Source organism: Podarcis gaigeae (assembly GCF_964106915.1).
Source record: "Podarcis gaigeae genome assembly, chromosome: 2".
NCBI classification, from domain to species: Eukaryota; Metazoa; Chordata; class Lepidosauria; order Squamata; family Lacertidae; genus Podarcis; species Podarcis gaigeae.
In genome coordinates, this window is record NC_139679.1 from 116,087,769 (window position 1) to 116,197,870 (window position 110,102).

The window sequence follows — 110,102 nt, forward strand, 5'->3', positions numbered from 1 at the left end:
AATATTAAAATGTAGCCTCATTGCAGGAAGAGAAAGGAAAAGAAAAAAGAAAGGGAGGGAGGGAATCAATTTAGCTCCAAGCCAAAGGCCAGGCGGAACAACTCTGTCTAACAAGCCCTGAGGAAAGAAATCAGATCCTGCAGGACCCTGGTCTCATGAGGCAGAGCGTTCCACAAGGCCGGAGCCATAGTTGAAAAGGCCCTGTCTCTGGTTGAAGCCAATCTAACTTCCTTAGGGCCCAGGACCACTAGGGTGTTGCTATTTATGGACCTTGAGGCTCTCCGTGGAGCATACTGGGAGAGGCGGTCCTGTAGGTACGAGGGTCCTAGGCTGTGAAAGGCTTTAAAGGTCAAAAGCAGTGTAGCACCCTGCTTGTGGTTAACGCTTAGCTGGAATGAAATATTCAACGCAGCAATAGAGAAATTAAAATAGTAATTTATTTGTCAGACAAATAAATGAGAGGCACAGTGGTATATGGTTACCAAGCTCTGGCCTGGCCTCCTGCCATTCTGGCCAGCACTTATATTTCCTTAATCCAGCCCCCTTGCTCCTCCTGTGGCTGCCTCTGTCCAATCAGCCTGGTTGAAATTCCTATTGGCTGTTTGCTAGAACCAATCACAAAAGATACACCCATTTCCTTCTGTCCTTTTATGGAAAATAAAAGCTATATATTCTTCTATCTATAAATGACAAATAAGTAGTAATATATCTTACATGTGTCTCAACAAGGAATCTTAATTACCAGCTCACCTCTTGCCCTCCTTGCCCTATTGCCTTCCAAAACAGATGGTTAATCTTAAATTTTTATCTTCAAGGATCTTGAGTTCACATCAACATTGAAAGATCTCCTTCATTTGGAGGTGTCTAAACAAAAGGCCTGACAACCATATATCAGGAGTGCTCAATGGCGTCTCCTGTCTGGCAGGAGGCTGGGCTCATTTGCCCCTCTGGTCTCCTATTGCAATATGACTCTATGAAATAAGAATTTAACATTTCTTTCTTTCTAGATCCTTTGCATAATTACATTTAAGCTAATATATTTAATACATAAATAACCTTTTAAAAGGAAAAGAAATCTTAAAAGGATCTCAGTTTAAGAGAGAAACAGCTTTAGAAAAGACTTCCCAAAAATGCTCTCTTTCTGCCAGCCAGACCAGTTGCTTTTCAATTTGCTCTTGACCTTTCAACCTTAGGAAAATATGGCTCAAGTTTTAATGGGAGGCACATGGTGTTATTTTACTATTTACCCACTCCTAATTATGTTTTCTCAGCCTTTTTTATCTTCTGTAATATGTAGGGTCAGTGTCCTCGCTCTCAGCCTGTAATTCCCTTTTTACGACTTTGAGAATTGTTTTCTGCTATAAATCAGGGGGCCCCCTTGTCTAGGAGGAAAAACATCTTGCCAAGGTTTTTTAGTCTTCTGCCTGGCATGAAACATTTGAAAATCTTTAAGCTCTTTTTAATATACAGGCCCTGATCGAAATATATAAGCTCTGATAAAAAAGCAGGCTTATGATTAGATGCCTCAGCAGCACCTTAAATCTGACCTTGTACTCCACCGGGAGCCAGTGCAGCTTGAAAAGCACTGGGTGAATATGCTCCCATGGCAGAGACCCCGTGAGGAGCCTGGCTGCAGCATTCTGCACCCGCTGGAGTTTCTGGGACAGCTTCAAGGGCAGCCCCGCGTAGAGCGAATTACAGTAGTCAAGCCTGGAGGTGACCGTCGCATGGATCACTGTGGCCAGGTTGGGGCGGGAAAAGTGAGGGACCAACTGCTTGATGACAACGAAAGGGTATAGAAAGGGGAAGTTTTTGGGCTTCTCTAAAAACCATCGGACAATTGTGTACACAATTTCAAGGTAACATTACACTTTATTTCCGCTTTTTCTTACATGGGACTCGAACTCACAACCTTGAGATAAAGCACCTCACGCTCTACCGACTGAGTTAAGACAGTAAGACAACTCAGTGATTTGTGTACACGGGGACACAGATGGCGGCATGTGAACTTCCCTAGAGAAGGGTGCAAAAAGCTTGTTCCCTGCTGCTCCAGAGCAAGGAATGGACCAGATCTCATCGGGCTAATCCATTTGCCCCGACAGCTAAGAGCAGAACCTCCAGGATCAGAAGCAGCGGGCTGCAAATTCCAGGGCAGGGGAAATAGCAGGGCGGTCTCGCAGCCCTCGCCTTGCAAGGGGGCGCATCCAGCCTCGCAGCCTCCCAGGGCCCAACCCACAGCCAGCGAGCTCCGATGCCCAGAGAGGCAGGAAACGGGGCCAGCCAGGGGGACTCGAGAGCGGCTGCACTTTCCTGTCCCCGCCGAGGAGAGCGGAGGATCAGCGGCCCCGTGGCCTGGCGAGTTTCCCCGGAGAGGAGCCGGATTCCGGTGCAGGGACGGAGCGAGGAGTCCGAGGTGCAGGAGGCGGGAGGGGCAGGAGGGGGAGAGCAGGTGGGCCTGGCAGGATCAGGCCCCGAGCGGAGCCAGGGCGCCCCCCCCAACCGGACAGGGAGGGGAAGGGGCGCAGCTGAGGGGCAGGGCATCTGCAGGAGGGCACAGGGGCAAACATCTCTGGCTCAGGCTGGCACGGACCCTGCCGGAGACCCTGGGGAGCTGCTCCCTTCAGTCCTGAGCTCAAGGGGCAGAATGAGGGGTCCAAGGCAGCTGCTGCTTCCCGGTGGACGATGCATATAGTCGCTCACGGATCAGCGGCGTAGCTGGGGCTTTTGCCGCCCCTCTCCCTGTCCCTCAGCAGGGAGCCCCGTCCTCTTCCACGGTCCTCCCCACGGCGGAGAGGGAAGGGGAAGCGGGGGGGGGGGGAATGGAAGAGCAGTGCAACAGGGAGGTGTCCCTCTCACTCTCCAGCCCCTCCTGCCCCCCCCTTCCTCTGCCAGTGCCATTGATAAACCTATTGCCCTCCTTCGTGAATTGGTCTGATCGCCTTTTAAAGCTCTCTTTGCCACCACCACCATCACCGCATCTTGTGGCAATGATGTCCATCAGATTCATTTTGCAAGGAAATGGCTTCTTTTGCCTTCCTCACATCAAGGTACACTGTGCCTACACATGGAGGTTCTGTTGTTCTGTCAAGGCTAATAAAACATCTAATAGATCTATTTCCCGGAGAACACATCTGATCTTTTCCCAAGCTATCAAAGTTAGTGACCTCTTGTGTCTGCGTGTAAATCAGCGAGAGAGGCTTAAGCCTGTTTCATTAAAGGTTTTATTTCCACCTCAGTAATACAGCTGAGTTTTGAGATGAAGGCTGAGAGTTGAAGTGGGTGACAGTTTTGAGAATGCAGAGGAAAGGAGGATTCTTAAGAAGTGTGGCACATGGAAATGAATTAATGATAATAAATATGTTGAAGACAGTATTGTAAAAGACTGAGGAAGGCAAAATTGAAATTAGCTATTCATGTTCAGATTATTACTCATTTCATTTATATACTGCTTCATATTTTTAAGGGAAAAATTCTCAAAGCAATTAAAGGGAAATCTCATTGCAGTTTGTGTCCGTAGGATGTTGAGAACATTAACTCTGTAGATCCAGTTCTCTCCTCCTGATAGTCTCAGATTTGATTGTTCTTTCTGATAGAGCAGGAGGAACATTTATGGGCTTAAAGCTGCATTGATTCTGGAGGCCACATTCCAGTGAGCTTTGTGGCCAATGTATGCACATGCATGCACACAGAAAAGAGATTCAGACCATAAAGTCACATGCACACACGCCAGAGGTGCTGCACACACTCACCAGACATGCCATCTAGCATACATACAAGTCTTGCAAACACAATCAGCATGTTTAGACCTTCCAACCCCAGTGCTGGGATGGAGGAGAAATAAGAGCACAAGAAGACTCTGCTGAATTAGCAAGGAGATCTGTGGAAAAAAGACCCTTCAGATTGTTCTTTAGAAATCCTCTTTAAAGAGCAGCCAGAGGGATCATTTATTTCCAGAGCAGGGCTTTTACCCCATTTCAGCACTGTGCTGCTTTGTGGTGAAATTGGAGTTTAAAAGATCTCTCCAAGGGCCCCTTAGGCATCTTTCTCTCCAGAACAGACAGAGATCTTCATCCTATGATCAGATCAGGAGATGGAAACGGCAGGGACTAGCAGGACACACCCTGAGGCTTGGCAAGCCATATGCAGCCAGTCGACTGCAAGTTAGAATGTCTTCAGTCAAGAGAGTTTGTGACCATCAAATATAAAATATTTTGGAGTGGGTTGCTTGATTTTTTGGTCAATATTCATTTTGTCAGTTTGTTTCTTAGGCTGTGCGGATACAATACATTTAAAGCATGTGGCTTCCCCCAGAGAACCACGGGACCTGTAGTTTATTGCTACAGTTCTCAACACCCCTAACAAACTGCAGCTCGCAGGATTTCTTGGGTGAAGCCATGTACTTTAAATGTTAGGTGGGTCTGTTGCAGCCTTAATCATATACAAAGATCTGTTGTTTCTTTTCCAACATGCTAGAAGTTGCAGCCAGGATCAGCATTCCCTGTCCACTGAACATGCTCAGTCCTCTCACTGGGTTGTTTTTGGATTTCCCTCCCACTGCCTTGGTCCCCCCCCCCAAAAAAACATATTATTTGTACTTCCATAAACCTTGATGTTTTCCCCAGTCTTTGGATAACTTCCCCTCCTCCCTGGGTGGAGTTGTTTGGGTGACATAATGATTGTCATTCACATCCTGAACATTAGAAATAGAAAGAGTAATAATATATTTCAAAAACTGGCCAGTGGTTAAAAAATGTGCTTTTGTTTTCATTCTTGGGTTTTATTTTACTTTGTGTTTATTTCTTTTCCAGGAGGGTGGCGTAAAAATGGAAGAGCAGAGACCCAGGAGACCCATTCAAAGGGAGAGACTGGAGTGCAAAGGAAATAAACCTCCTGCCGGCCAAGTTGGGATCATCAGGGATCTTCTGCCTCGGGCAGATTTATGTCAAATTAAGCAGGAGGCAGAGGAGGGGCAGCCGCAGCAGCACTGGGATGCCCAGAAGCATGATTTCCTGAAGACGATGCACCCCCCTCGTTCAAAGTGGGAAACCCCACAGGCTCCCAGTCCTCCCCACTCCAGCAATGGTGTCCTCTCCTTCAGGGGAGCTGCGGATGCCCGTCGGTGGCCCAGTGGGAGAGCAGGGGGAGCAGACCAGACCCTGCTCCCAGACACTGAGGGACTTCTTGGAATGGTAAGTGCCCTCCTCTCATCCGGGTTTCAAGCACCTGGAGGTCACAGGTCCACTGCCTCTAGACATTGAGGTTCTGTTTAGCTATGGTGGTGAATATTCTTTCTTCTCCATGCAAGGGCCACCCATGTATTCAGAGCAGTCCTTTGTAGATTAACTCTTAATTTCTATGGGGTCTACCGTGCCAGCCTTAGGAAGGGAGGTGGGACAGGCAGGTGAAAGGAATTGGCAAAGGTGTTTGAAAATGGGTGGGGGATATTGGGAAGGGGGTGCCCAATTGGGGCTTCTCCAGGGGCAGCAGAATGTCTTGGGCAGGAGAATCCCTGCAGGGGCTCTCAGACTCCCTTGGCTGCTTCTTCTTCTGCCCTCCCAGGAAGCTGCAACTTGCTCTGGATTCTGCGCTCCTCAGGAAGCTGAACCTGCAAACCTAGCTGAGACTGAACCTGCTACCCTGGCCAGGATGAAAGGAGGAAGATGGACGGTTGACCTGGTCAGGCTGTCTCCTGCATCCCTCCCCACAACCTCTGAGCATTCACTCCCAGGACCCTTGGAGAAATCTGGTGAGTTCCAGGGGAGAGGAGATGGGGACAGGGATAGATGGATGGTGGAGGGAGAAAGAGGAAAAGATGGAGAGGAGACAAATGGAAGGAAATTCCTGACAGGAAGAAGGAAGGGGTGAGGCCTTCTCCGGAGCAGCTCTTTGTTTCTTGAATACTTTTCCTAAAGTAGTGGAGGCAGATTTTCTTCCTCCAGGCTTTGAAATCTTAGGTGTTATTTCCACGGCAGGAATAATTGATGGTAATGATGTTGCACAGCAATCCTGAAAAATCGGTGAAGTGGGATGGAAATGTTTCCCATAATTATTTATAATTAATGTACATAAATTGTTTCTATTACTCTTATTTGTTATAGACAGGGTCAGAATGATACATTCCACCAGCATCAAAACACAATAGATGCATGCACCTCCCCAGTTTGGTGGGCTTAAGGGACAAAGGACCCGTTATCATGATACACAATTCCTGGGGCTGGAGGCTCTACACTTAGGATTGGGCATATAAAGTCCAAGAGCGTCTGGTATTATAAGTAAATTGTGTAAAATTGCCAATCTTACAGACTGGGGTTGTTTGTGAGAGTGAGTGAGTGGGATAATAATTTTAGTGCCCCTGTGTAATGGCTTGGTTCTCCTGCACAGACGTGAGACAACTCCAGTAGTAATTATCTCAAACTCACAAATCACTGTGGAGCTCAGTCTTCGGCCTGTTCATCCCAGCTTGCAGTTGCCGAGTCCTCCAGCAAAGAAGCCCCCACTTTCGCTTTCTTTTCCCCTCTTGCAGATTCTCTCGAGCCTACAATTTTTTGGACAGGCTATTTCCAGGGTCTCTGTGTCAGAGCTCAAACTGGAGATAACAGTCTGTGCCCCCCCACGGCACCTCCTCTTCCTGCTCTTTGTTCTTTGCTCCTGCTGCAGCTTGGCTGCTCCTCCCCTGCTTCACATTCCAACCTAATCACATCTCTTGCGTTCTCAGGCTCTGTCAGCGGAGCCACGAGAGGCTTGAGATTCACAGAGCTGACACCCTGTAATTTTGTCTGTCCCTAAGCTTCCATGGAGATACTGTGGTACAACCTTGGTGCAAATTTCAAAATAAGTACACAAAGCCAACAAAGAGACTCAGAGGTTTATAGTGGCACCAGCTTTCCTGGTCAAGAGTCCACTTTGTCAGACTGCAGCCCACAAAAGCTTAGGCCATAATACATTTAGCTGCCTTTAAGGGCTGCAAAAGATGAATCAACAGAAGCGTAGTTCATCTATGGAATCCATCCTACAGGAGACAGTGAGAGCCAGCAACTCGGATAGCTTGAAAAAAAGGATAAGACTGACGTCCCTGCTCTGCCCTTGTGGTCTAAGCAATAATGCTTCTGGATACTAGTTTCTGGAAAGCACCGGAAGGCAGAGAAGACTCTTGTGCTCCAATCCTGCTTGCTGGTTTCCCACAGGCATCTGGTTGGCCTCTGTGAGAAGAGGATGCTGGACTAGGTGGGCCTTTGCCTGATCCAGCAGGCTCTTCTTAGGTTCCAATATATTGCAATATTTTTACAGTTAAATGTAGCACTTAAGTTTTACTTATTTCACAAAGGAGACACTGTTACTCGAGCCTGAGATCATTCGCTTGAGAAATAAAAATAGAGATGTGTCTAATAAACCAGTTCCAGCATAGATCTGTATTATAAAACGATGCTGCCTTATTAAGTTTGAATAGAGTGATCATGTTTTGCTCTTGCCACTGTCTCATCAGCTTTGCAAAAAATTTGGAACCTAGGGAGGACAGTGGAGAATGAAGATGTTACAACGAGAGAAGGTGCAGGTTGGGATTGACAGGTGTTCAGTTCCCTTTTTGTCTTTCTTGAAAGTCTAACAGGATTCTCTTTCCTCCCAGACTCCCAAACAGATGAGGAAGATGAAAGTCAGAATTCTATGGAGCCACCTGTGAATTTATGGGGAAAAACAAAAAAAGTGAGGATACAACAAACTCACAAAGGAGATAAACGATTTGAATGTTTTGAATGTGGAAAGAGCTTCAGTGACAGTGGAAAACTTAGAAGACACCAACGAACTCACACAGGGGAGAAACCATTTAAATGTACTGTATGTGAAAAGAGCTTCAGTCTTAATGAAACACTTAGAAGACATGAACGAACTCACACAGGGGAGAAACCATATAAATGTATTGAATGTGGAAATAGCTACAGTGAAAATGGATACCTTAGAATACATCAACAAACTCACACGGGGGAGAAACCAATTAAATGTATTGAATGTGGAAAGAGTTTCAGCAAAAGTGGAGCACTTAGAGTACACCTACGAATTCATACAGGGGAGAAACCATTTAAATGTTTTGAATGTGGAAAGAGCTTCAGTGATAGTGGATCACTTAGAATACACCAACGAACTCACACAGGGGAAAAACCATATAAATGTATTGAATGTGGAAAGAGCTACAGTCAAAATGGACACCTTACAAGACATCAACAAACTCACACGGGGGAGAAACCATTTAAATGTATTGAATGTGGAAAGAGCTACAGTACAAGTGGAACCCTTAGAATACATCAACGAACTCACACAGGGGAGAAACCATATAAATGTATTGAATGTGGAAAGAGCTACAGTGAAAATGGATACCTTAGAATACATCAGCGAACTCACACAGGGGAGAAACCAATTAAATGTATTGAATGTGGAAAGAGTTTCAGCAAAAGTGGAGCACTTAGAGTACACCGACGAATTCATACAGGGGAGAAACCATTTCAATGTATTGAATGTGGAAAGAGTTTCATTGATAGTGGATCACTTAGAAGACACCAGCGAACTCACACGGGGGAGAAACCATTTCAGTGTATGGAATGTGGAAAGAGCTACAGTCAAAATGAAGCACTTAGAAGACACCAACGAACTCACACGGGGGAGAAACCATTTGAATGTTTGGATTGTGGAAAGCTCTTCAGTCGAAGTGGGGTACTTAGAAGACATCAACAAACTCACAAGGGGGAGAAACCATTTAAATGTATTGAATGTGGAAAGAGCTTCAGTGATAGTGGATCACTTAGAATACACCAACGAACTCACATGGGGGAGAAACCATTTAAATGTATGGAATGTGGAAAGAGTTTCAGTGATAGTGGATCACTTAGAATACACCAACGAACTCACACAGGGGAAAAACCATATAAATGTATTGAATGTGGAAAGAGCTACAGTCAAAATGGATGCCTTAGAAGACATCAACGAACTCACACGGGGGAGAAACCATTTAAATGTATTGAATGTGGAAAGAGCTACAGTCAAAATGGATACCTTAGAATACATCAACGAACTCACACAGGCGAAAAACCACAGATACTTTAATAAACCGCATAGGTTTTTTTTTACCTTTCCTTCTATGCTTCCTTGCAATACTGATAAAATCAAACCACCCCAATGCTTTCAGCCCCAGAAGTGGAGCTCCCCTTGATGTCAGGGGAGGGGTCCAAGGGAGCATCTGGAGCCCTGCCATTCTTTCTGTCCCTGGCCCCTTCCCCTCTTCTCTCTACCATCCCAGGGCCACTCAGGAGACTGGATCTGTCTGTGGTGGTGAGATGTCCTGGCTGGTTGAAGGACCACTTCCTGTTTCCTGAAGCTCCATCCTGCCTTCTCATGCAAGGTGGAGTCATGAAGCAGGTGAAGACTGAGCACACCTAAGGGTGGCGCGGGGGGTGGGTGGGATTCTGCTTAACCTTTCCCTGTCTGCTCCTTTTCTGGATCCAAATCCCCACACAAAAAGGGGCAGTGTGAGGGCACAATCAGTGTTATGAAGCTGCACTGAAAATCATTGCTTTGTGAGCGTAAGAGGCCCTTCTCAAAAAAAGAAGCATCAAGAGAATTTAAGCTACAGAATTTAAAACAAACAGATAACTACAAAAAAAAAGAAAGCAGTCTGGTGCCACATTGCGTAGGAGTTAGTTTAACACACTGTACCTGTGGCTCAGAAACTTCAATGGCTCAAAGAGCTGCAGACACTTTGCTGACCAGGGCTGGCTATAGGCAGCATAGGACTCCTATATGAGAACAACTCCGTCTGCCTAATTGTCTGTTTCTGGACACAATCAATGTGTACACAAGAAGAGGAAGATAGATTTGGAGTGCCACATTTTCAAAAAAGATGGACACACGACAAATTCTTTGTGGAGCTGAAAGGCATGCCTGTGTGCCTCATTTGTGGTGAGGCCCTCTCCGTCCTGAAGAAGGCCCACCTGCAGAGGCACCACAGGACAAAAGCACATTCAGTACGAAGAGTTCCAGGGGCAGCTGCGCCAGGAGGAGGTCAAGGCGCTGAAAACGGACCTGTTGGGTAACCTGTGGTCCCTCCAGATGATGTCAAATTGCAACTCACGTCTTCTTCAAATTGCAACTCACGTCCTCAAAATGGTTCAGCCTCCGCCACCTTTACTGCAGTCAACTGAAGGCAACCAACTGTGCCCTGGGGCCCTCTATCTTTCTCACTGCCAATGAAAGCTAATAAATGAATAGGAAGAGAAGATACCCATGTCACACTGACACAAACACCTTGCATATGAACTTCGTAAAATAATGAAAGTGTACTACCCCTCCCCCCGCTCACTCTCCCCACCTCTCAATTCCCCAGCCTTACACTGTATACAACATTAACGTCTGTCTGTCTGAATTTTTATGATATCCAAAGTAACAGAGTAGTTTATAGCTAGGAAGCCAAATAGCTATTCTAGTTGATAGTTCCTTTTTACAGACTATACAGTGGCCAGACTCTTGCTATTCAAAAGAACTTTACTTTCATAATCATATAACTGAGAAGAATAGAAGAGGAGTCTGTAACCTGAAGTTGTATGTAACCCGAGGTACCACTGTACAATATTCTGCTGATTCAAACGCGCGTGTTCTCACTTGAAATCTCTTATAGTTTATTATGAAACATTTTTCTTTCACATCAGCAGGATTGTCTCTATTCCTGCACAGGTTTCTGCTTGTTAACATTTAGTGGCTGCAAGGACCACATAACACCAGTCCTGAGAGATCTGCATTGGCTCCCAGTATGTTTCCTAGCACAATTCAAAGTGTTGGTGCTGACCTTTAAAGCCTTAAATGGCCTCGGTCCTGTATACCTGAAGGAACATCTCCACCCCCATCATTCAGCCCAGACGCTGAGATCCAGCGCCAAGGGCCTTCTGGCAGTTCCCTCATTGCGAGAAGTGAGGTTACAGGGAACCAGACAGAGGGCCTTCTCGGTAGTGGCCCCCACCCTGTGAAACACCCTCCCTTCAGATGTGAAGGAAATAAGCAGCTATCCTATCTTTAAAAGACATCTGAAGGCAGCCCTGTTTAGGGAAGTTTTTAATATTTAATGCTGTACTGTTTTTAACACTTGATTGGGAGCCACCCAGAGTGGCTGGGGAAACTCAGCCAGATGGGTGGGGTATAAATAATAAATAATTATTATTATATAGTGATCTGTTTCACTTCAGACAGATCACACTAACAAACTACAGTTACAGTTGCTCCAAGATAATTCAATGGGGCCTCTTCTCAGTTCATTGTCTTCTGGATCAGTGCCTTAATCCTTTGAAGATTCTGTATATCACAGAATAGTCATTGAGGTGTCCCCAGATGTTGTTGTCCAGTTCCCATCCGCTTCAGCCAGCAGGGATGACAGTCAAGGATGATAGGAACTCTAATCTGGACCCCACCACCTGGACTCTGCTGCCCTATATCCTTCCCATTGAAACAAATGTGAGAATAAATTTTGGACACTATAGATTTATCCTGATCTGGTGCATGCAGTGTCTTTTGTTTTGCAGCTGTGTGATTTGTGCTCATATTGTATTGTGGTGGCCATTGGCTATAAACAATAAAATTTATAGATACAGTAGATTGAACTGCAAAAATAATAAAATAATAAAAGGATTTTATTTTTTTGGTCCTCACTCCAAAATGGTGTGTGTGTGTCTCCTGGTGTTCTTGGTTATATTGGGGGTGGGGTGGGGGGCGGAGAAGTATGAAGGCCAAAACCTCTCCCCTCTGCTAAATGGATGCAGGAGACTAGAGGCAGCGAAAGAAAAAGCAGGGAAAGAGAAACCCTCCAAGTGCCACTGTTTAGAATTAGAGAAGCCGTCCTGGTTTCTGATTTGATCTCAGAATGTCACGCTTTTCCTTAGGGTGTCCCTGTTTTCATTGAAGAAATGTTGGAGGGAATGGAGTTATCCAACCCCCGGCCCTCTGAAGGCAATCCTCTATGGGAACGTTTTTTAATGTTTAATGTTTTATTATGTTTTTTATATATGTTGGAAACTGCCCAGAGTGGCTGGGACAACGTAATAAGATATGCGGTGTATAAATAGGAAAATTATATTTATGGAATGGGATGTTCCTATTTTCATCAGAGAAATGTTGGAGGGTTTGGAAAGGTCGGTGGCTGGAGCTAAGTGATTGCATGATCCCAACCAGTAGAGCTGGGAACTGGACTGCCTCCTCCAGCTACCCATTCGGGCTGCAGGCATAGCTGTCAACCTTCCCTTTTTTTGCCGGAAATTCCCTTATTCCAGTGCCATTTCCCGCTGCTATCCCGGATTGTTAGATATCCTGTAGACTGTCCCTGGGACAGGTGAGGCTGCTGATCCCTTATTTTCGAGTCAGCTGATCCTGTATTTTGAAATCTGAAAGTTGACAGCTATGGCTGCAGGGTGGCATCATCCCAGCTTTCTGAAGCCAGAGAGGCGCACCAAGGAAGAGATGGTGGAGCTGCTGGTCCTGGAGCAGTTCCTGACCATCCTGCCTGCGGAAATGCAGAGCTGGGTCAAGGGAGGCAGGCCAGAGACCTGCGCCCAGGTGGCGGCCCTCGCTGATGGACTTCCTGCTGCAGCTGCAAGACATCGAGGGGCTTCTGGGAAAGGTAAGTGCCCTCCTCTCACCTGGGTCTCCAGCATCTCATGGTCACAGGTCCTGTGCCTCTAGACATGGAGGTTCTGTTTAGTTATGGTGGTGAATATTCCTCCTCTCTGCATTCTCTCTTATCCACTTTAAAAAGGCTTGTTAGAGCAAACTTTACTATACATGGGAGGTTGGCAATTATATCAGAGCTGGAGCTACGCCTGAAGAGTTGCCCCTCCACCAACCCCCGTTTTCCTCGTCTAAATTTCCTGTTTTCCCCGTCTAAATTGCCTCCATTTCCAAAATGCTGTTTGCTCCTGTGGCGATCACACAGGGTCCCCGGGCCTTTCACTGTCTATTGATCCCTGTGCCACCAATTTATTTCTCGCTGCCAGCACCCATGCCCTACCTGGGACAATATGGAGTCCAGTCAGGGTTAAATTGAAACATAAACTTCTGTTTATTTATTGCAGTTTAACATGCGTATGGTTTCATAAACTGTATCGGTCAATTACATTCATGGGGTGCCTATCCAGACCTATAACTTCTGCTACCTGCTCTCACTCACAAAACCACCTCTCAGATATTGACTTGTCTTCCCAGCTCCTAACTGTTCCTGACTCAGCTTATTTTGCTACACTAACTCAACCTCCCCACAGACTCTATTCCAACCCCCTCCCACGCCAATCAACCACCCAACTCCCAGCAAACTCCCCAACAAACGTCTCAACGAACTCCCCCTTTGCCCCTCCCTGAGCTCTTTTTATAGTCCCACTGACTCCACCCCCCTGGGTCCTGACTGGGCAACCTGTTTAACTATTTCACCTCCAGCACTCTCATATATGTTAACGTCACAGCTCCCTATTGGGATTTTAGCCCCCACCTATGCCATGCTGGCAGGAAACAGCAGATGCTGATTACATCATGTGAGTTGGCACAGCGTGAGAAGGGATGTGAGATTCTGTTCTCAGCGTGACTCTCACTGTGTGCTGGGAGGAGGAGTCTTGAGTCTCTTCGACTCTCAGGAGAAAGCTGGGTGTGTGGCAAAACCCAGGGCTTGACTGCTCAGACATGCAGTCCTTTGTGTTTGTTGTTTTGCAGTAAATAAAATGTAGTAATGAAACTACGAGACTGCCTTTTCCCTCTGATGTTGGCTTGGGAAATTCGTATGCTTCCTTATGAGAGAGAGGCTGCTTATTTGACCGGTCACCTGGACTGAGAGGAAGATTCCTGAACGGCAGCCAGAGAGTGACCATCGGAATGTTTCGCCTTTGGAGTGCACCGGGAGGCTGGCACAGCTCTCAGGCTGGCAACATTTCAACACTCCCTGCTGTGGTAAAAATCTTGGCACGTCTTGCAGCCTCAGCACTGCCATGTGTAGTGCAAATAGAATAACACTGGCCTATCTTCCCAAGTTGTTGTAAGATTTATTATGATAATGGCCAGGTTCAGATGACTGAATCACAGCCTGAAAAGCTGGGTTACAAATAGGAACAGTTTTTGATGCGTTGCTGCAGCAAAGTTATGATAAAACCTAAGTTGATCCAAGTTTAAAACAAAAAACTCTAGTTGCCACCGCAGTCTCCTGGCCCCCACAACCAGAATGCATCACTCCAGGAAGGACCCCCACCCAACCTTTAGTGAGAGAGGGCAAAAGAGAAGGACTCTGCATGGGTAGTTGCACGAATTTACCAGCTGTGGTCCTGCACTGGCAGCGAGGCTAACAAACAGGGGAGCTGGAAATGTGCTAGTCCCGTATCTCCCGGCATCTGCCTCCTGACCTAATTGTCCCAGCTTACCTCAAGATTGGGCCGGCCCTGAGGGTGAACTGTGATGAAACCAGGCAGTCTCTTATGAGCCATAACTAACAAACTTTCCATTTTGCCCAAACCAGGAAACTACAGCTGCCAGCTTTGGAACAAGCCGGGATATTAAGCTAACTTCAAACTTTGCTTGGTCTATGGGATCTACTCTCAGGCCACTAATGTGCATACCATGCCAGCCTTAGGAAGGGAGGTGGGACAGGCAGCTGAAAGGAATGGCCAAAGGTGTTTGAAAATGGGTGGGGGCTCTTGGGAAGGGGGTGTCCAGTTGGGGCTTCTTCAGGGGCAACAGAATGTCTTGGGCAGGAGAATCCCTGCAGGGGCTCTCAGACAGCCTTGGCTTCTTCTTCCCTCCCTCCCAGGAAGCTGCAACTTGCTCTGGCTTCTGCGCTCCTCAGGAAGCTGAACCTGCAAACCTAGCTGAGACTGAACCTGCAACCCTGGCCAGGATGGAAGGAGGAAGATGGACGGTTGACCTGGTCAGGCTGTCTCCCGCATTCCTCCCCACAACCTCTGAGCATTCCCTCCCAGGACCCTTGGAGAAATCTGGTGAGTTCCAGGGGAGAGGAGATGGGGACAGGGATAGATGGGTGGTGGAGGGAGAAAGAGGAAAAGATGGAGAGGAGACAAATGGAAGGAAGTTCCTGAAAGGAAGAAGGAAAGAGTGAGGCCTTCTCCAAAGCAGCTCTTTGTGTTTTGAATCCTTTTCCTAAAGTAGCGGGAGCAGATTTTCTTCCTCCAGGCTTTGAAATCTTAGGTGTTATTTCCCCAGCAGGAATAATTGATGATAATGATGTTGCACACCAATCCTGAAAAATGGGTGAAGGGGAATGGAAATGCTTCCCATAATTATTTATAATTGTCTGTTAAAGTGAGTGTTGTTTTTTTTTCTCTGTTTAATGTATTTTGTAAAAGCTTAATAAACAAATAAATAAATAAAAATATAATTCATATATTTAAATTGTTTCTATTACCTTTATTTTTTATGGCCAGGGTCAGAATGATACATCCCACCAGCATCAAAAAACAATAAATGCATGCACCTTCCCAGTTGGGTGGGCTTAAGGGACAAAGGACCCATTATCATGATACACGATTCCTGTGGCTCTACACTTAGGACTGGGCATATAAAGTCCCCAAGTTTCTGGTATTATAGGCAAATTGTGTAAACTTGCCAATCTTACAGACTGGGGTTGTTTGTGAAAGTGAGTGAGTGGGTGGGATAAGAATTTATAGCGCTCTGTAATCTTGTCTGTCCCTAAGCTTCCATGGAGATGCTGTGGTACAACCTTGGTTCAAAATAAGTACAGAAAGCCAACAAAGAGACTCACAAGTTTATAGTGGCACCAGCTTTCCTAGTCAAGAATCCACTTTCCCAGACTGCTGCCCACAAAAGCTTAGCAGTCAACTTAGCGGTCAACTCTCAGATTTGAAAATAAGGGATCAGCAGCCTCACCTGTCCCCACGTCCCTGTGGCACCACGTATCCTGCTCAAAATTCCACTTTGTCTGACTGCAGCCCACAAAAGATGAGGCCATAATACATTTATCAGCCTTTAAGGGCTGCAAAGATGAATAAACAGAAGCGTAGTTCATCTATGGAATCCATCCTACAGGAGAGAGTGACGGCCAGCAACTCGGATAGCTTGAAGAAAAGGATAAGACTGACGTCTCTGCTCTGCCCTCGTGGTCTAGGCAATAATGCTTCTTGATACTAGTTTCTGGAAAGCACAGGCAGAGAAGACTCTTGTGCTCCAGTCCTGCTTGCTGGTTTCCCACAGGCATCTGGTTGGCCTCTGTGAGAAGAGGATGCTGGACTAGGTGGGCCTTTGCCTGATCCAGCAGGCTCTTCTTAGGTTCCAATATATTGCAATATTTTTACAGTTAAATGTAGCACTTAAGTTTTATTTATTTCACAAAGGAGACACTGTTACTCGAACCTGAGATCATTTCTTCAATTGAGAAAGAAAAATACAGAGATGTGGCTAATAAGCCAATTCCACCATTTTGTTGTTTAGTCGTTTAGTCGTGTCTGAATCTTCGTGACCCCATGGACCAGAGCACGCCAGGCACTTCTGTCTTCCACTGCCTCTCGCAGTTTGGTCAGATTATAAAATGATGGTGCTTTATTAAGTGTGAATGCAGTGATCATGTGTTGCTCTTGCCATTATCTCATCTGCTTTCCAAAAAATTTGGAACCTAGAGAGGACAGTGGAGAATGGAGACGGTGTTAAAATGAGAGGCAGTGCATGTTGGGATTGACAGGTATTCAGTTCCTTTTTTGTTTTTCTTTAAAGTCTAACAGGATTCTCTTTCCTCCCAGACTCCCAAACAGGTGAGGAAGATGAAGGTCAGAATTCTATGGAGCCCCCTGTGAATTCATTGGGAAGAACAAAGAAACAGTTTAAATGTATGGATATGCTTTTATCACAGTGGAAGTCTGAGGATACATCAACAAACTCACAAAGGAGAGAAACTATTTGAATGTATGAAGTGTGGAACGAGCTTTAGTCATAGTCAAGCACTTAGAATACATCAACAAACTCACAGGGGGAGAAACCATTTGAATGTATGGCATGTGGAAAGAACTTCAACCGGAAAGATAAACTTACAGAACATTGGCGAACTCACACAGGGGAGAAACCATTTAAATGTTTTGAGTGTGGAAAGAGCTTCAGTAAAGATGAAGCACTTAGAATACATTGGCGAACTCACACGGGGGAGAAACCATTTAAATGTACTGAATGTGGGAAAAGCTTCAGTGAAAGTGGAACACTTAGAAGACATCAACGAACTCACACGGGGGAGAAAACATTTAAATGTATTGAATGTGGAAAAAGCTTCAGTAACAATGGAGCACTTAGAATACATCAACGAACTCATACGGGGGAGAAACCATTTAAATGTATTGAATGTGGAAAAAGCTTCAGTGAAAGTGGGAAACTTAGAATACGTCAACGAACTCACACAGGTGAGAAACCATTTAAATGTGTGGATTGTGGAAAGAGCTTCAGTAAAAATGAACACCTTAGAAGACATCAGCTAACACACACACCATGAAAACTACGGGTTTATTGAATGGGGAAAGGGCTTCAGAGGGAGTGGAGACCTTAACATTCATTAACAAATTAACATGGGGGAAACGATATAAATGTATGGAGTTTTCCACTCAGGGTTCACTACTTACATCAAGAAACTCCTAAAGGGGGAAATCAGTTGTAAATGCATGGAATGATGTTTTAGTGTTTGTACTTAAATTTGCATACAGATATATATGTATTAAAGTAATGAAGATCACATACACTAAATGTACAAAGTAAGTGGCAACTTGTTGCTATATGAACAGGGAGAGAGTGTGAATCTGGAATGCTCAAGGTGTGTGTTGAATCTGTTGAATTTTCAGGTCTGCCTTTCACTGCCAAAATGATGGGCTACCCTTGTCTTGTAGATCAGTATTCCAGCCGCTCATTACTTGAACTTTGCATAACCCATTGAAGACCTTTTTACTGATAGCATTTTCCAGCCGAATGAAAAGGTCTCTATGTTAAATGTTCATTTGGTTTTGCTTTTAAAACTCATCTTTTTTCTGTGCTCTTGTGGACCTGTTTGTGAGCATCACAACGAAACCCCACATTATGCTCTCCAGTAGCTAATCGCTCAGACAGGGCTATTTTCATTCAGTTCTTTGTGTTTGGGGGGTGCTGGTTTTTACCTTCCCTTCTTCCCTCGCAATCATGACGAAAATGAAACCTCCACAGCAATGCTTTTAGCCCCAGAAGAGGAGCTCCCCTTGGGACTTCTGGGTTGGCGCCTCCTGCAATGGCGGAGCTCCTCCGATTGGGAGGAACTTGCTCCATGAAAAGCAGGGTCTGACCGCCACGGCGAAGGCGGAGACCCATAGAAATCACAGGCGGGAGAAGCCTGTGAACTTGGGATTCGGCTGGCACCTTTTGCGCCTCCCCTACTCGTGGGGAAACCCTGTTTTGGGGAGCCGGAGCGACGTGGGGTGAGTGGCGCGGTGCTTTGAATCGACTGCTTCTTTCATGGAGTGAAGCCGCATTGCTGTTGCCGGAGAGCGCTGACTTTTTCCTGTGGACAATTGGACTTTAAACAACTACCCGTGAGTAGACTGGAAAATTTGGATCTTTAAATATTATAATTTGGCAAACTAGCAGGAAGGCTCTAAACAGGAAGTCCGCCTTCCGCTTTTGTAAATAGACTGAAGCAAAGACGTTACAAACTAAAGTCTTTGAAAGTTTTTGGACAAAGGATTAAAATTCCACAGGTTAAAAATATCAAACCCCCCTTGGAAGCAGGAGAAGAGGGGGGAAGTCGTGGACCCAGGGAGAACCTGCAGGAGAGAGGGAAAAGCAAACTACCACTGCTCTGAACCTGGGGACGGTCTGCCTGATGACGTTCGGGGAAGGTTCATTGACAGAACGGATTTGACAGTTACTTAAAATTAGAAAGATACTGTTTCCATTGATCTCTTCTGAGTCTATTAAAGGGAGGAAAAATAACTGAAAATCAAAACTGTTTCTGTAACTGAAAGAACTGATACAATTTGAAACTGCTCCCCTCTAGAGGGAGCATGTGAAACTGTTACAGGAGTGTAACAGGGTAAACTCCAGCTGTAAGATAAAGGTTCTGAGAATCAGAGATTGACCTTGGACTATTTAAAATGCTGATAGGAGAAGTTATTGTGACTGCATTATTCAGAATAAATCATTCACTTGAACAGCTGCATAAAAATGTAGATGACATGATCTTCAAAATTGACAGCCGGGAACAGAAAGTGACTAACTTGAATCAAAAAGCAAGCAACAACATAGAAATAACTCAGGACTTGGTACAGGAATATACCTTGGCAAGACAAATGGTGGAGAAAAAGGAGAAAGATGCCGTTGTGAAACTTAAAGTAGCTCAAGAAGGATCCTCAGTTCTACAGAGGCGAATTGAGGATTATAAATGGAGGCCCTGCATGATTGATTTTAGCAAAAACCAGAGCTTGAGGACGGGACCCTGGCTTACAGAAGCAAACTGACGACTATAAACTGAGGCCTTTTATGGTTGAATCTAGAAAAAGTCACATTCTGAGGATCAGAGCCCGGCTTGGACTGAAGAACGAAAGCTGGAAAGACCCCTTCATCCAGGGACTAACTGACATCTGGGACATGGGTTTGGGCCTGGAGGAACTTGAAGTTATGGGGGCCTATGGACTTGGAGGAATCCTGAAATACGTCCTGAAATACCCTATGGACCTTAGTTTCAAGTATGGAAATTTGGCTAAGCTGTTCAGAAGGAATAAAAGTTCTGTTTGGTTGGAGTTTTCCCGAGATCTGCTCCTGAGCATCAAAGAATATGAAGAAGATCCGCAGAAGGGACTTGGAAAAGAATTAAGAGCCTCAGACATAAGATCTCCAGGTTGATGGACTATATGGATCTGACGGAAAGGACTGGCAGAATCCGAAACCAGGGAGAGGAGAGGGTGGAGGAAGATTGGGAAGCTAAAGCTTATATTTAGAAATTTTGTAAAATTAATGACTGTTAGAAAAATCGTGGAATGTTATTATATGGATTTAGTAGAAATGTTAGAAGAAGTTAAGAATAGATAAGTAATTTAGTCTTAAAGGGAAATAAGGTTAAAAAATATGTTACCTACAAGACGATAAAAAACAGAGAAAGATGGAAAGGATTTGCAGAAATAATTAGAAGAATTGGAATACAAAAAGGGAGGTGTGAGGAAGTCGAGGAAACAAGGAAATGAAGGATAGAATATGGAAAAGGAGAGATGTATTTTAAACTGTTTTTGTTTAGTTTTTTTATGTGTTTAGTTTAATGGGATTGGGTTGGGGTTTATATTATTTGTATACTGTATTGTATTGTGGTGTTTTTTCACTTTTTTGTTTTCTTTCTTTCTTCTTTTGTCTTTAAATCTTCTCTTTTCTTCTTTTTCGGTAATCTTTAAAAGCAATAAATATTATTTAAAAAAAGAAGAAGAGGAGGAGCTCCCCTTGGTGTCAAGGAAGGGGTCCAAGGGAGTGAGGAGATTTCACCCCTCCCATATCCAAGAATCTCCTGATGAGTATGGTGATTTTCCAGAGAGGAGGGGCGGTGTTCTGCTCTCTACTTATTCTGCTCCAGCACCACATCAAAGAGTCAGTCAGTCAGTCAGTGTGTTGGAGAGAGAGAGACTGAGTGTTAGAGATCATGTGTATAGATAAGGTTGCTGCTAAGAGCAGCTGCAGGCACTCAGTGCGGTTCAGCATTCATTTATGCTTAGACCTCATTAAGCTCTGTATATAGTTGTGTATTATAGCTGTAGATAGAATAAATAAGATATTCTACAGAGCTGCTCTCCGAGTCGTTTATACTCTGCTATACTCTGCTATACTCTGCTGTGCGACGACTGTCTTCTTGTGGAAGTGAATCTGGTGCTCACAACTCTAAGCTGTGAGTCCACAGCACTTTGACCTGTTCCTGTGCAGAAGGTGGTCTCTGGAAGTGCTACCCAGCTCGCCTAGCCCAGTCAGGGCTGAAGTGGATGAGTCCAGTTGGTGGCACTGGCTCAAGGGCGATGCTGACAGGGAGCATCTAGAGCCTACCATCCTTTTGTCCCTGGCCCCTTCCCCTCCTCTCTCTGCCATCCCTGGCCCACTCTTGACTCCCCAGCAGGTGACTAGACCTGTCTGTGATGGTGAGATGTCCTGGCCGGTTGAAGGACCACTTCCTGTTTCCTGGAGCTCCATCCTGCCTTCTCATGCAAGGTGGAGTCATGAAGCAGGTGAAGATTGAGCACACCTAAGGGCGACATGGGGGGGTGTATTCTGCTTAACCTTTCTCCCTCTGCTCCTTCTCTGGATCAAAATCCCAGTACCAGAAGGAGCAATCAATGTGAGGGCGCAATCAATGTTATGGAGCTGTGTTGAAAGGCATTGCTTCAAGACCCTAAGAGTGTCATTTCCCACACAAGGTCCAGATCAGGAATTCCATGGAACAACTTGAACAACAAGTACCTGAAGAACCAAACCACGATGTAGCCGTGCTCTTTCCATCCCTTTCCAAGAATTGCAACAATCTGTTCCTCCAAATGGTTCTCTCTTCACTGCAGTCATCTGAAGGCACCAACTATGCCCTGTTGGCCCCGATCCTTCTCCGTATGAAGGCCCCCTCCTCTGCTGAATGGAGGCAGGAGACCAGAGACAGCAAAGGAAAAAGCAGGGAAAGACAGACCCTCTAAGTGCCACTGTCTTCCAGGGATGTCCCTGATTTACAGAAGCTGTCGTCAGTTTCTGATTTGATGCCAGAGGGTATGAGGTTATGTGACCCCCCAAGTTGTCTGAAGGTAATCCTGTATAGGGAATTTTAAAAATGTTTTCTTATGTTTTTATATATGTTGGTAGCTGCCTGGAGTGGCTTGGGCAACCTAGTAAGATGTGTGGGGTATAAATAGTAAAATTATCATTATAAAACAGGACACCCCTATTTTCATCAGAGAGATGTTGGAGGGTATGGAAAGAGAACAGAGCCCAGCCCTGGCATCTGTTGCTGGAGCTAAGTGATCACATGACCTAGGCCAGCAGAGCTGGGAACTGGACTGTCTCCTCCAGCTGCTAGGCATTCAGGCAGCTGGGTGGCATCGTCCCAGCTTCATTAAATGGTATTTCAGGAATATTTCCTGTAGAGGATTTGGAAACCAGGGACTGCATACTGATCGAAAGGAGACTTATTTGTGCAACATACTGAAGAGCTTATAAAATGCCAGGTACATTCCAATGTTCTAATAAATTTTGAGAGACAGCTTTCCAAACAAAACCCACTTATTACAGAATAATGATGATGATGATGATGATGATGATGATGATAATAATAATAATAATAATAATAATAATAATAATAATAATAATTTATACCCCGCCCTCCCCAGCCAAGGCCAGGCTCAGGGCGGCTATCAAGCAATAATAAAAACAAGTTGAAGGATTACAACTTAAAAACAAAATTAAAATAACAAAATTAAAATACATTAGAATATTGAAACATTTAAATATTAAAATGTAGCCTCATCGCAGGAAGAAAGGAAAAGAAAAAAGAAAGAGAGGGAGGGAATCAATCTGGCTCCAAGCCAAAGGCCAGGCGGAACAACTCTGTCTTACCGGTCCTGAGGAAAGAAATCATCCTGCAGGGCCCTGGCCTCATGAGGCAGAGCGTCCCACCAGGCCGGAGCCAGAGTTGAAAAGGCCCTGGCTCTGGTTCAAGCTAATCTAACTTCCTTAGGGAGCGGGACTACTAGGGTGTTGCTATTTATGGACCTTGAGGCTCTCCGTGGGGCATACCGGGAGAGGCGGTCCCGTAGGTACGAGGGTCCTAGGCCGTGAAGGGCTTTAAAGGTCAAAAGCAGCACCTTAAATCTGACCCTGTACTCCACCGGGAACCAGTGCAGCTTGAAAAGCACTGGGTGAATATGCTCCCATGGCAGAGACCCCGTGAGGAGCCTGGCTGCAGCATTCTGCACCTGCTGGAGTTTCTGGGAGAGCTTCAAGGGCAGCCCCGCGTAGAGCGAATTACAGTAGTCTTGAAGCCTTAATTACTTGGGATCCATTTGCCCGCTTACCCAGGACGTAGAGGTGACAAAGAAGCACCAGGGATTCAGTTCCTTCGGAGAAAAAGTTTATTGTGATCTGCGCAGAGGCCACCAGCGGAATTATTTCCAAAGGCTGGGGCCCCTAATACATGTAAGCAAGCAGTTTTTATACCCTAGCAGCACCTCCCAACCACCCCACCACCAGTAACTTATCATATCATATTCCCCCCTTTGCCTTATGGCCTCATTGGGTGTTGCCAAAGCATTTCGCCCCTGCACTCCTTTCGCTTATCAGTCAAGCTTGCATATCTTATTTGCTCCAGATGCATTTCTCCTCCTGCTCTCCGGGCGTTGCCTTCCAACTGTCAATGCACCCCCCTGCCCACTCCCTACAGTCTAGCCTGGAGGTGACCGTCATATGGATCACTGTGGTCGGGGCGGGAAAGGTAAGGGACCAACTGCTTGATGACAATGAAAGGGTATAGAAAGGGGAAGTTTTTGGGTTTCTCTAAAAACCATTGGACTATTGTGTACACAATTTCAAGGTAACATTACACTTTATTTCCGATTTTTCTTACATTGGACTCGAACTCACAACCTTGAGATAAAGCACCTCACGCTCTACTGACTGAGTTAAGACAATAAGACAACTCAGTGATTTATGTACACGGGGACACAGATGGCGGCGTATGAACTTCCCTAGAGAAGGGTGCAAAAAGCTTCTTCCCTGCTGCTCCAGAGCTAGGAATGGACCAGATCTCATCGGGCTAATCCAGTTGCCCCGACAGCTAAGAGCAGAACCTCCAGGATCAGAAGCAGCGGGCTGCAAATTCGAGGGCAGGGGGGAGCAGCAGGGCGGTCTCGCAGCCCTCGCCTTGCAAGGGGGCGCATCCAGCCTCGCAGCCTCCCAGGGCCCAACCCACAGCCAGCGAGCTCCGATGCCTAGAGAGGCAGGAAACGGGGCCAGCCAGGGGGACTCGAGAGCGGCTGCACTTTCCTGTCCCCCGCCGAGGAGAGCGGAGGAGCAGCGGCCCCGTGGCTTGGCGAGTTTCCCCGGAGAGGAGCCGGATTCCGGTGCAGGGACGGAGCGAGGAGTAACGAGGTGCAGGCGGGGGGGGGCAGGAGGAGGAGAGCACGTGCGCCTGGCAGGATCAGGCCCCGAGTGGAGTCAGAGGCTGCAGGGCGCCCCCCCCAACCGGGCAGGAAGGGGAAGGGGCGCAGCTGAGGGGCAGGGCATCTGCAGGAGGGCACAGGGGCAAACATCTCTGGCTCAGGCTGGCACGGACCCTGCCGGAGCCCCTGGGGAGCTGCTCCCTTCAGTCCTGAGCTCAAGGGGCAGAATGAGGGGTCCAAGGCAGCTGCTGCTTCCCGATGGACGATGCATATAGTCGCTCACGGATCAGCGGCGTAACTGGGGCTTTTGCCGCCCCTCTCCCTGTCCCTCAGCAGGGAGCCCCGTCCTCTTCCACGGTCCTCCCCACGGCGGAGAGGGAAGGGGAGGCAGGGGGGGAATGGAAGAGCAGTGCAACAGGGAGGTGCCCCTCTCACTCTGCAGCCCCCTGACACCCTTTGCAGACCACTACTCCTGCCCCCCCCTTCCTCTGCCAGTGCCATTGATAAACCTATCGCCCTCCTTCGTGAATTGGTCTGATCGCATTTGAAAGCTCTCTTTGCCACCACCATCGTCACATCTCATGGCAATGATGTCCGTCAGATTCATTTAGCAAGGAAATGGTTTCTTTTGCCTGCCCCAAATCAAGGTACAACTGTGCCTACACATGGAGGCTCTGTTGTTCTGTCACGGCTAATAAAACAGCTAATAGATCTTTTCCCCGGACAATGCATCTGATCTTTTCCCAAGCTATCAAAGTTAGTGACCTCTTGTGTCTGCGTGTAAATCAGTGAGAGAGGCTTAAGCCTGTTTCATTAAAGGTTTTATTTCCACCTCAGTAATACAGCTGAGTTTTGAGATGAAGGCTGAGGGTTGAAGTGGGTGACAGTTTTGAGAATGCAGAGGAAAGGAGGATTCTTAAGAAGTGTGGCATATGGAAATGAATTAATGATAATAAATATGTTGAAGACAGTATTGTAAAAGACTGAGGAAGGCAAAATTGAAATTAGCTATTCATGTTCAGATTATTACTCATTTCATTTATATACTGCTTCACATTTTTAAGGGAAAAATTCTCAAAGCAATTAAAGGGAAATCTCATTGCAGTTTGTGTCCATAGGATGTTGAGAACATTAACTCTGTAGATCCAGTTCTCTCCTCCTGATAGTCTCAGATTTGATTGTTCTTTCTGATAGAGCAGGAGGAACATTTATGGGCTTAAAGCTGCATTGATTCTGGAGGCCACATTCCAGTGAGCTTTGTGGCCAATGTATGCACATGCATGCACACAGAAAAGAGATTCAGACCATAAAGTCACATGCACACACGCCAGAGGTGCTGCACACACTCACCAGACATGCCATCTAGCATACATACAAGTCTGGCAAACACAATCAGCATGTTTAGACCTTCCAACCCCAGTGCTGGGATGGAGGAGAAATAAGAGCACAAGAAGACTCTGCTGAATGAGCAAGGAGATCTGTGGAAAAAAGACCCTTCAGATTGTTCTTTAGAAATCCTCTTTAAAGAGCAGCCAGAGGGATCATTTATTTCCAGAGCAGGGCTTTTACCCCATTTCAGCACTGTGCTGCTTTGTGCTGAAATTGGAGTTGAAAAGATCTCTCTAAGGGCCATTTAGGCACCTTTCTCTTCAGGACAGACAGAGATCTTCATCCTATGATCAGATCAGGAGATGGAAACGGCAGGGACCAGCAGGACACACCCTGAGGCTTGGCAAGCCATATGCAGCCAATGGACTGCAAGTTAGAATGTCTTCAGTCAAGAGAGTTTGTGACCATCAAATATAAAATATTTTGGAGTGGGTTGCTTGATTTTTTGGTCAATATTCATTTTGTTAGTTTGTTTCTTAGGCTGTGCGGATACAATACATTTAAAGCACCTGGCTTCCCCCAGAGAACCACGGGACTTGTAGTTTATTGCTAGAGTTCTCAACACCCCTAACAAACTGCAGCTTGCAGGATTTCGTGGGTGAAGCCATGTACTTTAAATGTTAGGTGGGTCTGTTGCAGCCTTAATCATATACAAAGATCTGTTGTTTCTTTTCCAACATGCTAGAAGTTGCAGCCAGGATCAGCATTCCCTGTGCACTGAACATGCTCAGTCCTCTCACTGGGTTGTTTTTAAATTTCCTTCCACTGCCTTGGTTCCCGCCCCCCCCCCAAATATTATTTGTACTTCCATAAATGTTGATGTTTCCCCCCCCGTCTTTCGATTACTTCACCTCGTCCCTGGGTGGAGTCATTTGGGTGACATAATGATTATTCACAGCCTGAACATCAGAAATAGAAAGAATAATAATATATTTCAAAAACTGGCCAGTGGTTTAAAATGTGCTTTTGTTTTCATTCTTGGGTTTTATTTTACTTTGTGTTTATTTCTTTTCCAGGAGGGTGGCGTAAAAATGGAAGAGCAGAGACCCAGGAGACCCATTCAAAGGGAGAGACTGGAGTGCAAAGGAAATAAACCTCCTGCCGGCCAAGTTGGGACCATCAAGGATCTTCTGCCTCGGGCAGATTTATGTCAAATTAAGCAGGAGGCAGAGGAGGGGCAGCCGCAGCACCACTGGGATGCCCAGAAGCAGGATTTCCTGAAGACGATGCAGCCCCCTCGTTCAGGGTGGGAAACCCCACAGGCTCCCAATTTTCCCCACTCCAGGGATGATGTCCACTCCTTCAGGGGAGCTGCAGATGCCAGTCGGAGGCCCAGTGGGAGAGCAGGGGGAGCAGACCAGACCCTGCTCCCAGAAAGTGAGGGGCTTCTGGGAAAGGTAAGTGCCCTCCTCTCACCTGAGTTTCCAGCACCTGGAGGTCACAGATCCACTGCCTCTAGACATTGAGGTTCTGTTTAGCTATGGTGGTGAATAGTCTTTCTTCTCCATGCAAAGGCCACCCATGTATTCAAAGCAGTCCTTTGTAGATTAACTCTTAAGTTCTATGGGATCTACTCTCAGGCCACGAATGTGCATACCATGCCAGCCTTAGGAAGGGAGGTGGGACAGGCAGGTGAAAGGAATTGCCAAAGGTGTTTGAAAATGGGTGGGGGCTCTTGGGAAGGGGGTGCCCAATTGGGGCTTCTGCAGGGGCAGCAGAATGTCTTGTGCAGGAGAATCCCTGCAGGGGCTCTCAGACTCCCTTGTCTTCTACTTCCCTCCCTCCCAGGAAGCTGCAACTTGCTCTGGCTTCTGCGCTCCTCAGGAAGCTGAACCTGCAAACCTAGATGAGACTGAACCTGCAAGCCTGGCCAGGATGGAAGGAGGGAGATGGACGGTTGACCTGGTCAGGCTATCTCCCGCATCCCTCCCCACAACCTCTGAGCATTCCCTCCCAGGACCCTTGGAGAAATCTGGTGAGTTCCAGGGGAGAGGAGATGGGGACAGGGATAGATGGATGGTGGAGAGAGAAAGAGGAAAAGATGGAGAGGAGACAAATGGGAGGAAGTTCCTGACAGGAAGAAGGAAGGGGTGAGGCCTTCTGCAAAGCAGCTCTTTTTTTCTTGAATCCTTTTCCTAAAGTAATGGGGAAGATTTTCTTCCTCCAGGCTTTGAAATCTTAGGTGTTATTTCCACGGCAGGAATAATTGATGGTAATGATGTTGCACAGCAATCCTGAAAAATCGGTGAAGTGGGATGGAAATGTTTCCCATAATTATTTATAATTAGTGTACATAAATTGTTTCTATTACTCTTATTTGTTATAGACAGGGTCAGAATGATACATTCCACCAGCATCAAAACACAACAGATGCATGCACCTCCCCAGTTTGGTGGGCTTAAGGGACAAAGGACCCGTTATCATGATGCACGATTCCTGGGGCTGGAGGCTCTACACTTAGGATTGGGCATATAAAGTCCAAGAGCGTCTGGTATTAGAAGCAAATTGTGTAAACTTGCCAATCTTACAGACTGGGGTTGTTTGTGTGAGTGAGTGAGTGGGATAATAATTTTAGCGCCCCTGTGTAATGGCTTGGTTCTCCCGCACAGACGTGAGACAACTCCAGTAGTAATTATCTCAAACTCATAAATCACTGTGGAGCTCAGTCTTCAGCCTGTTCATCCCAGCTTGCAGTTGACAAGTCCTCCAGCAAAGAAGCCCCCACTTTCGCTTTCTTTTCCCCTCTTCTCGCAGATTCTCTCGAGCCTACGATTTTTTGGACAGGCTATTTCGGGGTCTCTGTGTCAGAGCTGAAACTGGAGATAAGAGTCTGTGCCCCCCCCCCCCGCCGGCAACCCCTCTTCCTGCTCTTTGTTCTTTGCTCCTGCTGCAGCTTGGCTGCTCCTCCCCTGCTTCACATTCCAACTGAATCACATCTCTTGCGTTCTCAGGCTCTGTCAGCGGAGGCACGAGAGGCTTGAGATTCACAGAGCTGACACCCTGTAATTTTGTCTGTCCCTAAGCTTCCATGGAGATACTGTGGTACAACCTTGGTGCAAATTTCAAAATAAGTACACAAAGCTAACAAAGAGACTCAGAGGTTTATAGTGGCACCAGCTTTCCTGGTCAAGAGTCCACTTTGTCAGACTGCAGCCCACAAAAGCTTAGGCCATAATACACTTATCTGCCTTTAAGGGCTGCAAAAGATGGAAAAACAGAAGTTTAGTTCATCTATGGAATCCATCCTACAGGAGACAGTGATGGCCAGCAACTTGGATAGCTTGAAAAGAAGGATAAGACTGACGTCTCTGCTCTGCCCTTGTGGTCCAGGCAATAATGCTTCTTAATACTAGTTTCTGGAAAGCACAGGAAGGCAGAGAAGACTCTTGTGCTCCAATCCTGCTTGCCGGTTTCCCACAGGCATCTGGTTGGCCTCTGTGAGAAGAGGATGCTGGACTAGGTGGGCCTTTGCCTGATCCAGCAGGCTCTTCTTAGCTTCCAATATATTGCAATATTTTTACAGTTAAATGTACCACTTAAGTTTTACTTATTTCACAAAGGAGACACTGTTACTTGAGCCTGAGATCATTTCTTCACTTCAGAAAGAAAAAATAGATGTGTCTAATAAGCCAGTTCCAGCATAGATCTGTATTATAAAACGATGCTGCCTTATTAAGTTTGAATAGAGTGATCATGTGTTGCTTCTGCCATTATCTCATCTGCTTTTCAAAAAATATGGAACCTAGAGAGGACAGTGGAGAATGAAGGTGTTACAATGAGAGAAGGTGCAGGTTGGGATTGACAGGTGTTCAGTTCCCTTTTTGTCCTTCTTGAAAATCTAACAGGATTCTCTTTCCTCCCAGACTCCCAAACAGGTGAGGAAGATGAAAGTCAGAATTCTATGGAGCCACCTGTGAATTTATGGGGGAAAACAAAAAAATTGAGGATACAACAACAAACTCACAAAGGAGATAAACGATTTGAATGTTTTGAATGTGGAAAGAGCTTCAGTGACAGTGGAAAACTTAGAATACACCAACGAATTCACATGGGGGAGAAACCCTTTAAATGTATTGAATGTGGAAAGAGCTTCAGTGCAAGTGGAAAACTTAGAATACACCAACGTACTCACACGGGCGAGAAACCATTTAAATGTATTGAATGTGGAAAGAGCTTCAGTGAAAGTGGACAACTTAGAAGACACCAACGAACTCACACGGGGGAGAAACCATTTAAATGTATGGAATATGGAAAGAGCTACAGTCGAAGTGGAGAACTTAGAGTACACCAACGAACTCACACAGGGGAAAAACCATTTAAATGTATGGAATGTGGAAAGAGCTACAGTCAAAGTGGAGAACTTAGAAGACACCAACAAACTCACACAGGGGAGAAACCATTTGAATGTGTGGATTGTGGAAAGAGCTTCAGTCGAAATGGGACACTTAGAATACACCAACGAACTCACACAGGGGAGAAACCATATAAATGTGTGGATTGTGGAAAGAGCTACAGTCAAAGTGGAGAACTTAGAGTACACCAACGAATTCACACAGGGGAGAAACCATTTAAATGTATGGAATGTGGAAAGAGCTACAGTCGAAGTGGAGATCTTAGAGTACACCAACGAACTCACACAGAGGAAAAACCATTTAAATGTATGGAATGTGGAAAGAGCTTCAGTGAAGGTGGAAAACTTAGAAGACATCAACGAACTCACACAGGGGAGAAACCATTTGAATGTATTGAATGTGGAAAGAGCTTCAGTGATAGTGGACAACTTAGAAGACACCAACGAACTCACACGGGGGAGAAACCATTTAAATGTATGGAATGTGGAAAGAGCTACAGTCGAAGTGGACAACTTAGAGTACACCAACGAACTCACACAGGGGAAAAACCATTTAAATGTATGGAATGTGGAAAGAGCTACAGTCAAAGTGGAGAACTTAGAAGACACCAACAAACTCACACAGGGGAGAAACCATTTGAATGTGTGGATTGTGGAAAGAGCTTCAGTCAAAATGGGACACTTAGAATACACCAACGAACTCACACAGGGGAGAAACCATATAAATGTGTGGATTGTGGAAAGAGCTACAGTCAAAGTGGAGAACTTAGAGTACACCAACGAATTCACACAGGGGAGAAACCATTTAAATGTATGGAATGTGGAAAGAGCTACAGTCGAAGTGGAGATCTTAGAGTACACCAACGTACTCACACGGGCGAGAAACCATTTAAATGTATTGAATGTGGAAAGAGCTTCAGTGAAAGTGGAGAACTTAGAAGACACCAACAAACTCACACAGGGGAGAAACCATTTGAATGTGTGGATTGTGGAAAGAGCTTCAGTCGAAATGGGACACTTAGAATACACCAACGAACTCACACAGGGGAGAAACCATATAAATGTGTGGATTGTGGAAAGAGCTGCAGTCAAAGTGGAGAACTTAGAGTACACCAACGAACTCACACAGGGGAAAAACCATTTAAATGTATGGAATGTGGAAAGAGCTACAGTCGAAGTGGAGATCTTAGAGTACACCAACGAACTCACACAGGGGAGAAACCATTTGAATGTACTGAATGTGGAAAGAGCTTCAGTGAAAGTGGAAAACTTAGAAGACATCAACAAACTCACACAGGGGGAAAACCACAGATACATTAATAAACTGCATAGGTGTTTTTTACCTTTCCTTCTATGCTTCCTTGCAATACTGACAAAATCAAACCATGCCAATGCTTTCAGCCCCAGAAGAGGACCCTTGGTGTCAAAAGAAAGCAGTCTGGTGCCACATTTCGCAGCAGTTACTTTAACACACTCTACCTGAGGCTGCAACATCAACAACTTTTTCCAGGGAGCCTTCTCTTCTCATGAGGTGGCCAAAATATTGAAACCTCAGCTTCAGCATGTTTCCTTCCAGTGAGCACTCAGGGCTGATCTCCTTCAGAATGGATAGGTTTGATCTTCTTGCAGTCCATGGGACTCTCAAGAGTCTCCTCCAGCACCATAATTCAAAAGCATCAATTCTTCAGCGATCAGCCTTCTTTATCGTCCCGCTCTCACTTGCATACCTCACTACTGGGAAAACCATAGCTTTAACTATACGGACCTAATTTGGCAAGGTGATGTCTCTGCTTTTTAAGATGCTGTCTAGGTTTGTCATTGCTTTTCTCCCAAGAAGGAGGCGCTTTTTAATTTTATGACTGCTGTCACCATCTGCAGTGATCATGGAGCCCAAGAAAGTAAAATCTCTCACTGCCTCCATTTCTTCCCCTTCTATTTGCCAGGAGGTGATGGGACCAGTGGCCATCATCTTCGGTTTTTTGATGTTGAGCTTCAGACCATATTTTGCGGTCTCCTCTTTCACCCTCATTAAGAGGTTCATTCCTCCTCGCTTTCTGCCATCAAGGTTGTGTCATCTGCATATCTGAGGTTGTTGATATTTCTTCCGGCAATCTTAATTCTGGCTTGGGATCCATCCGCTTCAGCCTTTCGCATGTTGAATTCCGCATATAAGTTAAATAAGCGGGGAGCAATATACAGCCTTGTTGTACTCTTTCCCAATTTTGAACCAATCAGTTGTTCCATATCTAGTTCTAACTGTAGTTTTTTGTCCCACATATAGATTTCTTATGTTAAGGAAATTAGGGGGGGCACATCTTTAAAGTTATTAAATGTTACAGATATTATGCCTGAATGTATCCTTTCAACTTGACAGCTCAGGGAAGTTACCGTATTTTTTGCTCTATAAGACTTTTTCCCTCCTAAAAAGTAAGGAGAAATGTGTGTGGGTCTTATGGAGTGAATGCAGGCTGCACAGCTCTCACAGAAACCAGAACAGCAAGAGGGATTGCTACTTTCACTGCGCAGCGATCCCTCTTGCTGTTCTGGCTTCTGAGATCCAGAATACTTTTTTTCTTGTTTTCCTCCTCCAAAAACTAGATGCGTCTTGTGGTCTGGTGCGTCTTATAGAGCGAAAAATACGGTACCTAGCTTTAAAAATAATATAAAATCAACTCCTTTGCCAGTTTCCTCCATTCCAAAGCTATTTTCCCCTTGAAAAAGGACTCCAGGAAGTGTCCAGGGGTGACAATTGCTGAGCTGGGCCAAGGAAAGCCTAATCCCATCACCAAACCTGCCAAGGGGCCAGACATGGAAAGGAAGTTCTATTGTACTTTGAGTGATGGGCCTTCAGAGGTATTTGCCTATGCTAATCTTATACCTGAGTCTTGCCCTGACATGGGCATGCTTATGCTAATCTTTTATCAAGGACTTGTCTGGACATGTTTGCCAAGGTTAGACTAGTGTAACCCCTGTCTACCCCTCCGCTATTGTGACATGTCAGTGATGTAACAATCATAGCAATGATGCTCTACGAACTGTATTCTGGGATATGGTGGGAAAGTTTTAAAAGTCTTTGTCACCCCATGCTTGGGGTTCAAAATTCCTCTTTGAACCTGTTGCGCAATAAACTTTGGTCTACAGCTATTTGCTCCATTTGGTGGCTGGATTCCTTCCTTTTTCCACAAGGGACCTGCGGGCTGTTCCCAATGAGCTGGTTTGACTGAACAGCCTCACACCTAGATTTTTCCATAACACTCAGGAGACAGATGAGGTGATCAGGCACTCCCATTTCTTTAAGAACTTGCCATAGTTTGCTGTGGTCGACACAGTCAAAGGCTTTTATGTAGTCAGTGAAGCAGAAGTAGATGTTTTTATGGAACTCCCTATCTTTCTCCATAATCCAGCGCATGTTTGTAATTTGGTCTCCGGTTCCTCTGCCCCTTCGAAATCCAGCTTGAACTTCTGGGAGTTCTCAGTCCACATACTGCTTAAGCCTGCCTTGTAGAATTTTAAGCATAACCTTGCTAGCGTGTGAAATGAGCGCAATTGTGCGGTAGTTGGAACATTCTTTGGCACTGCCCTTCTTTGGGATTGGGATGTAGACTGACCTTCGCCAATCCTCTGGCCACTGCTGAGTTTTCCAAAGATGCTGGCATATTGAGTGTAGCACCTTAACAGCCTCATCTTTTAAAATTTTGGTTCTCAAGGAAGAGGCAGCCCAGGAATACAAGGCAGGAATTAACCTTGAATCTTGCTATCAAAATCATTTCATAGCTTTTTGTGAGGGTTTTGTGGCTGCTAACCTTAAAGCCAGGATGAGCACTCAGAATTGGGCATCATTTCCTCTGTTATTAAAAATAAAATACTTGTTCTGCTTCTAAAGAAACCCTTTAGAATGCATTCTTATTCCTTTTTCATAAAAAAAATTCAAACAGCTGTGCAAAGGTGCTCCTGTGCAATGCAATGTCAGAATAACAAAATAATGAAACATCTCACAAGAGCCTTGTTTTTTTAAATATAGGGACCACTCATCTGTGGTCGCCTGGAGCATTTGAGGGAAAAGAGAGAGAACATTGGGGCATACGAAGCAAACATTGAAAAAGAAAGTGACAACCTGCTTGTAAGTGTCATTGTTACTTGGAAGGGAACAAGTGTTATAAGTTTAATGTACATATAATGCTGTGCTTGAATGCATTGTAATAAAAATACTATAAAGGGAAGTTTCTCTTAGACTTAGGCAAGATGTTCCACTCTGACAAAAGCATCAGAGGAGGCTGGATCTTTCCTCATAACTCATCGCTGGAGGCATAAGCTGCAGAGCTCTCATGGAAGGAAGCTTAAACTTGAGAAGCCAGTGTGTTCTTGCTGGAGATGGCTAGGAGAAGCAGCAGCAGCAGTTGCAAATAAGTCATGCAATGTTGAAGAAGCTTAGGATCTCCCTCTGGGACCAGGGATAGGAAAGCTGACTGAATTACATAAAGGACTGAACATTGTTTGCAATGTGCTACTTTATCATGCTTATCTTATTGTTAGACTGTTTAAGACTGTTCTGCGGTAAAGCTTCAAAACTTATTTTTGTGATGGAGAGAATTCATTTCCACACAAGGTCCAGATCAGGAGTTCCACGGAACAACTTTAACAGCAAATACTTGAAGGGTACTTCAACAAGTACTTCAACAAGTACTTGAAGGGACGCAGGTGGTGCTGTTTGTTAAACCCCAGAGCCTAGGGCTTGCCGGTCAGAAGGTCGGCAGTTCAAATCCCCGCGACGGGGTGAGCTCCCGTTGCTCGGTCCCTGCTCCTGCCAGCCTAGCAGTTCGAAAGAACATCAAAGTGCAAGTAGATAAATAGGTACCGCTCTGGCGGGAAGGTAAACGGCGTTTCTGTGCGCTGCTCTGGTTCACCAGAAGTAGCTTAGTCATGCTGGCCACATGACCCAGAAGCTGTACGCCGGCTCCCTCGGCCAGTAAAGCGAGATGAGCACCGCAACCCAAGAGTTGTCTACAAGTGGGTCTAATGGTCAGGGGTCCCTTTACCTTTACCTTTACTTGAAGGACCAAACCAAGAATTTCAACAATCTCTTCCTCAAAATGGTTTAGCCTCCACCACCTTTACTGCAGTCACTGAAGGCAACCAACTATGCCCTGGGGGCCCCGATCTTTCTCACTGCCAATGAAAACTAATAAATGAAAAGGAAGAGAAGCTACCCATGTCACACTGACACAAACACCTTGCATATGAACTTTGTAAAATAATGAAAGTGTACTACCCCTCACCCCCGCTTGCTCTCCCCACCTCTCAATTCCCCAACCTTACACTGTATACAACATTAAAGTCTGTCTGTCTGTGAATTTTTATGATATCCAAACAGAGTAGCTTATAGTTAGGAAGCCAACACCCTCCCTTCAGATGTGAAGCAAATAAGCAGCTATCCTATCTTTAAAAGACATCTGAAGGCATCCCTGTTTAAGGAAGTTTTTGATATTTAATGCTGTACTGTTTTTAACACTTGATTGGAAGCCGCCCAAAGTGGCTGGGGAAACTCAGCCAGATGGGCGGGGTATAAATAATAAATAATAATAATAATTATTATTATTATTATTATTATTATTATTATTATTATTATTATGTAATGATCTTTCTCTGTTTCACTTCAGATAATTCAGTGGGGCCTCTTCTCAGTTCATTCTCTTCTGGATCAGTGCCTTAATCCTTTGAAGATTTTGTATATCACAGAATAGTCATTGAGATGTCCCCAGATGTTGTTGTCAAATTCCCATCAGCTTCAGCCAGTAGGGCAGACAGTCAAGGATGATAGAAACTCCACTCTGGACCCCACCACCTTGGCTCTGCTGCCCTATATCCTTCCCATTGAAAGAAATGTGAAAATTAATTTTGTACGCTATAGATTTATCCTGGTCTGGTGCATGCAATGTCTTTTGTTTTGCAGCTGTGTGATTTGTGCTCATATTGTATTGTGGTGGCCATTGGCTATAAACAATAAAATTTATAGATACAGTCGATTGAACTGCAAAAATAAGTAATAAAATAATAAAACGATTTTTATATTTTTTTGGTCCTCACTCCCAAATGGTGTGTTTTTGCTTATATTGGGGGTGGGGTGGGGGGTGGAGAAGTATGAAGGCCAAAACCACTCCCCTCCTCTGCTAAATGGATGCAGGAGACCAGAGGCAGTGAATGAAAAAGCAGGGAAAGAGAAACCCTCCAAGTGTCACTATTTTCCACGGATGTCCCTGATTTAGAGAAGCCGTCCTGGTTTCTGATTTGATCCCAGAATGTCCCGCTTCTCCTTAGGGTCTCCCTATTTTCATTGAAGAAATGCTGGAGGCAATGGAGTTATCCGACCCCCGGGCATCTGACAAGGCAATCCTGTATAGGGACATTTGAAAATGTTTAATGTTTTATTATGTTTTTTGGAAACTTCCCAGAGTGGCTGGAGCAGCGTAATAAGATGTGCGGTGTATAAATAGGAAAATTATATTTATGGAAAGGGATGTTCCTATTTTCATCAGAGAAATGTTGGAGGGTTTGGAAAGGTCGGTTGCTGGAACTAAGTGATTGCATGATCCCAACCAGCAGAGCTGGGAACTGGACTGCCTCCTCCAGCTACACATTCGGGCTGCAGGCACAGCTGTTAACCTTCCCTTTTTTTTTGCGGGAAATTCCCTTATTTCAGCGCCATTTCCCGCTGCTATCCCGGATTGTTAGATATCCTGTAGACTGTCCCCGGGAGAGGTGAGGCTGCTCATCCCTTATTTTCCAGTCTGCTGATCCCTTATTTTCAAATCTGAAAATTGACAGCTGTGGCTGCAGGTTGGCATCGTCCCAGCTTTCTGAAAATATTTACTGGTGAGGAAACCAGTGACTGCACATCGGATCACAAGGAGACTTATTTGTCCAACATTCTGGATATCTTATAAGATGCCAGGTAGATTCCAATGATACAAAAAAATTTGAGGGACAGCGCAAGGGGGCGCATCCAGCCTCGCAGCCTCCCAGGGCCCAACCCACAGCCAGCGAGCTCGGATGCCCAGAGAGGCAGGAAACGGGGCCAGCCAGGGGGACTCGAGAGCGGCTGCACTTTCCTGTCCCCGCCGAGGAGAGCGGAGGAGCAGCGGCCCCGTGGCCTGGCGAGTTTCCCCGGAGAGGAGCCGGATTCCGCTTCAGGGACGGAGCGAGGAGTCCGAGGTGCGGGAGGCGGGGGGGGGGGGGGGAGGAGGGGGAGGAGGAGAGCAGGTGGGCCTGGCAGGATCAGGCCCCGAGTGGAGTCAGAGGCTGCAGGGCGCCCCCCCCAACCGGGCAGGAAGGGGAAGGGGCGCAGCTGAGGGGCAGGGCATCTGCAGGAGGGCACAGGGGCAAACATCTCTGGCTCAGGCTGGCACGGACCCTGCCGGAGACCCTGGGGAGCTGCTCCCTTCAGTCCTGAGCTCAAGGGGCAGAGTGAGGGGTCCAAGGCAGCTGCTGCTTCCCGATGGACGATGCATATAGTCGCTCACGGATCAGCGGCGTAGCTGGGGCTTTTGCCGCCCCTCTCCCTGTCCCTCAGCAGGGAGCCCCGTACTCTTCCACGGTCCTCCCCACGGCGGAGAGGGAAGGGGAGGCAGGGGGGGGAATGGAAGAGCAGTGCAACAGGGAGGTGTCCCTCTCACCCTGCAGCCCCCTGACACCCTTTGCTGGCCACTACTCCTGCCCCCCCCTCTGCCAGTGTCATTGATAAACCTACCGCCCTCATTTGTGAATTGGTCTGATCGCCTTCTAAAGCTCTCTTTGCCACCACCATCGTCGCATCTTGTGGCAATGATGTCCATCAGAGTCATTTCGCAAGGAAATGGCTTCTTTTGCCTGCCCCAAATCAAGGTACACTGTGTGTACACATGGACGTTCTGTTGATCTGTCACAGCAATTAAAACAGCTGATAGATCTATACTCCAGAGAATGCATCTGATCTTTTCCCAAGCTGTCCAAGCTAGTGACCTCTTGTGTCTGCGTGTAAATAAGTGAGACAGGCTTAAGCCTGGTTTCATTAATTGTTTTATTTCCACCTTCCTCAGTAAGGCAAATGAAGGCTGAGGGTTGAAGTGAGTGCCAGATTTGAGAAGGCAGAGGAAAGGAGGATTCTATGTTCAGATTATTCATGTTCAGTTTATTACTCATTTCTATACTGCTTCATATTTTTAAGGAAAAAAATCTCAAAGCAATTAAAGGGAAATCTCATTGCAGTTTGTGTCCATAGGATGTTGAGAACATTAACTCTGTAGATCCAGGACTTCTCTCCTCCTGATAGTCTCAGATTTGATTGTTCTTTCCTATAGAGCAGGAGGAGCAAAACATTTATGGGCTTAAAGCTGCATTGATTCTGGAGGCCACATTCCAGTGAGCTTTGTGGCTAATGTATGCACATGCATGCGCACACAGAAAAGAGATGCAGACCATAAAGTCACATGCACATACGCCAGACATGCTGCACACACTCACCAGACATACTATCTAGCATACATACAAGTCTTGCAAACACAATCAGCATGTTTAGACCTTCCAACCCCAGTGCTGGGCTGGAGGAGACCCTGCTGAATTAGCAATGAGTTCTAGGAAAAAACACCCTTCTGATTGTTCTTTAGAAAGTTACGATAAAACCTAAGTTGACTCAAGATTAAAACCAAAAACTCTAGCCGCCGCCACCACAGTCTCCTGACCCCCACAACCAGAATGCATCACTCCATGAAGGACCCCCACCCAACCTTTAGTGAGAGAGGGGAAAAGAGAAGGACTCCACATGGGTAGTTGCACAAATTTACCAGCCGTGGTCCTGCACTGACAGCAAGGCAAACAAACAGGGGAGCTGGGAACGTGCTGGTCCCATATCTCCCTGCATCTGCCTCCTGATCTAATTGTCCCACCTTACCTCAAGATTGGGCCGGCCCTGAGGGTGAACTGTGATGAAACCAGACAATCGCTTATGAGCCATAACTAACAAACTTTCCATTTTGCCCAAACCAGGAAACTGTTGGAGATAAGCAGTGTCCAGTGCACAGCGGAACGATGAAAAGTACGTGCCAACATGCTCTATATTACTTTATTTACACTTCAAAGCTGGTAATTTACAGAAAAACATCTTCCCTCTGCCGGAGCAGAGAAAGGCATCCTCTCTCCTCTAAAGCACGGAGAGAATCACACTGAACTGCAAAGAACAGTGAAAAACAGGAAACCAGTGTACGTCACATCCAGTCTCCTTTCCCGTGAGAAAACCCAACAGCACTTGACTGTGGAATGTAAACATTGTCTTGTGACAAGCACTTCGCTGCTCATTGAAGGAAGCAGAAACCAACATCCTCCCCCTTTCTGTGAACATCACTGGGCAGCGTGTTCGTACAATATCAGTACAAACCCAACTTCTGCACATAGGTACAGTGTTGATCCCTTGATACAATCTTGGACAATACATCAGCAGGAATTTCATTACCTGGCATATAGGACACCGTTACGAGTCCCTTTTGAATACGTTCCCTAGCATGTTGCAACTTCAATTGCAAGTGCTTTGTGCTTTGCTTACAACCTTCAGAATTCAGCAAAGCCAAACATGCTTTGTTGTCCTGGTAAACCTGGATTGGACATTTGACAGGAATTTTCATGTCTTTGCACAATTGTAACAACCATTCACAATCCTTAAGTGAATAAGACAGTGCATTCAGTTCAGCTTCACAACTACTTAAGCTAATTGTTGTTTGCTTCTTGCATGACCAATCAAATAGACCCTGATTGTACATGTAGCAAGCTCCAGACGTACTTTTCCTGTCTGTAGTGTCACTTCCAAAACTTGCATCTGCAAATTTCTCAAGACCACCAGACTTCTGATTGTTAAATGTCAGTCTGTAATGCATAGTGCCTTTCAAATAGCGCGCTATGCGTTTCAGAGCTTTCCAATCCTTAACACTAGGATTGTTGACTTGTCTGCTTAGCAAATTACAGCTAACAGCAATGTCTGGTCTTGAACATCTGGCAATGAAGTTTAGCTTGCCTAGCACACTTCTGTACAGTGTAGTATCAGAAAATGCTTCTTCAGTGTCATCTACCTGATAACCTGTTATCATCGGTGTGTCTACAGGGTTAGCATCCATCAGGTTTAGTTTGCTTAACACATCAGCAATTTTACGTGACTGGTGTACTAGAATGTTACCATCTTGATCTCTCTCTATTTCCAGAGATAGGTAATTGTTTACCTCACCAAGATCTTTCATGTCAAAGTGCTCTTTCAATTGAGCTAGGGCATTATTGTACATTGTGATATCCTTCCAAAAGAATAAAAGATCATCAACATAAAACAAACAATACAGTTTCTTTTGCCCCTCCTCTTTGACAAATACGCATGGATCAGCTTTCCCTTGCTTAAAACCTAGAGAAAACAATACTTCAGTGAGTTTTGTGTGCCAACACCGTGCACTTTGTTTGAGACCATAAAGGGACTTCTTCAGAGCACAAACAAATCCCTGTTTTACCTGTACGCCATCAGGTGGAAGCATATAAAGTGATTCATCTAGAGATCCGTACAGAAAAGCTGTATTCACATCATGGTGACTAATGTGTAGATTCTCTTCTGCAGCTAGCTTGAGCATAAGCCTAATGCTCTCATACCTCACGGTGGGTGAGTAGGTCTCGTGATAGTCTTCACCTGGTACCTGTGCAAAACCTCTGGCTACCAATCTGGCTTTGTGTCTGACTATCTTGCCATTTTGATCTGTCTTCGCTTTGAAGACCCATTTGCTTCCAAGCAGTTTCATTCCTGGAACTACTGGAACAAGGTCCCATGTTTTGTTCCTTTCCAAGGAATCAAGCTCAGCCTTCATGGCATTTAACCATGGCTCAGCTTCCTTTGAATCCAAATCCTGGATTTCTTGGAAACTTGAAGGTTCAAATACCTTCTCGGAGCTTTTAACAGCTATTACTGCTATCTTAGCAAACTCATCAGCAAATCTCTTTGGAGGTCTGCCTTTTGTTGCTCTCTGTGACCTGCGAATTAGCCTTAAGTCTTCAACACTCTCCTCTTCCTTCTTAGGAGAAAAGTGACCTATTGTGAACAATGGTTCCTCCAATTCTTGATCAGAGCTTTCAGAGGGTCGCATAGAGGCTTTCGCACTCTTGAAATCCTCTGAATCACCCGATTCAGTTTCAGACTCAGAATCAGAACCTTCATCAGTGGGTGTGGGTTGTTGCGGTTGCTTTTGACTATCCTCAGTTTCATCACTGTCATCAGGATAACATTGGAAAATTCCCACATTCTCCCCCCACTTGGCATTGTACTCAACACTTCTTGTGAGCTTAATTTCCTTAGAGTCAGTCATCATTATTCTGTAAGACCCTTTCTGATAACCTAGAAAGATACCATGCAATCCACGCTTGTCTAACTTGGAGTTTTGTGGTGAGTGAACCCACATATCAGAACCAAAAATTTTCATGTGTTTGATGTATGGCTTCTTGCCAAACATCTTCTCATAGGGGGTACAACCAATCGCTGAAGATAACCTGCGATTATAACTGTAAGTGAAACATGAGAGAGCTTCGGCCCAATAACTCTCTGGAAGATTGGCATCATGCAGCAAGGTTTTTAACCCTTGAAGCAATGTCTGATTTGCTCGTTCCGCAAGTCCATTCTGCCATGGCGAGCGAGGACTAGACAAATCGTGTTGAATTCCTTTCTCAGTCAGAAAAGCTTCAAACTGCTGAGAAGTGAATTCTCCCCCGCGATCACTGAAAAGAGTCTTTACCTTCTTACCATGCACATTTTCCAACCAAGCACAGAATTCCTTGAACCTAGGAAAAGCCTCTGATTTCTGCTTGAGATTGTACACATAAATATACCTGGAAAATGCATCAATGAGAACCATGAAGTACCTGTTTCCACCCAAAGAGGGCGCTAGTGGTCCAACCAAATCAGCATGAACAACCTGGTATGGTTCTGTAGCTTGCCTACTAGACACCTTACCTTTCGCAGCCATTTTTACCTTGTTTGCTGCGCATGCCTTGCACTTCATGTGGTACCTGCAGGGTTTAATAGTCATACCTTCAACCAAGGCAGGCATTTTAGATACTGCCTCAAAATGCAAATGACCAAATTTTCGATGAAAATCGTGAATACATTCTGCATGCAAACTTTTGTTAGAACCTGCAATGCAACAAGTGTCATCCTGCACAACATCATCAAAATACAAAACATACAAACGATCAACATATTCAGCATGCAATACATAATCATTTTTCTTTGTGATGATGCACCTTTTGTTCTTAAAGGAAACGTCAATTTTCCGCTCATTCAGCTGTCCAACGCTGAGCAGATTATGCTTGGCATCTGGCACATAAAGCACATCCTGTATCGATAAGTCCAAACTGTGAAGAACAACAGTTCCGTAGCCTTTACTGGGGATTGTGTGGTCATCCGCCTGGTGAATCGCACCTTCCTGCGGTGTAAAAGACACGAACAGTCGCTTATCATTGCACATGTGATGCGTTGCAGCCGAATCAACAACGAAGAAAGATCTAGATGTCTTCTGGACCTCTGCAACCTTTGGAGTGAAGCGTGAGACCATTGCCTTGTGCTGCGTTGTCCTGGACACCGGACCTTTGCCTTTGCCTCGGCCTTTTCCACGCGATGAGCTTTCGCTGCGCTGCTCTGTCTTGGCCCTGGGATATCTGCATTCCCTCTTCATATGGCCTAGACGTCCACACGTGTAGCATTTCACTGCCTTCAAAGCTTTGGCGCCATCTGGTGGTTCCACTGCACTATGGGATGACGTCTGTGAAGTCTCCCCCTTGCCCATGCAGCTATCACCCTGGCGGTCTGCTTCATTCTGAATCATGGCAGTATCACAGGCTACTGTGAGTTGAGCATTTGGCTGATTGGCATCAGATTCCCCACTTGCATCAGCCAGCCTTCTGCAGCTAGCCATCATGACTCTGGCATTAGCCTTCTGCGTCATCTCTGCTGCTTTAAATCAAGCTGCTTTATACAAGCTGCGTCTGTGTACAGCTGCTTCAATCCAAAAGCAAATTCAAAACAGCCTCTGCCTGTGAACCTGTGCCTTTCTGCTTAACTGCTTTGCTTATCTGCAGCTGCTTCAAACCGCATTCCAAAGGCAAGTTCAAAAGTGAAAGTTCTCTCTGCTGTCTTAAATTCATGCTGCGACACTGCTGCAGCTGCTTTACTTTCGATTTCCCCCAGCATAGGAAAAATTTATCCTTCTAGCCTTTTGCCTGTGCCACGGCAAAACCGGCTATAAAAGTTCAAAGTCCAGCCATAAAGCCATTAATTAGAAGCTGGCAGGCTGCCCGGAGCTGTAGCACATACCTCATCAAATCATCTTGACGTGCAGAGCAGATTCCGTTCCGATCTGTCCCTCTGCATTCCGATCCTTTGCCGGCACTCCAATTCTTTGCTCCTTTGTTCCTTTGCCAGGAGCCCGACTTCTGGAGTCCATTCTCAAAACACTGCGTTGTTCTGGGCCCATAACCAAATGTTGGAGATAAGCAGTGTCCAGTGCACAGCGGAACGATGAAAAGTACGTGCCAACATGCTCTATATTACTTTATTTACACTTCAAAGCTGGTAATTTACAGAAAAACATCTTCCCTCTGCCGGAGCAGAGAAAGGCATCCTCTCTCCTCTAAAGCACGGAGAGAATCACACTGAACTGCAAAGAACAGTGAAAAACAGGAAACCAGTGTACGTCACATCCAGTCTCCTTTCCCGTGAGAAAACCCAACAGCACTTGACTGTGGAATGTAAACATTGTCTTGTGACAAGCACTTCGCTGCTCAGTGAAGGAAGCAGAAACCAACAGAAACTGCAGCTGCCAGCTTTGGAATAAGCTGGGATGTTAAGCTAACTTCAAACTCTGCTTGGTCAAAACAGGAAATTCTGGTTGATCAGTGGCTTCGTGGTTTGACTGTTCCCACTGATAGCAGTAAAAATAGGAAGCCCTGTTGCATTCAAAGGGGTTGTTTGGACAGAGTCTGTGATCAGCATGCCAATCAGGACAGGCTTAAAAAGGTAAAGGACCCCTGAGCATTAGGTCCAGTCGTGGCCGACTCTGGAGTTGCGGCGCTCATCTCGCTTTACTGGCCGAGGGAGCTGTCGTACACTTTTCGGGTCATGTGGCCAGCATGACTAAGCCGCTTCTTGCGAACCAGAGCAGTGCACGGGAACGCTGCTTACCTTCCTGTCAAAGCGGTACCTATTTATCTACTTGCACTTTGATGTGCTTTCGAACTGCTAGGTTGGCAGGAGCAGGGACCGAGAAACGGGAGCTCACCCCGTCGCAGGGATGCAAACCGCCAACCTTCTTATCAGCAAGTCCTAGGCTCTGTGGTTTAACCCACAGCGCCACCCGCGTCCTAGGACAGGCTTAGGAAGCAATTATTATTATTATTATTATTATTATTATTATTATTATTATTATTATTATTTGCATCCTCCCTATCTGACTGGGTTACCTCTGCCCATCTGGGTAGCTTCCAACAAAATAAAAACTTATCAACAATTTCCCTGTAAAAGGCTGCCTTCGGAAGTCTTCCATTTCGCAGAAATGGCCTTCGGTTTTAAATATTCGCCCTCTTTAAGTAATCACGTGGTGTAAACATGTATGTTGTCCTCTAGGTCCAAACACACACAGACACACACATAGTAGGAGCAAGCAGTGCTCCAAAGTGCTTATCTTGCGAACTTGCCGTCTAAGTTGTTTACTCCTGACCAAAGTTCCTGTTTCCCAAAAGGACAGGAGGGGGAGCAGAGGAGGAAATGGATGGGTTTGAAAGCTCTTTCCCTCAGCCGCTTCTCTCCCCTGAGGAACAAGAGCAAAGGGTGTTTGCAGGGCAGGAGGACAGAGGAGGGGGCAGCGGGGGAAGAGGGACGAGTGGGCGGATCCACTGCCTCTCCTAGGGGGTCCTGATGCAAGGCAGGGGCTTTCTCCTTCTCCATGCAAGGGCCACCCATGTATTCAGAGCAATCCTTTGCAAGTTAACTCTTAAGTTTCAAGGGATCTACTCTCAGGTCACTAATGTGCATAGCATGCCAGCCTTAGGAAGGGAGGTGGGACAGGCAGGTGAAAAGAATTGCCAAAGGTGTTTGAAAATGGGTGGGGGATCTTGGGAAGGGGGTGCCCAATTGGGGCTTCTCCAGGGACAGCAGAATGTCTTGGGCAGGAGAATCCCTGCAGGGGCTCTCAGACTCCCTTGGCTTCTTCTTCTTCCCTCCCTCCCAGGAAGCTGCAACTTGCTCTGGATTCTGCGCTCCTCAGGAAGCTGAACCTGCAAACCTAGCTGAGACTGAACCTGCAACCCTGGCCAGGATGGAGGGAGGAAGATGGACGGGTGACCTGGTCAGGCTGTCTCCCGCATCCCTCCCCACAACCTCTGAGCATTCCCTCCCAGGACCCTTGGAGAAATCTGGTGAGTTCCAGGGGAGAGGAGATGGGGACAGGGATAGATGGGTGGTGGAGGGAGAAAGAGGAAAAGATGGAGAGGAGACAAATGGAAGGAAGTTCCTGACAGGAAGAAGGAAGGGGTGAGGCCTTCTCCGAAGCAGCTCTTTGTTTCTTGAATCCTTTTCATAAAGTAGTGGGGGCAGATTTTCTTCCTCCAGGCTTTGAAATCTTAGGTGTTATTTCCACGGCAGGAATAATTGATGGTAATGAAGTTGCACACCAATCCTGAAAAATGGGTGAAGTGGGATGGAAATGTTTCCCTTAATTATTTATAATTAATGTACATAAATTGTTTCTATTATTCTTATTTTTTATAGACAGGGTCAGAATGATACATTCCACCAGCATCAAAACACAATAGATGCATACACCTCCCCAGTTTGGTGGGGTTAAGGGACAAAGGACCCATTATCATGATACACAATTCCTGTGGCTGGAGGCTCTGTAATTAGGATTGGGCATATAAAGTCCAAGAGCGTCTGGTATTATAAGCAAATTGTGTAAAATTGCCAATCTTACCGACTGGGGTTGTTTGTGAGAGTGAGTGAGTGGGATAATAATTTTAGCACCCCTGTGTAATGGCTTGGTTCTCCCGCACAGACGTGAGACAACTCCAATAGTAATTATCTCAAACTCATAAATCACTGTGGAGCTCAGTCTTCGGCCTGTTCATCCCAGCTTGCAGTTGCCGAGTCCTCCAGCAAAGAAGCCCCCACTTTCGCTTTCTTTTCCCCTCTTCTTGCAGATTCTCTCGAGCCTACGATTTTTTGGACAGGCTATTTCGGGGGCTCTGTGTCAGAGCTCAAACTGGAGATAACAGTCTGTGCCCCCCCGTCACCCCCTCTTCCTGCTCCTTGTTCTTTGCTCCTGCTGCAGCTTGGCTGCTCTTCCCCTGCTTCACATTCCAACTGAATCCCATCTCTTGCGTTCTCAGGCTCTGTCAGCAGAGGCACGAGAGGCTTGAGATTCACGGAGCTGACACCCTGTAATTTTGTCCGTCCCTAAGCTTTCATGGAGACACTGTGGTACAACCTTGGTGCAAATTTCAAAATAAGTACACAAAGCCAAAAAAGAGACTCAGAGGTTTATAGTGGCACCAGCTTTCCTGGTCTAGAGTCCACTTTGTCAGACTGCAGCCCACAAAAGCTTAGGCCATAATACAGCAGCCCACAAAAGCTTAGGCCTTTAAGGGCTGCAAAAGATGAATCAACAGACGCGTAGTTCATCTATGGAATCCATCCTACAGGAGACAGTGAGAGCCAGCAACTTGGATAGCTTGAAAAAAAGGATAAGACTGACATCTCTGCTCTGCCCTCGCGGTCCTAGGCAATAATGTGGCTTTTCGATGGAGTCCGGCACGCTTCCCTGCGCCCCACTGGACTCCCGTGGATAGCTCTCCGTCAGCTTCCTGTAGCAGAGTTGTCGCAGCGGTAGAAAACTGTTGCAATGTGTGTGTAATAAATCAGACTGCACACAAGCTTTCTTGCTTATCTCCAACAGTCTTTAATCGTGTAGAAAAACATCATAAATCAGCCCGGCGAAAGAGCGCACATCTTGCTGCCTCGCCGCAAAAGCGAAAGAAAAAACACACACAGAGAAACACTCCCCTCTGTGTACATAGCCACGCCTCAGAATGTGAGACGTCACTCAGAACTGTTTAACCCTGTAAGTTCTGATTATCTTCACACCCCCTCTCGTCTCGCATCCTGAGGGAAACTGTGAACACACATCTACAGACCTCTTTGAGTTCAACTCCCTTTGCATTGCCTCTCGCCCCTTTCTGGCATTTGTCTCAGGCAACCGTTGAACCTCCTCAAAACTCCCAGGTTCGCACTGTGCGAAACCAACCCACGCGCTGGTGACCTGAAACCTCTCAGGTGGAACTCCCTTTGTGGTGCGAGTGGACCGTCTGAGCACAATCCCAGTTGCTCCTTCTGACCCACTGGGGCCAGCAAGTGTGTCCTCTACATCAGAAGACTCCCCCTCTGACTTACTACGTCTTCGAACCTTCTGCACTTTGCTAACAGGAGACGAAGGCTCACTCTTGGGCTCTCTTTTAACAACCTGTGGAGATGCCCAATCCTGTTCTTGACCCTGTTCAGAGACTTGGTCCTCAGTAACAGGTTCAGCCTCTGGCTCTCTCTCCTCCTCAGAATCAGACAGACATTCTGAGAGAACGTCAGGACTCGCATGGATCCTTGACCAACCATTCTGCTCACAGAACTCAGCATGTTTACTGATCAGAAGCTTGGTCTGATCACCTTCTGGATATGCAAACCTCCACCCCTTTGTCGCAGGTTCATATCCACAGAAGATCATTTTCTGGAACCTCGGGTCACCTTTCTTTTGTTGAGCCTTTGGCACAGGCACCCAGGCCTGTGAACCAAACACACGGAAGAAATGCAGCTTCGGCTTCATTCCGTGGAGCAAGAAATACGGGGTGTTACCTACCACTGAATTGTAGGACCTGTTCATCGTGAAATTGGCTGCCCTCCAAGCCTCGCTCCAAAAACTCTGAGGCAAACTGGAGTCACACAGTAGAATCTCTGTTGCTTAAGCCAGAGCTTTACTCCTGAGCTCCGCCACGCCCCTCTCCTGAGGAGAAGTAGCACCCGTCACCTTGTGACGTATCCCCTTCTGACGGAAGAACTCTGCAGAGCGGACCCAGTAAACTCTGCACCTTGGTCACTCTTGAACCCCTGCACTTTGGTGGAGAACCGTAGTTCCACTGCCACAACCCAATCTTTGATCAGTTGCACTGCCTCGCCTTTCGTTCTCAGCGAGAAGCACCAGCCATGTTGGCTAAAATCATCTGTCAGCGTCAGCAGAAACCTGGCCCCGCCCAGACTCGGCTTTGGCATGGGCCCAAAAAGGTCTGTGTGCACAAGCTCAAAAGGTTTTGTGGTTACCCTCTCCAACCTGGGATAACTGCACCCTTTTACCTTTGCCTTTTTGCATGCCCTACAATCTAGGGATCGGTCACATGTTTTTATCCTGCACCCTACTGTGTACTGGGGCAACTTTTGGATATCTTCCCAAGAGCCATGTGACATTCTTTTGTGCCACAAGTGAGCACATGAATCATGAGTGGGAACGTTTGCACACTTCACCTGTGCTCCCTCAGCGTCCCCCTCATCCTCCAGAGGTGTCTCCAGAACAAAGAGATTGTTCTGACATGCAACACTGACGAATTGTCTCCCACCCCTGGAAATAGAACAGACATCATTTTCAAAGCAAACCTTGTACCCCTCCTGTAAGAGACAAGATACAGATAAAAGATAGTGTTTCATCTCAGGCACAACGTAGACCTCCAGCTCTGCCTGCAAGAAAGAAACAAAAACATTTGCCACGTTAGACAAAGGCCTCTGTGACCCATCAGCAAATACAACTGTTTTCCCAGCTGAAACAGCTTTGCAGTTCCACATTTCGACACCAGGTGTCGCTGTTATCAGGTGATGGCTGGCTCCAGAGTCAATGACCCAGCGTATCATTCTGTCCTCTCTGGAGTTGTCCTTAAGTGTTGCCATGGAGGCAGTTAGGTGATAAGGACCATCTTCACTCCCTGAGTCACGTCCTCCCTTCGCTTTCCCGCGCTGGTCTCCTCTCCTAGACTGGCTGCCATGGGAAACGACCTTGGAGACATCCTGCCCGGCCTCTCTGGCTCTCTGCGGACAGGATCTACGCAGATGGTTAACTGAACCACAGACAAAACACTGACGAGTGGAAAAAGCCTGAACCGGGCCTTCCGCTGGCCTGCCCCCCCCCCCTCTGCAACCAGATGGGCTCCCTGTGCCAGCTCGGCCCTCTCTGATACGGCGTTCCTGTTCGTCACTTAAGCGTCCTGTCACATACGCCAGCGTAAGATCTGCGGGATTCATCGATTCCAAAGTTAGACACAAATTGTCATAACTTTTGTCCAAAGAGCTGAGCAAAATATAAACTTTCAGTTCCTCAGAAAAGTTGACTTGCAACAGCCTCAACTGGTTGAAAACAGAGAGCATCTCAGTTACATGCTGTCTGATGCTGTCACCTGGATGCAGCTTCATCTCAAACAAGCGTCTGATAGTGTGGATCTTTGCCCCAGCTGTGGTCCTATGGTGCACTCTTTCTAGTGCCTGGTAGGCCTCATGAGCAGTCTCCAGCCCCTCTACCAAAGGTAGCTGCGAACCCTCCAAAATGAGCACGATAGCTCCCAGGGCTTTGTGATTTTTTCTCTGCGAAGCATGAGCAGTTGCAATATCTGCTGCCGAAGCACCAGCCGCCGCTTGCTGTGGAGGCCCTTGGACCGCCTCCCACAGACCCTTGGCTACCAGCCATGCCTTCAGCTTCCTACTCCACTCCTCCCAATTCTTTCCGTTCAATTTTTCGAACGGGACGGCGTACGATTCATGGCTGTCTGCCATCTTCTCCCCCGGGGCTGAGCGTACTCACGTAACAGCAGCAGCTCCTCCGGCACCCGGTCCTCGGAGATCCGATCCTCCCAGCGAGCTTCACTGCCTCAAACGTTAGGCAGGACTCCAGCTGGCTTCAGCTTCCCCTCAGCTGGCTTTCACACACACCTGCACGACTTGGCAACAGTTTCAAATGCTTGGCTGACCTCCATAACCTGTGGCTTTTGGATGGAGTCCGGCACGCTTCCCTGCGCCCCACTGGACTCCCGTGGATAGCTCTCCGTCAGCTTCCTGTAGCAGAGTCGTCGCAGCGGTAGAAAACTGTTGCAATGTGTGTGTAATAAATCAAGCTGCACGCAAGCTTTCTTGCTTATCTCCAACAGTCTTTAATCGTGTAGAAAAACATCATAAATCAGCCCGGCGAAAGAGCGCACATCTTGCTGCCTCGCCGCAAAAGCGAAAGAAAAAAAAACACAGAGAAACACTCCCCTCTATGTACATAGCCACGCCTCGGAATGTGAGACGTCACTCAGAACTGTTTAACCCTGTAAGTTCTGATTCTCTTCACAAATAACGCTTCTTAATACTAGTTTCTGGAAAGCACCGGAAGGCAGAGAAGACTCTTGTGCTCCAGTCCTGCTTGCCGGTTTCCCACAGGCATCTGGTTGGCCTCTGTGAGAAGAGGATGCTGGACTAGGTGGGCCTTTGCCTGATCCAGCAGGCTCTTCTTAGGTTCCAATATATTGCAATATTTTTACAGTTAAATGTAGCACTTAAGTTTTACTTATTTCACAAAGGAGACACTGTTACTTGAGCCTGAGATCATTCACTTGAGAAATAAAAATAGAGATGTGTCTAATAAACCAGTATTATAAAACAATGCTGCCTTATTAAGTTTGAATAGAGTGATCATGTTTTGCTCTTGCCACTGTCTCATCAGCTTTCGTAAAATTTGGAACCTAGAGAGGATAGTGGAGAATGAAGGTGTTACAACGAGAGAAGGTGCAGATTGGGATTGACATGTGTTCAGCTCCCTTTTTGTCTTTCTTGAAAGTCTAACAGGATTCTCTTTCCTCCCAGACTCCCAAACAGGTGAGGAAGATGAAAGTCAGAATTCTATGAAGCCACATGAGAATTTATGGGGGAAAACAAAGAAATTGAGGATACAACAAAAAAGTCGCAAAGGAGAGAAACTATTTGAATGTACGGCATGTGGAAAGAGCTTCAGTGAAAGTGGAAAACTTAGAATACACCAACGAACTCACACAGGGGGGAAACCATTTGAATGTTTTGAGTGTGGAAAGAGCTTCAGTGATAGTGGAGCACTTAGGATACACCAACAAACTCACACGGAGAAACCATTTAGATGTATTGAATGTGGAAAGAGTTTTAGCATAAGCGGAGCACTTAGAATACACCAACGAACTCACACAGGGGAGAAACCATTTGAATGTATTGAATGTGGAAAGAGCTTCAGTCGAAATGATACACTTAGAATACACCAACGAACCCATACAGGGGAGAAACCATTTAAATGTGTTGAATGTGGAAAGAGTTTCAGCCAAAGTGCAGCACTTAGAATACACCAACGAACTCACACAGGGGAGAAACCATTTAAATGTGTTGAATGTGGAAAGAGTTTCAGCCAAAGAGCAGCACTTAGAATACACCAACGAACTCACACAGGGGAGAAACCATTTAAATGTATTGAATGTGGAAAGAGCTTCAGTACAAGTGGGAAACTTAGAAGACACCAACAAAGTCACACGAGGGAGAAACCATTTCAATGTATGGAATGTGGAAAGAGCTTCAGTGATAGGGGATCACTTAGAATACACCAACGAACTCACACAGGGGAGAAACCATTTAAATGTGTGGAGTGTGGTAAGAGCTTCAGTGATAGTGGAAATCTTAGAATACACCAAAGAATTCACACAGGGGAGAAACCATTTGAATGTTTTGAGTGTGGAAAGAGCTACAGTCAAAATGAAGCACTTAGAATACACCAACGAACTCACACAGGGGAAAAACCATTTAAATGTTTTGAGTGTGGAAAGAGCTTCAGTGATAGTGGAGCACTTAAAATACACCAACGAACTCACACAGGGGATAAACCATTTAAATGTATTGAATGTGGAAAGAGCTTCAGTACAAGTGGGAAACTTAGAAGACACCAACAAAGTCACACGAGGGAGAAACCATTTCAATGTATGGAATGTGGAATGAGCTTCAGTGATAGTGGAGCACTTAGAATACACCAACGAACTCACACAGGGGAGAAACCATTTAGATGTATTGAATGTGGAAAGAGTTTTAGCATAAGCGGAGCACTTAGAATACACCAACGAACTCACACAGGGGAGAAACCATTTGAATGTATTGAATGTGGAAAGAGCTTCAGTCGAAATGATACACTTAGAATACACCAACGAACTCATACAGGGGAGAAACCATTTAAATGTGTTGAATGTGGAAAGAGTTTCAGCAAAAGCGCAGCACTTAGAATACACCAACGAACTCACACAGGGGAGAAACCATTTGAATGTTTTGAGTGTGGAAAGAGCTTCAGTGATAGTGGAGCACTTAGAATACACCAACGAACTCACACAGGGGAAAAACCATTTAAATGTATTGAATGTGGAAAGAACTTCAGTGATACTGGATCACTTAGAATACACCAACGAACTCACACAGGGGAGAAACCATTTAAATGTATTGAATGTGGAAAGAGCTTCAGTACAAGTGGGAAACTTAGAAGACACCAACAAAGTCACACAAGGGAGAAACCATTTCACTGTATGGAATGTGGAAAGAGCTTCAGTGATAGGGGATCACTTAGAATACACCAACGAACTCACACAGGGGAAAAACCATATAAATGTATTGAATGTGGAAAGAGCTTCAGTGATAGGGGATCACTTAGAAGACACCAACGAACTCACACAGGGGAGAAACCATTTAAATGTATGGAATGTGGAAAGAGCTTCAGTACAAGTGGGAGCCTTAGAATACACCAACGAACTCACACAGGGGAGAAACCATTTAAATGTTTTGAATGTGGAAAGAGTTTCAGTGAAAGTGGGAAACTTAGAATACACCAACGAACTCATACAGGGGAGAAACCATGAAAATGTATTGAATGTGGAATATGGAGCACTTAGAAGACATCAACAAACTCACACAGGGGGAAAATCACAGATACTTTAATAAACCGTATAGGTGTTTTTTACGTTTCCTTCTATGCTTCCTTGCAATACTGATAAAATCAAACCACCCCAATGCTTTCAGCCCCAGAAGAGGAGCTCCCCTTGGTGTCAAGGGAGCGTCCAAGGGAGCATCTGAATCCCTGCCATTCCTTCTGTCCCTGGCCCCTTCCCCTCCTCTCTCTGCCATCCCAGGGCCACTCTTGACTCCACAGCAGGAGACTGGATCTGTCTGTGATGGTGAGATGTCCTGGCCGGTTGAAGGACCACTTCCTGTTTTCTGCAGCTCCATCCTTCTTTCTCATGCAAGGTGGAGTCATGAAGCAGGCAAAGACTGAGCACACCTAAGGGTGGCGCAGTGGGTGGGTGGGATTCTGCTTAACCTTTCCCTGTCTGCTCCTTTTTTGGATCCAAATCCCCCCACAAAAAGGGGCTTTGTGAGGGCCCAATCAGTGTTATGGAGCTGCACTGAAAATCATTGCTTTGTGACCGTAAGAGACCCTTCTCAAAAAAACAAGCATCAATAGAATTTAAGCTATAAAATTTAAAACAAACAGATAATTACAAAAAAAGAAAGCAGTCTGGTGCCACATTGCGTAGGAGTTACTTTAACACACTCTACATGGGGCTGCCTTTAAAAAGAGCTCAGAAACTTCAATGGCTCAAAGAGCTGCAGACACTTTGCTGACCAGGGCTGGCTATAGGCAGCATAGGACTCCCATATTAGAACCGCTCCATCTGCCTAATTGTCTGTTTCTGGACACAATCAATGATTCCACAAGAAGAGGAAGATTGATTTGGAGTGCCGCATTTTCAAAAAAGATGGACACACGACTATTTATTTGTGGAGCTGAAAGGCATGCCCGTGTGCCTCATTTGTGGTGAGGCCCTCTCCGTCTTGAAGAAGGCTAACCTGCAGAGGCACCACAGGACAAAGCACATCCAGTACAAGGGAGTTCCAAGGGCAGCTGTGCCTGGAGAAGGTCAAGGCGCTGAAAACAGACCTGTTGGGTAACCTGTGGCCCCTCCAGATGATGTGATACTGCAACTCACGTCTTCTTTAGCCGTTGGCCACGCTGGCTGGGGCTCATGGGAGCTGGAGTCCAAGGATCTAGGTCCACAAATGCCGGGGACATTTCAAATCTCTCCTCAGTCGTGAAGCCGATTGGGCGACTTAAAGCTGGTCACCATCTTTATGCAAAACCTCCCTCGCAGGGTTGCTGTGTGCGTGAAAGCAATATATCTTGTGGTGGGCTTGATGAGGGGAGTGTGGAACAGAAATGTAATTCATAGATAAGAAGACAGGAAATAATTCTGAATCTGACTGAAAATAAAGGATTCTTTGTCTCCAAATTGTATATAGCAAGCACCTGTGTTGTTGAACTCTAGCTGAAGTCTCAGCATCTGGTTCCTCAGCACTCTGCACTCTCTCTTTGGAAACCTCCAGCTGTCAGGTGACAGGAACCAGCCAATGCCTCCCAGTTCAGAAACAGTCTGCCAAGAGCTGAGATTGGAAGTGGACAACCAAGGAAACTTAGGGGAGCATTTTCATTTCCATGCCTATGAATATTGAATTGAATCAATTCATCTGATGTGTTCAAAATAGTAGAGAAAATTTATGGATGACACCACCTTGGGATAGTTTTGACAGGAATTCGGGGAACTAGGAATATTTTTAGTTCCATGTGGGTTGATGGATCAGCAAATAGCTAGAGAGGATTAAGGGGTGGGGGCCGGAATCAGGCCTTGTTTCTCATGTGACAGATAACCGATTTCACAGGTCTTAAATGTGACCATTTGCGACACAAGATCTACCCACCAGGGAAGAATGGCAGATGAAGGTGATGGACTATATGGAACTGGCGGAAATGACTGGCAGGATCCGAGACCAGGGAGAAGAGTTGGTGGAAGAAGATTGGAAGAAATTTAAAGACTATTTACAGAAACATTGTAAAATTAATGAATGTTAGAAAGATATTGGAATGAACTTATGTGGTTTTAGCAGAAATGTTATAAAGGATTAGGAAAAAATAGACTGTTAATTGGTGAAACGAGGGAAAGTAAAGTTATATCATATTAAGATAAATTACAGGACAAAAATTGTAAAAGATGGAAAGGATTTGCTGAAATAGTTAACCGAACTAGAATATAAAAAAGGGAGGTGTGAGGAGGTCAAGAAAACAAGCTAACGAATGATAAGTTATAGGAAGATTCGATGTGTTATTTTTTTAATGGACTTTATTTTTCTGTTTTTGTATTTTTTTATTTTTTTTCTTTGCTTGTTATGATGTGTTGTTTTTGATGTTGTTTAATATGATGTTATTATTTTTTCTTTTTGTAACCTTTAAAACCTTAATAAATATTATTATAAATAAATAAATAAATGTGACCATTTGCTGCCTCCCAAAATTATGCTTAAGCCTTTCCCCTCCCCCCCAAAAAACAACAACAACTCAAACATGGTAGCTGGTCTTGTCAAACGGACCAATATAAGGTTCATTTGGCAAGTTTGTTGTTGTTTAGTCGTTTATTTGTGTCCGACTCTTCATGACCCCATGGACCAGAGCACGCCAGGCATTCCTGTCTTCTGCTGCCTCCCGCAGCTTGGTCAAACTCATGTTCGTAGCTTTGAGGACACTGTCCAACCATCTTGTCCTCTGTCGTCCCCTTCTCCGTGTGCCCTCCATCTTTCCCAACATCAGGGGGGTCTTTTCCAGGGAGCCTTCTCTTCCCATGAGGTGGGCAAAGTATTGAAACCTCAGCTTCAGTATGTGTCCTTCCAGTGAGCACTCAGGGCTGATCTCCTTCAGAATGGATAGGTTTGATCTTCTTGCAGTCCATGGGACTCTCAAGAGTCTCCTCCAGCACCATAATTCTTTTTTTTTAAAATAAATAATATTTATTAAAGTTTCAAAGAATTACAAAAAGAAAAAGAAATCAGAAAAAAACAAAGTACAGAAAAATAAAAACAATTAAATACAATTAAATCTTTACATGTCTTTCATTTACTTGTTTCCCTGACCTCCTCACACCTCCCTTTTTTGTCTTCTAGTTCAATTGGTTACTTCAGCAAATCCTTTCCATTTTTGCTTTTATCTTAATGATTTATCTTAATATATTGTAACTTTACATTCTCACCTATTCATGATCTAATTTTACCTAATTCTATAACATTACTGCTAAAACCGCGTAACTTCATTCCAGCATCCTTCTAACATTCCTTAATTTTACAATGTTTCTGTAGATAGTCTTTAAATTTCTTCCAATCTTCTTCTGCCGACTCTTCTCCCTGGTCTCGGATTCTGCCAGTCATTTCCGCCAGTTCCATGTACTCCATCACCTTCATCTGCCATTCTTCCCGGGTGGGTAGATCTTGTGTCTTCCAATACTTTGCAATAAGTATTCTTGCTGCTGTTGTAGCATACATTAAAAAAATTCTATCCTTCTTTAACACCAACTGACAGACCATGCCCAGGAGAAAGGCCTCTGGTTTCTTCAGAAAGGTATATTTAAATACCTTTTTCATTTCATTATAGATCATCTCCCAGAAAGCCTTAATCCTTGGGCACATCCACCAAAGGTGAAAGAATGTACCTTCAGTCTCTTTACATTTCCAACATTTATTGTCAGGCAAATGATATATTTTTGCGTGCCTAACTGGTGTCATGTACCACCTGTATATCATTTTCATAATATTCTCTCTTAAGGCATTACATGCCGTGAACCTCATACCTGTGGTCCATAACTGTTCCCAGTCAGCCAGCATAATGTTGTGTCCCACATCTTGTGCCCATTTAATCATAGCAGATTTAACCGTTTCATCCTGAGTGTTCCATTTACACATTCTTGACAGAGTCTTAGTTTGGGGGTCTAACAGTTCTGTTTCCAATTTTGATTTTTCCACCTGGAAGCCAATCTTCTTGTCCAAATTGTATGCCTCCATTATTTGGTAATAACGAAGCCAATCTCGCACTTTGTTTTTTAGTTTTTCATAGCTCTGCAATTTTAATTTATCTCCCTCTTGTTCCAAAATTTCCCAATATTTCGGCCATTTGGCCTCCATATTGAGCTTTTTCTGAGCCTTCGCTTCCATTGGTGACAACCACCTTGGGGGTTTATTTTCAAATAAGTCCTTATATCTTATCCAGACATTAAATATTGCTTTCCTGACAATATGGTTTTTAAACGCTTTATGTGCTTTGACCTTATCATACCACAAATATGCATGCCACCCAAATACATTATTGAAACCTCCTAAATCCAAAATGTCTGAGTTTTCAAGAAGCAGCCATTCTTTCAGCCAGCAAAAAGCAGCTGATTCATAGTAAAGTTTAAGGTCTGGCAGGGCAAATCCACCTCTTTCTTTTGCATCAGTTAGTATTTTAAATTTTATTCTGGGCTTCTTGCCCTGCCAGACAAATCTAGAAATATCTTTCTGCCACTTCTTGGCAATATATTCATTTTTATCACAGCAATACGGCCTAGCAATGAAAGCTTCAGATTTGACCATATTTCTAAATCCTTTTTCACTTCCGTCCAGCATTTTTCATAATTATCTTTGAATAAATTCACATTCTTGGCAGTCATATTAACCCCCAGGTATTTCACTCTCTTAACCAATGTTAAACCTGTCTCCTTCTGAAACCTCTCCCTCTCAGTCACTGTTAGATTTTTCTCTAAAACCTTAGTTTTTAACTTACTCAACTTGAATCCTGCAACCTGACCTAATTCTTGAATCAGTTCCAATACTCTTTTAGTACTGGATTCTGGCTCCTGTAATGTCAATACTAGATCACCAGCAAATGCTTTCAATTTGTGCTGTTTGGCTCCGACTTGTATACCGTTAACCAATTGGTCCCTTCTAATCATATTTAAGAGAACCTCCAGGACCGATATAAAAAGCAATAGGGAAATTGGGAACCTTCTCGTGTTCCCTCCAGCACCATAATTCAAAAGCATCAATTCTCCATCGATCAGCCTTCTTTATGGTCCGGCTCTCACTTCCATACATCACTACTGGGAAAACCATAGCTTTAACTATACAGACCTTTGTTGGCAAGGTGATATCTCTGCTTTTTAAGATGCTGTCTAGGTTTGTCATTGCTTTTCTCCCAAGAAGGAGGCGCTTTTTAATTTCGTGACTGCTGTCACCATCTGCAGTGATCATGGAGCCCAAGAAAGTAAAATCTCTCACTGCCTCCATTTCTTCCTCTTCTATTTGCCAGGAGGTGATGGGACCAGTGGCCATCATCTTCGGTTTTTTGATGTTGAGCTTCAGACCATATTTTGCGGTCTCCTCTTTCACCCTCATTAAGAGGTTAATTCCTCCTTGCTTTCTGCCATCAAGGTTGTGTCATCTGCATATCTGAGGTTGTTGATATTTCTTCCCGCAATCTTAATTCTGGCTTGGGATTCATCCACTCCAGCCTTTCGCATATTGAATTCCGCATATAAGTTAAATAAGCGGGGAGCAATATACAGCATTGTTGTAAAGGTAAAGTAAAGGTACCCCTGCCCGTACGGGCCAGTTTTGCCAGACTCTAGGGTTGTGCGCTCATCTCACTCTAAAGGCCGGGAGCCAGCGCTGTCCGCAGACACTTCCGGGTCACGTGGCCAGCGTGACAAGCCGCATCTGGCCGGCCAGCGTAGCACACGGAACTGTTGGGATACTGCCAGGGAGATAAAGTCCATCTGAGCCCCCATGCCGGCTGCCGGACGATCCATCGACCTCCCGTATATTCAGTATCAGCAATTAGCGACACGAAGCCTAAGAAATAGCTTGCCACATTCTTGGGCTGGTGCACACTCTGTCAGCAGAATTCACACAGCAAAAGTTGCACTCAGGAGAGTATCATTTAGAATGTTTATTCAGCGTTGGTCAGAACAAAGAACAAACATGACTGCCTGCTAGCGTGTTCTGGCGCAGAGAGAGAGAAAACGAAAGCAATAGCAAACATAAACATCCTGTAAAAGGAAATGCGCAGACTCTGTGACTCACAAGCCTGCTCTCTTAAGGTGGAACGGAAATATCCTAACATCCTCCCCCTTTCCGTGTAACCTGTAGTACCTGTGGTTCAACCCAATTGCAACCTCTGTACGTAAACCTTAAGTTGTTCTCTGTTAACAACCCATAGACAACAGATCAGCAGGAATTTCATTTCCTGCCATGTAGGACACCTGAATCAGTCCTTTCTGAATACACTCTCTTGCACGATGTAGCTTAATCTGCAAGTACTTGGTTCTTTGCTTGCAACTCTCTGAGTTCAGCCAGTCAAACAGACAGTGGTTGTACATGTAGCACACTCCAGAAGTGCTTGTACCATCCGTGGTGTCACTTCCAAAACTTGCATCTGCAAAGATTTCAAGACCTCCAGTCTTCTGACTGGTGAACCTCAGCCTGTAGTGCATAGTCCCTTTCAAATAGCGGGCTATGCGCTTCAGAGCTTTCCAATCCTGAACAGTAAAATTGTTAGCATGTCTGCTAAGCAGGTTAGTGCTTACAGCAATGTCAGGTCTTGAGCTGTTACAGATAGGTAGCCGTGTAGGTCTGCCATAGTCAAAACAAAAAAATTCTTTCCTTCAAGTAGCACCTTAAAGACCAACTAAGTTAGTTCTTGGTATGAGCTTTCGTGTGCATGCATGTGTGTATCTGAAGAAGTGTGCATGCACACGAAAGCTCATACCAAGAACTAACTTAGTTGGTCTTTAAGGTGCTACTGGAAGGTCTTGAGCATCTAGCAATGAAATTCAACTTGCCTAGAATGCATCTGTACAGCGTAGTGTCAGAAAACGCTTCAGCAGTACCAACTACCTGGTAACCTGTCACCATCGGTGTGTCTGCTGGGTTTGCATCAACCAAATTCAACCTGGTTAATACATCAGCAATTTTCTGTGTCTGGTGTACCAGAAAATTACCTGTTTGGTCCCTCTCCACCTGCAGAGAAAGATAGTTGGATACCTCACCAAGATCCTTCATGTCAAAGTGCTCCTTCAGTTGAGCTAGGGTGCTTTGGTAAAAAGCCTGATTCTTCCAAAACATCAAAAGATCATCAACAAAACATAAACAATACAGTTTGTTTTGCCCCTCCTCCTTGATAAACACACATGGATCACCTTTGCCCTGGTGAAAACCTAGAGAAAGCAATGTCTCAGTGAGTTTTGTGTTCCAACACCTGGCACTCTGCTTGAGACCATATAAGGATTTCCGCAGTTTACAGACCATTCCCTTCTGTATCTGCATTCCATCAGGTGGAAGCATGTACAGCTGCTCCTCCAAAATCCCATACAAAAAAGCTGTATTAATGTCATGATGGGAAACATGCAGTTTCTCCTCTGCAGCTATCTTGGGCATCAGCCGAATGCTCTCATATTTGACGGTGGGTGAGTAGGTCTCGTGGTAATCCTGTCCTGGTACCTGTGAAAAACCTCTGGCAACCAATCTGGCTTTGTGTCTGACAACCTCGCCATTCTGATCTGTCTTGGCCTTGAAGACCCATTTGCTGCCAACCAGTCTCATTCCTGGGACTACCGGTACCAATTCCCAAGTTTGGTTCCTATTCAAGGAATCAACTTCAGCCTTCATGCCATTTAGCCAAGGCTCAGCATCTTTAGAGGTTAACTCCTGAACCTCTTTGAAGCTTGAAGGTTCCCACACCTGCTCTGAGCTACTAAGAACAGCAGTTGCCGTCTTAGCAAACTCATCAGCAAATCTCTTTGGAGGTCTGCCTTTGGTCGCCCTTTCAGACCTGCGAACTAGACGTAAGTCTTCTGGATTCATCTCCTCCTTCTTAGGAGAAAAGTGACCAATGGTGAACAGCGGTTCTTCCAGTTCATTGTCAGACGCATCAGATGGTCTGACTGAGGCCTTTGCGCTCTTGCAGTCTGCTGTGTCATCACTGTCACTGACAGCAGCAGCAGCGCCACCAACTGAACTGGAATCCGAACTCTGATCATCATCATCATCATCATCATCCTCAGCTTTCTCAATATTATCTGGTTTGTGCACACCACCTCCATCCTCCTCTGGGTAACTCTGGAAAATTCCCACATTTTCCCCCCACTTTGGATTGTACTCAACACTCTTGGTGAACTTAATGGACTTAGAGTTAGTCATCCATATCCTGTATGCACCTTTCTCGTACCCCATGAACAAACCATGTGCCCCACGCTTCCCAAGCTTGTTGCTTTGTGGGGTGTGTACCCACATGTCAGAACCAAAGATTTTCATGTGCTTGATGTTCGGTTTCTTACCAAACATCTTCTCGTACGGAGTGCAACCTATGGGTGATGACAGTCTCCGATTAACGGTATAAACAACCGTTGACAGAGCTTCCCCCCAAAACTTCTCAGGGAGGTTGACATCATGCAACAAGGTTTTCAGGCCTTGAAGCAAAGTTTGATTTGCTCGCTCCGCAAGTCCATTCATCCATGGCGATCTAGGCGTTGACAAGTCATGCGGGATTCCCTTCTCAGTCAGGAAAGCTTCAAACTGCTGAGAAGTGAACTCCCCGCCCCGATCGGTAAAAAGACAGCCGATACCTTTACCACGAACATTCTCCAACCAAGCACAGAATGCCTTGAACTTAGGGAATGCTTGCGATTTCTGCTCAAGCATAAACACATGAATGTACCTGGAAAAAGAATCAATTAGAACCATGAAGTACCTTGCTCCTCCCAAAGATGGCGCAAGTGGACCAACCAGGTCTGCGTGCACTAGCTGGTAGGGTTTGGAAGCCTGCCTGCTAGACTCCTTGCCTTTTAGAGCAACCTTCACCTTGTTCTCTGCACAAGATACACATTTCATGTGATACTTACAAGGTTTGATGTTCAAACCTTCAACCAACTCTGGCATCTTGGCTAGCGCTTGCCAAGAGAGGTGACAAAATCTTCGATGTGCATCGTGAATGCATCCTGCATGAAGAACTTTGTTAGTTTGTGCAACACAACAAGAATCAGCATTAGACACAACAGCATTGTCATCATAAGTTATACAGAATAAACCATCCATAAACTTTGCATGCAAAACGTCCTCTTTGCCTTTCCTGATGACACAGACGCTCCTCTTGAAGGAAATCTCAAAACCACGCCCAGTCAGCTGTGGGACACTTAGCAAATTGTTCACAGCTCCTGGAACATAAAGTACATTACTGATGGTTGTATGCAAACTTGCAAGTTTAACAGTCCCTTCTCCTGCAATTTGCAACGTCCTTCCATCAGCCAGGTGGATCTCTCCGTCTTGCGGTGTGAAGGAGATAAACAGGTGTCTATCCTTTGATAAATGGCGCCTGGCGCCTGAGTCCACAATAAACCTGGCTTTTGGAGCAGTCTTTTCAGCAAGCAAAACCTTGTTTTCCACCGGCGTAGGCTTTTGCAGCTTGTCCCCCTGCTCCTGGCCATCAGACTTGCCTTTAGCCTTTGGTGAAGCAGTGCCAGCAAACAACGCTTTGTTTTCCACTGGTGTGGGCTCTTCACCCCCCCCCCCTCTGCTTCGGGCCATCTGCAGGCATCTGTCTTTGTTTACCTCTGGCCTTCCGGCCTCTGCAAAGACGATGACCTTGGCTCCCACGAGAAACAGAGCTCTCAGCTGCCGGCTCCTTGGCTCCCCCTGGAGGCTGGAATGCTGCCTGGGCTGACATCACAGTCTGCTCCCTCTGCAGCTTGCAACGGGTGCCCTCTGCATCCCTGCATTCACTCGCATTCTGGGAAACAGCCAGGACCTCCAATGCACTCACACCCTGGGCATTCAGACTCTGAGCTGGGACGATTGGCAGATGGGCAGCTTTCAAAGCATTCCACATCTTAGGTGCCATCACGTTGCCAGCAAGCGTTTTTATTTCCTCTAGAGAGACGGACAAGACGATTATGTCAATGGCCCTCGAATCCTGGGCCCTCCATTTATCTGTCAGAGGAACTGGAGGGGCTTGAGACACAGTATGCCATACTCCATACTGACGCAGCAAACTCTCACACCATTTTGCCCAGGTCTGATCATTTTTTTCATTTAACTTAGGGCATTCAGCAGCTTGGAAAAATTCCATTTCAGGTTTTTCTTGAGCCCGAGCCTCTCTCTTTACCTCAAAGAGTCCTTATCTTGGCAGATCTGGCTCGGCTCCCAGGCCAATTAAGGTACCGCTCCGGCGGGAAGGTAAACGGTGTTTCTGTGCGCTGCTCTGGTTCACCAGAAGTAGTTTAGTCATGCTGGCCACATGACCCAGAAGCTGTACGTCGGCTCCGTCGGCCAGTAAAGTGAGATGAACGCCGCAACCCCAGAGTTGTCTACAACTGGGTCTAATGGTCAGGGGTCCCTTTACCTTTACCTTTACTTGAAGGACCAAACCAAGAATTACAACTATCTCTTCCTCAAAATGGTTCAGCCTCCGCCACCTTTACTGCAGTCAACTGAAGGCAACCAACTATGCCCTGGGCCCCCCGATCTTTCTCACTGCCAATGAAAACTAATAAATGAAAAGGAAGAGAAGCGACCCATGTCACACTGACACAAACACCTTGCATATGAACTTCGTAAAATAATGAAAGTGTACTACCCCTTCCCCCGCTCACTCTCCCCACCTCTCAATTCCCCAGCCTTACACTGTATACAACATTAAAGTCTGTGTCTTTGAATTTTTATGATATCCAAAGTAACAGAGTAGCTTACAGTTAGGAAGCCAAATAGTTATTCTAGTTGATAGTTCCTTTTTACAGACTATACAGTAGCCAGACTCTTGCTATTCAAAAGAACTTTACTTTCATAATCATATAACTGAGAAGAATAGAAGAGGAGTCTGTAACATGAAGTGTATGTAACCCGAGGTACCACTGTACAATCTTCTGCTTATTCAAACACGGGCACGTTCTCCCTTGAATTCTCTTATAGTTTGTTATGAAACATTTTTCTTTCAAATCAGCCGTATTGTCTCTGTTTCTGCACAGGTTTCTGCTTATTAACATTTAGTGGCTGCCGGGACCACATAACACCGGTCCTGAGAGATCTGCATTGGCTCCCAGTACGTTTCTGAGCACACTTCAAAGTGTTGGTGCTGACATTTAAAGCCTTAAACGGCCTTGGTCCTGTATACCTGAAGGAGCATCTCCACCCCCATCGTTCAGCCCGGATACTGAGATCCAGAGCCGAGGGCCTTCTGGTGGTTCCCTCATTGCGAGAAGTGAGGTTACAGGGAACCAGACAGGGGGCCTTCTCTGTAGTGGCGCCCACCCTGTGAAACACCCTCCCTTCAGATGTGAAGGAAATAAGCAGCTATCCTATGTTTAAAAGACATCTGAAGGCAGCCCTGTTTAGGGAAGTTTTTAATATTTAATGCTGTACTGTTTTTAACACTTGATTGGAAGCTGCCCAGAGTGGCTGGGGAAACTCAGCCAGATGGGCGGGGTATAAATAATAAATTCTTCTTCTTCTTCTTCTTCTTCTTCTTATTATTATTATATAATGATCTTCCTCTGCTTCACTTCAGATAATTCAGTGGGGCCTCTTCTCAGTTCATTCTCTTCTGGATCAGTGCCTTAATCTTTTGTAGATTCTGTATATCACAGAATAACCATTGAGATGTCCCCAGATGTTGTTGTCCAGTTCCCATCAGCTTCAGCCAGCAGGGCAGACAGTCAAGGATGATAGAAACTCTAATCTGGACCTCACCACCTGGACTCTGCTGCCCTATATCCTTCCCATTGAAAGAAATGTGAAAATTAATTTTGGACGCTATAGATTTATCCTGGTCTGGAGCATGCAATGGCTTTTGTTTTGCAGCTGTGTGATTTGTGCTCATATTGTATTGTGGTGGCCATTGGCTATAAACAATAAAATTTATAGATACGGTAGACTGAACTGCAAAAATAAGTAATAAAATAAGAAAAAGATTTTATTTTTTTGGTTCTCACTCCAAAATGGTGTGTGTGTTTTTGGTTATATTGGGGATGGGGTGGGGGTGGAGAAGTATGAAGGCCAAAACCGTTCCACTCCTCTGCTAAATGGATGCAGGAGACCAGAGGCAGCGAATGAAAAAGCAGGGAAAGAGAAACCCTCCAAGTGCCACTATTTCCCAGGGATGTCCCTGATTTAGAGAAGCTGTCCTGGTTTCTGATTTGATCCCAGAATATTCCGCTTTTCCTTAGGGTCTCCCTATTTTCATTGAAGAAATGCTGGAGGGAATGGAGTTATGCGACCCCCGGGCCCTCTGAGAAGGCAATCCTGTATAGGGACGTTTGAAAATGTTTAATGTTTTATTATGTTTTTTATATATGTTGGAAACTTCCCAGAGTGGCTGGGTCAACGTAATAAGATGTGCGGTATATAAATAGGAAAATTATATTTATGGAATGGGATGTTCCTATTTTCATCAGAGAAATGTTGGAGGGTTTGGAAAGGTCAGTTGCTGGAGCTAAGTGATTGCATGATCCCAACCAGCAGAGCTGGGAACTGGACTGCCTCCTTCAGCTACCCATTCGGGCTGCAGGCATAGCTGTCAACCTTCCCTTTTTTTGCGGGAAATTCCCTTATTCCAGTGCCATTTCCAGGTGCTATTCCGGACTGTTAGATATCCAGTAGACTGTCCCCGGGACAGGTGAGGCTGCTGATCCCTTATTTTCAAATCTGAAAATTGACAGCTATGGCTGCAGGGTGGCATCGTCCCAGCTTTCTGAAAATATTTTTCTGATAAGGAAACCATTGACTGCACATCAGATCACAAGGAGACTTATTTGTGCAACATTCTGGATATCTTATAACAGTGTTTCCCAACCTTTTTTGGGCAAAGGCACACTTGTTTCATGAAAAAAATCTCGAGGCACACCACCATTAGAAAATGTTTAAAAAATTAACTCTGTGCCTATATTGACTATATATAAAGTAACTCTCTTTAATAGGAATCAAATAGACACAAAAAAACACAAATAAAGTAGTGTGCCGCGGAACACCGGTTGGGAAACACTGACATAGAGTACAGAAGACTCTCAGCTTCAAAAAATCACCTTCCAAGTTGTGGAGGGAGAGCAGAACAATGACGGGGTGAAACTAGCAGCCTCATCCTCATAGCTCCCCCCCCCCCCAGCAATGTGTTTCCTAAATTTAAGGCTTGGTTAGGATTGCCATGTGAGACATTTTAAACAGGGGCAAGTACCTTCTCAACAGCTCCTTTGAATGGTAATCTTCAGAGATAAAGACCATCCTTTCAATATAAGAACTAAGAACCAGGGGGAAGAAGTTAGTATTTATTAACCAATGTGACGTAAAGGCCTCAATTTTGGGTTTGTGACATTACAAGCCGTCAACTTTTTACCGCATCAACACAACCAGAACAACAGAACCGGGTAGCACCGTTGAGTCCCAACAAATTTATGATGGCATCAGCTTTTGGCTGCCAGCCTGGAATTCCAAACAGCAGGTTACCGCTTTTCTCCTTCTCACCGCGGAGGGCTGACCTGCGCGCCTTTGGAGCAGGAATTCAACAGATGGGTCCGCAGGGGCGGGATAATCATAATCAAACCGATACTGGCTGCACGTCGTTAATGCCCCAATCGCTCGCATGCACACACTGCAAAATTAAGACGGCGCTGTTAATCCTTGCCCAGAAGGTCGCAGGCATCCCGAGACCCTTCGCTTTTGCCCTTCAACCGGGTACCCCGAGCCTGACTGCGCGCAACCCCCCCCCCCCCAATTCAGGACGGTTTTGCAGGCCGCTCCTACTCCGTGGCAAGTCCCAGCGACTTCCTTCCGAGAAAGTGCACTTCTTGCAGCCGGGTCCCAGGCCCAAGCTGGGCGGGCGAAACCCCGACGGATGCCGGCCTGAGGCGCGCCTAACTCTGCCCCGCCGCAGGGTCGAGGCATAGCCCTCCTCCAACTGCCCTGCTCCCCGTGCCCGTTTCCTCCGAGGTAAGTGGCTCCAGTGGAGCTGCCTCCCGCCGCGCGCGGACTGGGCGCCCCGGGAAGGCGCAGCGGCGCCCCGACCGCCCCTCTCCGCCTGCGCTCGCTCCTCAGCCGGGCCAGCGGAGCACCGCCTGCCCAGCGCCCGCCACCCAATCGCGCGTCCTGGCGGCGGGAGGAGGGGGCGGCGTCGGCGCCCGGAGCCTGTGAGCCGAGGCGATGTGGACCGGGCCTAAGCGCTGCCTCTGCCGTCGTTGCTGCCGCTGCCGCCGCCGCCGCCGTAATGCTTGTTTGCTTTCAATGAGTGTGCCCTCCCACGGCACACCAGGCAACACCGGTTGGGAAACACTGTCTTATAAGATGCCAGGTAGATTCCAATGATACAATAAATTCTGAGGGACAGCGCAAGGGGGCGCATCCAGCCTCGCAGCCTCCCAGGGCCCAACCCACAGCCAGCGAGCTCCGATGCTCAGAGAGGCAGGAAAGGGGGCCAGCCAGGGGGACTCGAGAGCGGCTGCACTTTCCTGTCCCCGCCGAGGAGAGCGGAGGAGCAGCGGGCCGTGGCCTGGCGAGTTTCCCCGGAGAGGAGCCGGATTCCGCTGCAGGGACGGAGCGAGGAGTCCGAGGTGCGGGAGGCGGGGGGGGGGGAGGAGGGGGAGGAGGAGAGCAGGTGGGCCTGGCAGGATCCGGCCCCGAGTGGAGTCAGAGGCTGCAGGGCGCCCCCCCCCCAACCGGGCAGGAAGGGGAAGGGGCGCAGCTGAGGGGCAGGGCATCTGCAGGAGGGCACAGGGGCAAACATCTCTGGCTCAGGCTGGCACGGACCCTGCCGGAGACCCTGGGGAGCTGCTCCTTTGAGTCCTGAGCTCAAGGGGCAGAATGAGGGGTCCAAGGCAGCTGCTGCTTCCCGATGGACGATGCATATAGTCGCTCACGGATCAGCGGCGTAGCTGGGGCTTTTGCCGCCCCTCTCCCTGTCCCTCATCAGGGAGCCCCGTCCTCTTCCACGGTCCTCCCCACGGCGGAGAGGGAAGGGGAGGCGGGGGGGGGGAGGAAGAGCAGTGCAACAGGGAGGTGTCCCTCTCACCCTGCAGCCCCCTGACACCCTTTGCAGCCCACTACTCCTGCCCCCCTTCCTCTGCCAGTGCCATTGATGAACCTATCGCCCTCCTTCATGAATTGGTCGCCTTCTAAAGCACTCTTAGCCGCCGCCACCATCACTGCATCTTGTGGCAATGATGTCCATCAGATTCATTTAGCAAGGAAATGGCTTCTTTTGCCTGCCCCAAATCAAGGTAGACTGTGACTACACATGGAGGTTCTGTTGATCTGTCACGGCAATTAAAACAGCTGATAGATCTATACTCCAGAGCAGTGTTTCCCAACCTTGTGCCTCCAGATGTTTTTGGCCTACAACTCCCATCATCCCTGACCACTGGTCTTGCTAGCTAGGGATGATGGGAGTTGTAGGCCAAAAACATCTGGAGGCACAAGGTTGGGAAACACTGCTCCAGAGAATGCATCTGATCTTTTCCCAAGCTGTCCAAGCTAGTGACCTCTTGTGTCTGCGTGTAAATAAGTGAGACAGGCTTAAGCCTGGTTTCATTAATTGTTTTATTTCCACCTTCCTCAGTAAGGCAAATGAAGGCTGAGGGTTGAAGTGAGTGCCAGATTTGAGAAGGCAGAGGAAAGGAGGATTCTATGTTCAGATTATTCATGTTCAGTTTATTACTCATTTCTATACTGCTTCATATTTTTAAGGAAAAAAATCTCAAAGCAATTAAAGGGAAATCTCATTGCAGTTTGTGTCCATAGGATGCTAAGAACATTAACTCTGTAGATCCAGGACTTCTCTCCTCCTGATAGTCTCAGATTTGATTGTTCTTTTCTATAGAGCAGGAGGAGCAAAACATTTATGGGCTTAAAGCTGCATTGATTCTGGAGGCCACATTCCAGTGAGCTTTGTGGCTAATGTATGCACATGCATGCGCACACAGAAAAGAGATGCAGACCATAAAGTCACATGCACATACGCCAGACATGCTGCACACACTCACCAGACATACTATCTAGCATACATACAAGTCTTGCAAACACAATCAGCATGTTTAGACCTTCCAACCCCAGTGCTGGGCTGGAGGAGACCCTGCTGAATTAGCAATGAGTTCTAGGAAAAAACACCCTTCTGATTGTTCTTTAGAAATCCTCTTTAAAGAGCAGCCAGAGGGATCATTTATTTCCAGATCAGGGCTTTTACCCCATTTCAGCACTGTGCTGGTTTGTGGGGAAATTGGAGTTGAAAAGATCTCTCTAAGGGCCCTTTAGGCACCTTTCTCTTCAGGACAGACAGAGATCTTCATCCTATGATCAGATCAGGAGATGGAAACGGCAAGGATTAGCAGGACACACCCTGAGGCTTGGCAAGCCATATGCAGCCAATGGACTGCAAGTTAGAATATCTTCAGTCAAGAGAGTTTGTGACCATCAAATTTAAAATATTTTGGAGTGAGTTCTTTGATTTTGTTGGTCAATATTCCTTTTGTCAGTTTCTTGGGCTGTGCAGATCCCATACATTTAAAGCACGTGGCTTCCCGCAGAGAACCACGGGACCTGTAGTTTATTGCTACAGTTCTCAACACCCCTAACAAACTGCAGCTTGCAGGATTTCTTGGGTGAAGCCATGTGCTTTAAGTGTTAGGTGGGTCTGTCACAGCCTTAATCATATACAAAGATCTGTTGCTGCCTTTCCAACATGCTAGAAGTTGCAGCCAGGATCAGCATTCCCTGTCCACTGAACATGCTCAGTCCTCTCACTGGGTTGTTTTTGGATTTCCTTCCACTGCCTTGGTTCCCCCACCCCCAAATATTATTTGTACTTCCATAAACCTTGGGGTTTCCCCCAGTCTTTGAATAACTTCCCCTCGTCCCTGGGTGGAGTCATTTGGGTGACATAATGATTGTCATTCACATCCTGAACATTAGAAATAGAAAGAGTAATAATATATTTCAAAAACTGGCAAATGGTTAAAAAATGTGCTTTTGTTTTTATTCTTGGGTTTTATTTTACTTTGTGTTAATTTCTTTTCCAGCAGGGTGGCATAAAAATGGAAGAACAGAGACCCAGGAGACCCATTCAAAGGGAGAGACTGGAGTGCAAAGGAAAGAAACCTCCTGCCGGCCAAGTTGGGACCATCAGGGATCTTCTGCCTCGGGCAGATTCATGTCAGATTAAGCAGGAGCAAGAGGAGGAGCAGTCGCAGCAGCACTGGGATGCCTGGAAGCAGGATTTCCTGAAGACGATGCAACCCCCTCGTTCAGGGTGGGAAACCCCACAGGCTCCCAGGCCTCCCCAATCTGGGGATGGTGTCCTCCCTTTCAGGGGAGCTGCGGATGCCAGTTGGTGGCGCAGTGGGAGAGCAGGGGGAGCAGACCAGACCCTGCTCCCAGACACTGAGGGGCTTCTGGGAAAGGTAAGTGCCCTCCTCTCACCTGGGTTTCCAGCACTGGAGGTCACAGATCCACTGCCTCTAGACATGGAGGTTCTGTTTAGCTTTGGTGGTGAATATTCCTCCTCCCTGCACTTTCTCTCTAATCCACTTTTAAAAGGCTTGCTAGACCAAACTTTCTTATACATGGGAGTTTTGTGATCATATCTCCTGATGTTCTTACTTTACTTAAACAGCTGCAGGTGACTCTGAATTTTATCAGAGCAGAAGCTACGTCAGAAGAGGTGATCTTCCACCAATCCTCATTTTCCTCCTCTAAATTGCCTTCATTTCCAAAATGCTCTTTTCTCCCCACTGGGGTAAATCTCTTGGCACGTCTTGCAGCCTCAGCGATCCCATGTGTAGTTGCATTAAATAACACTGGCCTATTTTGCAAGGTTGTTGCAAGATTTATTAAGATAATGTCCATGTTCAGGTGACTGAATCACAGCCTGAAAATCTGGGTTAAAAATAGGAACAGTTTTTAATGCATTGCTGCAGCAAAGTTACGATAAAACCTAAGTTGACTCAAGATTAAAACCAAAAACTCTAGCCGCCGCCACCACAGTCTCCTGACCCCCACAACCAGAATGCATCACTCCATGAAGGACCCCCACCCAACCTTTAGTGAGAGAGGGCAAAAGCGAAGGACTCCGCATGGGTAGTTGCACAAATTTACCAGCCGTGGTCCTGCACTGACAGCAAGGCAAACAAACAGGGGAGCTGGGAACGTGCTGGTCCCATATCTCCCTGCATCTGCCTCCTGATCTAATTGTCCCACCTTACCTCAAGATTGGGCCAGCCCTGAGGGTGAACTGTGATGAAACCAGACAATCGCTTATGAGCCATAACTAACAAACTTTCCATTTTGCCCAAACCAGGAAACTGCAGCTGCCAGCTTTGGAATAAGCTGGGATGTTAAGCTAACTTCAAACTCTGCTTGGTCAAAACAGGAAATTCTGGTTGATCAGTGGCTTCGTGGTTTGACTGTTCCCACTGATAGCAGTAAAAATAGGAAGCCCTGTTGCATTCAAAGGGGTTGTTTGGACAGAGTCTGTGATCAGCATGCCAATCAGGACAGGCTTAAAAAGGTAAAGGACCCCTGAGCATTAGGTCCAGTCGTGGCCGACTCTGGGGTTGCGGCGCTCATCTCGCTTTACTGGCCGAGGGAGCTGTCGTACACTTTTCGGGTCATGTGGCCAGCATGACTAAGCCGCTTCTTGCGAACCAGAGCAGTGCACGGGAACGCTGCTTACCTTCCTGTCAAAGCGGTACCTATTTATCTACTTGCACTTTGATGTGCTTTCGAACTGCTAGGTTGGCAGGAGCAGGGACCGAGAAACGGGAGCTCACCCCGTCGCAGGGATGCAAACCGCCAACCTTCTTATCAGCAAGTCCTAGGCTCTGTGGTTTAACCCACAGCGCCACCTGCGTCCTAGGACAGGCTTAGGAAGCAATTATTATTATTATTATTATTATTATTATTATTATTATTATTATTTGCATCCTCCCTATCTGACTGGGTTACCTCTGCCCATCTGGGTAGCTTCCAACAAAATAAAAACTATCAACAATTTCCCTGTAAAAGGCTGCCTTCGGAAGTCTTCCATTTCGCAGAAATGGCCTTCGGTTTTAAATATTCGCCCTCTTTAAGTAATCACGTGGTGTAAACATGTATGTTGTCCTCTAGGTCCAAACACACACAGACACACACATAGTAGGAGCAAGCAGTGCTCCAAAGTGCTTATCTTGCGAACTTGCCGTCTAAGTTGTTTACTCCTGACCAAAGTTCCTGTTTCCCAAAAGGACAGGAGGGGGAGCAGAGGAGGAAATGGATGGGTTTGAAAGCTCTTTCCCTCAGCCGCTTCTCTCCCCTGAGGAACAAGAGCAAAGGGTGTTTGCAGGGCAGGAGGACAGAGGAGGCGGCAGCGGGGGAAGAGGGACGAGTGGGCGGATCCACTGCCTCTCCTAGGGGGTCCTGATGCAAGGCAGGGGCTTCCTCCTTCTCCATGCAAGGGCCACCCATGTATTCAGAGCAATCCTTTGCAAGTTAACTCTTAAGTTTCAAGGGATCTACTCTCAGGTCACTAATGTGCATAGCATGCCAGCCTTAGGAAGGGAGGTGGGACAGGCAGGTGAAAAGAATTGCCAAAGGTGTTTGAAAATGGGTGGGGGATCTTGGGAAGGGGGTGCCCAATTGGGGCTTCTCCAGGGACAGCAGAATGTCTTGGGCAGGAGAATCCCTGCAGGGGCTCTCAGACTCCCTTGGCTTCTTCTTCTTCCCTCCCTCCCAGGAAGCTGCAACTTGCTCTGGATTCTGCGCTCCTCAGGAAGCTGAACCTGCAAACCTAGCTGAGACTGAACCTGCAACCCTGGCCAGGATGGAGGGAGGAAGATGGACGGGTGACCTGGTCAGGCTGTCTCCCGCATCCCTCCCCACAACCTCTGAGCATTCCCTCCCAGGACCCTTGGAGAAATCTGGTGAGTTCCAGGGGAGAGGAGATGGGGACAGGGATAGATGGGTGGTGGAGGGAGAAAGAGGAAAAGATGGAGAGGAGACAAATGGAAGGAAGTTCCTGACAGGAAGAAGGAAGGGGTGAGGCCTTCTCCGAAGCAGCTCTTTGTTTCTTGAATCCTTTTCATAAAGTAGTGGGGGCAGATTTTCTTCCTCCAGGCTTTGAAATCTTAGGTGTTATTTCCACGGCAGGAATAATTGATGGTAATGAAGTTGCACACCAATCCTGAAAAATGGGTGAAGTGGGATGGAAATGTTTCCCTTAATTATTTATAATTAATGTACATAAATTGTTTCTATTATTCTTATTTTTTATAGACAGGGTCAGAATGATACATTCCACCAGCATCAAAACACAATAGATGCATACACCTCCCCAGTTTGGTGGGGTTAAGGGACAAAGGACCCATTATCATGATACACAATTCCTGTGGCTGGAGGCTCTGTAATTAGGATTGGGCATATAAAGTCCAAGAGCGTCTGGTATTATAAGCAAATTGTGTAAAATTGCCAATCTTACCGACTGGGGTTGTTTGTGAGAGTGAGTGAGTGGGATAATAATTTTAGCGCCCCTGTGTAATGGCTTGGTTCTCCCGCACAGACGTGAGACAACTCCAGTAGTAATTATCTCAAACTCATAAATCACTGTGGAGCTCAGTCTTCGGCCTGTTCATCCCAGCTTGCAGTTGCCGAGTCCTCCAGCAAAGAAGCCCCCACTTTCGCTTTCTTTTCCCCTCTTCTTGCAGATTCTCTCGAGCCTACGATTTTTTGGACAGGCTATTTCGGGGGCTCTGTGTCAGAGCTCAAACTGGAGATAACAGTCTGTGCCCCCCCGTCACCCCCTCTTCCTGCTCCTTGTTCTTTGCTCCTGCTGCAGCTTGGCTGCTCTTCCCCTGCTTCACATTCCAACTGAATCCCATCTCTTGCGTTCTCAGGCTCTGTCAGCGGAGGCACGAGAGGCTTGAGATTCACGGAGCTGACACCCTGTAATTTTGTCCGTCCCTAAGCTTCCATGGAGACACTGTGGTACAACCTTGGTGCAAATTTCAAAATAAGTACACAAAGCCAAAAAAGAGACTCAGAGGTTTATAGTGGCACCAGCTTTCCTGGTCTAGAGTCCACTTTGTCAGACTGCAGCCCACAAAAGCTTAGGCCATAATACAGCAGCCCACAAAAGCTTAGGCCTTTAAGGGCTGCAAAAGATGAATCAACAGAAGCGTAGTTCATCTATGGAATCCATCCTCCAGGAGACAGTGAGAGCCAGCAACTTGGATAGCTTGAAAAAAAGGATAAGACTGACGTCTCTGCTCTGCCCTCGCGGTCCTAGGCAATAATGTGGCTTTTCGATGGACTCCGACACGCTTCCCTGCGCCCCACTGGACTCCCGTGGATAGCTCTCCGTCAGCTTCCTGTAGCAGAGTTGTCGCAGCGGTAGAAAACTGTTGCAATGTGTGTGTAAGAAATCAGACTGCACACAAGCTTTCTTGCTTATCTCCAACAGTCTTTAATCGTGTAGAAAAACATCATAAATCAGCCCGGCGAAAGAGCGCACATCTTGCTGCCTCGCCGCAAAAGCGAAAGAAAAAACACACACAGAGAAACACTCCCCTCTGTGTACATAGCCACGCCTCAGAATGTGAGACGTCACTCAGAACTGTTTAACCCTGTAAGTTCTGATTATCTTCACACCCCCTCTCGTCTCGCATCCTGAGGGAAACTGTGAACACACATCTACAGACCTCTTTGAGTTCAACTCCCTTTGCATTGCCTCTCGCCCCTTTCTGGCATTTGTCTCAGGCAACCGTTGAACCTCCTCAAAACTCCCAGGTTCGCACTGTGCGAAACCAACCCACGCGCTGGTGACCTGAAACCTCTCAGGTGGAACTCCCTTTGTGGTGCGAGTGGACCGTCTGAGCACAATCCCAGTTGCTCCTTCTGACCCACTGGGGCCAGCAAGTGTGTCCTCTACATCAGAAGACTCCCCCTCTGACTTACTACGTCTTCGAACCTTCTGCACTTTGCTAACAGGAGACGAAGGCTCACTCTTGGGCTCTCTTTTAACAACCTGTGGAGATGCCCAATCCTGTTCTTGACCCTGTTCAGAGACTTGGTCCTCAGTAACAGGTTCAGCCTCTGGCTCTCTCTCCTCCTCAGAATCAGACAGACATTCTGAGAGAACGTCAGGACTCGCATGGATCCTTGACCAACCATTCTGCTCACAGAACTCAGCATGTTTACTGATCAGAAGCTTGGTCTGATCACCTTCTGGATATGCAAACCTCCACCCCTTTGTCGCAGGTTCATATCCACAGAAGATCATTTTCTGGAACCTCGGGTCACCTTTCTTTTGTTGAGCCTTTGGCACAGGCACCCAGGCCTGTGAACCAAACACACGGAAGAAATGCAGCTTCGGCTTCATTCCGTGGAGCAAGAAATACGGGGTGTTACCTACCACTGAATTGTAGGACCTGTTCATCGTGAAATTGGCTGCCCTCCAAGCCTCGCTCCAAAAACTCTGAGGCAAACTGGAGTCACACAGTAGAATCTCTGTTGCTTAAGCCAGAGCTTTACTCCTGAGCTCCGCCACGCCCCTCTCCTGAGGAGAAGTAGCACCCGTCACCTTGTGACGTATCCCCTTCTGACGGAAGAACTCTGCAGAGCGGACCCAGTAAACTCTGCACCTTGGTCACTCTTGAACCCCTGCACTTTGGTGGAGAACCGTAGTTCCACTGCCACAACCCAATCTTTGATCAGTTGCGCTGCCTCGCCTTTCGTTCTCAGCGAGAAGCACCAGCCATGTTGGCTAAAATCATCTGTCAGCGTCAGCAGAAACCTGGCCCCGCCCAGACTCGGCTTTGGCATGGGCCCAAAAAGGTCTGTGTGCACAAGCTCAAAAGGTTTTGTGGTTACCCTCTCCAACCTGGGATAACTGCACCCTTTTACCTTTGCCTTTCTGCATGCCCTACAATCTAGGGATCGGTCACATGTTTTTATCCTGCACCCTACTGTGTACTGGGGCAACTTTTGGATATCTTCCCAAGAGCCATGTGACATTCTTTTGTGCCACAAGTGAGCACATGAATCATGAGTGGGAACGTTTGCACACTTCGCCTGTGCTCCCTCAGCGTCCCCCTCATCCTCCAGAGGTGTCTCCAGAACAAAGAGATTGTTCTGACATGCAACACTGACGAGTTGTCTCCCACCCCTGGAAATAGAACAGACATCATTTTCAAAGCAAACCTTGTACCCCTCCTGTAAGAGACAAGATACAGATAAAAGATAGTGTTTCATCTCAGGCACAACGTAGACCTCCAGCTCTGCCTGCAAGAAAGAAACAAAAACATTTGCCACGTTAGACAAAGGCCTCTGTGACCCATCAGCAAATACAACTGTTTTCCCAGCTGAAACAGCTTTGCAGTTCCACATTTCGACACCAGGTGTCGCTGTTATCAGGTGATGGCTGGCTCCAGAGTCAATGACCCAGCGTATCATTGTGTCCTCTCTGGAGTTGTCCTTAAGTGTTGCCATGGAGGCAGTTAGGTGATAAGGACCATCTTCACTCCCTGAGTCACGTCCTCCCTTCGCTTTCCCGCGCTGGTCTCTCCTAGACTGGCTGCCATGGGAAACGACCTTGGAGACATCCTGCCCGGCCTCTCTGGCTCTCTGCGGACAGGATCTACGCAGATGGTTAACTGAACCACAGACAAAACACTGACGAGTGGAAAAAGCCTGAACCGGGCCTTCCGCTGGCCTGCCCCCCCCCTCTGCAACCAGATGGGCTCCCTGTGCCAGCTCGGCCCTCTCTGATACGGCGTTCCTGTTCGTCACTTAAGCGTCCTGTCACATACGCCAGCGTAAGATCTGCGGGATTCATCGATTCCAAAGTTAGACACAAATTGTCATAACTTTTGTCCAAAGAGCTGAGCAAAATATAAACTTTCAGTTCCTCAGAAAAGTTGACTTGCAACAGCCTCAACTGGTTGAAAACAGAGAGCATCTCAGTTACATGCTGTCTGATGCTGTCACCTGGATGCAGCTTCATCTCAAACAAGCGTCTGATAGTGTGGATCTTTGCCCCAGCTGTGGTCCTATGGTGCACTCTTTCTAGTGCCTGGTAGGCCTCATGAGCAGTCTCCAGCCCCTCTACCAAAGGTAGCTGCGAACCCTCCAAAATGAGCACGATAGCTCCCAGGGCTTTGTGATTTTTTCTCTGCGAAGCATGAGCAGTTGCAATATCTGCTGCCGAAGCACCAGCCGCCGCTTGCTGTGGAGGCCCTTGGACCGCCTCCCACAGACCCTTGGCTACCAGCCATGCCTTCAGCTTCCTACTCCACTCCTCCCAATTCTTTCCGTTCAATTTTTCGAACGGGACGGCGTACGATTCATGGCTGTCTGCCATCTTCTCCCCCGGGGCTGAGCGTACTCACGTAACAGCAGCAGCTCCTCCGGCACCCGGTCCTCGGAGATCCGATCCTCCCAGCGAGCTTCACTGCCTCAAACGTTAGGCAGGACTCCAGCTGGCTTCAGCTTCCCCTCAGCTGGCTTTCACACACACCTGCACGACTTGGCAACAGTTTCAAATGCTTGGCTGACCTCCATAACCTGTGGCTTTTGGATGGAGTCCGGCACGCTTCCCTGCGCCCCACTGGACTCCCGTGGATAGCTCTCCGTCAGCTTCCTGTAGCAGAGTCGTCGCAGCGGTAGAAAACTGTTGCAATGTGTGTGTAATAAATCAAGCTGCACGCAAGCTTTCTTGCTTATCTCCAACAGTCTTTAATCGTGTAGAAAAACATCATAAATCAGCCCGGCGAAAGAGCGCACATCTTGCTGCCTCGCCGCAAAAGCGAAAGAAAAAAAAAACACAGAGAAACACTCCCCTCTGTGTATATAGCTACACCTCAGAATGTGAGACGTCACTCAGAACTGTTTAACCCTGTAAGTTCTGATTCTCTTCACAAATAACGCTTCTTAATACTAGTTTCTGGAAAGCACCGGAAGGCAGAGAAGACTCTTGTGCTCCAGTCCTGCTTGCCGGTTTCCCACAGGCATCTGGTTGGCCTCTGTGAGAAGAGGATGCTGGACTAGGTGGGCCTTTGCCTGATCCAGCAGGCTCTTCTTAGGTTCCAATATATTGCAATATTTTTACAGTTAAATGTAGCACTTAAGTTTTACTTATTTCACAAAGGAGACACTGTTACTTGAGCCTGAGATCATTCACTTGAGAAATAAAAATAGAGATGTGTCTAATAAACCAGTATTATAAAACGATGCTGCCTTATTAAGTTTGAATAGAGTGATCATGTTTTGCTCTTGCCACTGTCTCATCAGCTTTCGTAAAATTTGGAACCTAGAGAGGATAGTGGAGAATGAAGGTGTTACGAGAGAAGGTGCAGATTGGGATTGACATGTGTTCAGCTCCCTTTTTGTCTTTCTTGAAAGTCTAACAGGATTCTCTTTCCTCCCAGACTCCCAAACAGGTAAGAAAGATGAAAGTCAGAATTCTATGAAGCCACATGAGAATTTATGGGGGAAAACAAAGAAATTGAGGATACAACAAAAAAGTCGCAAAGCAGAGAAACTATTTGAATGTACGGCATGTGGAAAGAGCTTCAGTGAAAGTGGAAAACTTAGAATACACCAACGAACTCACACAGGGGACAAACCATTTGAATGTTTTGAGTGTGGAAAGAGCTTCAGTGATAGTGGAGCACTTAGGATACACCAACAAACTCACACGGAGAAACCATTTAGATGTATTGAATGTGGAAAGAGTTTTAGCATAAGCGGAGCACTTAGAATACACCAACGAACTCACACAGGGGAGAAACCATTTGAATGTATTGAATGTGGAAAGAGCTTCAGTCGAAATGATACACTTAGAATACACCAACGAACCCATACAGGGGAGAAACCATTTAAATGTGTTGAATGTGGAAAGAGTTTCAGCCAAAGTGCAGCACTTAGAATACACCAACGAACTCACACAGGGGAGAAACCATTTAAATGTGTTGAATGTGGAAAGAGTTTCAGCCAAAGAGCATCACTTAGAATACACCAACGAACTCACACAGGGGAGAAACCATTTAAATGTATTGAATGTGGAAAGAGCTTCAGTACAAGTGGGAAACTTAGAAGACACCAACAAAGTCACACGAGGGAGAAACCATTTCAATGTATGGAATGTGGAAAGAGCTTCAGTGATAGGGGATCACTTAGAATACACCAACGAACTCACACAGGGGAGAAACCATTTAAATGTGTGGAGTGTGGTAAGAGCTTCAGTGATAGTGGAAATCTTAGAATACACCAAAGAATCCACACAGGGGAGAAGCCATTTGAATGTTTTGAGTGTGGAAAGTGCTACAGTCAAAATGAAGCACTTAGAATACACCAACGAACTCACACAGGGGAAAAACCATTTAAATGTTTTGAGTGTGGAAAGAGCTTCAGTGATAGTGGAGCACTTAAAATACACCAACGAACTCACACAGGGGATAAACCATTTAAATGTATTGAATGTGGAAAGAGCTTCAGTACAAGTGGGAAACTTAGAAGACACCAACAAAGTCACACGAGGGAGAAACCATTTCAATGTATGGAATGTGGAATGAGCTTCAGTGATAGTGGAGCACTTAGAATACACCAACGAACTCACACAGGGGAGAAACCATTTAGATGTATTGAATGTGGAAAGAGTTTTAGCATAAGCGGAGCACTTAGAATACACCAACGAACTCACACAGGGGAGAAACCATTTGAATGTATTGAATGTGGAAAGAGCTTCAGTCGAAATGATACACTTAGAATACACCAACGAACTCATACAGGGGAGAAACCATTTAAATGTGTTGAATGTGGAAAGAGTTTCAGCAAAAGCGCAGCACTTAGAATACACCAACGAACTCACACAGGGGAGAAACCATTTGAATGTTTTGAGTGTGGAAAGAGCTTCAGTGATAGTGGAGCACTTAGAATACACCAACGAACTCACACAGGGGAAAAACCATTTAAATGTATTGAATGTGGAAAGAACTTCAGTGATACTGGATCACTTAGAATACACCAACGAACTCACACAGGGGAGAAACCATTTAAATGTATTGAATGTGGAAAGAGCTTCAGTACAAGTGGGAGCCTTAGAAGACACCAACAAAGTCACACAAGGGAGAAACCATTTCAATGTATGGAATGTGGAAAGAGCTTCAGTGATAGGGGATCACTTAGAATACACCAACGAACTCACACAGGGGAAAAACCATATAAATGTATTGAATGTGGAAAGAGCTTCAGTGATAGGGGATCACTTAGAAGACACCAACGAACTCACACAGGGGAGAAACCATTTAAATGTATGGAATGTGGAAAGAGCTTCAGTACAAGTGGGAGCCTTAGAATACACCAACGAACTCATACAGGGGAGAAACCATTTAAATGTTTTGAATGTGGAAAGAGTTTCAGTGAAAGTGGGAAACTTAGAATACACCAACGAACTCATACAGGGGAGAAACCATGAAAATGTATTGAATGTGGAATATGGAGCACTTAGAAGACATCAACAAACTCACACAGGGGGAAAATCACAGATACTTTAATAAACCGTATAGGTGTTTTTTACGTTTCCTTCTATGCTTCCTTGCAATACTGATAAAATCAAACCACCCCAATGCTTTCAGCCCCAGAAGAGGAGCTCCCCTTGGTGTCAAGGGAGCGTCCAAGGGAGCATCTGAATCCCTGCCATTCCTTCTGTCCCTGGCCCCTTCCCCTCCTCTCTCTGCCATCCCAGGGCCACTCTTGACTCCACAGCAGGAGACTGGATCTGTCTGTGATGGTGAGATGTCCTGGCCGGTTGAAGGACCACTTCCTGTTTTCTGCAGCTCCATCCTTCTTTCTCATGCAAGGTGGAGTCATGAAGCAGGCAAAGACTGAGCACACCTAAGGGTGGCGCAGTGGGTGGGTGGGATTCTGCTTAACCTTTCCCTGTCTGCTCCTTTTTTGGATCCAAATCCCCCCACAAAAAGGGGCTTTGTGAGGGCCCAATCAGTGTTATGGAGCTGCACTGAAAATCATTGCTTTGTGACCGTAAGAGACCCTTCTCAAAAAAACAAGCATCAATAGAATTTAAGCTATAAAATTTAAAACAAACAGATAATTACAAAAAAAGAAAGCAGTCTGGTGCCACATTGCGTAGGAGTTACTTTAACACACTCTACATGGGGCTGCCTTTAAAAAGAGCTCAGAAACTTCAATGGCTCAAAGAGCTGCAGACACTTTGCTGACCAGGGCTGGCTATAGGCAGCATAGGACTCCCATATTAGAACCGCTCCATCTGCCTAATTGTCTGTTTCTGGACACAATCAATGATTCCACAAGAAGAGGAAGATTGATTTGGAGTGCCGCATTTTCAAAAAAGATGGACACACGACTATTTATTTGTGGAGCTGAAAGGCATGCCCGTGTGCCTCATTTGTGGTGAGGCCCTCTCCGTCTTGAAGAAGGCTAACCTGCAGAGGCACCACAGGACAAAGCACATCCAGTACAAGGGAGTTCCAAGGGCAGCTGTGCCTGGAGAAGGTCAAGGCGCTGAAAACAGACCTGTTGGGTAACCTGTGGCCCCTCCAGATGATGTGATACTGCAACTCACGTCTTCTTTAGCCGTTGGCCACGCTGGCTGGGGCTCATGGGAGCTGGAGTCCAAGGATCTAGGTCCACAAATGCCGGGGACATTTCAAATCTCTCCTCAGTCGTGAAGCCGATTGGGCGACTTAAAGCTGGTCACCATCTTTATGCAAAACCTCCCTCGCAGGGTTGCTGTGTGCGTGAAAGCAATATATCTTGTGGTGGGCTTGATGAGGGGAGTGTGGAACAGAAATGTAATTCATAGATAAGAAGACAGGAAATAATTCTGAATCTGACTGAAAATAAAGAATTCTTTGTCTCCAAATTGCATATAGCAAGCACCTGTGTTGTTGAACTCTAGCTGAAGTCTCAGCATCTGGTTCCTCAGCACTCTGCACTCTCTCTCTGGAAACCTCCAGCTGTCAGGTGACAGGAACCAGCCAATGCCTCCCAGTTCAGAAACAATCTGCCAAGAGCTGAGATTGGAAGTGGACAACCAAGGAAACTTAGGGGAGCATTTTCATTTCCATGCCTATGAATATTGAATTGAATCAATTCATCTGATGTGTTCAAAATTGTAGAGAAAATTTATGGATGACACCACCTTGGGATAGTTTTGACAGGAATTCGGGGAACTAGGAATATTTTTAGTTCCATGTGGGTTGATGGATCAGCAAATAGCTAGAGAGGATTAAGGGGTGGGGGCGGGAATCAGGCCTTGTTTCTCATGTGACAGATAACCGATTTCACAGGTCTTAAATGTGACCATTTGCGACACAAGATCTACCCACCAGGGAAGAATGGCAGATGAAGGTGATGGACTATATGGAACTGGCGGAAATGACTGGCAGGATCCGAGACCAGGGAGAAGAGTTGGTGGAAGAAGATTGGAAGAAATTTAAAGACTATTTACAGAAACATTGTAAAATTAATGAATGTTAGAAAGATATTGGAATGAACTTATGTGGTTTTAGCAGAAATGTTATAAAGGATTAGGAAAAAATAGACTGTTAATTGGTGAAACGAGGGAAAGTAAAGTTATATCATATTAAGATAAATTACAGGACAAAAATTGTAAAAGATGAAAAGGATTTGCTGAAATAGTTAACCGAACTAGAATATAAAAAAGGGAGGTGTGAGGAGGTCAAGAAAACAAGCTAACGAATGATAAGTTATAGGAAGATTCGATGTGTTATTTTTTTAATGGACTTTATTTTTCTGTTTTTGTATTTTTTTATTTTTTTTCTTTGCTTGTTATGATGTGTTGTTTTTGATGTTGTTTAATATGATGTTATTATTTTTTCTTTTTGTAACCTTTAAAACCTTAATAAATATTATTATAAATAAATAAATAAATGTGACCATTTGCTGCCTCCCAAAATTATGCTTAAGCCTTTCCCCTCCCCCCCAAAAAACAACAACAACTCAAACATGGTAGCTGGTCTTGTCAAACGGGCCAATATAAGGTTCATTTGGCAAGTTTGTTGTTGTTTAGTCGTTTATTTGTGTCCGACTCTTCATGACCCCATGGACCAGAGCACGCCAGGCATTCCTGTCTTCTGCTGCCTCCCGCAGCTTGGTCAAACTCATGTTCGTAGCTTTGAGGACACTGTCCAACCATCTTGTCCTCTGTCGTCCCCTTCTCCGTGTGCCCTCCATCTTTCCCAACATCAGGGGGGTCTTTTCCAGGGAGCCTTCTCTTCCCATGAGGTGGGCAAAGTATTGAAACCTCAGCTTCAGTATGTGTCCTTCCAGTGAGCACTCAGGGCTGATCTCCTTCAGAATGGATAGGTTTGATCTTCTTGCAGTCCATGGGACTCTCAAGAGTCTCCTCCAGCACCATAATTCTTTTTTTAAAAATAAATAATATTTATTAAAGTTTCAAAGAATTACAAAAAGAAAAAGAAATCAGAAAAAAACAAAGTACAGAAAAATAAAAACAATTAAATACAATTAAATCTTTACATGTCTTTCATTTACTTGTTTCCCTGACCTCCTCACACCTCCCTTTTTTGTCTTCTAGTTCAATTGGTTACTTCAGCAAATCCTTTCCATTTTTGCTTTTATCTTAATGATTTATCTTAATATATTGTAACTTTACATTCTCACCTATTCATGATCTAATTTTACCTAATTCTATAACATTACTGCTAAAACCGTTTAACTTCATTCCAGCATCCTTCTAACATTCCTTAATTTTACAATGTTTCTGTAGATAGTCTTTAAATTTCTTCCAATCTTCTTCTGCCGACTCTTCTCCCTGGTCTCGGATTCTGCCAGTCATTTCCGCCAGTTCCATGTACTCCATCACCTTCATCTGCCATTCTTCCCGGGTGGGTAGATCTTGTGTCTTCCAATACTTTGCAATAAGTATTCTTGCTGCTGTTGTAGCATACATAAAAAAATTTCTATCCTTCTTTAACACCAACTGACAGACCATGCCCAGGAGAAAGGCCTCTGGTTTCTTCAGAAAGGTATATTTAAATACCTTTTTCATTTCATTATAGATCATCTCCCAGAAAGCCTTAATCCTTGGGCACATCCACCAAAGGTGAAAGAATGTACCTTCAGTCTCTTTACATTTCCAACATTTATTGTCAGGCAAATGATATATTTTTGCGTGCCTAACTGGTGTCATGTACCACCTGTATATCATTTTCATAATATTCTCTCTTAAGGCATTACATGCCGTGAACTTCATACCTGTGGTCCATAACTGTTCCCAGTCAGCCAGCATAATGTTGTGTCCCACATCTTGTGCCCATTTAATCATAGCAGATTTAACCGTTTCATCCTGAGTGTTCCATTTCAACAGCAAGTTACACATTCTTGACAGAGTCTTAGTTTGGGGGTCTAACAGTTCTGTTTCTAATTTTGATTTTTCCACCTGGAAGCCAATCTTCTTGTCCAAATTGTATGCCTCCATTATTTGATAATAATGAAGCCAATCTCGCACTTTGTTTTTTAGTTTTTCATAGCTCTGCAATTTTAATTTATCTCCCTCTTGTTCCAAAATTTCCCAATATATCGGCCATTTGGCCTCCATATTGAGCTTTTTCTGAGCCTTCGCTTCCATTGGTGACAACCACCTTGGGGTTTTATTTTCAAATAAGTCCTTATATCTTATCCAGACATTAAATATTGCTTTCCTGACAATATGGTTTTTAAACGCTTTATGTGCTTTGACCTTATCATACCACAAATATGCATGCCACCCAAATACATTATTGAAACCTCCTAAATCCAAAATGTCTGAGTTTTCAAGAAGCAGCCATTCTTTCAGCCCGCAAAAAGCAGCTGATTCATAGTAAAGTTTAAGGTCTGGCAGGGCAAATCCACCTCTTTCTTTTGCATCAGTTAGTATTTTAAATTTTATTCTGGGCTTCTTGCCCTGCCAGACAAATCTAGAAATATCTCTCTGCCACTTCTTGGCAATACATTCATTTTTATCACAGCAATACGGCCTAGCAATGAAAGCTTCAGATTTGACCATATTTCTAAATCCTTTTTCACTTCCGTCCAGCATTTTTCATAATTATCTTTGAATAAATTCACATTCTTGGCAGTCATATTAACCCCCAGGTATTTCACTCTCTTAACCAATGTTAAACCTGTCTCCTTCTGAAACCTCTCCCTCTCAGTCACTGTTAGATTTTTCTCTAAAACCTTAGTTTTTAACTTACTCAACTTGAATCCTGCAACCTGACCTAATTCTTGAATCAGTTCCAATACTCTTTTAGTACTAGATTCTGGCTCCTGTAATGTCAATACTAGATCACCAGCAAATGCTTTCAATTTGTGCTGTTTGGCTCCGACTTGTATACCGTTAACCAATTGGTCCCTTCTAATCATATTTAAGAGAACCTCCAGGACCGATATAAAAAGCAATAGGGAAATTGGGAACCTTCTCGTGTTCCCTCCAGCACCATAATTCAAAAGCATCAATTCTCCATCGATCAGCCTTCTTTATGGTCCGGCTCTCACTTGCATACCTCACTACTGGGAAAACCATAGCTTTAACTATACGGACCTTTGTTGGCAAGGTGATGTCTCTGCTTTTTAAGATGCTGTCTAGGTTTGTCATTGCTTTTCTCCCAAGAAGCAGGCGCTTTTTAATTTTGTGACTGCTGTCACCATCTGCCATCACCATTCTTTACCAAGAAAGTAAAATCTCTCACTGCCTCCATTTCTTCCTCTTCTATTTGCCAGGCGGTGATGGGACCAGTGGCCATCATCTTCGGTTTTTTGATGTTGAGCTTCAGACCATAACCAAAAATGTTATATGGTTATGGAATGCAAAACATTGTCCCGTGACAAGCTGCACAGTGAAGGAAGCAGAAACCAATATCCTCCCCCTTTCTGTGAACATCACTGGGCAGCGTGTTCGTACAATATCAGTACAAACCCAACTTCTGTACATAGGTACAGTGTTGATCCCTTGACACAATCCTGGACAATACATCAGCAGGAATTTCATTACCTGGCATATAGGACACCGTTACGAGTCCCTTCTGAATACATTCCCTAGCATGTTGCAATTTCAGTTGCAAGTGCTTCGTGCTTTGCTTACAACCTTCAGAATTCAGCAAAGCCAAATATGCTTTGTTGTCCTGGTAAACCTGGATTGGACATTTGACAGGAATTTTCATGTCTTTGCACAATTGTAACAACCATTCACAATCCTTAAGTGAATAAGACAGTGCATTCAGTTCAGCTTCACAACTACTTAAGCTAATTGTTGTTTGCTTCTTGCATGACCAATCAAATAGACCCTGATTGTACATGTAGCAAGCTCCAGACGTACTTTTCCTGTCTGTAGTGTCACTTCCAAAACTTGCATCTGCAAATTTCTCAAGACCACCAGACTTCTGATTGTTAAATGTCAGTCTGTAATGCATAGTGCCTTTCAAATAGCGCGCTATGCGTTTCAGAGCTTTCCAATCCTTAACACTAGGATTGTTGACTTGTCTGCTTAGCAAATTACAGCTAACAGCAATGTCAGGTCTTGAACATCTGGCAATGAAGTTTAGCTTGCCTAGCACACTTCTGTACAGTGTAGTGTCAGAAAATGCTTCTTCAGTGTCTTCTACCTGATAACCTGTTGTCATTGGTGTGTCTACAGGGTTAGCATTTTCCGTGACTGGTGTACTAGAATGTTACCATTTTGATCTCTCTCTATTTCCAGAGATAGGTAGTTGTTTACCTCACCAAGATCTTTCATGTCAAAGTGCTCTTTCAGTTGAGCTAGGGCGTTATTGTACATTGTGACATCTTTCCAAAAGAATAAAATATCATCAACATAAAACAAACAATACAGTTTCTTTTGCCCCTCCTCTTTGACAAATACACATGGATCAGCTTTCCCTTGCTGAAGACCTAGAGAAAACAATACTTCAGTGAGTTTTGTGTGCCAACACCGTGCACTTTGTTTGAGACCATAAAGGGACTTCTTCAGAGCACAAACAAATCCCTGTTTTACCTGTACGCCATCAGGTGGAAGCATATAAAGTGATTCACCTAGAGATCCGTACAAAAATGCTGTATTCACATCGTGGTGACTAACGTGTAGATTCTCCTCTGCAGTTAGCTTGAGCATAAGCCTAGTGCTCTCATACCTCACTGTGGGTGAGTAGGTCTCGTGATAGTCTTCACCTGGTACCTGTGCAAAACCTCTGGCCACCAATCTGGCTTTGTGTCTGACTATCTTGCCATTTTGATCTGTCTTCGCTTTGAAGACCCATTTGCTTCCAAGCAGTTTCATTCCTGGAACTACTGGAACAAGCTCCCATGTTTTGTTCCTTTCTAAGGAATCAAGCTCAGCCTTCATGGCATTTAACCATGGCTCAGCTTCCTTTGAATCCAAATCCTGGATTTCTTGGAAACTTGAAGGTTCAATACCTTCTTGGAGCTTTTAACAGCTGCTATTGCTGTCTTAGCAAACTCATCAGCAAATCTCTTTAGAGGTCTGCCTTTTGTGGCTCTTTGTGACCTGCGAATTAGCCTTAAGTCCTCAACACTTGCCTCTTCCTTCTTTGGAGAAAAGTGGCCTATTGTGAACAATGGTTCTTCCAATTCTTGATCAGAGCTTTCAGAGGGTCGCATAGAGGCTTTCGCACTCTTGAAATCCTCTGAATCATCTGATTCAGTTTCAGACTCTGAATCAGAACCTGCATCAGTGGGTGTGGGTTGTTGCGGCTGCTTTTGCTGTTGACTATCCTCAGTCTCATCACTGTCATCAGGATAACATTGGAAAATTCCCACATTCTCCCCCCACTTGGCATTGTACTCAACACTTCTTGTGAGCTTAATTGTCTTAGAGTCAGACATCATTATTCTGTAAGAACCTTTCTGATAACCTAGAAAGATACCATGCAATCCACGCTTGTCTAACTTGGAGCTTTGTGGTGAGTGAACCCACATGTCAGAACCAAAAATTTTCATGTGTTTGATGTATGGTTTCTTGCCAAACATCTTCTCATAGGGGGTACAACCAATCGCTGAAGATAACCTGCGATTATAACTGTAAACAAAACACGAGAGAGCTTCGGCCCAATAACTCTCTGGAAGATTGGCATCATGCAGCAAGGTTTTTAACCCTTGAAGCAATGTCTGATTTGCCCTCTCGCAAAGTCCATTCTGCCATGGCGAGCGAGGACTAGACAAATCGTGTTGAATTCCTTTCTCAGTCAGAAAAGCTTCAAACTGCTGAGAAGTGAATTCCCCCCCGTGATCAGTGAAAAGAGTCTTTATCTTCTTACCATGCACATTTTCCAACCAAGCACAGAATTCCTTGAACCTAGGAAAAGCCTCTGATTTCTGCTTGAGATTGTACACATAAATATACCTGGAAAATGCATCAATGAGAACCATGAAGTACCTATTTCCACCCAAAGAGGGCGATAGTGGACCAACCAAATCAGCATGAACAACCTGGTATGGTTCTGTAGCTTGCCTACTAGACACCTTACCTTTCGCAGCCATTTTCACCTTGTTTGCTGCGCATGCTTTGCACTTCATGTGGTACCTGCAGGGTTTAATAGTCATACCTTCAACCAAGGCAGGCATTTTAGATACTGCCTCAAAATGCAAATGACCAAATTTCCGGTGAAAATCGTGAATACATCCTGCATGCAAACTTTTGTTAGAACCTGCAATGCAACAAGTTTCATCCTGCACAACATCATCATAATACAAAACAAACCATCGATCAACATATTCAGCATGCAATACATAATCGTGTTTCTTTGTGATGGTGCATTTCTTGTTCTTGAAGGAAACGTCAATTTTCCGTTCATTCAGCTGCGCAACACTGAGTAGATTGTGTTTGGCATCTGGTACGTAAAGCACATCTTGTATCAATAAGTCCAAACTGTGAAGAACAACAGTTCCGTAGCCTTGACTGGGGATCGTGTGGCCATCCGCCTGGTGAATCGCACCTTCCTGCGGTGTAAAAGACACGAACAGTCGCTTATCGTTGCACATGTGGTGGGTCGCTGCTGAATCAACAACGAAGAAAGATCTAGACGTCTTCTGGACCTTTGCAACTTTTGGAGTAAAGCGTGAGACCATTGCCTTGTGCTGCGTTGTCCTGGATACTGGACCTTTGCCTTTGCTCTGGCCTTTTCCACGCGATGAGCTTTCGCTGCGCTGCTCTGTCTTGGCCCTGGGATCTCTGCATTCCCTCTTCATATGGCCTAGATGTCCACACGAGTAGCATTTCACTGCCTTCAAAGCTTTGGCGCCATCTGGTGGTTCCACTGTACTCTGGGATGACGTCTGTGAAGACTCCCCCTTACCCATGCAGCTAGCACCCCAGCGGTCTGCTTCATTCAGAATCACGGCAGTAACATAGTCTACTGTGAGCTGAGCAGTTGGCTGAACAGCAATCTGAGGGGCAACAGACTCCCAACTTGGACCCAAAGAATGTAGTATCATGAAGGAATACACAGCCTCTGGAAAGGTGAGTCCTTTCTGTTGCAGCTCATGTCTCAGATTCTGCATCTCCATCAGATGTGCACGCACATCTCCATCTTCAGCAAGAGCCATACCATGCAGCCTGGTATAGTAGAACATAGTGGACCCAGCTTCTGTCCTCAGATGAGCCTCTCTCAAAGCACCCCAAATTTCTCTGGCTGAGGTCTTATCACACAACAGACAGAGCTCTTCTGGGGATACTATCAATGTAAGAGTTCCCCTCACTTTGGAATCCATAGCTTTCCATTCATCTGTAATTGGAGCTGGGGGGTTGCTGAAATAACTTTAAATAAACCCTCTTTCTGCAGAATTGCCTCTGCATACAGAACCCAGTCCGTATAGTTTTTCTTATTGAGCTTAGGAATCCCAAAAGCATCAGCCAGCCTTACATTTGCCATTTCTGCTGCTTTAAATCAAGCTGCGTCTGTGTTCTGCAGCTGCTTTATTCCAAAAGCACTTTTAAAAGGTACTTTCGGTTTCCAGCCTCCCCCAAGCCTGTGAGCTTGTGCTTTAGAGCCTTTGCCTGTGCCGTGGCAAACGGCCTTAAAAGTTCAAAGTCCAGCCTCAAAGCCATTAATTAGGAGCTGGCAGGCTGCCCGGAGCATGAGCACATAGCTCTCATCAATCATCTTGACGCAGAGAAGATAACATCCGATCCGTTTCTCTGTTGACCCGACTTCTGGAGTCCATCCGTCAGTTTGACTGCGTTTTTCTGGGCCCGGAACCATAACCAAAAATGTTGTAATTGCAGATTCCTGTACACAGCGGAAGGATGAGCAGTACATGCCACATGCTTAACTTTACTTTATTTACACTTCAATGCTGAGAGATTACAAGCAGGCATCTTGCCTCTGCGAGAGCAGAGAAGCAACTCCCTTCTCCTCGGAAACAAAGAACTCCGAGAGAACTGTGAAAAACAGGAAACCAGTGTACGTCACATCCAGTCTCCTATTCCCGTGGGAAACCCAACAGCACATTGACTGTGGAATGCAAAACATTGTCCCGTGACAAGCACTTCGCTGCACAGTGAAGGAAGCAGAAACCAACAATTTTGCGGTCTCCTCTTTCACCCTCATTAATTCCTCCACGCTTTCTGCATTAATTAATTCCTCCTCGCTTTCTGCCATCAAGGTTGTGTCATCTGCATATCTGAGGTTGTTGATATTTCTTCCGGCAATCTTAATTCTGGCTTGGGATTCATCCACTCCAGCCTTTCGCATGTTGAATTCCGCAAAAGTTGCACTCAGGAGAGTATCATTTAGAATGTTTATTCAGCGTTGGTCAGAACAAAGAACAAACATGACTGCCTGCTAGCGTGTTCTGGCGCAGAGAGAGAGAAAACGAAAGCAATAGCAAACATAAACATCCTGTAAAAGGAAATGCGCAGACTCTGTGACTCACAAGCCTGCTCTCTCTTAAGGTGGAACAGAAATATCCTAACATCCTCCCCCTTTCCGTGTAACCTGTAGTACCTGTGGTTCAACCCAATTGCAACCTCTGTACGTAAACCTTAAGTTGTTCTCTGTTAACAACCTTAGACAACAGATCAGCAGGAATTTCATTTCCTGCCATGTAGGACACCTGAATCAGTCCTTTCTGAATACACTCTCTTGCACAATGTAGCTTAATCTGCAAGTACTTGGTTCTTTGCTTGCAACTCTCTGAGTTCAGCAAAGCCAAACAGGATCTATTGTCTTGATACACTTGTATAGGACATTTCACAGTAACCCCAATGTCCTTAAACAGTTGCATCAACCATTCACAATCCATGAGTGAAAATGACAAAGCATTGAGTTCTGCTTCACAGGAACTTAGGCTCACTGTCGTCTGCTTTTTGCACAGCCAGTCAAACAGACAGTGGTTGTACATGTAGCACACTCCAGAAGTGCTTGTACCATCCGTGGTGTCACTTCCAAAACTTGCATCTGCAAAGATTTCAAGACCTCCAGTCTTCTGACTGGTGAACCTCAGCCTGTAGTGCATAGTCCCTTTCAAATAGTGGGCTATGCGCTTCAGAGCTTTCCAATCCTGAACAGTAAAATTGTTAGCATGTCTGCTAAGCAGGTTAGTGCTTACAGCAATGTCAGGTCTTGAGCTGTTACAGATAGGTAGCCGTGTAGGTCTGCCATAGTCAAAAAAAAATTTTTTTTCCTTCCAGTAGCACCTTAAAGACCAACTAAGTTAGTTCTTGGTATGAGCTTTCGTGTGCATGCATGTGTGTATCTGAAGAAGTGTGCATGCACACGAAAGCTCATACCAAGAACTAACTTAGTTGGTCTTTAAGGTGCTACTGGAAGGTCTTGAGCATCTAGCAATGAAATTCAACTTGCCTAGAATGCATCTGTACAGCGTAGTGTCAGAAAACGCTTCAGCAGTACCATCTACCTGGTAACCTGTCACCATCGGTGTGTCTGCTGGGTTTGCATCAACCAAATTCAACCTGGTTAATACATCAGCAATTTTCTGTGTCTGGTGTACCAGAAAATTACCTGTTTGGTCCCTCTCCACCTGCAGAGAAAGATAGTTGGATACCTCACCAAGATCCTTCATGTCAAAGTGCTCCTTCAGTTGAGCTAGGGTGCTTTGGTAAAAAGCCTGATTCTTCCAAAACATCAAAAGATCATCAACAAAACATAAACAATACAGTTTGTTTTGCCCCTCCTCCTTGATAAACACACATGGATCAGCTTTGTCCTGGTGAAAACCTAGAGAAAGCAATGTCTCAGTGAGTTTTGTGTTCCAACACCTGGCAATCTGCTTGAGACCATATAAGGATTTCCGCAGTTTACAGACCATTCCCTTCTGTATCTGCATTCCATCAGGTGGAAGCATGTACAGCTGCTCCTCCAAAATCCCATACAAAAAAGCTGTATTAATGTCATGATGGGAAACATGCAGTTTCTCCTCTGCAGCTATCTTGGGCATCAGCCGAATGCTCTCATATTTGACGGTGGGCGAGTAGGTCTCGTGGTAATCCTGTCCTGGTACCTGTGAAAAACCTCTGGCAACCAATCTGGCTTTGTGTCTGACAACCTCGCCATTCTGATCTGTCTTGGCCTTGAAGACCCATTTGCTGCCAACCAGTCTCATTCCTGGGACTACCGGTACCAATTCCCAAGTTTGGTTCCTATTCAAGGAATCAACTTCAGCCTTCATGCCATTTAGCCAAGGCTCAGCATCTTTAGAGGTTAACTCCTGAACCTCTTTGAAGCTTGAAGGTTCCCACACCTGCTCTGAGCTACTAAGAACAGCAGTTGCCGTCTTAGCAAACTCATCAGCAAATCTCTTTGGAGGTCTGCCTTTGGTCGCCCTTTCAGACCTGCGAACTAGACGTAAGTCTTCTGGATTCATCTCCTCCTTCTTAGGAGAAAAGTGACCAATGGTGAACAGCGGTTCTTCCAGTTCATTGTCAGACGCATCAGATGGTCTGACTGAGGCCTTTGCGCTCTTGCAGTCTGCTGTGTCATCACTGTCACTGACAGCAGCAGCAGCGCCACCAACTGAACTGGAATCCGAACTCTGATCATCATCATCATCATCATCTTTTTTTTAAAAAATAAATATTTATTAAAGTTTTTGATACAAATGCACAAATAATAAACAACGTTGCTTATATCAAAACGTGGTTTCATCACTTCTTTGGACTCCCTCACGTCTCCCGCTCCCACTTACATCGTTAAAAAGTTTTTCCAAGCAAATTATCAACTTGTTTACAATCTTGTATCCACTCATTTAAATACAATCTAGCAATTCTCCAAAAGGTTTGTGTTTTCTTTGACCTCACTTGTAATCAAATTCAAATCTAATTTAGTGGTGGCCAATTATTTATAATCTAGCATCCTTCTTAACATTCAAACAAATTACAATGTTTTTGTAAATACAGCTTAAATTTCTTCCAGTCTTCCTCAATCCTCTCTTCTCCTAGGTCTCGGATTCTGCCAGTCATCTCGGCCAGTTGCATATTGTCCATCAGCTGCATCTGCCACTCTTCCAGTGTGGGTAGATCTTGCGTTTTCCAGTTCTTAGCGATAAGTATCCTTGCTGCCGTTGTTGCGTACAGAAAAAATGTTCGGTCCTTCTTTAGCACCTTCTGGCCGACAATACCCAGAAGGAAGGCCTCTGGTTTCTTAGTGAAGGTATACTTAAATACCCTTTTCAACTCATTATATATCATTTCCCAGAAGGCCTTCACTTTAGGGCAAGTCCACCAGAGATGAAAGAATGTTCCTTCATTTTCCTTACATTTACAACATTTATTGTCAGACGAATGGTATATTTTGGCAAGTTTAACTGGGGTCATGTACCACCTATACATCATTTTCATTACATTTTCCTTCAGAGCATTACATGCGGTGAAGTTCAGCCCAGTGGTCCACAACTTTTCCCAATCCTCAAACATAATGTTATGCCCAATGTCCTGTGCCCATTTTATCATAGCCGATTTAACCGTTTCGTCTTGTGTATTCCATTTTAACAGCAAATTATACATTCTAGATAGTACCTTAGTCTTTGGTTCTAGCAATTCTGTTTCCAATTTCGATTTCTCCACCTGGAACCCTAACTTTCATTTTTAAAAACTTCTTTAATCTGAGCGTAATGTAACCAGTCTCGCACTTTATCCTTCATTTTCTCCAAAGTCTGCAATTTCCAATTGTCTCCATCTTTTTCTAATATTTCCCAATATTTTGGCCATTTGGCCTCCATATTGGGTCTTTTTCGGGCCTTAGCTTCCAGAGGCGAAAGCCACCTCGGAGTCTTGTTTTCCAATAAGTCTTTGTATTTTATCCAGACATTAAATACTGCTTTCCTGACAATATGGTTCTTAAAGGCCTTATTGATCTTAACTTTGTCATACCATAAGTATGCATGCCAACCAAAAACATTGTTAAAACCTTCCAAGTCCAACACATCAGTGTCTTCAAGAAGTAGCCAGTCTTTTAGCCAGCAGAAAGCTGCGGCTTCATAGTACAATTTTAAGTCTGGCAGGGCGAAGCCCCCTCTTTCTTTCGCATCAGTTAATATCTTAAACTTAATTCTGGGCTTTTTGCCCTGCCAGACAAATTTAGAAATATCTCTCTGCCACTTCCGGAAACACTCCGTCTTGTCCACAATTTGCAATGTTTGAAACAAAAACAACATCTTAGGCAATACATTCATCTTAATAGCAGCAATTCGGCCTAGCAAAGAAAGCTTCAATTTTGACCAACTGTCCAAGTCTCTCTTAATTTCAGACCAGCATTTTTCATAATTATCCTTAAATAGACTCAGATTTTTTGCTGTTATGTTTACCCCTAGGTACTTTACTTTTTTAACCACAGTTAGTTCTGTTTCTCTCTGAAACCGTTCTGACTCTGTATCTGTTAAGTTTTTCCCCAACACCTTGGTTTTCTGTTTATTTAGTTTAAATCCCGCCACCCGACCAAAGTCTTGAATCAATTGTAATACTCTTTTTGTACTAGATTCTGGCTCCTGCAAGGTCAAAACTAGGTCATCTGCAAAAGCTTTAAGTTTATATTGTTTCGCTCCGACCTGAATCCCTTGCACCAACCGGTCCCCTCTAATCCTATTCAAGAGCACCTCCAGGACCGAAATGAATAGCAGAGGGGAAATCGGGCAGCCTTGTCGTGTACCTTTTTCAATTTTAAACTCTTCTGTAACCACATTGTTAACTATCAATTTTGCCTTCTGCTCTGAATATATTGCATCAATTCCATTCTCGAAACCCCGTCCCACTCCCATTTCTTTTAAATTTCCCTTCATAAATTTCCAAGAGATATTATCAAAGGCCTTCTCCGCGTCTATGAAAATTAGGACTGCTTTTATGTTTATGTCTGTTTGCAAAAGTTCCAAAATGTCAATAATATTTCTTGTATTAGCAAACATGTGTCTACCTGGGAGAAAGCCTGCCTGGTCTTTATGGATTACTTCATTTAGAACTTTTTTAAATCTTCTTGCCAAAACGTCTGCAAATATTTTGTAATCCACATTTAAAAGGGAGATGGGACGATAGTTCTTGAGTTGTGTCTTTTCAGATTCCAATTTGGGTATCAATGTGATGAAAGCTTCTTTCCACGATTCCGGCGCCCTCTTCCCCTCTATAATTTCATTGCTGACCTCCATCAGTGGTTGTATCAAATAGTCTTTTAATGTCTTGTAATACTTGGAGGTCAACCCGTCTGGTCCTGGAGATTTGCCCAATTGCATGTTCTGAATGGCTTGTTCAATCTCTTGTCGTGTTATTTTACTACTCAGGAGTGATCTATTTTCTTGTTAAGTCCATTTTCCCCAAAAAATTGTTTAATCTCTACCTCATCCTGCGGCCCTTGAGTGTATAATTTTTTTAAATATTTCTGAAAACATTTTCTAATCTCCACGGGGTTCTGAATGTTTCTTCCTTCAATTTCCAAATTTGTAACTGTATTTAATTTTTGTCTCTTCTTCAACTGCCACGCTAGCAGTTTCCCACATTTGTTTGCCGATTCAAAGGTTTTTTGTTTCATTAGTTTAATCTTCCACTCTATTTCCTGATTTATCAGTTTAGAATATTGTGCTTGATGAAATTTAATTTCTCTCAGAATCGGCTGTGACTTCGGATTTAATCTTAACTTCTTCTCTAATTCTTTGATTTTCTCCAAAATCTTGTCTTTCCTCTCATTTTGTGTCCTTTTCTTTACAGCATTCTGTTGTATCAAGAACCCCCTCATCACGGCTTTGCTTGCGTCCCAAATAGTTCTTTTTTCTACCGTAGTGTTCATATTTATCTCAAAATAGTCCTTCAGAGTTTTTTGGGCCTTCTTAATGATCTCCTGATCTCTAAACAAGTTGTCATTCATCTTCCATCTAAAGGAACCGGTTGGTAATAGTGTCATATCCATTTTCAATGCATTATGGTCGGAGCAGGTCTTTGGGCAGATTTCCACCTTTCTGACCTTGGGTGCCAGACCTCTAGTTATCCATATTTGGTCGATTCTTGTCCAAGTCAGCTGGGCCTCAGAGAAAAATGTTCCTTCTCTTCCCAAGGGGTTTCTCACTCTCCAGATGTCAATCCAATCCATATTGTCTGTCATTTCAAAAAAGGTCTTTGGTAGTCTTCCGTCTTTTGTGACATTTTGGCTTTGTGACTTATCCATGTTAGTTGATACGACTCCATTCATATCTCCCATCATAATGATGTTGTTATAGTCCAGATAGTCCAGCATAATCTCATGCAACTTCTTATAAAATTCCGATTTACCTTCATTTGGAGCATGAATTCCTAGTATCAGGATTTTCTCTCCTTGATGTTGTATTTCGATTGCCAAAATTCTTCCATGTTCATCTTTAAATAGAAATTTGGGTGAAAGACTCTCTTTTGCATATATCACCACACCTCTCTTCTTTACTGTGTCCGAAGATATGAATTCCTGGCCGAGCCTTTTATTTATTAATACTTTTCTGTGGAGCCTAGTCACATGTGTTTCTTGTAAACAAATAATGTCCAATTGTTCCTTTTTAATCATCATCATCATCATCATCAGCTTTCTCAACATTATCTGGTTTGTGCACACCACCTCCATCCTCCTCTGGGTAACTCTGGAAAATTCCCACATTTTCCCCCCACTTTGGATTGTACTCAACACTCTTGGTGAACTTAATGGACTTAGAGTTAGTCATCCATATCCTGTATGCACCTTTCTTGTACCCCATGAACAAACCATGTGCCCCACGCTTCCCAAGCTTGTTGCTTTGTGGGGTGTGTACCCACATGTCAGAACCAAATATTTTCATGTGCTTGACGTTCGGTTTCTTACCAAACATCTTTTCGTACGGAGTGCAACCTATGGGTGATGACAGTCTCCGATTAACGGTATAAACAACCGTTGACAGAGCTTCCCCTCAAAACTTCTCAGGGAGGTTGGCATCATGCAACAAGGTTTTCAGGCCTTGAAGCAAAGTTTGATTTGCTCGCTCCGCAAGTCCATTCATCCATGGTGATCTAGGCGTTGACAAGTCATGCTGGATTCCCTTCTCAGTCAGGAAAGCTTCAAACTGCTGAGAAGTGAACTCCCCGCCCCGATCGGTAAAAAGACAGCCGATACCTTTACCACGAACATTCTCCAACCAAGCACAGAATGCCTTGAACTTAGGGAATGCTTGCGATTTCTACTCAAGCATAAACACATGAATGTACCTGGAAAAAGAATCAATTAGAACCATGAAGTACCTTGCTCCTCCCAAAGATGGCGCAAGTGGACCAACCAGGTCTGCGTGCACTAGCTGGTAGGGTTTGGAAGCCTGCCTGCTAGACTCCTTGCCTTTTGGAGCAACCTTCACCTTGTTCTCTGCACAAGATACACATTTCATGTGATACTCACAAGGTTTGATGTTCAAACCTTCAACCAACTCTGGCATCTTGGCTAGCGCTTGCCAAGAGAGGTGACAAAATCTTCGATGTGCATCGTGAATGCATCCTGCATGAAGAACTTTGTTAGTTTGTGCAACACAACAAGAATCAGCATTAGACACAACAGCATTGTCATCATAAGTTATACAGAATAAACCATCCATAAACTTTGCATGCAAAACGTCCTCTTTGCCTTTCCTGATGACACAGACGCTCCTCTTGAAGGAAATCTCAAAACCACACCCAGTCAGCTGTGGGACACTTAGCAAATTGTCCACAGCTCCTGGAACATAAATTACATTACTGATGGTTGTATGCAAACTTGCAAGTTTAACAGTCCCTTCTCCTGCAATTTGCAACGTCCTTCCATCAGCCAGGTGGATCTCTCCGTCTTGCGGTGTGAAGGAGATAAACAGGTGTCTATCCTTTGATAAATGGCGCCTGGCGCCTGAGTCCACAATAAACCTGGCTTTTGGAGCAGTCTTTTCAGCAAGCAAAACCTTGTTTTCCACCAGCGTGGGCTTTTGCAGCTTGTCCCCCTGCTCCTGGCCATCAGACTTGCCTTTAGCCTTTGGTGAAGCAGTGCCAGCAAACAACGCTTTGTTTTCCACTGGCGTGGGCTCTTCACCCCCCCCCTCTGCTTCGGGCCATCTGCAGGCATCTGTCTTTGTTTACCTCTGGCCTTCCGGCCTCTGCAAAGACGATGACCTTGGCTCCCACGAGAAACAGAGCTCTCAGCTGCCGACTCCTTGGCTCCCCCTGGAGGCTGGAATGCTGCCTGGGCTGACATCACAGTCTGCTCCCTCTGCAGCTTGCAACGGGTGCCCTCTGCATCCCTGCATTCACTCGCATTCTGGGAAACAGCCAGGACCTCCAATGCACTCACACCCTGGGCATTCAGACTCTGAGCTGGGACGATTGGCAGATGGGCAGCTTTCAAAGCATTCCACATCTTAGGTGCTGTCACGTTGCCAGCAAGCGTTTTTATTTCCTCTAGAGAGACGGACAAGACGATTATGTCAATGGCCCTCGAATCCTGGGCCCTCCATCTATCTGTCAGAGGAACTGGAGGGGCTTGAGACACAGTATGCCATACTCCATACTGACGCAGCAAACTCTCACACCATTTTGCCCAGGTCTGATAATTTTTTTCATTTAACTTAGGGCATTCAGCAGCTTGGAAATATTCCATTTCAGGTTTTCCTTGAGCCCGAGCCTCTCTCTTTACCTCAAAGAGTCCTTATCTTGGCAGATCTGGCTCGGCTCCCAGGCCAATTAAGGTACCGCTCCGGCGGGAAGGTAAACGGCATTTCTGTGCGCTGCTCTGGTTCACCAGAAGTAGTTTAGTCATGCTGGCCACATGACCCAGAAGCTGTACGCCGGCTCCGTCGGCCAGTAAAGTGAGATGAACGCCGCAACCCCAGAGTTGTCTACAACTGGGTCTAATGGTCAGGGGTCCCTTTACCTTTACCTTTACTTGAAGGACCAAACCAAGAATTACAACTATCTCTTCCTCAAAATGGTTCAGCCTCCGCCACCTTTACTGCAGTCAACTGAAGGCAACCAACTATGCCCTGGGCCCCCCGATCTTTCTCACTGCCAATGAAAACTAATAAATGAAAAGGAAGAGAAGCTACCCATGTCACACTGACACAAACACCTTGTTTTTTTTTTTAAATAAATATTTATTAAAGTTTTTTGATACAAATACCCAAATAATAAACAACATTGCTTATATCAAAACGTGGTTTCATCACTTCTTTGGACTCCCTCACGTCTCCCGCTCCCACTTACATCGTTAAAAAGTTTTTCCAAGCAAATTATCAACTTGTTTACAATCTTATATCCACTCATTTAAATACAATCTAGTAATTCTCCAAAAGGTTTTGTGTTTTCTTTGACCTCACTTATAATCAAATTCAGATCTAATTTAGTGGTGGCCAATTATTTATAATCTAGCATCCTTCTTAACATTCAAACAAATTACAATGTTTTTGTAAATACATCTTAATTTTCTTCCAGTCTTCCTCAATCTTCTCTTCTCCCAGGTCTCGGATTCTGCCAGTCATCTCGGCTAGTTGCATATAGTCCATCAGCTGCATCTGCCACTCTTCCAATGTGGGTAGATCTTGCATTTTCCAGTTCTTGGCGATAAGTATCCTTGCTGCCGTTGTTGCGTACAGAAAAAAAGTTCGGTCCTTCTTTAACACCTTCTGGCCGACAATACCCAGAAGGAAGGCCTCTGGTTTCTTAGTGAAGGTATACTTAAATACCTTTTTCAACTCATTATATATCATTTCCCAGAAGGCCTTCACTTTAGGGCAAGTCCACCAGAGATGAAAGAATGTTCCTTCATTTTCCTTGCATTTCCAACATTTATTGTCAGACGAATGATATATTTTGGCAAGTTTAACTGGGGTCATGTACCACCTATACATCATTTTCATTACATTTTCCTTCAGAGCATTACATGCGATGAAGTTCAACCCAGTGGTCCACAACCTTTCCCAGTCCTCAAACATAATGTTATGCCCAATGTCCTGTGCCCATTTTATCATAACCGATTTAACCGTTTCGTCTTGTGTATTCCATTTTAACAGCAAGTTGTACATTCTAGATAGTACCTTAGTCTTTGGTTCTAGCAATTCTGTTTCCAATTTCGATTTCTCCACCTGGAACCCTAACTTTCTGTCATTTTTAAAAACTTCTTTAATCTGAGCGTAATGTAACCAGTCTCGCACTTTATCCTTCATTTTCTCCAAAGTCTGCAATTTCCAATTGTCTCCATCTTTTTCTAATATTTCCCAATATTTTGGCCATTTGGCCTCCATATTGGGTCTTTTTCGGGCCTTAGCTTCCAGAGGCGAAAGCCACCTCGGAGTCTTATTTTCCAATAAGTCTTTGTATTTTATCCAGACGTTAAATACTGCTTTCCTGACAATATGGTTCTTAAAGGCCTTATTGATCTTAACTTTGTCATACCATAAGTATGCATGCCAACCAAAAGCATTGTTAAAACCTTCCAAATCCAACACATCAGTGTCTTCAAGAAGTAGCCAGTCTTTTAGCCAGAAACTCTCACACCATTTTGCCCAGGTCTGATAATTTTTTTCATTTAACTTAGGGCATTCAGCAGCTTGGAAATATTCCATTTCAGGTTTTCCTTGAGCCCGAGCCTCTCTCTTTACCTCAAAGAGTCCTTATCTTGGCAGATCTGGCTCGGCTCCCAGGCCAATTAAGGTACCGCTCTGGAAGGTAAACGGCGTTTCTGTGCGCTGCTCTGGTTCACCAGAAGTAGTTTAGTCATGCTGGCCACATGACCCAGAAGCTGTACGCCGGCTCCGTCGGCCAGTAAAGTGAGATGAATGCCGCAACCCCAGAGTTGTCTACAACTGGGTCTAATGGTCAGGGGTCCCTTTACCTTTACCTTTACTTGAAGGACCAAACCAAGAATTACAACTATCTCTTCCTCAAAATGGTTCAGCCTCCGCCACCTTTACTGCAGTCAACTGAAGGCAACCAACTATGCCCTGGGCCCCCCGATCTTTCTCACTGCCAATGAAAACTAATAAATGAAAAGGAAGAGAAGCTACCCATGTCACACTGACACAAACACCTTGCATATGAACTTCGTAAAATAATGAAAGTGTACTACCCCTTCCCCCGCTCACTCTCCCCACCTCTCAATTCCCCAGCCTTACACTGTATACAACATTAAAGTCTGTCTGTCTTTGAATTTTTATGATATCCAAAGTAACAGAGTAGCTTACAGTTAGGAAGCCAAATAGTTATTCTAGTTGATAGTTCCTTTTTACAGACTATACAGTAGCCAGACTCTTGCTATTCAAAAGAACTTTACTTTCATAATCATATAACTGAGAAGAATAGAAGAGGAGTCTGTAACATGAAGTGTATGTAACCCGAGGTACCACTGTACAATCTTCTGCTTATTCAAACACGGGCACGTTCTCCCTTGAATTCTCTTATAGTTTGTTATGAAACATTTTTCTTTCACATCAGCCGTATTGTCTCTGTTTCTGCACAGGTTTCTGCTTATTAACATTTAGTGGCTGCCGGGACCACATAACACCGGTCCTGAGAGATCTGCATTGGCTCCCAGTACGTTTCTGAGCACACTTCAAAGTGTTGGTGCTGACATTTAAAGCCTTAAACGGCCTTGGTCCTGTATACCTGAAGGAGCATCTCCACCCCTCATCGTTCAGCCCGGATACTGAGATCCAGAGCCGAGGGCCTTCTGGTGGTTCCCTCATTGCGAGAAGTGAGGTTACAGGGAACCAGACAGGGGGCCTTTTCTGTAGTGGCGCTCACCCTGCGAAACACCCTCCCTTCAGATGTGAAGGAAATAAGCAGCTATCTTATGTTTAAAAGACATCTGAAGGCAGCCCTGTTTAGGGAAGTTTTTAATATTTAATGCTGTACTTTTGTACTGTCCCTCTCACCCTGCAGCCCCCTGACACCCTTTGCAGCCCACTACTCCTGCCCCCCTTCCTCTGCCAGTGCCATTGATGAACCTATCGCCCTCCTTCATGAATTGGTCGCCTTCTAAAGCACTCTTAGCCGCCACCACCATCACTGCATCTTGTGGCAATGATGTCCATCAGATTCATTTAGCAAGGAAATGGCTTCTTTTGTCTTCCCCAAATCAAGGTACACTGTGCCTACACATGGAGGTTCTGTTGTTCTGTCACGGCTAATAAAACAGCTAATAGATCTATTTCCCGGAGAACGCATCTGATCTTTTCCCAAGCTGTCAAAGCTAGTGACCTCTTGTGTCTGCGTGTAAATAAGTGAGACTTATTTATTCATTAATTGTTTTATTTCCACCTTCCTCAGTAAGGCTGCAGAGTTTTCAGATGAAGGCTGAGGGTTGAAGTGGGTGACAGTTTAGAGAAAGCAGAGGAAAGGAGGATTCTTAAGAAGTGTGGCATATGGAAATGAATTAATGATAATAAATATGTTGAAGACAGTATTGTAAAAGACTGAGGAAGGCAAAATTGAAATTAGCTATTCATGTTCAGATTATTACTCATTTCATTTATATACTGCTTCATATTTTTAAGGGAAAAGATCTCAAAGCAATTAAAGGGAAATCTCATTGCAGTTTGTGTCCATAGGATATTGAGAACATTGTAGATCCAGGAGTTCTCTCCTCCTGATAGTCTTTAGATTTGATTGTTCTTTCTGATAGAGCAGGAGGAACGAAACGTTTATGGGCTTAAAGCTGCATTGATTCTGGAGGCCACATTCCAGTGAGCTTTGTGGCCAATGTATGCACATGCATGTGCACACAGAAAAGAGATGCAGACCATAAAGTCACATGCACACACGCCAGAGGTGCTGCACACACTCACCAGACATGCCATCTAGCATACATACAAGTCTTGCAAACTCAATCAGCATGTTTAGACCTTCCAACCCCAGTCTTGGGGGGAGGAGAAATAAGAGCACAAGAAGACCCTTCTGAATTAGCAAGGAGATCTGTGGGAAAAAGACCCTTCAGATTGTTCTTTAGAAATCCTCTTTAAAGAGCAGCCAGAGAGATCATTTATTTTCCTTTTGCCCCATTTCAGCACTGTGCTGGTTTGTGCTGAAATTGGAGTTGAAAAGATCTCTCTAAGGGCCCCTTAGGCATCTTTCTCTCCAGGACAGACAGAGATCTTCATCCTATGATCAGATCAGGAGATGGAAACGGCAGGGACTAGCAGGACACACCCTGAGGCTTGGGAAGTCATATGCAGCCAATGGACTGCAAGTTAGAGTGTCTTCAGTCAAGAGAGTTTATGACCATCAAATATAAAATATTTTGGAGTGAGTTCTTTGATTTTGTTGGTCAATATTCCTTTTGTCAGTTTCTTGGGCTGTGCAGATCCCATACATTTAAAGCACGTGGCTTCGCTCAGAGAACCACGGGACCTGTAGTTTATTGCTAGAGTTCTCAACACCCCTAACAAACTGCAGCTGGCAGGATTTCTTGGGTGAAGCCATGTACTTTAAATGTTAGGTGGGTCTGTCGCAGCCTTAATCATATACAAAGATCTGTTGCTGCCTTTCCAACATGCTAGAAGTTGCAGCCAGGATCAGCATTCCCTGTCCACTGAACATGCTCAGTCCTCTCTCTGGGTTGTTTTTGGATTTCCCTCCCACTGCCTTGGTCCCCCCCCCCAAAAAATATTATTTGTACTTCCATAAACCTTGATGTTTTCCCCAGTCTTTGGATAACTTCCCCTCCTCCCTGGGTGGAGTTGTTTGGGTGACATAAAGATTGTCATTCACATCCTGAACATTAGAAATAGAAAGAGTAATAATATATTTCAAAAACTGCCAAATGGTTAAAAAATGTGCTTTTGTTTTTATTCATGGGTTTTATTTTACTTTGTGTTTATTTCTTTTCCAGCAGGGTGGCATAAAAATGGAAGAGCAGGGACCCAGGAGACCCATTCAAAGGGAGAGACTGGAGTGCAAAGGAAAGAAACCTCCTACCGGCCAAGTTGGGACCATCAGGGATCTTCTGCCTCGGGCAGATTTATGTCAGATTAAGCAGGAGCCAGAGGAGGGGCAGCCGCAGCAGCACTGGGATGCCCAGAAGCAGGATTTCCTGAAGACGATGCAGCCCCCTCGTTCAGGGTGGGAATCCCCATAGGCTCCCAGTTCTCCCCACTCTGGGGATGGTGTCCTCTCCTTCAGGGGAGCTGCGGATGCCAGTCGGTGGCCCAGTGGAAGAGCAGGGGGGACAGACCAGACCCTGCTCCCAGACACTGAGGGGCTTCTGGGAAAGGTAAGTGCCCTCCTCTCACCTGGGTTTCCAGCACCTGGAGGTCACAGGTCCACTGCCTCTCGACATGGAGGTTCTGTTTAGCTATGGTGGTGAATATTCCTCCTCCCTGCACTTTCTCTCTAATCCACTTCTAAAAGGCTTGCTAGACCAAACTTTCTTACACATGGGAGGTTTGTGATCATATCTCCTGATGTTTTTACTTTACCTGAACAGCTGCAGGGGACTCGGAATTTCATCAGAGCAGAAGCTACGTCAGAAGAGGGGTCCTTCCACCAACCCCCTTTTTCCTCCTCTAAATTGCCTCCATTTCCAAAATGCTCTTTTCTCCCCACTGAGATAAAAATCTTGGCACGTCTTGCAGCCTCAGCACTGCCATGGGCAGTGCAAATAGAATAACACTGGCCTACCTTGCAAGATTGTTCCAAGATTTATTAAGATAATGTCCATGTTCAGATGACTGAATCACAGCCTGAAAAGCTGGGTTAAAAATAGGAACAGTTTTTAGTACATTGCTGTACTAATGTACATTTGGTACATTACGATAAAACCTAAGTTGACCCAAGTTCAAAACAAAAAACTTTAGCTGCCGCCACCACAGTCTCCTGACCCCCACAAACAGAATGCATCACTCCAGGAAGGACCCCCACCCAACCTTTAGTGAGAGAGGGGAAAAGAGAAGGACTCTGCATGGGTAGTTGCACAAATTTACCAGCTGTGGTCCTGCACTGGCAGCAAGGCTAACAAACAGGGGAGCTGGGAACGTGCTCTTGCCATCTCCCCCTGCACCTTCCTCCTGACCTAATTGTCCCAGCTTACCTCATGATTGGGCCGGCCCTGAGGGTGAACTGTGATGAAACCAGGCACTCTCTTATGAGCCATAACTAACAATCTTTCCATTTTGCCCAAACCAGGAAACTACGGCTGCCAGCTTTGGAATAAGCTGGGATATTAAGCTAACTTCAAACTGTGCTTGGTGAAAACAGGAAACTCTGGTTGATCAGTGGCTTCGTGGTTTGACTGATCCCACTGATAGCAGTAAAAATAGGAAGCCCTGTTGCGTTCGAAGGGGTTGTTTGGACAGAGTCTCTGATCAGCATGCCTAGCAGGACAGGCTTAAAAAGGTAAAGGGACCCCTGCCCATTAGGTCCAGTCATCACCAACTGGCGTACACCTTCCGGGACATGTGGCCAGCATGACTAAACCGCTTCTTGCAAACCAGAGCAGCGCACGGAAATGCCGTTTACCTTCCTGCCAAAGCGGTACCTATTTATCTACTTGCACTTTGACGTGCTATCGTACTGCTAGGTTGGCAGGAGCAGGGACCGAGCAACGGGAGCTCACCCCATCGCAGGGATGCAAACCGCCGATTATTATTACTTGCATCCTGCCTATCTGACTGGGTTGCCTCTGCGCATCTGGGTAGCTTCCAACAAAATAAAAAACATCAAAAATTTCCTTGTAAAAGGCTGCCTTCGGAAATCTTCCATTTTGTAGAAATGGCCTTCGGTTTTACAGAATTGTCCTCTTTAAGGAATCACGTGGTGTAAACATGCAAGTTGTCCTCTAGGTCCAAACACACACATAGTAGGAGCAAGCAGTGCTCTAAAGTCCTTATCTTGCGAACTTGCCATCTAAGTTGTTTACTCCTGACCAAAGTTCCTGTTTCCCAAAAGGACAGGAGGGGGAGCAGAGGAGGAAACGGATGGGTATGAAGGCTCTTTCCATCAGCTGCCTCTTAACCTGAGGAACAAGAGCAAAGGGTGTTTGCAGGGCCGGAGGACAGAGGAGGAGGCAGCGAGGGCGGAGGGAGCAGTGGGCGGATCCCCCGCCTCTCCCAGGGGGTCCAGATGCAAGCAAGGGGTTTCCTTCTTCTCCATGCAAGGGCCACCCATGTATTCAGAGCAGTCCTTTACAGATTAACTCTTAAGTTCCAAGGGATCTACTCTCAGGCCACTAATGTCATACCATGCCAGCATTAGGAAGGAGGTGGGACAGGCAGGTGAAAGGAATTGCCAAAGGTGTTTGAAAATGGGTGGGGGCTCTTGGGAAGGGGGTGCCCGCTTGTGAATGAACTTTATTATTGTCACAGACCAGGATTAAAAAAGCGCATAGATAAAATAGCAGTTAGGATTTTTTTAACCAATAATTGTTAGAGCAAATTAGGACATGGAAACGCATAGGATTGATACGGATCGGAAAGGGGGGGGTACCTTCTTTGCCCCTCTCCCTTGAACAACCGAGGCGATGACCTCAAGGGTATTCCCTGTTCACCCACCCTCAGTTCCCCTCACCGTTACACAAGCACCACACCTTCCCCAGAGCCCCTTTCTACTCTTTCTTCCACGAGCGAAATAAGCTCGAATATATGAATGTATTCTCCTATCTTTTCCTATGGCTATTTGCGCTCCATACTCAGAACGAGTAGACCGGGCGCTCCTGTATCTCCGCTTATTCCTATGGCTGCGTTTTGGCCAATCACAGCCATGCATTCGTCCTGCAGGAGCTAGCTCAGGCAGCTTTGCACGCCTCATTGAACCTACTGACAAGCTGTTGACGGCCCCCCACTGTGAGAACAATGGATCCGAAACTGGAGACCTCGTAAAACTGTCAAAATGTATCCATTCCTGCTACAATGTGTCCATTTTGTTTCCGCTTTTGATCACCAATACCGAATAGGCCAAATCACATAGGAAACCTTTGGAAATTGACATAAAATCAACCGCAGCTCCGATTTCTTTCCTCTTGGTGTCATTCAACTCAGCCCCTTCTGGACTCCATGATGTGATCCCTACTTCCATAATCCCCGGAGCGGCAAGGCACGTACACAGGAACTTCTTAATCCTGTCAGATCGCTTCGCATAACCCTTTCCCCGGGCAATACCAGGTGGCAGACGATGCATATCTCTGGCCCTTTGTCCTGCCACCACCGGTACTTGATAAATGATTGTCTATGTGTATTTCTCGCTCTACATATTTCCCCCTCCCTTGTCTCAAATGTAAATGAGTGTAACCCCACCTTTTCCCTGAGACACTCATGACGTGTGTAATATATTCATGATGTAATCCGTGAAACCCAACCCTCCCATAATGAATTCATGACGTTTCGTGCACTGTATTCTGGGACTTGGAGGGAACTTTTAAAAGTTTATGTCGCCCCACTCTCGGGGTTCAATCTCGTCTTGAACCTGTTGGCCAATAAACTTGGATCTTCGGCAGTTTGCTCCTGTCTCCGGCTGAGCTTCTTTTCTCCCGCAAAGACCCACGGACTCTGTCCGATTGGCTGGGTGGCAGGGTAAATACGCACCCAGATTTCCGTAACAGGATAAAACATCTAAATAAAATACAACATTAAACACAGATAATGGATGGATAAAAAAACTGATAATTAAAACAGATAAGAACTAAAAACAAACAAAGACACAAAGTTAAAACAACTGTAAGAGCATAAGAACTAAAAGACTCACAGTTAAAACAACTATAAGAGACTGCAGAGTAGAAGCCTCTTAAATAGAGGACACTCACAACAATAGAAACTGCTGTGCAAATATGGTTAAAACAGACAATTAAAACAATGTTCAATGCTAAATTTAGAAACACTACAACAATAAACTGTCCCAGGGAGTTGTCTCAGAGTCACCCATGGAACCGTGTTTGGGGCTTTTCATGTCGACTATCTTGAGTTGGGCGATGGTCTGCGCCTACAGAAATGTACACAGAATCTGGCGACCATCCAGGTCATCTTCTGATCTTTGCCTAACAGCAAAAGGTCAAATTTTTGCTTTTGCGGGAGGTCGGCTAGCCTCACCAGTAGGGGATCCATACTCTTACTACGTGCCTCTTCATAAAAGGGACATTTAAAGAATAAGTATTCTGGGCTTCCTATCTCTCCCAATGGACAGGTGCAAAGTCTCTGAGCATACGGGACCATTCTAAAGGCTTCATCCAGGACCAGCGAGGGAAGAGCCGAGCCTCTGGCGAGTGTAAAGGCCCTTCTTGCATCCCTAGATACGAGAAAGAAGAGATATGCTGCCAGTGCGGCTATATCTCTCTCGATTTCTCCAATTCTATAGTTGGGGCACCTTGCACAGTCCTGCTGTCTCTCGGTGTCTAATATTCTTTGCCTGAACGTAGCTTTTGCCTGGCCCAAGCCCAGACTTAGAAGGGCTTGAAGGGCAAAACCAAGTTTCCGGAGGGTGTTCAGGACTGCAGTCTACCAGCCCGACTGGAATTGGTCACAGAGGATCAATGGGGCAATCCCTCGGGGGAGCAGGTTCAATGTCAGCCACTTGTAGATTGATATTAGGCAGATGCTAGCCTCCACTCTCATCATGCCCATTTCCAATCTAACCCATGCGTTTGAGACACATCTGGGGACTTGGAGGAGAGCTCTAAGAAGTCTAGATTGAACTCTCTCAAGGGGGGAGAAAGCAGAGGAAGGTGGGCCCAAAAGGAACCATAGAGGAGTTGTGCCAAAGTTTTGGCCTTGTATAATTTTGGAGCTGCGGGAATGAAGAAAACCCCTTGTGCTCTGAAGAATGTAAGGATACAATTAGCGGTTTTTTCCGCTAGGGGGTGCCCAATTGGGGCTTCTTCAGGGGCAGCAGAATGTCTTGGGCAGGAGAATCCCTGCAGGGGCTCTCAGACTCCCTTAGCTTCTTCTTCTTCTTCCCTCCCTCCCAGGAAGCTGCAACTTGCTCTGGATTCTGCGCTCCTCAGGAAGCTGAACCTGCAAACCTAGCTGAGACTGAACCTGCAAGCCTGGCCAGTATGGAGGGAGGAAGATGGACGGGTGACCTGGTCAGGCTGTCTCCCGCATCCCTCCCCACAACCCCTGAGCATTCCCTCCCAGGACCCTTGGAGAAATCTGGTGAGTTCCAGGGGAGAGGAGATGGGGACAGGGATAGATGGTGGAGGGAGAAAGAGGAAAAGATGGAAATGAGACAAATGGAAGGAAGTTCCTGACAGGAAATGCTTCCCATAACTATTTATAATTAATGCATTTAAATTGTTTCTGTTACTCTTATTTTTTATAGACAGGGTCAGAATGATACATTCCACCAGCACCAAAACACAATAAATGCATGCACCTTTCCAGTCTGGTGGGGTTAAGGGACAAAGGACCAGTTATCATGATACACGATTCCTGTGGCTGGAGGCTCTACACTTAGGATTGGGCATATAAAGTCCAAGAGCGGATGGTATTATAAGCAAATTGTGTAAACTTGCCAATCTTACAGACTGGGGTTGTGTGTGAGAGGGAGGGAGGGATGGAATGGGATTATAATTTATAGCGCCCCTGTGTAATGGCTTGGTTCTCCCACACAGACGCGAGACAACTCCAGTAGTAATTATCTCAGGTTTATTGCTCAAACTCACAAATCACTGTGGAGCTCAGTCTTCAGCCTGTTCATCTCAACTTGCAGTTGCCGAGTCCTCCAGCAAAGAAGCCCCCACTTTCGCTTTCTTTTCCCCTCTTCTCGCAGATTCTCTTGCGC

The 110,102-nt window shown here is 45.4% G+C and overlaps 3 protein-coding genes and 2 long non-coding RNA genes across 7 annotated transcripts; 3 read left to right on the forward strand and 2 right to left on the reverse strand.

The window, feature by feature from the left end:
- Nucleotides 1-1,581: 1,581 nt before the first annotated feature.
- LOC310837279 (uncharacterized protein) lies at nucleotides 1,582-33,033 on the forward strand. Of its 3 annotated transcripts, none has more exons than XM_083723581.1 (4): nucleotides 1,582-2,413; nucleotides 26,546-26,926; nucleotides 27,318-27,504; nucleotides 29,393-33,033. In XM_083723581.1, the coding sequence occupies exons 1-4, from the start codon at nucleotides 2,252-2,254 to the stop codon at nucleotides 31,198-31,200; spliced, it is 2,538 nt and encodes an 845-aa protein (XP_083579707.1). In that variant the 5' UTR covers nucleotides 1,582-2,251; the 3' UTR covers nucleotides 31,201-33,033. The 3 variants fall into 3 exon arrangements, with proteins under 3 accessions (XP_083579707.1, XP_083579708.1, XP_083579709.1); XM_083723582.1 differs by lacking the exon at nucleotides 1,582-2,413 and adding an exon at nucleotides 23,936-24,129; XM_083723583.1 differs by lacking the exon at nucleotides 1,582-2,413 and adding an exon at nucleotides 23,936-24,129 and having other exon boundaries at nucleotides 26,549-26,926.
- LOC310838158 lies at nucleotides 6,067-18,233 on the reverse strand. Its single transcript, XR_014560741.1, has 2 exons — nucleotides 16,903-18,233; nucleotides 6,067-7,717 (listed from the first exon to the last, which is right to left on the reverse strand). It is a non-coding gene; the product is annotated as an uncharacterized lncRNA (long non-coding RNA).
- A 3,879-nt stretch (nucleotides 33,034-36,912) lies between the features above and the next one.
- LOC310837298 (uncharacterized protein) lies at nucleotides 36,913-52,991 on the forward strand. Its single transcript, XM_083723636.1, has 3 exons — nucleotides 36,913-37,089; nucleotides 45,150-45,336; nucleotides 50,843-52,991. Exons 1-3 carry the CDS (start codon nucleotides 36,928-36,930, stop codon nucleotides 52,888-52,890), a joined length of 2,397 nt encoding a protein of 798 aa, XP_083579762.1. The 5' UTR covers nucleotides 36,913-36,927; the 3' UTR covers nucleotides 52,891-52,991.
- A 13,184-nt stretch (nucleotides 52,992-66,175) lies between these two features.
- On the reverse strand, nucleotides 66,176-67,109 carry LOC310838260. Its single transcript, XR_014560862.1, has 2 exons — nucleotides 66,823-67,109; nucleotides 66,176-66,512 (listed from the first exon to the last, which is right to left on the reverse strand). It is a non-coding gene; the product is annotated as an uncharacterized lncRNA (long non-coding RNA).
- A 217-nt stretch (nucleotides 67,110-67,326) lies between these two features.
- LOC310837264 (uncharacterized protein) lies at nucleotides 67,327-80,452 on the forward strand. The gene is made up of 4 exons (XM_083723520.1): nucleotides 67,327-67,467; nucleotides 69,928-70,308; nucleotides 72,618-72,804; nucleotides 78,304-80,452. The coding sequence occupies exons 2-4, from the start codon at nucleotides 69,943-69,945 to the stop codon at nucleotides 80,349-80,351; spliced, it is 2,601 nt and encodes an 866-aa protein (XP_083579646.1). The 5' UTR covers nucleotides 67,327-67,467; nucleotides 69,928-69,942; the 3' UTR covers nucleotides 80,352-80,452.
- Nucleotides 80,453-110,102: the final 29,650 nt, after the last annotated feature.

Bases quoted from the DNA above. Each gene is read 5' to 3' on its own strand.
- LOC310837279 (XM_083723581.1), top strand. From the start codon at position 2,252: ATGCCCAGAGAGGCAGGAAACGGGGCCAGCCAGGGGGACTCGAGAGCG. The intron at 2,414-26,545 runs GTGCAGGAGGCG...TTTCTTTTCCAG, and splicing joins GACGGAGCGAGGAGTCCGAG to GAGGGTGGCGTAAAAATGGA. The intron at 27,505-29,392 runs GTGAGTTCCAGG...CTTTCCTCCCAG, and splicing joins AGGACCCTTGGAGAAATCTG to ACTCCCAAACAGGTGAGGAA.
- LOC310837298 (XM_083723636.1), top strand. From the start codon at position 36,928: ATGCCCAGAGAGGCAGGAAACGGGGCCAGCCAGGGGGACTCGAGAGCG. The intron at 37,090-45,149 runs GTGCGGGAGGCG...CCTCCCTCCCAG, and splicing joins GACGGAGCGAGGAGTCCGAG to GAAGCTGCAACTTGCTCTGG. The intron at 45,337-50,842 runs GTGAGTTCCAGG...CTTTCCTCCCAG, and splicing joins AGGACCCTTGGAGAAATCTG to ACTCCCAAACAGGTGAGGAA.
- LOC310837264 (XM_083723520.1), top strand. From the start codon at position 69,943: ATGGAAGAACAGAGACCCAGGAGACCCATTCAAAGGGAGAGACTGGAG. The intron at 70,309-72,617 runs GTAAGTGCCCTC...CCTCCCTCCCAG, and splicing joins CTGAGGGGCTTCTGGGAAAG to GAAGCTGCAACTTGCTCTGG. The intron at 72,805-78,303 runs GTGAGTTCCAGG...CTTTCCTCCCAG, and splicing joins AGGACCCTTGGAGAAATCTG to ACTCCCAAACAGGTAAGAAA.